This window comes from Pinus tabuliformis, chromosome X, assembly GCF_031772625.1.
Source record: "Pinus tabuliformis cultivar Carrire ecotype Pingquan chromosome X, CPIR1, whole genome shotgun sequence".
Taxonomy (NCBI): domain Eukaryota; kingdom Viridiplantae; phylum Streptophyta; class Pinopsida; order Pinales; family Pinaceae; genus Pinus; species Pinus tabuliformis.
The window spans coordinates 125,898,998-126,043,176 of record NC_142308.1 but is presented as its reverse complement, the minus strand read 5'-3'; positions in this window follow the sequence as shown (position 1 = coordinate 126,043,176).

Here is a 144,179-nt window from a genome sequence, read left to right as displayed (position 1 = left end):
AGATTGGGGGTGTGAAGTGCCATGACTTCTCTCAAGGTGATTCATTCAATTGTTAAGTTTAGTGATTTGATAATTGCACATTGGTTTGTTCTTATAAGCTCGCCCTCTCTACCCTTGATGTGAGTGCCTTGATAAACACCCAAATTATGCCTTGATTTGACAGTTTGATTAAGGACCCATGTCCATACATGATCTTGAATTTGATCCCACTAAGTGGTTGTGCACACTACAACTTCACATATGACAACATGGTTGAATACTTTTTGTAACAAAGTATTTTCCCATGCTTTGCCAAACTTTAGAGTAACAAAGCATTTACCCATATGCCCAACATGACCTTTTGATTCCTTACTATCATAATATATTCACCCTGACAATTTCAACTAGTGATAGGGTAACTTGTTGAACATCCCCAATTGTCTATGATTTTTGTTAAAGGGCAATATCCTTATGTAGTTAGTTGAATTCCCTAATCTAGCATTATGTTTAAGTATCTATGTCCATGTGTAGTTCATCTCTAATGATTTGATCTCCAGTTCCATACGCTGAATTTCTACCAATGTCTTGAATACCTAGTTAAACACCACTAACATTTTAATTAAGAAACCATATCTAATTACATTAGTAAAAACAAATAATTTTTTGATAATTAATTTATAGTGCTAGAAAAAAATTCAAATTAATTTAAATTTGTATGTTAAATATTATTAATATGTTTATATTATTCCAATAAATAAATAAACAAAAAAACAACTTGATTTATTTTATTTTTAAATTAAAAATAATTGTAATATCTATATGTTTTTAGATCTTTGAGTTAAACTCTTACTCTTTAGTTTTATTTCGCCAAAACTTATCCACAAGTAGTCTTTTAACTTTGATGGTAAAGATAATGTTAAACATTATACTCAACACAAACATTACAAAGTTAAATTAGAGCAATGTTAATAACTAACACCATTTTAACATATGATATTCTTTTAAATCAAATTGGGGTTCTCGGCAATTTGATGAAATTTGAAAAAATAGAAAGTTACATTTTTTGTTTTAAGGTTTTACGTTAATGAAGAAATACGAAAAACCGAAAAATATCATTTGGATATACATAAAAATTTGATATAAGAATATAATAATTATGATAATTTAAGTTTAAATTGATTTTTTTAAAGATAATTAAGTTTTTTTATATATATAGATATAGATATATTTTAATTTAAATATATTATATAAGTAAATTAATAATAATAAAATTAGCATAGATGTATTTTAATTTTAGATTTATCAGTTTTGAGAGAGTAAATTTTTCAAGATGTAATTTTTTTTTTTGAGCGTAAAATTTGAGAAAATGTTTGCACCTAGAGGTGTTTGATCTCTCTCTTCTCTTAGTAAATATGGAATTAAGATGGATCTAATTTGGTTTTAAACAACACACTCATAAAATGATTAAACTATAAGAAAATTTTTATTTTCATTTGTTTTGTATAAATATAGAATTTTTTTTTTTTTAATTTTACATTTACACACATTATACATTGAATTATTTTTGTTATTAATACTTTTTAAAATGTTACATTTCAACTTTATATTAAACATTGAAGGTATTACAGATCTCTATCATATCTTGAATTAGAAAGAACTTATCAGTGGAATAAGTACCCCCTCTCTCTCTATATTTTTTACCAAACATACATCTTAAAATATTTTATAACCTACATTAAACTTTTATTATTAATATTTTTTAAATATTATATATGTACTAATATATTATTACATATCTTCTTTATAATGGAAAGTGAAAATATAAGTTGAGGTTTCTTTTTTTTAATTACTTTATTTTCTCTATATAAAATTGAAATAAAATTGTTATGTACAACTATTGTGAATTTTTTTTTCATTATTAATACACTTTTGTTCTAAATGTTACATGTCAAATAAATTATACATCATGTAGTATCAAAAATATTATTTGCATATGCCATTTTCAACTCCATATTAAGTAGTGAAAGAATTGCATATCTTCCTCATACTATATATATATATTTTACTTTCAATTACTTTATCTCTATACAAACTTTGATGTAAAATTAACGTGGAAATTGAAGTATTTTATTTGAGATTTTTTTCGTATTATATTTTTAATTTGTTAATATAATGTTGTCACTTAATTTTTTAAATATTTTCTTTAGATTATTTTATTATTTTTATTAATAATATTATTATTTAATGTAACATTAAGTGACAACATTTCCCTCACACTAGACTGTAGAGTGTCTCTAGACGCAATAAATTTAAGATAAAATAAAAATAAAAATAAATAATCAATAATAAAATAAATTTAAGATGCATATTTTTTTAAATAATCTTTATAGATCATCAAGACATTGTTAAGAAAGTATGACAAACTATCAAGCAATATATCCCTAAGACTATTCTACTCCTTACGAAGTATTTATTATGAACCAACTTGTTTTATCCCCTTACATGCTCTCCTCAACCTCCCTTAAGCCTTTTAAGCCCTAATGCTCTTCTCCTTCAATTTATTTTCCTTCTCTAAAGGGATTTGTTAAACTCAATTTTGATCGAGCCTCAAAAGGAAACCCTAGGTTAGCTACGTTTGGAGGTATATTTAGAGATCAAAATCACAATGTGTTATGGATTTACAACATTGATTTTGGTATAGCAAGCAATAATGAAGCGGGATGTATGGAACTAGAAAGGGGCCTCCAACTAACTGTCTCAACAGAGTTTTCTAAACTTCAACGACACAGTGATTCTTAATTGGTTATTGGGACAACCCAAAAGATGGAGGCTCATCAACTTGATTTCTCATGTGAGAACCATGCTTCTCTCTTTCAATTATATGGCTACCTCTCACACTTTGAGAACATGCAATAGAGCAGTTGATTTCTCGGCTAACCTAGGTTGCAATCAAAGAGGTCTTCACTTTGATATAGTGGCCACTGGATCATCAATCAAACTGGTAGGACGACTTTCAACGTATACTAGAGGGAGACAAGTCTGCCTTAGTGATGAAGGTTTTCAATGAGAGACAAAATGCCCCAGTGGGGGTGAATCCCAAGATAAATATTTGGTTGGGGGATCGTGCCTGCCACCCTTGATCTAGGTGGCTTTAGACATGCTCAAATTCAAAAGTGGCTTCATAATAGCTCAAAAATCAAAGTCATCAGATTGACATGAAACCAAGACCAGATCGTAGTGCTTGTCGCCTTGATTCCAACGGTGTGAATGACACTCAAACATGAGTTGGTATGCTCTAGATATTTGCGGTAATTTTTTTTATAAAACTTGGTCAAATGGAAGGCTTAAGGAGGCAACAAATTGGCCGAAACCCGATGCACAGAATCCGGCCACCAGAACAGGTGAAATTGTTGAATGGTTAATTAGTCTAGTGACCCTTATTTTCGACAAAGTTAAAAAAGGCCAATTTTTGTTATAAAACAAAAAAATATATAATTAAGGGGTGGGTTGCCACCCCGGTTGTATCATATTATATCAAAAAAATGTCAAACCAGGGTGGCGGGCCGCCACCCCTACCACGCCCCACGACACACAATACAAATATATGTCATATATCATATACGGGCCACGGCCCAACTGTCATATGACGAGTTTGGAGGCTATCGGGGGTTGAACTTGCCTGACCCATGTGGGTCGGCCCCATGTGGCATAAACCAAACACCAACCGCAATATGTTACAACAAACCTCTGCCATTCCAGATTTGATCGTCGGTTGCAACGGTTATGACTTAAACCACCGATGTAATCGTGCCCCAAAAATATAAATGTGCATGCATTATATACCACCATTGTTATGTTAAAATGTTAAGTGTTGACCGTCGACGGTTACGAGAAGTTGTTATTAAATGAACATCTGACCTCCCCCGACCAAACTAAGGACTTTAACCAACACGCCCAACTGAGCCCTTGTTAACTCTGCCCTCCAAACGAATATAAAAGCCTTTCAAATTAGTCGACAGGGCAGAGCGGGTCGTGGAGGAGCAGACATTAGAACCATGATTTGCAGAGGGTGTGGAAACCTGAATGTGGAGAATCTTAAGATGATGAAAAGACTCCCTTGAGGGCCAAAGATATCAGTGACAAAATTTGACAAGTGGATAGTCATTTTTGCACGTTTTCTCGCCAGGAGTCCAACTATGCAGTCAGAAGCTCCATTTGAGCAACAAAAATTCAGGGGTCCAGTGGCAAGGAATCTTTGGAGAATCTTATGGAATCTAAAAGATTCCCTTGGAGGCAAATTTTGACCAAGACAAAAAGATGTTGACTTTATAATTATTTTTCACAAAATTTTGTAGGGAGTGCAGTGGTGTCCTCAAAATCTTCATCCGAGCAGTGGATTTTTGGCCATCTTCAGGAAGGAATCTTTGGGGGAATCTTCAAGATGCCCGAGGGTCCAGAATTTGATGGTGTTAGAAAGGGGAAAATTTTATAGTCGTTTGACACGATTTCACACCACGAATTTAGTGGCGGTGTTTCAGCAGCTGAGCTTTGCATTTTTCTCCCATCCTTGAAAGTGGAGGTATATGATGCGGTTATGTCATGCTTTTCTTCTGATTTGCTGAGATGATGTTTTTGTTGTTGAGGTACCTACTTACTATCATGTTGAGGGATACTTGTATGTCACATCATGTGAGATTTTATTAGCTTGTCGTGTTGAAGGAAGAACCATTTGAGTGAGAGCTACTATAGGGAGAACGTCTCATGGAGAGACATGCCACTCTTGATGATAGAATTTTCCCATATGAGTGAGAGTTCCTGAGAACGTCTCATGGAGAGACATGCCACTAAGATTGAGGGAATTTATCCTTGTAATGACAAAGACTATTCCATGTAGTACATCATCATTTGCAGCATTTAATGAAGCAGACTCCCCACTCTTGACACCAAGGCCCGAAGACGTAACCCACACTGGGTGAACTTCGTTATCAATGTGTTATGTGTCCTTGATTTGATGGTTGTCATTATGTTTCGTCTTCTTTAAAGTATGTACATGTGGTTGTTCTCTTTCATATGAAAATTTGCTAACATCACAAAAGTAAAAGATATTGGATAATTCTGATAGCTAAAGAGATCTGGATCAACCCTGCTACAAAGCGAGGAGTAAATGCTACAGTGGCGTGGCCGCCCCCTCGCATGCATAAGCATGCAACATTAATTCAAGTTCAATTTGATGGATTATAGTCTGAAGCATTATTCTAGTGGTTTGATTAGTTTTCTAGGATATGCGGGGAGGCAACAACTAGACCCCTTGCCTCAGGAGTGAAGATCAAGACGAAGGTTGAGGCATGACCAACTGAAACTCTTAGGCCCAAGCACAGTCAGAGAATTTCTTTAATTACTAAAGGGGATATTAATGGCAAGGTGTCAATCAATGTTTTGAATGTCACTTGTTTGTTTGAGTTGGTGGGTCAGTGGTGGAAGAACACAGACTATGCAGTTACTAGTAAATTCTTTGGCACTCCTCATGGGCTACTCTTTGTATATTTCTCAACATGCCCTCTAAAGAGATTTTATGTCTCTATGTTCTTTTTTATGCTCACTATGTTCTAAAAGGTTCACTAGGTTATAGTTTTTGCATCTTTGTTGGGTTGATACTTGATGCCTCTCCCTGTTGGGGGCTTTCCTTTGGTCGAGGTTTGGATTTTCCTGAATTTATGCTCTCTATTCATCACCATATTACCACCTCCCTCGAGATTGCTGCTATTTTTGGTTCATAGTCTACAAATTTATAGCTTTGGCATTTACCCTAGGTTAACATAATTAATTTATATTTTATGGTGGCATCCTTATGTAAGGGTCGCTTTTCTTGGCTCGGTGCCTTCTATACATTGACCTTTCTCTATCACCCTTTGTTTGTTGTGTATTTGGGTCTTGCGGTACAATTGGTCTGGAGTTTGTGAATTCTCTGGTTTGGGGTTGAGTTTCTTGGGTATACACCTTAGGTGCCATTTATCTTTCCCTGACATGCAATGCCAGCGTACGCGAAGTAGGTACGGGGGGGAAGGAGGCTACAACCCACAGGGCCACAATTGAGGCCAACAGGAGGCCAAGGAAGCCGCTAAAACTTATCATCTAGTTCCCCCCCCAATACTCAAATTGAACTCCGCCATTTAGAGTCTCCTGTTGTTTGCGACAGACAATCCCTCTCGAATTCAAGATCCTAGAAGACATATCTACTTGGATTCCTAACCCGAGGCATACTCGAGGAAGAAGGAAACAATATTTTAGTACCTTGGCTTTGTATTGGCGGATGAAGACCCTATTAGGGAGGGTATTTAAGGACAAGTAGGTAGAGAGATACAATATCTTTTCCAGTTTAGAGGATGTTAAGTGGGTCCAACATAACTAGAGAGTTTGCTTAGAGAGGATTGATGTGAGGTTGGCACACATTGAACTCCACTTCCACTGTGAACATGCTCCTCATGCTCCTCTAGATTCCAATGTTCGAGATCTGACTCTTGTTACTTCCTCAATTTCTTGATTTTGAATGTTTATTTTGAGTTTTTGGTATTACAACACAATAGTAGATATTTTAGTCATGTTAGAATTGTTGAAACTCTTAGAAATTTGGACAAATTACTCTATTGATAGGTGGTAAAAAATATATAGTTTATGTGAGACAAATTAAAACTGCCTACCCAATAGCAGATTTAATGATAATAGCCCCAAGGGTTAGCTCAACTGATTGAGTCTCCGTTGTTAAGTACCTCATTAATTGAGAGGTCACAGGGTCAATTCTCCTCGATGCCCTTGGGGTTAGGCCCTGCTAGTATGGCTGAAAGGTTTTAAAAGATTCCCTTCAGGGTTGATCTACCCAGATTTTCTGTGGATATAGCGGCCACCCCCTTAAAAGAAAAACATATTTATTGATAATACTTATCTCACATATATATTTACCAATACAACTTCAAAAAACAAAATTTCATATTATTAAAAAATCATAACCACTGATTACATTCAATGCACATAAATGCTTGGAAACTTCATACCTATGATAGCTTAAACTCAAATTTAATGTATATTAAAAATAGATAAAGATCATCCAACCTATCCAATAACATAATGCAAGTCATTGTATACAATACAATAACATTAAAAATTATATAAATATATTTGATGTAACATAACCTTATGACATGTACCAATCTTAAAATTATATATTATATAATGACAAAATAATATACAACATATATTTATTAAAAAGAATATAATTAATTTGTTTGACATATAAAGCAGGTACCTTGTCCTTTGGACCAACAACTGTCCAAGTCACCTTTAAGTATATGTCAAAGTGCATGATTGTTTATACACATTACTGTATCTTCTACCAATCAAATAAATCAAAGGTCACGTGGGAGGGCAATACTTTATACACACATGGAATATAATATAAGGTGGCGATAATATTTTAGAATTGTATATATGTAATTGTGCAAGTTGGTTTAACCTATTAATTATGTAAAAACCATGAAAGAAATTTAAAAGTGAAGAATAATAAAATATAGTGATGAAAATTATAAATATTTTTATGTTTATTAAATGATAATGATTGATGGAGATATTATAATTTAAAGGAAAACTGAAAGTCGTGGCTTTTTACTAAAAACAAATTTAAATGAATATTAATAGGGTTTACATCGTAATTATTTTATAAAAAGGTTTTTAATTCAAATAGAGATACAAACTAAAATAAAAATGTTTTTTATTTTAAAAAGTTATTATAAAAAAGATAATAAAGAGACTAAATTTATATATAAATATGATATTTAGATATAAATGGTCTAATCATATAAATATAGATATTTTAGTAATAATTAAAATTATATTTTTACATATTTATATATATTTTTAATTTTAATGATATTAAGTGAAATTATAACTAATAAAATTATATTTATAATTAAAAATATAAATTATTTTAAGAAATTTGATACTTTTACATGTTTGATATATCAAATTTAAAACGAATTTACACTCATTTATTTTATTTTATTTTCAGTGCTTAATTATATATATAGATGGTTTAGTTATGAAAAGAAAGAATCTATTATAGTTAATTTATGTTTAATTTTTAGTACATATGTATTTGATAATGCTTTAAATGAAAATTTATTATCTACATTAACAAAAAAAATATAATTTTTTTATAATGAAAAATGTATTAATTTAATTTTAAAATATGCTACATATGATTATATGTCATAGGCTAAATTTTATAAGTTTTGTTTTTTTGTATATTTTTTGGTCAATTTTGTACAAAATTTGATAGAGATTTGTCAAAATCACAAGTTACTGTATTTGATTATACATTCAAAAAAACATTTTAAACAAAAAAATTCCATAAATTTGCCAAATAATTTATACGAAAAAAGTCAATATATATAGAACAATTAAATTGCGCCGATTTCTATTATTGTTATTGACAAAACTATCCAATTTTCAATTAAAGAGAGCACTAACATTTCTATATATCTTAATATGGGTCTTTCACAATTCGTCTTCATATTTATTAGTACTCCTCATTTTTTCTTTGTATACATTTTTGGGCCAATATAGTTTTAGTGAGTTGTTCGTTGTCCATCAAGTAGAAAGGAAGATAGAGTGGGAGTGAAATCCGTAGGATGTATCAAATTAAAATCAAGGTAAAGTGCATCCTGAATTGTTTATGGAAGCTTGGTTATTTGGTAAAGTATAAGTGTTATTATTCACCCACCAAGTTTCATATCCCCCATTGTCCAAGTTTGCCCCTTGTGGATAAATGCACACACTCAATCAAGTTGTTTAATGTGAGTAAGGCTAAATGCAAGTCTCATGTGAATTTGGAAAAATATATATCCCTAGTCATAGTTGCTTAACTAAAATATATATTGGATGTTAGACATATAGGTGTGTTGATAATGTTCATGTTGCAACCTTAGTTTAGGTCATCAATGTAAGCCTCTATTGATACATTGCAAAGTTTCCCTTCTGTTTTGGAAATTCCTCTAAGAACATAAGTATTAGCTAAGTTCCTTGAAGGTTTTCCCATTTTATAATGATTCATAAGATTGGTTAAGTAAGAAACGTGGAGCATATTTTTTTGAGGGTCCTCCACATTGTTTAATTTGTCCCTATAATATACATTATTGGTAATGTACTGGTTGGAGTGTTTGGGTTGTTGACACATCTTTGTGCCCTACATTTTACATGTCACAAGCAGCGTGGAATACAAAGCATAAGACTCGTTATTATAAATTTATTTCCCTTCTTCCTCTCCATTACACTCTACATTAGATATGACACGCAAAATGCAAAATATGGGAGGAAGGCATTTCCATGCACCTCCACCACATCTTCGCTTACACATATTGTGTGCATCAATCAAATTTGAATTCTCCATTCATCACGCTCTCTACTCTACCCATATAATGCAACAATCATGCATAAGAATCTTTTACATACAAGTGGATGCAATTCATGATGAAATTTGGTGGAATTGGTAATTAGGAGTAAGTTGATAATGAAATACATGCTTGTGGTAAAATTTAACAGTGTGCATGGTGATTTGAGCTAACGATTATGAGTCCTTTGTATAATATAAAGATATGGTTAAGTACTTTGGATTTGGTCTCATGGTATCAAAAGTGTAAGAAGGAGAATGTTGCAAAGGAAGAGGAGTGAACCTTTTGTTGGTAATATTGTTAACTCTTTGGTTGTAACATACCCCCTACTATCCCTAGCCCCAAATAAGGGTATAAGGAGGAAGTTACTAGATTGAACCAACCTCCATAGTCATATCATGGAAATCTGGTCTAAATTTTTCAACCTTTTCCAACATCCTCAAAACCCAAAACAAATGACATCATTGTGTTTATCTCGTCGAGACCTTTCCAATGATATGAAAATTTCCCTAATCTGTCTCTCGGATCAAAAGCTATGGCCATTTACAACTAGCTTATTAGACAACGCCACATCATCTTGACCTTCTATGTGGCACCCACGCGGCTATCATAGTCATCCACCATGTTTCCAATTGTTAGTGTCACCTTAGATGTCGACTCGTTCATATTGGAGTCATGTATTAACTCGTTCCATGGCGTACCCGATCCATCATAAAGCGTTTCTCTGTATAAAAATCTCTAGAGAAACCTATGTAGTGCCCCGTCAAAACTGTCGGGGACAATCCTTCCAGCGAAACATGGATTTCCCTATGGACCCTTCCTCCATCATGTCTTCTCATTATTTTCTACAACAACGCGCGCGGGCTCATCCTTGCCACGACATCCTGGAGATTAAATCTTGGGAATTCTTCCAGGGTGAACCTTCCAAGGTTACGTGAAAGGATCCTCCTCCACGCATTACTTTATTATTTCTTGTGGCTTCTCACATGGCTTCCCCACGCCTCGTCATCCTTACCCACATTAATTTTTCCTTAGTTCATATTTGTTGGGGTTAAGTGGAAGCTTTCCACATCCTATTGCCACCCCAACACAATTCAACTAATCATTTTTTGCCACATTTGTCCATGCATGTGTGTGTAGGCTCTGCTTGCCACATGACCCTGGGGATAAAATCTCGGTTGGGTTGCACCCGACGCCTCGATAAATCATCGGGGACAAAGCATTGAGGTGATGTCACCAACCCTTTCTATAGAGGTGATGTCACCCTCCACATGGCTCCAATCCAAGCATGTCACGTGTCACTTGCTTTCAAGCCACTTGGGTTGGATAACACATGTCCTCCATTGCACGATAAGTTCAGATTTCCACGTTATAAGTGTTTTTAGGTTTTTCACCACATTGATGCACCAACGCATAATTACCGATCCTGCCTACCAAGTCACCCCATAAATAAAATCTTAGGAGTTTCCCTTTTGGCTCTCCTCAAAATATTTGAGGATAAAACTCCGAGACACATGGACGGTGTATGTGATTTCTCTCCTCTACGACTCAATTATCTCTGCCTTCACACTTGGACATGGCTCCTAGCCATATGGCACTTAAGGTGTGTATCTCTGCACTTCTCTGGGTCCTAACTTCCAGCCCCTGTGACATAAGCGCTCATGTATATATTGTAGTTTTTCCACCAATAGTGCTTAATTGTTAATGCACACATAAGGGCCCTTTGCCCACTTTGGTCGCACTATATATATATATATATATATATATATATATATATATATATATATATATATATATATATATATATATATATATATATATATATATATATATATATATATATATATATATAACCCTTTTTGAACTATCCCTCCCGAGCTTTCGATGATACATGTGCTTATTAGGCTTAAATGACATCCCCCCTAAGCTTTAACATTGTGTATATCTCTCATGAGATTTAAGGGTAATCACCGGCTTGATAACCAAATAATTTCACTATCCCTCCTAAGCTTTTGACGATACATGTGCTTATTAGGCCTAAACGACATCCCCCCTAAGCTTTAACATTGTGTATATCTCTCATGAGATTTAAGGGTAATCACCGACTTATAACCAAATAATTTCAATCTAAGAATTCATTCAATTAGCGAAGACTTTCTTATCTCCTCTAAACACAACCATTTAGACATGTTTTAGGACTTAGGATGAATACAGGAGTGACCCACTCCTATATATAGACTTAAACAGCCATCACCTTTGTTATCAATTAATATTAATAATATAAGGAACAATAAGAAGAAGCATTAACATATCAAGTCCTTTCAGTTTCATATCTCGTAGATGGAGATCTACCCATTCATTTTCACTGTGGCTCATTAGACCTCTTCCAGCTCATAAAATTTTAAGACACTACAGGCCTCTTAGGCCAACAATAAGTAGATTAAAAAACCCATAGACAAATTCAAGTATCCCTTCCATTTACTCAGGAAATATACAGGAACACAACCTTCCTTAAGCAAGCAGAAAATTAGATTTCATGTCATATCACAAGTATTGAACTCGCACATTAAATCCATATCAATACAAGCCTTAAGCCAACACAAGAACTTGAACCATTTCATTATCCATTCCTTTAAAACAATAAAGTTCATTTAGATAGGAATATGTCATTCCTCAGCATTACAAGCCATGATAAGGCAATGCATTAGCAAATAATAAAGCATTTAGAATATGTGAATCATAAATATACACGTATCTTTAATCATTTGAGTTAGTAGTTGAGATTGGGACTTCAACTCTCCACCCAACCTTAGACACACTGCAACCAAGTATTTCTTGCAGTAGTCACCCCCGAGCCAAATTCAAAAGCTTGAGGATGATTGCTTAAGGGATCAAACCAAATCTGTTAGCTGAAACAAGGACACCAGAGGACCATCCACCTCCACCCACCAGCTATTTCCTGTAGTCAATATCTCATAGGGAATCTAAAGATCCATTACCACCACCCTTAAGTAGTAAGGGAATCCAAAGGCTATGCCTCCACCCTTCAATTCAGAAAGGAAATCCATAGGTTGTGCCTCTACCCTTCAAATCAACAATGGAATCCATAGGTTATGCCTCCAGCCTTCAAATCAGTGAGGGATTCAAAATCTCATTGTGAAACCAAAAATATAAACAAAGGGGGCTAAATAATTTCTCCCACCAAGAATCTAAAGAGAAGGCCTCCACCCAAGCTATCAAGGGAATCCAAAAAAAACCATCTCCACCCTCTAGGCTGACAAGGAATCTAGAGATGTCCTTCTCCCTACATTTAAATAACATCATAGAGTTATTCTTCTCTCGTTCTTGCTCAGGTGCTTTATCCTACATTCTCTTTGTTTTTCTTTATATCCAAAACTCGATTCTCCTCTATGCATGAGAGTGCTCTCTATGCCTATTCTTTCTTGCTTGTAATGCATCAAATTTCCTCCTACAATAATTTTCCTCTTCCATTACATCGTTGGAATCATTTGGTGGTTACATGGATATACATTTCTGTTGTCCCTCTCCCTTCTCAGAAACGATGGTTCTGCCATATCTGACTGGTGGTGAGAATGTTGTGCATCAACACTTCCTCCCACCTACTTCTTGTTGGTTGACTTCTCTACCTCCCCAACTACCAATGCATCCCATCCTCCATAAAATATTGTCCTTTATTTCTTGTGGATCTATCCAAGGCAGGCATAGTTCTGTTGTCCTTCTTTCCTACTCAATTTATTTGAAAAAACAATCCAATTAAGGCACACTTTCCAGTCTTCAATGGTTGTCATGAAACAAGTCAAGCTTCCTTTAAATCCTAAGCAACCTCCTTACTCAAACTCTAGAATCCGTGTCCAAATTCTCGGGCCTTTTAATTATAATCAAAATATATTAAATATTTACAATGAAGGGGAATTAGCCTGGGGGGTGTCACATTGGTTCATGTCGTAGATATTTTCACTAGTTAATTACATATGAACGATATTTAGAATTGCCAAAGAATGAACAAAAGAAGAATGAGGCATTGATCTAAATTTTAGTCAATGATGGGTGTATAATAAAGATCTTCAACTTTTGAGAAATTGTATACCAGTGTGCTAAAATGTTTAACTCTAAGTATCAAGTCATAAGGTTTGAAAAGGAAGGTAAAGTTGACACCCCGCATATACTATCTACATTTAGGAGAATGTTGAAGCTTCTAAATATATTAAATGTTTTTATGATGTTTGAGGCTAATTCATTTCGCAAGAAAAATGGTATGGGCTTGGATAATATCATCAAATGGTTTCCTAAGCCCTAGCTTAAAATACTAAATGTATAATCAATATTAATAAGTTAGGAAATCCTTATAAGGAAATGGCATGCATATGATATTATTTCCTACTTAAAATTCCTTATTTAATCCATGGATCTTATAATAATTGTTATTATAAAGAAGAAGAAAAATGCATACTATAGTTTCACATAATTTTTAGGATAAGAATATTACTTATATCAAGTCAATGTCTAAGAGCTCAATTTGTTAAAGAATTATATTTAGTTCAATAAATTAATATTCAACTTAGCTAATAATTCAAAAATATTTCATTTTTTATATCCATTTAATAAAATCACAAATCCAAGAAATTATCTTAAATATCACTTGGCTTTGGCCATAGAGAGGTCACCATAGGTGATCCTAACTTGTTTTCTCAAATAAGAAGAAAATATATTGGTCATGACCCAAATTGAATACTTGTCTAGGTTTTCTCTTATCACCAACATATCTCTCAATTTCCCTCCCATCCCCAAGTACATGATCCATTTTAAAATAAATACTAGGATGATGGGTGGAATAAGTGATAAGGAACATGGTGCCTAATGCATGAATAAGAGACAAGGGAAGAAAAGTGCTCTAGTTGATCTAATGAGAAACCCATAATAGAAGATATTACAATAGATTTCCTAAATTTATTCATCCAACTAAAGTATTTTTTATAGTTTTACAAAGGGTCTACTCAAACTAGTTCCCTGATTGAAAGAAATAATAATCTAATTGCATGTAACTCAAAGGCTATAAGAAACTATAAACAATGTAGATGCACATAGCTCAAGGGATGAAATAAATGATAAATAATACCATGCACATTGATCAAAGGGTTGAAATATGTAACTACCCTAACAAACTTTATGGATTTCTTAGGAAATGTGTTGTCATGAGGTGGAGCACTTTCCTATAAGGGCATGCTAAGTGGTACCTATATTCCCTATTACTTTCACCTAATTTAGCTTGAAAGTAGCCCCAATTTCCCCTAATTTATTAATGGTTTTAGGGGGAGAAAAAATACTACGAGATATAGCAAACAATGTTAAGTGTGGTGATGTAAGAAAAGTCATAGTCGCTTCAAGAATGGTGATATGGACGAGAATTGTGTGGTTGGTGTCAGTCCTATTATGTGGATTTTCCTTTTGGAAATTGCCTATAGTTATCATTTCCAGAAATTGTTCTATTATTGTGCTAAAACAAGAAAGTTTCATATGTGGAGAGAGAAGCCAATGTAATACTTAAACATGTGAAGAACTCTACTCCGGACAGGAAGTAAAAATATGAGAGAATCTTAACTAAAGATGTGCATAGCAAAGAGTGTATAGGTTAAGGGTGTATATTGAATAACTTAACAATTTTGAAGAAGTCCAATTTGTGTCTAGGATCCAAATTTCCAGTCCCTTTGATTCTTGATCTGATGTGATGAAACTTGTGAGTCCCTGTGGTGAATTTGTGGCATCATTACCAAGAAATTTCTCTAATGGAGTAGTGTGAAGTTGATATTAGAGTGAATCTAGTGGTAAGGAAAGTCTTATTATTGAATAATATGGTCTTAGCACTAAGATGGCTTTGGATGCTTGGATTATGTGAGAATGAGGTAGTCCCATTAGGGCTAACTTGAAGTCCATTAATTCTTGCATGTATGGAGTTGGGTCACAAGATGGGGGATGCGATATAGGAGAAATTAGATGAGAGGGTGGTATGTTATGAACTATGGATCTGACGCTAAAAGGTTGAGTGTGATTTAGTATGGTCTCTTGTCATTGTTCTTTGGTAAGGTTGCAATAGATATGATGGAAACATAAAATGCCTAAGGATTTATTATTTGGTAAAGGTGTTCAAATCTAAACTTGTAGTTATTTAGAATGGTTGCTCATTTGTGCACCAATGTGTAGAACTTGTTGTACAATTGAGGTGGTCAATATCAAGTGAAGATTCCATGTGTATGATTCGATGTGTTTCTCTCAGAGTATAAATAAGAAAACCATAATGATTATGGCACATAATAGATATGAAATGTTTTGTGGGGTAAAATTGTAGTCTAATGGTGATGTGTATATAGGTTGATTGAGTATAAATATGGCAAGAACCTGTATAGCCATGATTGTGTTGTATTGAAGGATGCATCATGTAATTTGGAAATATCCATATAATTTGTTTGAGGTGTAGTATCAATGTGGACCATACCTAACGAAGAAGATGTAACAATATAATGTTAAGGGTTTGTCGTTGTTGTTACTATATGCATAGGTGTTGGTGGGTGTGTGGCAAAGAAAAATAAAGGTTGAGTTAATATGGGTTAGGGAGATTGGGGACTTAGAATGAAAGTGATAGAGCAAGAGTGTGTTAGTGTAGAAGGATGGGAAGGTATTATCTGGATATTTTGGAAGAGGATAACCACAACAACTAGATGAGAAAATTGGATCTTACGTACAACTAAGAGAAAGAATTTGTGAAAACTATTTTTTTTAGCCATATCATTATAGGAAAGAGGTAGAGGTGAGTTCACAGGTTTTGTTGTATTTAAAGAGTTGGCAAATATTGTTAAAAATATTGGGGAGGGGGGATGAATTAGTATTTCAGTACTTTTAACAATTGTTCACTTAGTTATTCTTGAAATTGAATTCACGTCACATAATCAATCATCCACAATGTATGAACACATAGATAAAAGTGAAACTCAAAACTTGAAGAAGAAATACTTGTAAACAATCTTCATTTCATTACAACCATTTGTGAGGAAACCAATCCTATGTAATCACCAACATACAACTTTCGTAGGTACCAACCTAAAGGAGATTTCAATCCCCTAGTTGAGCTCCAACTCGGTAATTTCGTAGGCACCAACCTACATGATACTCCAATCACCTCAACTAAGCATTAACTCAATAATTTGTAGGCACCAACCTACAACATTTCTTAGTTCACCACACTTTTTTTTTCTTCAATAGATTATCACCCAATCAAGCCACCCTTAGGTTTGCACCTTCAAACTTAATTACAACCATTTGTCCTGCTCCTTTGCATGTTCCTGCACCTTGTCCTCTTCTACCTGCAACCTTAATCTTTTAGAGATCAACCAATACCCTTAACCTTTTTCCTTTTCTCCTTTTGACTTGCTACACACCTCACTGTGTTATTTTCTCTTATGCATGCCCTTAGCCTGTGCATAATACTAGGTCCTTTCCTTTGGCTTACTTAAGTTTACCATCCAATCCTTGTAGGAGATAGACCTACTCCAAAAAAATGGTAAAAATAGATACAACATTATAATATACCACGATATTGTCACATAATATACCCAAGGAAATGCCATAAATAACCTCTTCTCTTGCCCAGATTCTAATCTTCCTCAACTTGACCTTGTTTCTTCCCCAAAGTCCACAAAACTTAATTATTTCCACCACAGAGCTTGACTACAGAGAACCACAGACACACTTTTAAATCCACATGCTAATTCATCTTTTACTGCAGGGGTGCGCTCCTCCTCAAGCCACAAACTTAATTGACCAAAACCACCGAAAACATAGACTTATCTTGTCAAAACACATAGCTTAATTTGGATTGCAAACCAGGCTTAATTTGGATAGCAACTTGTGCTTAATTTGGACCTGGAAGAATATGACTTCAACCTCCCAATTCAAATCTAATTTATGCTCAAACAATAGTCTAAAATAACCTTGAAATATGTGCTAAAGTGGCTTCATAAAACTTGGGTATGAGCAATGCTATACACTCCACTTTGTTCTCCTTTCTTTGACCTAGTTCATTAGGTATGAGCCTTAGAACCGTTCACTCTAATCTTGGATCAAAACCAAGAGTGTTTTCTTCGTTGGGACATTAATTAAATGAGCCACTTGTGTGGCATATTTATAGTGTTTGGACATCATCTTTTTGGGGTCCAATTTTCCTTGGGATCAACTTGACATTAGCTGGGAAAACCTAAGTTATGGATGGGAAATTAATATATACATTTAAAACATTGATATCTCCTCAGTTGTGAAGAGTTAGGAGGCATGCCATATACCATAGAAAAGGTCTACAAGACTTTCAGTTGTGGGGCAGGAGGGTAGCATTCAAGAAAAACCAAATGTTTCTTGACTTATTAGTTTAGATCGATGTTGGGCTAAGAGAATCCATTATATTAAATGTTATTGAATATAATCGTGTTGTATGGGCATTGAGACAAGAGAACTAGAGAAATGCAAGAGATTTTGGGCTAGAGAAGGGACCTCAATTTATCTAAATTGAATCCTCACCAAGCCTCTTGCAAATTTGTAATAAGCATGTAATTTTTTTTTTGTTGCAAAGTTGAAAGAAATAGAAGTAGAAACAAACCATTGTGATGGTTGGTCTTCCAAGGTAGCCCATTAATAATTAAGGCTATAGTGAAGAAGGACATCAACAAGGAGATGTAAAGAGAACATAGGAAGCTTGAAGAGCAAAGGTCATGCAGCTTTATTAAAGATTGTAGCATAAAGGAGTTAAGGAGCTTGTCCACAATGAGTGAAGGTGTCTTTGAGCCATGTCCATTTGAAATTTTTAGTGAGTAACAATGCATGATATTTTTGACCATTCATAGTCACCCTTTGTAAGGAATTTCTTGAGAAAAATAAATATCTATTGTTTATACTATTTGGTTGCTTAATTGTTTGTATTTCTAATGTTTGATTTAGTTTTTTTGCTACACTTGTGTATAATCCACTCAATGTATATGAATAGTAGCATGAAATTCACGATTAAATACTACTTAAATAATTAAATTAATAGATATATCAATATTGGCACTATATTCTTTATTTAAACATAGGGAGTGTTGAAGTCCTGAATTAGCTTCTTGTTTATATCCTCTTACCCTCATTTCCATCCTTTCATGATAGTTTGTTGCATTTTCAAGTTGAAAGGTCACTTCATATATGATTAGACATAATAAAATGTATCATTCATTCATGGTTTATAGTATATTGTTTCTTTATGAAATTTACTTCAAACATTTATATAGCTACCGAAATGCACTCATTTTGCAGCTAACCAAAGATTTTGTTGGTACATCCATGGTTAGACAAGTTCCAACACGTTTGAAGAGGAATAAAGGATATAAGGAGATGGAAAATGTTCAACATATGGACATCCACCTATTATACTGTTCTGGTAACTCACAGGGTTAGAGAAATCTAATGGTCAAAACAAAAGTCTATTCTGGTTATAATACTCCAACCTTGTGCATAATTTGAACGAAGATCGTGGCATCGAAAAGTGAGTGTGGGATTGAACGAGAAAATTTTTGAATCAAAGATTATGATATGTCAAATGAAAACCTTTTCATGATTTTTTCTTTTCGTGGCAAATCATGAGAAGAATGATTCCTATTTTGATTTAATCTCTCAGTTGTCAAGTATAAACTAACTTCTCAGCTTATAACTCTTACAACTTTTATTCAACATAGGATTATAGAAAGCCTTGGAGCGAGGCGATGAACATCTTTAATTCCTGTAATCATTTTTTATATTGCAGACTTTTTCTTTTAATACAATTACTCTGTTCCTTTAGTGATTAAATGTTTGGGTGAATAATTCGTTAATTGGATCCATTTCCTACTTACACTCAATAAGAGCCCCCCCTAGAGAGTTGTAAGTTAATTTAGTTGTTGGTCATTTTAGTTGTTGATTCATTCCATGAGTAGTCTCTTTTCCATTACTTTGTTTTTCATGATTTGACATCGATGGGTTTGCACAGATTGAGTGCTCACATATGTTAAAAAGATAAAAAATATTTCCTTTCTTAATTTGCTTACCTCAATTGTTTTGTTTTAGATTTATGAGTTAATGACCAGATTGATTCTAGTCACAACTGCACACACTAGTAGTTCCTCAGAGTTTTATTTTGGATCATCACTTTCAAGTTTTGTTTCTTGATATAATTCTGAAGCACTTAGATTAAAATTTTCCTTTCTTTTGAATAGAGTAGAGACATTAATTTCCAGCACCTATAATAGCATTTCAATTCACTGCAAGTAGAATAAGATTTCAATTTTGTTCATTAGATAATATTTTTAATTTAGTTCAATAGAGTAAATGTTAATTCTTGTCAAGTAGAATAAGTTTCAATTTAGTTCAATTGATTTCACCTTTAAGACTAGTTTTCTTTTGAAAGAACAATTTTGATGGAAATAATATGTGTGTAGGAATGACATGAGTTAATCTAGTTGCACTTTGCCTCAATAAAAATTACATTTTAGTTTCAACTTTTCATCATAACTATAACTCCTAGCATATATTGTGCACATGCACTTCCCAAGTACACAAACCTTGGTTGACAATTATTGAAGTAATTTGACCACCAATTAAATTACCCAATACTTTGGCGTCGTTACCTTGGAAGTGTATATAGGAGTTTATTTTTTGTTTTCATATCATCTTAGATGCATTCACCCTATAGATGCGTTGACGGGATGAAATATACCGCCAACAACTAAGGGGGTCTCTCCGGTGTGAAGTCCCAATTAGATCTCACACCGTTTGGGATAGGAGCCCCATTCGGTATGTGGGCCCGGCTGCCACCATGAATGTTTCTACTCTTGGTTATCAAATGAGAAGGTGTCAGAGTGGGATAAGAATGAATGCTCAGGCAGTGAAACAAATTTCGCCCAAGATTGACAAGTTGCAGAAAGAGGTACAAAGAAGTCTCAACAACAATAAGAAGAGATATTCCATGAGAGGGATTAGTGAGCTAAAACCCAATTAGACATACAATAAACAGGAACATGCCAGAAGTTAATTGCAAAATAGTTCAAAATAGGTCACCGACATGGCAAGGAAAAAGTAAACACAGACTCAAAAGCGAAAAATACATGCAACCACTATGTACTAGTCCATAACATATTGCGTATATGAAAGCGCACATGCAAATATAGCGAAGTATCAGACAACTAATACAACCACCATGAGTCAGCATGGGAATTAGTGTCAAAGATAAACAACATCTTATTAAGGTCGTTGCAACTTCAAATACATATCATGCAATTGGTCAAAACCCAATAGTGGAACATGGGCTGCTGATACCATTGCCCAATGCCAAAACCCTAGCACCATTGAAAATCCACTCTACTAGATCCCAAGAGCTAAGTGGCTCTATCTCTCAAGCATAAATTAACTCTTTATTCCTAGCCTCAACTCAAGTGCTAAAGTCCCTTTAACTGAGGCATGAGGGCACATTTATAGAGGTCAAGTGACCATTCACCTATTGTGACCTTTGGCCTTCTCTCATGCCCTTTTATCTACCCTCATGACTCTTGAGTGGTCATAAACATTTGGTTTTATCGCTCCAGCATTTCCAACATGCATGTTCTGTTGACACCCAAATATAAGCAATCACATGACACCCTTAAGCCGAAAACAACACACCTCTAACATTTGATACCATATGTTGAGCGTGGCCTCTCTAAGACTTTATCTTCTTTTCTGGATGGTTGAAACCATGCAACATTTTTGGGTTCCCGTACATCGCATGGGATTAGGCTTTGCTTATCCAATCCAAAAAATGGTTAAAAATCTGCTACTTTAACTAGGCAACTCCGCCCACTTTCTGGCTTACTCTTAACATGAAAGGAGTGTCACAGGAATAGGCTAGCGTTGATCCATCACTATCTTTCTGCATTATGAAACCATTCTAATGCAGCCCTTGCGTAATTATATGCATTGATGGCAACAAAACATAACATGCTACCCATAAATAAAAGGCCTCACTCTCAGTGCTTGGATTCTCGATGTTTGGTTTAATGTGATCCTTTATTACCATATCCATGATAAATTTGTTCAAATCCTGGTGTAACTTGTATCAATCCAGGGTCGATCCTTCCTATTTCCATTTATGCCATTGTGTACAGTCTACGTGGGGGGCTGGTTAATGCAATGGCATTGCACTGGCTTTAGGAGGCCCCTAAATAAAAATGATGTCCAGAGAACAAGATTGCTTTATGCTAGCATTAATAATATCCTGCGTGCATATAGGGATTATGAACCATTGACTGTGAAACATAAGGTGTTTGCTTCGTTTGATGTGAAATCCAACCACCTTCTCCTAGTCTCCATAGGACCACGATACATGGGTTTTCCGCATCATTTTTGAAGTGTGAGCTTCTTATTTGTCTTAATGTGCTATGTTACAAATTAGACCGTAGCTTGCTGCATGGTGAGAATGTTTGCACGACCTTTATTGATTTGGGATGCGCCCTTATTGCTTCCCTGAGTGCAATGGCCATCACCCAAAGCTAAAACCTCATGTACTCCTTCCATCCTAGGAACATAGATGACTCCTTCACATTCGATGTGTTCATTCCGATATATGCTCAAATAATTTTGCTTTAAATTTATAACTCCCAGCATATCTACAAAGGCCAGCATTAGGGTCACTTATTAAAAGGTTATTTCCTTTTAGTTTATAGCCATCACACATATGGTAGATTTAGTCTTTCGATTGTGTCCAATACGTGCTTTCATTTTCCCATTCCATTCATAAAGAATGTGATTTCTCCCCCTTGTGGTCACACTTTATCGCCTTTCTGATATACCTAGGAGTAATTCTTGTCGTGAATGACATAGAACTTTCTTCCTTCTTTCACCAAAGCGCATACAATTTCCCCTTAATTTGAATGTCCATTATGCATGCCTAGTCCATTTTAGTTGGTATATGCGTTAACTTTGCGTGCTTTTACGAGGTTCATGTGAAACAATTTAAACATCCCTCGCCCCTTCATCTAAGTGATGTCGCATCAGGGCATTAATTTAACATAACCATCGACTCGTTTGATATGCATCCAAGCTACCTTCCTTCGATCTCTTGAAGAGAATATGAAACAAAACTTATTAGTTTACCGAAATGATGTACTCATGTATATATTTTGCATGTGAAAGCATGGAACTTAAATAAAATGAGTAAAAATAAATAAAAACAATTCACTAAAGGAACAAGAACCACAACATTCCAAATCAAAGTGTTACAAATTTCATGGTTTGAGAAAATCGTGTTTCAATCTGGAAATCAATTTCAAATTTAGGCATTTCTGGGAGGCACTAATTTTAAGTGAATTTATTATTATGTGTTGCTTAGGGTGGTGATTTAATTATAGAGTAAGTGTCTAGAAGTAGTCCTTAACATGCATCTTGGATTTTCAATCACACAAGCCTAGTGCTATAAGGATGAAAAGGAAAGTTACAACCCTCCTAAACCCTAATGCGCATGCTGGGGATGGGGAACCAGTTGTGAATCTAGGTGAAACATGACATACAATGATTCTTACCATAATGCCAAACAACGTCGATGAAAATGTGCCCCCCAGAGGTATATGAATTGGGTTAGATCATGAAGACAATCTAGGGTTCCTTCCAAACCCTAATATGGCCAACCACAGGGAAAGATGGATTAAGGTCATGCCCACCTACACCCAGGTGCCTCCACTAATCAACTATAGGGTATATGTTTCGAAGTCACAGGGCTCCCAGTGTTCCTTCAAGCAACACACCCTCAAACCCTAATGTAATCATAAGGCTTATAACATGAGAGGGTGCATCAACAGGGTTTGCTAGGAAGGGTCATAGGGAGAGTAACCGGTTGAAGGCCTTATCGAAGCCCTAGTAGCCTGGGGCAAGCAGTGGGGTACCCAAAATTTTGGATATGCCTAAAAATTTGGGTGGTGTTGTAGCGGCTACAATAAGATGCATAGCTAAAATCATATTAAAATCATTTAGAATGCATGTATAGAGAATGATATTCTAGGGGTAGATTTATAAGTAGATGTATAGGACATAGTTTAATGGAAACCACCTCCACTAGACCACGTAGTGCCACAACATCCACTGACACTCACATCCCATCCATAGAAGGTAGATATAGATTTCCTGAGGTACACAGATCTGAACTTCAATCTAGGGACTCACCAACTTCTTCCACAGAAGTTGTATTTGAAGAACCTACATCCCCTACTGAAGGAGTTATATTTCTCTCTTCAACAGGAGAACAACTCTCAAGATAGGAATTAGAGGTTCCTAGTGAGGAAAAGGAAGAATTTTTTTTTCTGAGATACCATTAGTAGAAGAACTAGATGAAGAAGTAGACAATCCTATTGTTGAACCTTATATTAGCTTTGAGGAATCTATAATGGTAGGAGAAGGGGAAGGAGAAGGGGAAGGAGAAGTACATAATGTAGATGGTCGTGAACTTAGGATTGGTGGGGGAAGAGGCAAGAGGAGGAAATAGAGGATGTGGTGGATGAGGTGGTAGAGGATGAAGGGGAGAACAAGACCCTTATGGATTCCTTATATTTAATGAAGATACCACATCCACAAGGAAAACTATCTCACCTTCTATTCTTCCCAATTTTTATGGCTTAAGAATTGAGGATCCTGAGAGATTTCTTTTTTAGTTTAAAGTATTATGTAGATCTTATGACTATTTACTTAATACTCAAAAATTGAATTTATTTCTAGCTTCTCTAAAAGATGGAGCCCTTAAATGGTTTATGGGTCTAGGAACACACTCTATTAGAATATGGGATGAAATGAAGAGTGTATTCATAGAAAAATACAAAGATTATTATATGCACGATAACCATAAGGATGAAGTCTTTAAGATGATGCAAAAGGAGTATGAAAGCCTTGAATACCTAGTTAAAATATTTGCCTACAATATCAAAAGTGCCAAGATGCATAATTAGATGAGGAGAAATTAAAAGCGCTTTTGTTAAAAACCATAAGAGATGAGTGGTTTGATCTTCTCAATCTAATGGGAAAAGGAGATGTTTCCCAATTATCATTTGATGAAATCTATGAATTGTGCAAGCATATTTCAAGAGGTAAGGCTAGATATGGTAAAATTCCAAGAGATTCAGCCATGTCAAGGGTAAGTAAATATGCATACGGAACAATAAGTAGAACATAACTAGGAAATTTGCTTGATAATTTCAAAACAAATATCTGTGGAAATTTTAGTGAACAATTAGATACTCTAAAGATAACAAGAAAAAATCTAAGAATGTTTCATTAGCTATTTTTATCCTAGGTATAGGAAAAATCATGCCTTAAGAGGATGTCCTCTTGATACTGTAGAGATTTGTGTCATATGTACTGAAAATCATGATACAAAAGAATGTCCTTCAATAGCTGGGCTTAAGGTTATCTTTTAGCGTGAAGTTGGATCAAGCCAAGTTGAACCACTTTTCTTTCTTGCTAAAAGACAATGGCAATCTCAACAACCAGGTATGGCACAATGTCTTAATACTCAATATCGATCATATGAGCAACCTAAGAGAAATTGGAATGCACTTATGCCTTGGAAACCTTGGCCACCTCAACCTTAAAACCCATCTTGGGCACAAGGTTAGCAAAATTTTTATGGTAGAAATTCCCACTATCCTCAATTTCAATACCCATATCCCCCATACCAACCTCAATACTACCCCCCTCAACTGATTCAACCACAATTTCAAACACAACCATGAAATCAACCACTTCCATTACCATCCATTCCTTTTCCTCAGAAATCCAATCAACTACTTGCTCAACCAGTTCCAAATCCAAATAATAAAAATCAACAACCTATCTCAATATATGGGGTCAAAATTTTCAAGCCTAGATGATAGCCCCCTTAGGTATAAACGATGTCCAACTTAGATCTGGTAAGGTTTTTCAAAAGAAATCACCACTAGTTGTCATCCAAGAATTTAAAGAGGATACAGTTCCTGAAAAAACAAACATTCTTGATCAAGAAAAGACTCCTCAAAAGGAAAATGTTCCTATAGAACTATATTAAAACCAAATAAAACCAACTTCTACGATTCCTCTAGTAGAACAACCTTGTGTTTCCTTACAAAATCCTCTTTTTCCTGAAATACTAAAAATCAATAAGGGAATATAAAGGTAAATTTTTTACCAAAATATGATATGCTAGATGAATTGAAAAATATTTGCATCGCAATTCCTTTACTCCAAGATATAAAGGATTAATACCTATATTTGAAAAAACAATTAAAGAGTTGTGCATTAAAAAACCAAGAAGAAAGAGAAAAGATTGCAGATATTATGATGGGGAAACCAATAGTCTAAACATATTTAGATGCTGGTAGCCCTATTGTAAAAATCCACATTAATGGTATTGAAGTCCCAAACACTTAGATTGATTTAGGAGCAAGAATTAATATTATGAGCAAACAAACTATGGATCAATTAACGCTTTCCAATCTTCAATATACCCTACCTTTACTACAATTAGCAGATAGATCTGTTATCAAACCAAATGGTATTTTGGAAGATGTGTTTGTTTCTTTAGATTCATGGGAGTCTCTTGTTGATTTTATGATTTTAACTCCCAAGAATAATTTAGGAGGCCATACATTAATCCTTGGTAGACCTTGGCTAGCTATAGTTGATGCATTCATAAGTTGTAGATTTGGTGATATGTACATTTTTGATGGTAGATATACTAAGAAATTCACATTATACCCACCTGGAAAAACAATAATTTGAAGTAGAAAGTGAAGTTTGGATAGATGATGATGATGAAGACTTTGGTGACATTAAACCAATATTTACTCTTTCACAAATAGATGAGGAAGATCAGTTAATAAATTTGATGAATAATAATGATTCTTCTTCATATTGTGAGCAAGTCCAAACTTTTCAAGAGCAATGTAATATCAAATATTTATCAAATCATCAAATGGATTTACATTCTATGGAAAAGTTTGGCAACTCCTTAGTATAAAATTTTTTGGGGAAAACATTAAATATTAACAATAACCTAGAAGAATTTCAAAAGAGAAAATTGATAAAGATGCTACAAAAGCATTCTTAGGCATATGCATGGGAATATATTGATATGAAGGGAACTGATCCTAACACATGTATATATCACATTTACATTCAAGAAAATGTCAAACCAATTAGACAACCTCAGAGAAGGATGAATCCTAATATGAGAGAAATTGTTAAGGAGGAATTACAAAAGATGCTTAATGTGAATTTCATTGATCTGATATCATATAGCTAATGGGTTTCACCTTTAGTGGTTGTTCCAAAGAAGAATGGAAAATGGAGAGTGTGCATTGATTATAGGGAATTGAATAAGGTTACTTTAAAAGAGCATTTTCCACTACCCTTCATAGATCAAGTACTAGATACCTTAGCAGGGAAGACATATTTTTCATTTTTTTATGGTTTCAGTGGATATAACCAAATCCAATTGGGTACATATGCTTATAGGGTACTTCCTTTTGGGTTATGTAATGCACCTGCAACATTTCAAAGAGCAGGCTTAGGTATCTTTTTTGATCTAATTCATGATTCTGTAGAAATTTACATGGATGATTTCACAGTTTATGGAAATACTTTTGAAGAAGCCCTTGAAAAACTAGAAAAATTCCTCGTTGGATGTAAGGAAGCAAATCTTTCATTAAGTCGTGATAAATGTTCTATGATGTTTTATGAGGGAATTGTTTTAGGCTACCATATTTTAGGTGATGGAATTAAGGTGGACACATCTAAAGTAGAAGTGATTTCTAAAATTTCAGTTCTACTTTTCAAAGAGATGTTAGAAGTTTTCTTGGTTTTACAGGGTATTATAGAAGACTCATAGAAAACTTCACAAAAATAACCTCTCCACTTTGTTAACTTCTTACAAAATATTGTGATTTTTTTTGGAATTATGACTGCCATAAAGCATTTGAATCATTGAAGCATAAAATCACTGAAACACCAATCTTAAGAGGACCTAATTGGTCTCTCTCTTTTCATATTTCAACCGATGCGTCAGATACAAATTTAGGAGTTGTGTTGGGACAAAAAGATATAACTCCTTATTTTATTTATTACAAAAGTAAAAAATTGACTCCTACAGAGTTAAATTACACTGTAATAGAAAATGAATTGTTAGTCATTGTGCATGCCATTAATAAGTTTCGACATTACATCACTGGTTATGAAATTTTCATTCATACAAGTCATTTTGCTATTAGATATTTAATGAATAAACCAATTACTAATGATAAGATTACTTGATGGTTGTTGTTGTTACAAGAATTCAAAATTACTATTATGGACAGGTCAAGAAAAGAAAACACAGTAGTTGATTTCCTTTCTAGGATGCAGAATGATAATAATGATACTCCTATAAAAGATAATTTTCGTAACAAACATATTTTTGTAGTATCCACTAAAACTCCTTGGTTTGCAGATATTTCTAACTATTTGGCTACAAGAAAGTTACCCCCATAATTATCAACCAAAGAAAAGCAGAAAGTTATTAAATTCAATGCACCTTACTCTTGGATAGAGGGTGAATTGTATCAAACTAGACCTGATTTAATCATTTGAAGATGTGTTCGAGAAGATGAAGTACCATAAATATTGAAATCTTTCCATGATGAACCATGTGGAGGACACTTTGCCAATAAAAAGAATTGTTTATAAAGTCATTCTTTTGGGATATTATTGGCCTTCTCTTTTTAAAGATGCCAAGGAATACCTCAACAGATGTGATAACTGCCAAAGAATGGGAAAACCCATTCCATCGGACGAGATGCCTCTACAACCTCAGGTACTTATAGAACCTTTTTAAAAATGGGATCTAGAAATTGTTGGTCCAATCAATCCTCCATCTAAGCAGAAAAGGTATATACCTGTTTGCACAGATTATGTTCTAAAATGGGTAGAAGCTAAACCACTTTCTTTTGCTACTAAAAGTGTTGTAGTTACATTTCTTTTTGAAGATATTTTTACTCATTTTGGTGTCCCAAGGGAAATTTTGATTGATCAAGGTACTCAATTCACATCCAATTTGGTGCAAAAAATAATGGAGCGATACAAAATCAAACATTGGAATTCTACTCCATATCATCCACAAGCCAATCGGCAAGTGGAATCTACCAATAAAGTACTTGAAGTAATTTTGACCAAGACTGTACACTTGAATAAAAGGGATTTGGTAGAAAGGCTTCTAGAGCCACTTTAGGCATGTCGTACCACATGGAGGAATACTATTGGTCACACTTCTTATGAGCTTGTCTATGGGAAGCAAATCTTGCTTCCAATTGAATTCCAAGTGGAGAATTTCAAAACAACAACAAAATTGGGCCTTGATCTATCTGAAGCTTAAAAGAAAAGGTTAGCACAATTGAATGAGTTAGATGAAATTTGACAAGATGTTATCCAAAGAACTAGCATAGTCCAACAAAAAAGATCAAGATGGCATGACAAATTCATCAAAATTAAGAAATTTAAGCCAAGTTATTGGGATCTTCTTTTTTACTCTAATTTCAAAGATTTTCAAGGAAACTTTCAAACTGACTGACTTGGTCATTATGAGATAGATGCTGCCTTTGATAATGGAGTAGTTAGAATCAAAACTATTGATGAAGAACGTATTACCTTCCTTGTTAGTGGTCCTAGATTAAGGTTGTATCACAAACCTTAGACAAGAGAAGAGTTTGTCAAATATTTGCAAAATGATTTTGATTTCAAGTTGGTTGAGAAAGGAGATTTTTCTACTCATCTCCCAACCCAACTGTAATTTTCTTTCCTCAATTTTATTTAAAACAAGAAAAAGAGAACAAAATAATAATAAGTATAGACATGAAAACCAACATTGTTGATGTCTATACTGAAAATTTTAACTTAGAACCAAGAATTCTTGGTGGTCTATATTTTCACATTCCTTGGCTTTTTCCCACTTCCTCGTTATTCCCTTTTTCTTCTAATAATTTTTTAGGTATAAAAGCAACATTTTTGCGGCCTAGTTTTCTTCAAGCATCATCAAGAGGCAACAACAGTAAAAAAATTATATTATATCAACAACATTAAACTTTTAAAGAAAACAACTTTTGAATTAGTGACATTCTGTAGCTTACTTCAAATTCTGTAGTTCACATCTATACCTAAGGAAGCATTAGAGCACTCAATATCTGGAGCAAAAGAAAAAAAGACATCAAATTCCAAAGATGTTTGTGCCAAGGTATGAAAATAGGATGTGACATTATCTTTCATTTAAGAACATTATATTTCTAAACTCATCGAATGATTACGATACATATACTATAAAAATTGAGCAAACTTTAGACCTTGTAACACTCCCTACAATCTTAACCTTATGTTGTCATCATATCCCTATCTCTCAAATCAAAATCTCTCCATTATATACAAAGTCAGCTAAACTATAGCAATCCTATAAAAATGGATCTAAGGATCGTGGCAATCGTTTACACAAGAGGAGAATTTTTATTATGGATTGAACACTGCCATAAGTGATCTATTTCACTTTTCCCTGACCTTGACCACCATCAAACCAGTAAGCCTTATCGACCATCCCTCCATTACCTCTATCACCCTCATCAAGAGAAGCAATTCAGGATTAAAACTCCTCCTTCACCATGGGTGTCATCATCAAAACGAAGCCCAATGGAGTTAAATTTCTTCATGTATATCCACGGGTCAAAGATCAGTTGCAAAAGGTGGTTTGGCTTGATTTCTTTGAGAAATTTGATGGGAACAAGAGAGAGGTTAAAAAGGCACTGACATGAGTGTTTGATGGAGTAGAGGCAAAGATTTGAGACATTAAGCTCATAATTACATAATCCATAATGTTAGAGGCAACATGCTTACTCAAAAATGAATAAATTTGGTTCAAAAACAGGAAAATCAAAGAAAAATAATGGACAGTCTTCCTCTGAAACTTAGGTATGGATACTTCCATCTTCAATTAATGGATACAAGTCACTGCATTGAAAACCAAGTGGAGAAATCTATTGCTAGTCATTCATAAATTTTTAACTTCTGAGGGACGATATGACACAATGTTTTTCTACCATGTTTGGCTCTTAATTCACTTCATTGATGGAAATGAGTTGAATTTACCATATTTTATACTTTGTAGTCTTAAGAAAATGGCTTCTAGTATATTATTGGATTCTAAAACCCTTGATAATGCCCTGTATCATCATGCATTAATAAAAATTCTTATCGAAACACATTAGAGGACTAAGGGAGATAATTGGAAAATATTTTTAGTCCAAAACCATTTTGTAGAAGCTCCAGAAGAGGAAGTAGTGAAGAAAACTAAAAGAAGCCAGCACAAAAAAATCCAAACCCTAACCCTGAGGTTGTCAATGAAGAGGAGGGTTTGACTATCAATGAGGAGAACATATGGAAGCTTCACTAGAGGAATCAAAGGAAAACACCCTCCTTTGTCTATTTATAGATAAAATTAAGCATGAAAATGAGAAACAAAATGTTAGAAGAATGAAATCTAGCTCAAACATTAAGTAGTGTGAAGAAATAAAAGAAGTAGAGCTAGTGGACAAGGAACAAGGGAAAATGAGCAAGCTAAGTAACAAGAGAAACAATATTCAAAAGATAGAGGAAACAAAACTGAAGCTGAGAAGGAGTAAACACATCTCTAAGAATTCAAACATACAACCACCTGAAATAGTTGAACTCGAGAAGGAAGATCTTAGCATGAATGAAGAGGCAAGAGCACCACCATTTTATCAAACCTCAAGTCCAACAAAAAATCTATGACTACATGGAAACACTAGAGCAAAGAGTGCAACAAAAGGTAAATTCTCCTTCATAAAGTGAATATGAAGACATTTTTAATGAAAAGGCTTGACTGATGACATTCCTAAAATAGAACACAAAATCAAAGATGCTCTGAAGAAAGAGATATATGAGTTGGAGATATTAAACAGGCATCTAAAAGAAGAAACTAAGGCAATAAAAATACAAAATGAAATTTCGAAGATTCAAGATGATAGTATGTTGTTTAATTTGTGCCACTGGTATAAGAAAAATAAGAAACTCAAGGCAAACAATAGGATTCTCAGAAATTAAGTCAGAGGGTTGCAAAGCAATATCTTAATGAGGAAACCAAGACTAGCACTTAATGTTAAGAGTAAAAAAGGCACTTTTTTGGATTTCCTAATCTAAGCTTCAGAAATAATGTAGTGAACATAACACTTTACTAATTTTGAAGTTTTGATGCACGTGGACATGCAAAATCCTCAGTGTGGGGGAATGTTGAAGTCCTGAATTACTTCTTTTTTATATCCTCTTACCTTCATTTCCATCCTTTTCAGGATATTTTTGCTTCATTTTCAAGTTGAAAGGTCACTTCATATCTTCTCAGAGATAATAAAAGGTATCATTCATTCATGGTTTATAGCCTATTGTTTCTTTATGATATTAAATAAAAACATTTATATAACCACTGAAATGCACTCATTCTGCAACTTGTCAAAGATTCTACAACCACATCCATGATTAGAAAGGTTCCAGAATGTTTGAAGAGGAATAAAGGATATAGGGAGATGGAAAATGTTCGACATATATAAATACACCTATTAAAATGATCTGGTAACTCACATGGTTCGAAAAATATGATGGTCAAACTAGAGGTCAATTCTAGTTATAATACTCCAACCTTGCACATAATTTGAAGGAATATTGCGGCATCATCCAACGAGCATGGGATTGACTGAGAAAATTTTGGAATCAAAGACTATGATATGTCAAATCGAAATCTTATGATGATTTTTTCTTTTCATAGCAAATCATGGGAAGAATGATTCCTGTTTTCATTTAATCTCTTAGTTGTCAAGTATAAACTAGTTTCTCGACTTATAAGTCTTAAAATTGTTATTCAATAGAGGATTATAAAAGCCTTGGAGCGAGGCAATGGATATATTTAAGTTTTGTAATCATTTTTTTATATTGAATACTCCTACTTTTAATTCAATTACTTTGTTCCTATAGTGATTAAATGTGTGGGTCAATAACTTGTTATTTGAAGTCCTTTCATGCTTACGCTCAACACGAGGGCCTCCTTGAGAGTTGTGAGTTAGTTTAGTTGTTGAGTCTTTTCATGAGTAGTATCTTTTCCATTACAAATAGTCTCTTTTCCATTACTTTCTTTTTCATGATTTGACATCGATTGGTTTGCACAGGTCGTGCACTCACATATGCTTAAAAATAAATAAATAAATAAATAAATAAATAAATATATATATATATATATATATATATATATATATATATATATATATATATATATATATATATTTCCTTTCTTAATTTGCTTACCTCAATTGTTTTTTTTTTGATTTATGAGTTAATGACCATATCGATTCTATTCACAACTACACACACTAGTAGTTCCTCAAAGTTGTATTTTGGATCATCCCTTTCAAGTTTTGTTTCTTGATATAATTCTGAAGCACTTAGATTAAAAGTTTTCTTATTGATTAATAAAGTAGAGACTTTAATTTCCAACACTTAGAATAGCATTTCAATTTGTTGCAAGTAGAATAAGATTTCAATTATGTTCATTAGAATAATCTTTCTAATTCAGTTCAATAGAGTGAGTTTTAATTCTTGTCAAGTAGAATAAGTTTCAATTCAATTCAATTGATTTTGCCTTTAAGACTAGTTTTCTTTCGAAATAACTTTTTTGATGGAAAGAACATGTGCATAGGAATGATATGAGTTAATCTAGTTACACTTTTCCTCAATAGAAATTACATTTTAGTTTCATATTTTAATAAAAAATAGAATTCCTAGCATATATTGTGCACATGCACTTCACAAGTACATGAACATGGGTTGATAATTAATGAAGTAATTTGACCACCAACTAAATTGCTTAACAAGGAGGTTCACCAAAGAGCATTTAGTTCCTAAATAGCTGGTGTCTTATGCTAGGTACTTTATTTCCCATGTTTCTATTTACTAGAGTCATTGGGTGCAACTAACAAATCAATTTCCTTCCACTTCAATACTATCAAAATGTCACATATTTTTAATGAAATTATATAGAGAATTAGAGAATTTCCTTCAACTATTAATGTGTGTGTGTGTGTTAGCTACAACCTAGATGGCTTTCCCTCAAGCTTGATAACATGGGGATTATCACCATAGTGACCCCAAGTAGATGTTTTAACGTTTCATTTTTATTTTTTATTTTTTATTTTTTTGATTTTATTGCCATTGGTTTCTTTTGGCACCATTCACCGAGGTGCTCCTCCATACTTAAGTTCTTGGTTGCTTACCTACAACTAGGTGTTGATATGATTAATTAATTGGTTTGATATATCTACACAAGATAAAATAGTGTGGGGTAGATATTAGAGGTGAAAAACATTGTGTTAAAACGATGAAACAACAAAGGGATTCATTGTTTATATAATAATTTTTGCAAATTGAAGTAGAGCATAGTCATAAGAGGTTCTCTAATTTTCCATAATATTCATGTATAGCTATATGTTTCACTATTATTGTGAATAGGGATATGTATGTGCACCTAGATCTTGAATTGAAGCCTTGAGGCCAAATGTGAACATGGGTAACCATTTAATCACAAAGGTCAAAACTTAATTCCACAAAGGATCCGTGTTAATGACACAGACAGACCATAGGCTCATTATGTACAAATCATCAATGAACCCAATGCTTGTGTGAAAAGAGCAATATTGAATTGCAGGATTTGATTCCAAATTATAAGGCACAATATGCATAAGATTTTAATGAGAGACTGTTGACGGTGCTGGAAATCTGTCGATTAAGGGGGTCTCCCTGATGTGAAGTCCCAATTATATCTCACACCCATAGGAACAGGAGCCCCATCTGGAGTATCATCCCGACTGCCATATATTCTTATAGATTTTCCTTGGCTACAAAGTTCAGCACAAGAGAGTAATACACAGGTAGTTTCGAATCAGTAAGTGAGTATGCCTTGTGAAATTTTCAACTGTGAAGTGTATCAAGGTACTTCTACCGAAAGGGAAGAGAAAAGCAAGCCATTTAAAGACAAGTAATAGTACTAATCTAGAAAAGGCACATGAGCATAAACATAAAAGTGAATTGTTGGTTAGTCAATGAAATAGTTCACAATGGAGCAACGATTGTTAAAGCAAATACAACACACCTTCAATAAGATAAGTAACAAAGACACCAAAATAGTTCAATTTCCTCAGTACAAATGAAACAACATACATTGCAAACATTTAAAAAATAGACTTACAATATTCATGACATATGCATGAAATCCTGTTGGCTCAACGAGCTTCTGAATTAAGTAAAAGTTCCAAGATACATCAAGTTAGTGAGCACCACTAGCCCGGAGGGTAGAGTAGTCACTTGCTCCTCCAAAACAAATATCTTCCTATCTAATGCATGGTAGAAGAGCCAAGGTGAAAATTCCTTTTGCATGTACCAAGAGGGTGTATATATAACAAATGGGGTGCTCATTCACCTCCCTTGTGACTCTTGGAATACCCTCATGACTGTTTGACTTCTCTATGACCTTTCGACTTCCTACATGACTTATCACATTACATGGATGACTCTTGGACTTCCAATTTACATTACATTTCTCTAATATTGAATTTACATAATCCATAAAATGATGTGGCATACGATGAGTCGTGACATGACATGACACTGATGACATGGATTTCAAGATGACATGGCCATGTCAAGCCACTCTTTGTTGTTGCTTTCTTTCTATCTTCTTGAGAGATGGAACAAGCTCTTCTTATTCCTCCTCCTCATGGCTTGAAGATAAGGAATCTTCAATGTGATCTTGGTCTTCAATTTTTGTTGCAAACTGATGTCCCTTTGTCTTCTCTTGATTGATCAACTTGTCTTTGCAACTACAAAGGTGTATTCTAGCGTTGTCTCCTTCTCCATCTCCTACAACATCATCCTGTCATAGCATGATAGTGTACCTGTGACTATAATCCACTCATGACAAGACTACATTAGTCTAATAACCCATAGTCTAAGATGCTTCATGATGATTCATTGATTGAGCTAGAACTGGGTGGCAGACCAAGAGAGGGGCTCTAGTGTTATAGACATTTTTGTGCCTTACAGAATTGAGCATGAAATGTCCATAATCCAAGGTATCCAAAGTCCCTAAAAGTGTTGTTCCTGCCCCTAAAGGAATAAGGTCAACCAATGACAGCTTCTCCCAGAAGTTCTCCACCAAAAACTGCTCAAAACTAGTCAAATCAGGATCAATTCAGAGGCTCCACTAGCTGCCTGCGTTGCAAAGCACCCAAATACACTGGCTAGGTGCATTGCAACGTAGGTGAATGCACTACCAGGGTGCGTTGAGCGGGAAATGACAAATGGCAAGCTCATTCAACGAGGTGGAAAGACAATGGAAGCTTCCAGAATCTTCTCCAATGACACTTGCCTCACTGAATTCGACTAATGATGAGTAAGAGGCTCTCAGTCTCCAAGTGGAAGCAAGAACTGACAGAGAGAAGCCACAAGTCAAAACATAAGCTGACTCATCCTCTCTGCTTACATCTATATATGGATCCCTCATCCCAGAGATCCAGAGGCTGGAATTTTGTACTTTGCAGAGAATTGCTGTTGGTTTGAGATTGAGATTAGTGCATTGGGTGATTTATGCTTTGTTGGAGGAGAGGAACGGATTCCTTTGCTGGGAGGTAGATGCTGGATAGGGACTCACTTGGTTGTATCTCCTCTTGGACTTTCTTATCATATCAATAAAACTATTTGAGTTTCTCCTACGTGCTTGTATATCAATGATGCTTTGTTATATTTGCATGTTTAGCTTAAATCTGATCCTAAGCTAGTTATGAATGTAAATCTATGTCTTTTGTGTAGTTTCCTCTTCTGTGATCTTGCAGGAACTTGGTGAAGCTGGGCCAGTAAGGGAGCAGGCAGCGGGAAGCGAACAAAGAGGAGAGCGATTGGATCAACAAACTAGCGAAAGACACAGGTTAGTTACATCCTTCCTCTTCGTTTACATGTCATAAAGAAGAATACGAAAATAGTTTTCCTTGTTTGTTGCTAAGGCACTGTCACACCTTAGAGTGGGATAGGGGCATTCTGAATAGATACTTTTCCCAACAACAAATTGGCGACTCCGCTAGGGAACGTATCTAGTTAGTTTATTTGTGATTCTATTGTTGTTCTTCTCATAAACTTAGGAGTGGCGAATCGAACTGCATTTTCCATTTACAAATGCAAAGTAGAGAGCTGTTACTCTAGTCCATTCACTGGGCCTATTTATGATCTGAATAGCTGATCCACAAATGCTCTAATTGCCCTTTGTGATAGATCTTAGTCCTCCTTTAAATCATCCCTCTAATTGTACCTTATTGATAGCTTTTATCCGGCCAAAAACCATAGATTAAACTGCAAACCGTGACCCAGAACCCAGAGACAATTCTCGTTTCTGCTTCAGCGCAGGCTCTGTGAAGAGGTTCTGCATTTCAACGCAAGTCCCGAGAGGGCTACCTTCACTGCAATTCAGTTTCTCTGTGCAACAGGTGCGTTGATCAGCCTTTGCCCTGTGCAGCTGTGGTTCTTTGCTTCATTTTGTCCAGTTTTATCTCTGATTTTTGCAGCCTGTTATCAGTGTGTGTACCTATCTGAAAACCTCTTTTCTTTGCCTTAATTCCGCCTCAGTTGTATAAAAGAAACTGTATTTGTTTTTGTGTATTTGTTACATCATTTGCAGTTTCCCATTACAAAAGTAAACTAGTCATATTGTCGCCCTTAGATCTAGACCTGTCGTAAGTGTCGTTTTGATCTTAGGAGTAAGTTTGTTTGCTGTTGACAGTTGATTATGCTTTTACCTTTTGTCTTTTGGTTTGAATTTGTGAATTTCTAGTGTCGAAACAAGTGTTTACTTCAAAATCATAAAGTGTCGTAATCTTCTCTACCTTTTTGATTTTGAAAGAAGCTTGTTTGTGTTTTTTCACTTGAAATCGAATTCAAATTTGTACAACAGCTTTCTTTTTAGACATCAATATTAAGAAAGTGAAAACAAATACATGCATATGTGCATTTGCATTTTGACAGTTTGTATGGCTTGATTTAGGAAAAGTGCATTTACAGTGTGCTCTATGCTCTTTGAGAAAAGATTGTGTCTTTCTTTTCCCCTTGTAGCTAGGATTTTCATTGTTGAAAAGAGATAAAAGCTTGCTTATCATCTTTAGACTGCATTTAGGAATTGTATCTACATCTCGTGGTGATCCAAAAAGGAAAACTTCTAAGAAAGATCAACCTAAAATAAATTGAATGAACTTAACAACGCTTTGCAACTTAACGCACAACATAGAGGTCTAGGATAGAGATGTGTTCCGGCGTCGTAAAACCTGGTAACTGTTGCCTCACTGATGGTTGGGTGATTCCTCCTGAGAGACGATAAGTGCAAGTACGGATTGTGCTCCCACGTACCATCGAGTATATATTGGGAGACCCCTACAGGCATAGAACCTTTATCCATAGGAAGCCGTGTCGTCCGCCCTACTGATCGCAATGCACTGAACACAACATTCGGGAAGATTGACCGCCCGTACCCTAAAAAGTATTCTGCGGTTTTGCGATTGGTTTGGCACACCCTCTACCTAGAACTCCAGAGCAGTCCCTTTCGTTCCTTTTCAGACTCCTTAACGGAAAAGGTCCATTTGAGCACTTGTCACTTCAGGCTCATTAAAAATTGAAGGAGACTAGAGTCATCTTTTGCTTTTTCTCGACTCTTTAAAATTGAAAAAGCAAGTTGTGTCCAAGCGTCGTTAAAATTTATTTTAAAACGGAATAATCATACCCTTTTTCCTGCGTTGATCTTTAGGTTGAGAAAATGGAGCCTACCAACCAAGGAATTCCCCTTGGTGGAAATCCTAGTCCCTTCTCCTCTTGGGGAGATGTTGGTGCGCCCCATATGGCCACATTGTCGCTTCCAGGACTGACAATTGGCTTGCCGGTCTGGCTCTTCTCATCCAATGTCATTCAGAACACCACTATTCCTGAACAGTCGAATCAGCAGTTAGACGAGTCCAGAGTTTCCCACCCACCTTCTACTTCATCTAATTCTTCCTCTCTTCCTTCCTCTTCGTCTGACGGGACTGGTAAAACTAAAAACCAAGTTCCTAAGGAGAAGAAGGAAAAGAAGAAGAAAGGGAAAAAGAAGAAGGAGCCAAAGGCAAATAAAGGAAAACAAGTGTCGTCTAATGAAAATCCACACACAGCACTGACTAGGCCTAAATCGCCATGTGTCATTTGCAAGGGAGACCACTTTCACACATATTGTCCTTGCATCCCTCGGATACTAAGGGACTGGTCTCCGCGTTTGCACAATCTGGTGTCGTCAACCTCTGATGGCCATGTTGAAAGCACACCGTCAACTAGCGAAAGTGAAGTCCCAGGACAAAACGGGAGAACTAGACCTCCCTGTAGACTGTGCGAAGGCGACCATGCCCTCCACCGTTGTCCCTTCTTAGACGAGGCTAAAAGAGTCTTGGAAGATCGTTCGGTTTCACTGTTACGACTTCCTCCTGGATATAAAAAACTATTGCCGAGTCCTTCGTTAGTTGAGAATCCAGCTGGCCCGCTCAAGTGGTCAGCTGAAGCGTCTATCATTGAAAATAAACCAACTGAATCCATACCAGACGAAAGTCAAAAGGTCGAGGCGGCAGTTGACCCGGTATTGCCTTCAGAGGTTTTATCTTCGAATGATACAGTCACTGAAGAGGATAAGGATGACACCGTCCAAATTCTCTTCATCAACACAGACTCCGACGAACACGGGGGCAATCCACCCATTCCTTTATCGCAGGAAGGAAGTTCATCAGAGCCATACCCGGCTGTCTACTCGGTCCCTCCACCAAGCAACCTAGTTGTATCCTTCGACTGGAACCAACTAGGCAGACCCCGTTTGCCAGCAAGCGTACCATTCAGAATTATTGTCCAAATATACAGAATGGTCATGGATGGCACCATCATTGATGAGGGGGCATCTGTGAGTATCCTTTCCTCTATTGCTTGGAAAGCGCTTGGTTCGCCATCGCTTTTGCCTGAAATGAGAAATCTGACAGGCTTTGATAAAGGAACCAGTCGACCTTTAGGGATTCTCCCCAATGTGCCTATCACATTGAAAGGGAAGACCGTTCAAATGAACGTGATGGCAAGGACCCTTGGATTATAACCTACTCCTTGGACGAGACTATATATATTGCATGGGAGCCATCGTCTCCTCACTCTTTAGAGTAATGTGTTTTCCGCACGAAGGAAGAGTGGTCAAGCTCGTGGACCAACTTTCATTTCCCGGATCACGCATCGCAAATAGTCATATACCATCCCTAAATGGTCTCTTCACGCAAGAAATGTCTCAACCTACTGTCCGTCCTCCCGATGAGCGCGAGTAATTCAGAGGGATATGACTGGAACCCAGGGGACATGCGTCCTGGTCTGCTTCGGCAGGAAAACTTTGGGTATAGGGTAGGTTTCCGCGGGAGAATATGACTAGTCCGTACCCCGTCCGTGATTGGAAGAGGGGTTGTTCTAGAATAAGATTCTTTTGTCAAAGTTATGTGTTTGGCGCTCGTTGTCACTCACCTTTGTCTATCTCGGTAGGCATCGCCGAAGAAGTGTTTTGTTTGCTGTGCAAATGAGGCAATCTTTGGTAACCTGAAAGAGGTAGGCCTTTCCTGGTAAAACAAATGTTTTATCTGCAAATTGAGGGGTAACCTTGAAATCTTACTTTATACCTGGGGGCATGCAAACCTTTTGGAGTGCAAGCAAGGGGCGACTATTTATTTTTTAAATTTTTAGGTCCTCCCTTTAAACCTGTGATCCAGGTGGATGTTGGTGGCCACCCACCAACCCATTTGGACCCCCACAACTGTCTCTTTCAGTCTTTTTAGTTTCCTAAATTGTATCACAGTTTACTATTTTTAGCAGTTTTTCGGGTCCTGAACTTCCGGAGCCGTTTTGAGGCCCTAAACGACGTTTTTTTGGGATTCTGGGGCAACATGGGTCCATGGACAGATGTTGCCTCCCAAAGTGGTAGTACTCGGATAGATCTTTCTAACGAGCTATCGTACGCGTCAAACGGAGATCGTATGCCAAAGTTACGACCCCGGGAAATTGATGTACCAATTTACCCAAACGGGGCCCACAATTTGGCGTTTCATCTTCTAGGGTTAGGTTTCGGGATGTGAAGGGTTTTTCATTGTTTCTCAACAATAAATAGGCCTTCGAGCCTCATTGTAACACAATTCGGAACAGTTCAGAGGCATGTAGCTGCCACATCTCTTCTCAGAGATAAGCTACCATCACCCTAGCTGGTTTCTTTCCATTTCTGTTTGTAAGCATATTTCAGTATTTTACAGTAATGAAATGAAGTATTATTTCCGCTGCATCTTTGTGTATATGGTTATCGCATCTCTGTATTTATGGTTATCTCTGTAATCTATTACGTTCCTGTTTAAATCCGGATCAGTGGTATCAGAGCGGTCTGCTTTTTCTCTGTTTTTCTTTGCATGTCCCCAACGAGGTCGGGATATAAGGAGTTAGGGCTTGAACTGGTCGAACCTTTGCAAGACCAGCCTCGCAAATCCCGACGGCCTCCCATGGCGGATGAGAAGAAAGACGAGGGGGCAAGAGATCCTATCAAAATCTTGCTCGAAGAAGCGCTCGAGCGGCAAAGGAACGCAATGATGGATAGCTTTGCGCAGATCCTTCAGCGGCTACCCAGAGGCGACGCATCGACTTCCAACAGCGACTCTGGAAATGCCACACCCTTCAAGGTACAAGTTAATTTTGAAATCCCCATATTCGAGGGTCAAATAGATGCAGATGCCGTAGATAAATGGTTAAATCTGCTAGATGGGTATTTTTCTGTTCATGAATTTTCAAGTCAGGAAAAGATTATTTTCGCTCTTCTCAAAGCAGCCCCCCACGTCAAGGACTGGTGGGAAACCTACTGCGAGCAGAAGGATGAAAGTACAGGCTCACTATTTTCAGCCGCACCCACTTGGAATGACTTCCGGGATGCCATTAAGGAGCAGTACTACCCTGTCGGAAGCTATGAGGACAAATACATCAAATGGACCACACTGCGGCAGGGACGAGACCAAGATGTGCCAGAGTTCACAAACATTTTTCATACCCTTCGCACACAGTTGGGTATCAAATATTCTGAGCTGCATCTGGTACTCAAGTACCGTGGCTGCCTGCACAAATACATCCAGGAAGAGATGGTGTTCTTGAACATCTCCTCACTCGGCACAGCATACCGATACGCTGTCAAAATCGAGCAAAAGTTCAAACAGAAGAAGCGAGACTTTGGATCTGCAAATCCGAAGCCCAAAGGACAAAGCCAAGGCGGGGTAACCCAAGACAACCCGTCGAAGCCGCAAGAAAAGAACAACACCACGAAGTCGAAGAAGGACACAGGAAAGTGGTGTGAGTTCCACAAAAGTCCCACTCATAACACAAGTGAGTGTCGGACCAAGCAGTCGCTGGTGGCTGAGTTGAAGGCTTCCGAGTCAGATGCATGTTCCGATCCTGAGCCAGAACCTGACAAGGGGAATGGCAAAGGGAAGCAGATCATTGATGCGGATCCCAGCGCCACTGTTGCCACCGCCAAGATCCAAAAAGATGAGCCCGAAAATCCAGAAGAAGGGGAGCGTCTTTTCCACTCATAGATGTGGGTGAAGGGTTCGCCGCTACAATTCATTGTCGATAGTGGCAGCCAAAAGAACCTCATTTCAGCAGAGGTTGTGAAGCGGTTGGGCCTACCGACTACACCACACCCACAGCCGTACAGTATCGGATGGCTTCATGAAGGACGAGATCTCAAAGTTCGCCAGCAGTGCCGCCTTCCCTACAGCATCAAGCCCTTCACAGACGAGGTATTGTGTGATGTTACACCTCTGGATGTTTGTGATGTACTATTAGGCCAGCCATACTTGTGGAGGCGACATGCTGTGTATGAGTCAAGGCCTCGTGCTGTCATTATTTCTTTGAACAATTCATTATACAGGATACCAGAGGTAGCCCCACCTATTGCCACGTCTTTGATCACTACCAAGAAAGGCAGCAAGCTCATATCACAGACCAGGAAATTCATATGTCTGGTTCACTCCCAAAGTAAGGGGAAGATCGTTGCTACATCCATGACCCCTGCAAAGGGTTCCTCCACGCAGCAGCAGCAGCAAAGGGATACGGTCATGACAAAACACAGGAACAACTTCTCCTCACCCACATGGGTACCACACAAGTTTCAGGTGGGCAACAAAGTCTGGTTGCATCGACAGAAAGAACGCCCTACCAGAACCCATCAGAAGGTCAGATCACTTCGACATGGTCCTCACAACAGTACCAAGGCTATGGGCAACAATGCTTTGAAGCACAACATTCCTCCATTCCTTCGCTTGCACCGAGTATTCAATGTGGACCATCGTCGACCATGCTTCCCACCATCACTGGACACATCAGAGATTGCAGGACAAGTTCAGCAGATGGAGGAGCTCAACGCAATGGGGACCATTGCTTCCTAAGGGGGGAGGAATGATCCAGGTGGATGTTGGTGGCCACCCACCAACCCATTTGGACCCCCACAACTGTCTCTTTCAGTCTTTTCAGTTTCCTAAATTGTATCACAGTTTACTATTTTTAGCAGTTTTTCGGGTCCTGAACTTCCGGAGCCGTTTTGAGGCCCTAAACGACGTTTTTTTTGGGATTCTGGGGCAACATGGGTCCATGGACCGATGTTGCCTCCCAAAGTGGTAGTACTCGGATAGATCTTTCTAATAAGCTATCGTATGCGTCAAACGGAGATCGTATGCCAAAGTTACGACCCCGGGAAATTGATGTACCAATTTACCCAAACGGGGCCCACAATTTGGCGTTTCATCTTCTAGGGTTAGGTTTCGGGATGTGAAGGGTTTTTCATTGTTTCTCAACAATAAATAGGCCTTCGAGCCTCATTGTAACATAGTTCGGAACAGTTCAGAGGCATGTAGCTGCCACATCTCTTCTCAGAGATAAGCTACCATCGCCCTAGCTGGTTTCTTTCCATTTCTGTTTGTAAGCATATTTCAGTATTTTACAGTAATGAAATGAAGTATTATTTCCGCTGCATCTTTGTGTATATGGTTATCGCATCTCTGTATTTATGGTTATCTCTGTAATCTATTACGTTCCTGTTTAAATCCGGATCAACCTGTAGGCTAACCCTTTAAACTCGTAGGATTAGTCGTTTCCGAACTTGCATAACGAAAGGATCCGGGGCAAAGCTTTGTAAGGTGCAAGCTCCATAAAAAATGGCATCTTCAATGAGACATTCTTCTCATATGACTGGATTAATCGAGCAGTTTTAGCACATAGTTCATGCTCGTTAAAAAATAAACATAAGATCGAGCAGTGTTTTCCGCAAGATTCAAGCTCGTTAAAAAATAAACACGGATCGAGCAGTGTTTTCCCGCGTTTAAGCTCGTTAAAAAATGAACTATCCTCCGGTAAATAACCACCGTGAATGAAGCATTTTCAGCCATTAAAGCCTTGGTCGTGTTTGCACCGTCACCGCCACTTTTCATTGGCCGATCATTCACCTACATCTGATTGTTTACCCATTTTGAGGAACAGCTGCGAAGAGTGATTTCACTAGCCATCCTTGTGACACTGCCGTGATTGGAAAATTCCAAACCTTACCTGGAATCAGCTGCTACCCATTTTATCACTCGTTCCTCAAAAGACGAGTCTTCTTTAAGCTCTTTTCATCTGACTCGTAAAATATGAAAAGATTGCCGAGTTTTGGCCTTCCAGCTCGTTAAAGCGACCGGAAGTGCTATCCCTCCTCTAGATTTTAATCTTTTTGGACCTGAGGGATTATTGCACAAAAAGATCGAGCGCTTGTTTTGTTCGGCTCGTTAAAACTATCGAAAATTCATCCCTTCTGTATTGTTTTATACTTTTCGGACTTAAGGGATTAGATGACGAAAAAGGACTTTCGGAGTTATCTTTACGTACCTTTTCAGACTCTCTAAAGATGAAAAGGATCGAGTTATCTTTTTCGTTAGACTCGTTAAAAAGATTAATAGCGACAAACTTGTCTTTAGACGAGAACGAGTTTCACTATCGCTAGGCTCGTTAAAACATAGCGATGGGTTTGCCCGAAGGGCAAATTATAGAACAAGCATATGTTATCCTCCTCAAGCTTGACAAAAATAAAGAGGTACTGGTCAGCAATGACTGGGGAAAAATTGGGAAGAAACTCAAAGAACCTTTATTGGTAGCAAGTCGCTCTTGAACATGACACTTCCACTCCATGCCTGAGTTGGGTTGGGTTGTTTCATTCACCGGTCACATCACCATGGTTTTGCCATACCATCCATCTTTGGGGTAAATGCTACCAATCCATCATACAAGTGTCGCCGATATGTTCAAGAGAAGTCATCCAGAGAAGTCACCCGTGTCCCATCCACTACCATACATTATACTTCATTCTTTCATGACCGCCACCCTGAACCATATATCATCAAATCGTTTTCACCTCCATCAAAATCATTTGCTCTGTTCCGTGTCATTGATGTGGGATACATCAAGGCCCTCCTTTGACGGATCGCTTCTTGTCGACATCAGCTCATTATCCAAGAAGTTGATCTAGGAACACCCCTTCAGTACTTTGAAGCTTGCATGCCTCAATGGCAAGTTTCTCACTTCCGGCGATAGGTATACATCAATGACCTTCGATCGAAAGATTTTGCGTGGTGTTCGACGCCAAGTCCTTTATTCACACCACGTGAATTGTGCTGCAGTACCTTGAGGGTCATTATCATTATCGGTGATTCCTCTCGCGCTTGTTAACAGTTTACATCATTGACTGGTAATCAAGCGATGTCTTTCCATGTTCGACTTCATAACATTTCTCACATGGATCGACTTGTACTTAGAGTAAAGATCGGACGAGATTGAAGACCCCGGATCTAGTTTCATCCATCCGGGCTGCGATATATATTCAGGAAAAATAAAGACGTTGACATGTACAACATTGCAGCACAGATAATCATCCTACCAAAAGGATGATGATTTCATCAAGATCATCAGTCTACCATCAGACGATTGTCTGTCCTATGTACATAAAAATGAATTTATAAAGCTGAGCATGGGAATGCCCGCCTCAGCTAGATCACGAAAACAGTATGAAAATAATGTATTGTATTGTATCTTATTACAGGTCTCCTCCCAACATTGAAAGAACTTCGGATCCTCCTAATAAAGCATTTCACCCGATAAACGGCCTCATACTTTAGGGGGCAACTGTTATAGACATTTTTGTGCCTTACAGCATTGAGCATGAAATGTCCATAATCCAAGGGATCCAAAGTCCATAAAAGTGTTGTTCCTGCCCGTAAAGGAACAAGGTCAACCAATGACAGCTTCTCCCAGAAGTTCTCCACCAAAAACTGCTCAAAACTAGTCAAATCAGGATCAATTCAGAGGCTCCACTAGCTGCCTGCGTTGCAAAGCACCCAAATACACTGGCTAGGTGCGTTGCAACGCAGGTGAATGAACTACCAGGGTGTGTTGAGCGGGAAATGACAAATGGCAAGCTCATTCAACGAGGTGGAAAGACAATGGAAGCTTCCAGAATCTTCTCCAATGACACTTGCCTCACTGAATTCGACTAATGATGAGTAAGAGGCTCTCAGTCTCCAAGTGGAAGCAAGAACTGACAGAGAGAAGCCACAAGTCAAAACATAAGCTGACTCATCCTCTCTGCTTACATCTATATATGGATCCCTCATCCCAGATGTTAGCTACCTATACCAATAGGTTTCATATTTCATGATTGGCTATGGAAGGTCCAAATATGCTCTACTTTGATGATTCAAAGATCACATATTTCCCAGAGAGTCTGATCTGTGCTTATAGCTTGGTATGGACTTAAAATTTTGATGGATGGTCCAACATTCTAATCTGGATCATTCCATGGTTTAAATTTGCAGTTGTAGAATAGAGAAAGGAAGTCTGTCCAAACTGTTTAATCTTGGCAGACAAATAGTTCAGGTAGAGAAGAAAAGGCTCCCAACAGCTTAATCTGGGACCTTGGAAGTGATAAGGGTAGAAGTAGATAGGAAAAACAAAGAAAAAGCCAAAGAAAAGAAAAGGCAAGTAAGGGTTTGCAAGTCCAAGTGCACCCTCCAAGGAGAAATAAAAAATGCTAGGTAAGTAGCTGGGTAAGTAGTTTGGGTTGCAGAAAGGTTGTCTTTAACATTGCACATATGTTAACTGTGTTTACCAGAGTAAAGTCAATTAATTGACAAGGTGTTCACCTCCATCAAGTTACAGCAAGGAGCATGACTAACCTCCCTCTTTCCCCCTTCCATTTCATTCCTAACATCCCCTCATCAGCTGAGATTCATGGAAGAAGATCATGGTTTCATGGTGGTTCTTGCTAATTCAAAAGCCACATTTCTTGTCTAAAAATCTTTTCATTTTGATCTACTCTCTAAACTAAGTAAATTGCAAATAAACTTAGTGATATCCCCTTCATTTGCCTTCCTCATCCATATTAACATCTAATTTTACTATATAACTCCCCTATCATACCTTTCCCCTACTAGTATTAAACACCATGGTGTATAAATCCCAGCATTATCTACATATTCTCCTTTTGGCATTATAGCCAAATAAAGGTCTAAGGGGACTTCAGTCCATCTGGGACTGTGGTCAACCTTGTCTTGGATGTGCTCTAACCTCTGGTTATGAGCAGAAATCTTTCCCCTCAACCCTCATCGTCCCTCTGCTAAAAAACACACAAAACCCCCTTTTTCTTGTATAAACCCTTGCAAAAAACCCAGAAAACCCAAAACACTACGGAAAACCCATTTTTTTATAGTCCTCCGCCCCAAATATTAAATTGAATATTTTATGGTGCCGGAGGGACACCCCCCCCAACCTGCTCGATCTGTCGGAGAGCCCGCCAGACGTCCGATCTCCACCGCCCAGATCTAAAGGTGGGCGGTCATTCTCACTCCCCGACCTGCCGACCTTTAGCGTCCGGGGAAAGTGGTTTTGGCCGTCCCGTACAGGGGACGCGTGGCAGGCGGTGGGGTTGTTCGGAGCCCCCCTCCCCGTTACCGCCTTTGCCCAAAGGTGGTGCGGGGAACCCGCTTACCGCCACCCCTGTTACCGCCCTCCCTCCCACGTCATTGGCACGTCACCCTGACGTCACCTCACCAGTGCCCGCCCCAGCGTCCCGTGGCCCTCCACGCGGACCTGCCACCGCATCCGCCCGCCACCATGTCCTGCCACCCTGGCAGACACCTCCGCTGCCACATCACCTCCGTACCCGGGTCCCGCCATGACGTCATGCTGACGTCATCGGCGGAAAAGCGCCAAGTGCACACTTTTACCAAAATTAACGTTTTAAACGACTAAATAAGCCGTTTTCGGTCATTTTCATGCAAAAGAGAACTATCCGTTGCCAACAGCTGCCGCGAATTTTCTCAGCCAGCCATCAAATTCGACGATTCAACCGCTGAAAGTTCGGAATTCGACGGCACTAAGTCTCCACAGCCCGGCCCGCGAGCTTCCGAGTCGGTTTTTCCAGGTATTTTTCCAGTTTTCCCACTTTGCCCCTGCATTCCAATTATCTGTAAAAATCACCATTAAAGGACTGGTAAAACTACTTAATTCAGTTCTGCCTGATTACCTAAACTAAACCCAAGCAATCTGCACCATCCCTAAACCACAATTCGACATTGGAGCGATCAGTCCGCGGGCTAAAACTGTAAAATTGCCCCCGAGGTGCTCGGCATTGTTCCCTTTTGCCGAGTACAGGCCACCTGCATTCTTTATAAAAAGAAACATCAATATCTCTGCAACTTATCTATTAGCAATTCACATCCCTGTGAATCTTGCAGCAACTTACAAACCTGTTTGCCTTTATTCACTAAAAGAGGACACCAGACGGTGTTTACAGTTCACCTGCTACTTAAGTCTTTATAGACTTGTCAAGCCAGTACCTCCACCTGCACAAATTCAGATTATAGCATGGCAGCCTCTGCATCCTCTTCCCTCAGTGTAGCTCCATTAAATCAAACCAACAAGGAGCTGGAGGCCTTGCCATTCATTGACAAGGATTGTCTCATTGAGGACTTTGAGGGAGACAGGGACTTCTTGAAGACCTTCACTCAACTAAGGGAAGATTATAAGGATGGGCATGGTACACATGGGATATGGGAGTCAAACCTGCCCTATTACTGTCTCCCAGCTGTGAATGTTTTCCCTGAAATCATTCACCTATGTGCTGAACACTATGATGTCCAGCACAGAGCTGTCAATACTCCATCAGGGAGGATCCTCTTCTATGTAAATGCTGACTCCATCAACAAGATGTTACAGTTTGATCAGACAGAGTTGTTGATCCCGTTCTCCACAACTTATTTGCTGGAAACTGGTGATAAGATGACCAGTGAGGAGCTGCAAAAGGTCACCCAGAACTTCATGAGACCTGAATGCCAGCCTACAGGGCCACCTCCCTATCTGAGGGAGCATTTCGATGATATAGGCAGGCTATTACTAGACATGATAGCCTATGTATTGGGATACCAAAACAGTAAGCATGTGGATAAATCCATGCTAGTGTTGCTGTCTGTTTACAGCCCGCGTCAACCCCCTGCCCGAAAGTATAACTTTGCTAAGTTTATAGCCAATAAGATTCATGATCAATTAAGCAAAGTGGACAGACAGGGGGTCTTCAGATACTCAGCTTACATCTACCATCTGTTCATGTTTCATCATTCTGAAGCCTTCCCATGCTACATCAGAAGGCTGGATAATAAAGGGGAGAGAAGATCTGTCATCTTCTGGACCTCAGTTTATCATAAAGTCACAAATTCACCCTATACCTACTGTGAATTTGTTGACCAGTTTGTGTACCCAGTCTCTTGCATGCTGATGAGGTCCCCTCCACCTAGAATATCTAATGAGATCAAGAAAGCTATGCAGCTATCTAAGAAGTACAAAATAGGTGACTGGTACCTATATGAACACCATACTGTGTTCAGAGTATATGGCTGTGAGCTCTGTCCATACAGGCTCCCCAAGTATGTACCTATGAGATTATTTGCCTTGGAGTATTACAGGCAATTAATTCAGTCAGACCTCACCCATTTCCACAGCTCCAAGAAAAAGGCCCACCTTAATTTCAAAAATGAGTTGGGCCCCTTCATTATGAACAAGAAGGAAGGATGGGAATCTGCAGACTTGATCCTCAAGGACAAATATAAGTTGTCCTATAGTTTTCGATGGGTCCCTTATGACCCTCAAGGTTTCATCACTGCTAGGAGAAACAAGTACAGACTCCTAGGTATTAAGCACTGCCACTACCCACACATAGAAAAGTATGCCAACTTGCAAGAATGGCAGCTGGACACTCTAGTGGAGAGTTTAACTGAAGAAGAAAGAATGCTTAAAAACATGAAAGAGCTTGAGAAGACTATTGACCTGGACTATGTGCAGCAGGTACCTTTCAGGCCGCCTCACTCAGTGGGAGAAGGGACCTCAGTGACAAGGACAGCACCACAGGCACCCTCTACATCGGCAGCAGCAGTGGATAAAGGCAAAGGCATAATGGATGCAGAACATGAAACACTGAAAGAGAAGGCAGCCCCCTCAACTGAACAGCAAACTAAGCAGCAAAATGAGCTGCAGAGGGAGGAACAAACAGAGCAGCAGAAAGATCAAACTCCTCCTCCACAAACTGAGACTCCTACAGCACCTATTTTGCAAACCCCAGCCCATGAAGAGAGGGGTTCTAAAAGAGAAAGAGAAGAGTCCACTCCTGTTAGTGGACCTTCCCATCAGCCAGAGGCCAAAAGACAAAGGGCAGATTCCCCTGAGGTGGAAGACATTACTGAAGATGTCTTAAACAGCACAGGAAAGGACAGGGAGGGAAGCCAACATACAGGGACAAGCTCCTTTCAGCAGGAGCAGACTTTACAGCTTGGTTTGGAGGTGTCATCCTCATCTCAGCAAAGCCAGAAGCCTAAAGGCACTAAGGCTTCTTTTAAACAGATCAAGGCAGCAAATGAGTTATTAAGGGCTGAGGTTTACAAACAGTTCATAGATGCTACACCAGCCCAGCAGGAAAGATTGATGTCGGTCTATGACTTCAAGGAAGAAAAAATGATATTCAGCCATTTCAAACCCAAGGGGCCACAGCCAATGACAACTGCAGATTTCATCAAAACAAGGGTGGAGGTCCTAGCTAAAGACATACATCCTATGGACCAGATTGAACTCCACAAGCAGACTGGGGAGATGGTCTATGCCACATTGGTAGAGAAGGCCACACTGGCCCATGAGCTGAAAGATTCCTTGAAGAACACAAACACTCAGCTAGATTTTGAGAGGATGTCCTCTAAGGCCAAGGACAATAGAATAAAGTCTCTGGAGGAGATTATTATTGATCTAGGGCATGATCCTAGTGATCCAACAGGTGTAAAGGCCCTCATAAAGAAGAAAGATGATGATCTGAATGCAATGAAGAAGAGGTTGGGGCTGTTACCTACAGAACACCCTCAGACAGCAGAACTACAAAAAGAAAAACAGCTTAATGAACAACTTGACCTCCTTCTACAGCAAGATCAGAGGATCAAAGAATTGTAGAAAGAGCTGGAAGGAACGCTACAAGACAAACAGGGAGAATCTACACTCCAGGCTCCTCCAACAGCTTCAACAACAGCAACAACTTCAGGGGCAACAGTGGCCCCCACAACAGAAGCAGCAGGCACAACAGCAGCTCCAGATGCACACCCGAGCGTAGAAGAATTGACCAAGGCTGTCAAGGCAATGGAGCTCCAGGCGGATGAAATAAAGAAAGCAAAAGAAAAATTGGCAGAGATAGATGCCAAATATGATAAATCAAAGGTAACAGTAGCAGAGCAGGGCAGAGAAATTAAGGCCCTGAAGGATAAAATAAAGGCCCTGGAAAAGGAGCTCAATCTGGAAAGTACCATGGCAGACATAAAAAGAATTTTGTGGGGTAAGATTACCCAAGCTATCACCAAGCAATGGAAATCCATCAAAACAATCCATGAGTACATGGATTTAATTGGCCAAGCACAGACAGAAATCCAGAGGGCCAAAACAGTGCTGGGAAACAGACCTGAGCAGGCAAACCAACTGATAGATTTTTTGAACAGGCAAGACAAAGAGGAGCTGGCAGCCATTGGCATCGTCAACAGAACAGAGGCCATCCTCACAACTAAAAAGGTGCTAACTCTCAGAAGTTATGTACAGACTGTAGAAAGAAAATGCTATGAAATACAGGCTGAGGTGGAGGAGTATAAACTCAAAATGGGAATGCTGCAAGCAAGGGGATTGCCTGGCCTGCTGAACAGCACAGGGAAATTGATTACCAGAGATCAATTCACCAACAGGATGGCTACTTACATTGAAAATCAAATCACTGCATCTGGCAGTACTCCTGAGGAAACAGGGCCTCCAACAGGACAGAGCTTGTACACTAAACTTGAAGGCCTATTCTTCATTGAAAGTGAGGCAAATCATTTGTTTGAAACTCTTCCTAACTTTTGGCGGTATACAGAGGCCGATGAGACTCTAATAAAAATTCGGAGACATCAAATGCCTAAGGAGGACTGGTGGCAGGCCATGCTCCAAATTTTGCCACGATAGCTTCAAGTCATTCGGCCACTGACAGCTCCAGGTCACCAGAAGACAGACAGCAAAAAGGTTAGCATTTAAAGAGCGGCCAAAAAGTGACTCATCACATAGACAATGACGGCTAGCCAAGTTTTGAACAGCGCGTCGCCAACCGACTCCAATTGCCACCAAGTCAACAGTCTCTGACCATTTTTGACAGCTAAGGGACTAAAAGTTATTACAACATTTACTCTTTCAGCTGCTGCACTCCAGCAGTTGGTAGGACATTTATGGAGCATTTACTCTTCATTCAGATATTTTCTAATGTAAATTTGTATATATACCCCCCTTAGTAACGCATAAGGGGTTGGTAAATTTTACTCTGAGGCATGTATACTCTGTACTTTCAGAAAAGTTTAATACAAAGAGCAATTCCAGCTCAGTGATTTCCTGGAACTCTGGTGTCTTGTTGATAATCTAAGTGCTGTTGCAGAACCCCTGCGTTGTCTGGTGGAATGATATGTTTTCTTTAAACTCTGTTCTGTTTCCCTGTATTATTTCATTTTCACGTTTTCATCATATCTAGCGATAAAGAAAAAGAATAGTTCAGGACATGTTTCTTCACACCCTGTGCTCAATCTTATATTGCTGCAAATGTTTTCTTCAGGATTAAAACAGACATGAATTCTTAAATGCTCATGTTATATTTAATTCCATATTGTGAAAGTTATCTAGAAATTCTTCAATGCTTCCAGGTAACAATCGCTTTCTTTCATATCAGATTACAGAAAGATTCTTAATTGCCTTTCTTATCCTGACCATATCACACCCAAACTCAATTCCAAAGCATTGTTTCCCAGACAATTATCCTGCTCTGCAGTTTCATTACTGTATCAACACAGCACACCAAACCAAAGGACCACTGACTCCATTGCCCAATGTTATATAAGATTTGGTAAGAGCATACAAGTTTAGACTGAACCTTTTCCAACCAAACAATTAAACCAAAGTTGAATTTCAAAGCTAGCCTAAAAACCAATAGAACAGAAACAATCATTAAGAGAGAGCCCTCTCTGATCACAGCTTGGCTAGAAGCTGTAATCCAAAGACTGGTTAGTGGTTACCCCGGCCGTATTCCCTTGGGAGTCATAGGGAACAACCTGGGTGTTAACATAAATGGCGACTCCACTGGGGACTTTTTAGGTTTTTTCAATTACTATCTATCTTCCAAAGCTACCATCAAGCCTGAAACCAGCCAAGAGGCCTTAGAACTGTTTCTGTACCACAGTGACAGCTTTAGGGAAGAGCTAGATAGGGAATCTTCATCTTAGCTTTGAAACATATATAGCCATTCCAAAATCTTCATCCAGTCCTTGCATATATAAAAACTTCCTATAAAAGTCCTGAAAAACAGTTAGAAACTGGCTCCTAAGAAAAATCCTCGACATACTAGGGCTAATCCTGACCCTAATCCACCCATCATTGTTGATAATCCAAACACTATTCCAAGAAACATCAGGAAGCAACAAAAGCAGGACCAGCCTGCTATTTTCACCTCTGTTGCAGATTTTCCCAACCTTGCTACTCCACTTAAAGTCCTCTTCAGGTCTGTTCCAAGTTCCCCTAGTTCACCATCCACTTCTCACAGTCCTCCTCTCACATCTTCATCCACTGCACATATCCCCTTGAACCACACTTTAGGTTCAGCTTCACCTGTTACCCCTGTGGTACCCATCGTTCCTATTATCCCAGCTGCACCTGTTAATCCTCTAAATCCTGTAAATATGGCTAACAGATATGCACCCTTGCAGATACCAGCTAATGCTGCAGCTTTACCTCAAGATTACCAAAGCAAAATCTCATATTTTGACTCCAATGGCTCTCTAACAGCTGTCCAGCATGCCAAGAAGATGCAAGACCATTTTGAGACCTATGAAATAGATGATGACAGTGTCAGAATGAGGATGTTTGTTCAAAGCCTAACCGGGGATGTAAGAACTTGGTTTAGATCCCTGAATGCAAACTCCATTGCAACTCCCAATGATCTGTATCAAGCCTTTACTACCAGATGGGAGAAGAAGAAAGATCCCCTGCACATACTTGCAGAATATGAAACAATCAAGAGAGGTCCGCAAGAGACCGTTCTGGAGTATTGTGCTAGATTCAACAATGTGTACAATGCAATACCACAAAACCTAAGACCTCCTCCTGATTTGGCCTTGTACAAATTCCCTGATGGATTTGATCCTGACATGGCATATCAGTTGAAGGAAAGAGAACCTGAAACCCTTGAAGACGCTCAAAAGGCTGCTGTCACTGTGGAGGCAAACCTGATTGCCAAAAGAAACAGGGCAAGGTTAGAAAAGAGAAGCATATACAAAGAAGAACCTACAGCCCTTGATCAAAAACTTGATGCAATACTTAATGGTATGAAGAGATTGGGTGATAGGGTAGAATCGGTTGAGAGAAAAGCATCATGGGAAGCACCACAAAACAATCCTCCTAGGAATCCAAATTTTAGGAGAAACCCAAACCCAAACATTGGCAAGGCCAGCGCTGACCAAGACATAAGACCCCCTTTCCAAGAAAATTATGCAGAAACTTCAACATCAACTGAGCCCAATGAAGGTCCTGAGATTAATTTAATGGGTCTGGATGGTGAAAGTCAAGTTTTCTTAACACAAGAGGATCATGAGGATGATGAAATCAAACTATTCCAAACTAAATCAGGTGAATCCTTTGACTTCAAACAAGGCTATGACACTGCTGTTTATGAAGTCCATAAACAATACAAGCTGAGGAGCAGAACTGTAAATGTTAACCAGCCTGAAAAGAAAAAGGATAATCAGCAGCCCGAAAGAGTCACAGGCACAGAACCTAATGACAAAATAAATTCACATACACAAGAAGTGATTGTTGAAGAGATCACTGGGCCACTGTCCTTAAGGCAGCAGTCTCTGGACACTTCGTCTTCTCACCCTAATTTAAATATTGCTCCTCAAGAGATGAGTAAAAGGGATAAATCTCAAAGTCAAGACAAAAATCTAGAAGGAGACTTAATGAACAAGGAAAGAACTGTCACCTACAACCCCAAGACCCAATCTGACAAACCTTTTGATCTAGAAGCAGAAATTGGCAAAATAAAAATAGCAATTCCTCTCTTGGAATTAGCCAAGCATCACAGCTATAAATTGCAAATCAACAGGTCCCTTCAACTCACTAGCAACAAAGATGATGTCAATGTACTGGATGACACCCCAGAACTCCTGTTTGGCCCAGAAGTGGATGGAAAAACAGTAGTCACAGGGGTACTGCCTTTTTATGTCAGTTTACATATTCATGACAAAATACTACATAATGCAATGTTTGACTCAGGTGCCTCTCACAATCTTATGCCAAAAGCAGTCATGGAGAGATTGAATTTAGACATAACAAGACCATACAAGGATCTGTTTTCCTTTGACTCCAGCCAAGTCAAGTGTCTAGGTCTCATAAAAGACTTATGTGTCTCTCTAGTTCAATACCCAAACAAGACAATCCTAATGGATGTGGTAGTTGCTGATATCCCACCTAAGTATGGAATGCTATTATCAAGATCATGGGGAGCCAAACTCCAAGGCTCCCTACAGCTAGACATGTCTTATGCAACTATCTCTGTTTTTGGACAACCAAAAAGACTATACAGGGAAACACTCATGAAATACATGGTCAGCAGTGAGGACAAGCCTCAAAACTTTCCCATATATGCTGTCCACTCTGACATAGACTCATATATTCTCTTCAGTGATAACACAAGTCTCTCAAAAAATGATATTGGGACTAAAACACTCATACAAGAAGAAAACATTAATGAAGGAAGTACCATCCATGAAACTTCAATCAAACATACACTAGACACTGCTCCTGCTCTAGTTGTGAAAGATTTTCAATCAAATGATGAAACTGTCCTAGAATACAAGCTAGAGAATAAACCCCAACTCCTACTTACATTACCATCTCATGAACAGATCATCAAATCTCCGTCCCAACAAGATATCCTATGGTTCCTCGAATTTGATGGTTCAGTTAACAAATTAGGAGCAGGAGCTGGAGTTTGGATACACAATAAAGAAAACAGCCATGCAGAAGGCAGGGCTTATAGATTAAACTTCAGGTGCACCAATAACATGGCAGAGTATGAAGCCCTTCTACTAGGTCTGAAGCTAGTAAAGTCATTACAAGCTGCTAGGGTTTCAATCATGGGAGATTCTGACCTGGTCATTCAACAAGTGAAAGGAAACTTTGTCACCAATGACAAAAGGTTGAGGTCCTATAGGTCTGCTGTGACTGAGATACTAAAAACCTTCTCTGAATCCCAAATCACCAAAATTTCCAGAACCCACAATCTCCATGCACATAGTTTGGCAACATTTGCTAGCACTTGCAAATTGCCACTGGAACCCAACAACCGTTTTACAGCTGAAATTAAACACAGACCCTCTGTTCCAAACAATGTCAAAGATTGGCAAGTATTTGAGGATGATATGCAAATAAACAATTTTTTAACTTTACAACAAGAATTTGCAGGATTAAATATTGACACTGACAGAGCAAGTCAATCACAACTTCAGTTACAACAGGTTGTTCACCCAATATCACTTAGAACAGCAAAACAAATGCTAAACCCAACCATTTTCAACAAAGAGAACATTCAGCAAATCCAATCAATCAATTGTCAAGAAATGACCAATGTGGAGGCTGAAATCATAGAGCTGAAAGACAACTTTTTACCCGCTGGCTTAGCTCCTTTGGAAGACATTTTTGATTCAAATGATGTTCCCAGCAAGCCAAAAATGCAGCCCATCAACAATGCCATAGAAGAGTGCAACATTGGGACTGTGGAAAAGCCCAAGATAATTAAACTGTCTGCTTCTTTACCTCCTGACCAAAAGCCAAAATACATTGACCTTTTTAAAGAGTTCCAGGATGTCTTCGCATGGGGTTATGAGGATCTAAAGTCCTATGATACCTCTGTTATCCAGCACACTATCCCTCTCAAACCTGATCAAAAGCCCTTTAAACAAAAATTGAGGAGAATCAATCCTATGCTTCTCCCAGCAATGGAACAAGAAGTACAGAAGATGTTTAAGGCAGGTATCATAGCACCAATCAGATTCTCTGAATGGATCTCCAACTTGGTCCCTACAAGAAAGAAGACCGGTGAAATTAGGCTGTGTGTGGACTTAAGGAATCTGAACCAAGTATCCCTCAAAGACAACTACCCCTTACCCAAGATGGATCACATTCTTCAAAGGGTGGTAGGGGCCTCAAGGATCTCACTGCTAGATGGATTCTCAGGCTTCAATCAAATCCTGGTACACCCTGATGACCAAGATAAAACTGCATTTACAACCCCATGGGGAACCTTCAAATATGTAAAAATGCCTTTTGGATTGAAAAACGCAGGAGCAACTTTTCAAAGAGCAATGGACATTGCTTTTTCTAAAGAGATTCATGACTTCTTAGTCATTTACTTGGATGACCTAACACCTTTCTCAAAATCAGACCAAGAACATCTCAAACATTTGAGACAGATCTTCCTAAAATGCAGAAAATATGGAATTTCTTTAAATCCCAAGAAATCCCTGTTCGGACTGGAGGAAGGCAAGCTGCTGGGTCACATTATCTCAAAAGATGGTATTAGGATTGATCCAGATAGAATCCAAGCCATCTTACAAATGCCTCACCCAAGAAATGTCAAAGAATTGCAAGGATTCTTGGGAAAAATCAATTTCTTGAGAAGGTTCGTCCCAAACTTGGCAGAACTAAGCAGATTATTAAACAACATGCTAAAGAAAGATTCAAAGGTCAAATGGACTGTTGAAGCCAAGCAAGCCTTTGAAGGTATAAAACTGGCCCTTACCCAAACCCCAGTGTTGACTAATCCACAGTTTGACAGAGAATTTATCATTTTCTCTTTTGCCTCCCAACATACTATTGCTGCTGTTTTATTACAAAAGGATGACCAAGGAAATGAGAAGCCAATTGCTTTCTTTAGCAAAGCTCTCAGAGATGCACCTTTGAAGTATCAAATCATGGAAAAACAAGCTTATGCTTTAGTCAAAGCAATTAAAGACTTCAGGATTTATATCCTCTATTCCCATGTTATAGCATATGTGCCAAGTCCTATTGTCAAAGACATTCTCACTCAAGAAAATTTAGAAGGCAGGAGAGGAAAATGGATTGCCAGCATACTAGAATTTGACATCGAAATAAAACCTACAAAGCTAATAAAAGGGCAAGGCTTGGCCAAATTAATGACAGAAACAAATTTCCAAGTCCTAGACATCAATCAGCTGGACAGTGAAACAGAGCTGGCGACTCCAAAGATCAATGTAGCCTTTGTACAATCTCCTTGGTACTCTGATATCTGTTATGTCTTACAAAACCTGTGTGCTCCCCCAGGACTGTCCAAAACTAAGTGTAGGTTCTTAAAAATGAAAACATCAAAATTTTGTGTAATGGATGGCAATTTGCTTTGGAAAAACCATGAAGGTATATTATTGCACTGCTTAATTGAGAATGAAACTAACAATATCATGCAAGACTTTCATGCAGGTGACTGTGGTGGACACTTATACTGGAAGTCCACCGTGGACAAAATACTGAGGGCTGGTTACTACTGGCCCACCATGTTCTCTGATGTCAAGAAATTCACAACCTCATGTCACAAATGCCAAGTGTTTGAGGGCAAAAGACAATTGCTGCCACTTCCCTTAAGGCCCATTGCAACGGAAAGACCTTTTCAACAATGGGGCTTGGATTTCATTGGGGAAATTCATCCCTCATCTTCAGGACAACACAGATGGATTCTGACAGCCACAGACTACTTCACTAAGTGGATTGAAGCTGCCCCATGTAGGCAAGCAAATGATTCAATAATCATTCAGTTCTTGGAAAACAACATACTTGCTAGATTTGGCTGCCCTGATAAGATAATTACAGACAATGCTGCTGCTTTCAGATCCAAAAAGATGGTGAATTTCTGCCACAAATTTCACATTATCCTGGGTCATTCTACTGCATACTATCCCCAAGGAAATGGCCTTGCTGAATCATCAAACAAAAGCCTGGTAAACATCATAAAGAAGGTGTTGGAAGAAAATAAAAAGAATTGGCATAAGAAGTTAGTCAATGCCTTATGGGCAGATAGACTGACAACCAAAAGATCAATTGGGACCAGCCCTTATGAGTTGGTTTATGGATTAGAGGCCAAGTTCCCCTCATCCTTAGGAGTGCCTGTTATGAAGCTTCTTCAAGAAAGCCAAGCTGAACCAAATGATATGCAAAGAAGGATTAATCAGATCATATGTCTGCAGCAAACCAGAGATCAAGTTTTCAGCAGAGTTCAAGTATTACAAGAAAAACTGAAGAAGGCCTTTGATAGAAGAACCAAAGCAGAAGATTTTAATGTTGGTGACAAAGTCCTCAAGTGGGATGCAAGAAGAGAAGAAAAAGGAAAACATGGAAAATTTGATTCCTTATGGAGAGGACCATTTGCTGTCCAAGCAGTACAAGGTAATAATACCTATTTCCTTAAAAGTCTAACTGAAGCTGACTTGGATGAAGGTCCTGTCAATGGCAGGATGCTGAAGCACTATTTTGACTATTTCCCATGAGCGCAACCTGAGGTTCCCTTGTATATATGCAGATGTATATATTATTTTCTCTTTAGATTGTAAAAATGTGGTTTTTTGAAGATTATTGACTATCAGCAAAAGGTAAATAGAATCAGAGGTCTATCAAGAAGAGAAGCACACAATTTGGCACTTCAAAGCAGCAAAGTTCAAGAATGATATGGGCAGCCAAAGAGCAAGGCAATCTGACCTGCTGTTCTTGGTCTTTCAAATGAAAAACCATCCCCATGTGGAGCCACTGTTAGCTACCTATACCAATAGGTTTCATATTTCATGATTGGCTATGGAAGGTCCAAATATGCTCTGCTTTGATGATTCAAAGATCACATATTTCCCAGAGAGTCTGATCTGTGCTTATAGCTTGGTATGGACTTAAAATTTTGATGGATGGTCCAACAGTCTAATCTGGATCATTCCATGGTTTAAATTTGCAGTTGTAGAATAGAGAAAGGAAGTCTGTCCAAACTGTTTAATCTTGGCAGACAAATAGTTCAGGTAGAGAAGAAAAGGCTCCCAACAGCTTAATCTGGGACCTTGGAAGTGATAAGGGTAGAAGTAGATAGGAAAAACAAAGAAAAAGCCAAAGAAAAGAAAAGGCAAGTAAGGGTTTGCAAGTCCAAGTGCATCCTCCAAGGAGAAATAAAAAATGCTAGGTAAGTAGCTGGGTAAGTAGTTTGGGTTGCAGAAAGGTTGTCTTTAACATTGCACATATGTTAACTGTGTTTACCAGAGTAAAGTCAATTAATTGACAAGGTGTTCACCTCCATCAAGTTACAGCAAGGAGCATGACTAACCTCCCTCTTTCCCCCTTCCATTTCATTCCTAACATCCCCTCATCAGCTGAGATTCATGGAAGAAGATCATGGTTTCATGGTGGTTCTTGCTCATTCAAAAGCCACATTTCTTGTCTAAAAATCTTTTCATTTTGATCTACTCTCTAAACTAAGTAAATTGCAAATAAACTTAGTGATATCCCCTTCATTTGCCTTCCTCATCCATATTAACATCTAATTTTACTATATAACTCCCCTATCATACCTTTCCCCTACTAGTATTAAACACCATGGTGTATAAATCCCAGCATTATCTACATATTCTCCTTTTGGCATTATAGCCAAATAAAGGTCTAAGGGGACTTCAGTCCATCTGGGACTGTGGTCAACCTTGTCTTGGATGTGCTCTAACCTCTGGTTATGAGCAGAAATCTTTCCCCTCAACCCTCACCGTCCCTCTGCTAAAAAACACACAAAACCCCTTTTTCTTGTATAAACCCTTGCAAAAAACCCAGAAAACCCAAAACACTACGAAAAACCCATTTTTTTATAGTCCTCCGCCCCAAATATTAAATTGAATATTTTATGGTGCCGGCGGGACCCCCCCCCCAACCTGCTCGATCCGTCGGAGAGCCCGCCAGACGTCCGATCTCCACCGCCCAGATCTAAAGGTGGGCGGTCATTCTCACTCCCCGACCTGCCGACCTTTAGCGTCCGGGGAAAGTGGTTTTGGCCGTCCCGTACAGGGGACGCGTGGCAGGCGGTGGGGTTGTTCGGAGCCCCCCTCCCCGTTACCGCCTTTGCCCAAAGGTGGTGCGGGGAACCCGCTTACCGCCACCCCTGTTACCGCCCTCCCTCCTACGTCATTGGCACGTCACCCTGACGTCACCTCACCAGTGCCCGCCCCAGCGTCCCGTGGCCCTCCACGCGGACCTGCCACCGCATCCGCCCGCCACCATGTCCTGCCACCCTGGCAGACACCTCCGCTGCCACGTCACCTCCGTACCCGGGTCCCGCCATGACGTCATGCTGACGTCATCGGCGGAAAAGCGCCAAGTGCACACTTTTACCAAAATTAACGTTTTAAACGACTAAATAAGCCGTTTTCGGTCATTTTCAGGCAAAAGAGAACTATCCGTTGCCAACAGCTGCCGCGAATTTTCTCAGCCAGCCATCAAATTCGACGATTCAACCGCTGAAAGTTCGGAATTCGACGGCACTAAGTCTCCACAGCCCGGCCCGCGAGCTTCCGAGTCGGTTTTTCCAGGTATTTTGCCAGTTTTCCCACTTTGCCCCTGCATTCCAATTATCTGTAAAAATCACCATTAAAGGACTGGTAAAACTACTTAATTCAGTTCTGCCTGATTACCTAAACTAAACCCAAGCAATCTGCACCATCCCTAAACCACAATTCGACATTGGAGCGATCAGTCCGCGGGCTAAAACTGTAAAATTGCCCCCGAGGTGCTCGGCATTGTTCCCTTTTGCCGAGTACAGGCCACCTGCATTCTTTATAAAAAGAAACATCAATATCTCTGCAACTTATCTATTAGCAATTCACATCCCTGTGAATCTTGCAGCAACTTACAAACCTGTTTGCCTTTATTCACTAAAAGAGGACACCAGACGGTGTTTACAGTTCACCTGCTACTTAAGTCTTTATAGACTTGTCAAGCCAGTACCTCCACCTGCACAAATTCAGATTATAGCATGGCAGCCTCTGCATCCTCTTCCCTCAGTGTAGCTCCATTAAATCAAACCAACAAGGAGCTGGAGGCCTTGCCATTCATTGACAAGGATTGTCTCATTGAGGACTTTGAGGGAGACAGGGACTTCTTGAAGACCTTCACTCAACTAAGGGAAGATTATAAGGATGGGCATGGTACACATGGGATATGGGAGTCAAACCTGCCCTATTACTGTCTCCCAGCTGTGAATGTTTTCCCTGAAATCATTCACCTATGTGCTGAACACTATGATGTCCAGCACAGAGCTGTCAATACTCCATCAGGGAGGATCCTCTTCTATGTAAATGCTGACTCCATCAACAAGATGTTACAGTTTGATCAGACAGAGTTGTTGATCCCGTTCTCCACAACTTATTTGCTGGAAACTGGTGATAAGATGACCAGTGAGGAGCTGCAAAAGGTCACCCGGAACTTCATGAGACCTGAATGCCAGCCTACAGGGCCACCTCCCTATCTGAGGGAGCATTTCGATGATATAGGCAGGCTATTACTAGACATGATAGCCTATGTATTGGGATACCAAAACAGTGAGCATGTGGATAAATCCATGCTAGTGTTGCTGTCTGTTTACAGCCCGCGTCAACCCCCTGCCCGAAAGTATAACTTTGCTAAGTTTATAGCCAATAAGATTCATGATCAATTAAGCAAAGTGGACAGACAGGGGGTCTTTAGATACTCAGCTTACATCTACCATCTGTTCATGTTTCATCATTCTGAAGCCTTCCCATGCTACATCAGAAGGCTGGATAATAAAGGGGAGAGAAGATCTGTCATCTTCTGGACCTCAGTTTATCATAAAGTCACAAATTCACCCTATACCTACTGTGAATTTGTTGACCAGTTTGTGTACCCAGTCTCTTGCATGCTGATGAGGTCCCCTCCACCTAGAATATCTAATGAGATCAAGAAAGCTATGCAGCTATCTAAGAAGTACAAAATAGGTGACTGGTACCTATATGAACACCATACTGTGTTCAGAGTATATGGCTGTGAGCTCTGTCCATTCAGGCTCCCCAAGTATGTACCTATGAGATTATTTGCCTTGGAGTATTACAGGCAATTAATTCAGTCAGACCTCACCCATTTCCACAGCTCCAAGAAAAAGGCCCACCTTAATTTCAAAAATGAGTTGGGCCCCTTCATTATGAACAAGAAGGAAGGATGGGAATCTGCAGACTTGATCCTCAAGGACAAATATAAATTGTCCTATAGTTTTCGATGGGTCCCTTATGACCCTCAAGGTTTCATCACTGCTAGGAGAAACAAGTACAGACTCCTAGGTATTAAGCACTGCCACTACCCACACATAGAAAAGTATGCCAACTTGCAAGAATGGCAGCTGGACACTCTAGTGGAGAGTTTAACTGAAGAAGAAAGAATGCTTAAAAACATGAAAGAGCTTGAGAAGACTATTGACCTGGACTATGTGCAGCAGGTACCTTTCAGGCCGCCTCACTCAGTGGGAGAAGGGACCTCAGTGACAAGGACAGCACCACAGGCACCCTCTACATCGGCAGCAGCAGTGGATAAAGGCAAAGGCATAATGGATGCAGAACATGAAACACTGAAAGAGAAGGCAGCCCCCTCAACTGAACAGCAAACTAAGCAGCAAAATGAGCTGCAGAGGGAGGAACAAACAGAGCAGCAGAAAGATCAAACTCCTCCTCCACAAACTGAGACTCCTACAGCACCTATTTTGCAAACCCCAGCCCATGAAGAGAGGGGTTCTAAAAGAGAAAGAGAAGAGTCCACTCCTGTTAGTGGACCTTCCCATCAGCCAGAGGCCAAAAGACAAAGGGCAGATTCCCCTGAGGTGGAAGACATTACTGAAGATGTCTTAAACAGCACAGGAAAGGACAGGGAGGGAAGCCAACATACAGGGACAAGCTCCTTTCAGCAGGAGCAGACTTTACAGCTTGGTTTGGAGGTGTCATCCTCATCTCAGCAAAGCCAGAAGCCTAAAGGCACTAAGGCTTCTTTTAAACAGATCAAGGCAGCAAATGAGTTATTAAGGGCTGAGGTTTACAAACAGTTCATAGATGCTACACCAGCCCAGCAGGAAAGATTGATGTCGGTCTATGACTTCAAGGAAGAAAAAATGATATTCAGCCATTTCAAACCCAAGGGGCCACAGCCAATGACAACTGCAGATTTCATCAAAACAAGGGTGGAGGTCCTAGCTAAAGACATACATCCTATGGACCAGATTGAACTCCACAAGCAGACTGGGGAGATGGTCTATGCCACATTGGTAGAGAAGGCCACACTGGCCCATGAGCTGAAAGATTCCTTGAAGAACACAAACACTCAGCTAGATTTTGAGAGGATGTCCTCTAAGGCCAAGGACAATAGAATAAAGTCTCTGGAGGAGATTATTATTGATCTAGGGCATGATCCTAGTGATCCAACAGGTGTAAAGGCCCTCATAAAGAAGAAAGATGATGATCTGAATGCAATGAAGAAGAGGTTGGGGCTGTTACCTACAGAACACCCTCAGACAGCAGAACTACAAAAAGAAAAACAGCTTAATGAACAACTTGACCTCCTTCTACGGCAAGATCAGAGGATCAAAGAATTGGAGAAAGAGCTGGAAGGAACGCTACAAGACAAACAGGGAGAATCTACACTCCAGGCTCCTCCAACAGCTTCAACAACAGCAACAACTTCAGGGGCAACAGTGGCCCCCACAACAGAAGCAGCAGGCACAACAGCAGCTCCAGATGCACACCCGAGCGTAGAAGAATTGACCAAGGCTGTCAAGGCAATGGAGCTCCAGGCGGATGAAATAAAGAAAGCAAAAGAAAAATTGGCAGAGATAGATGCCAGATATGATAAATCAAAGGTAACAGTAGCAGAGCAGAGCAGAGAAATTAAGGCCCTGAAGGATAAAATAAAGGCCCTGGAAAAGGAGCTCAATCTGGAAAGTACCATGGCTGACATAAAAAGAATTTTGTGGGGTAAGATTACCCAAGCTATCACCAAGCAATGGAAATCCATCAAAACAATCCATGAGTACATGGATTTAATTGGCCAAGCACAGACAGAAATCCAGAGGGCCAAAAAAGTGCTGGGAAACAGACCTGAGCAGGCAAACCAACTGATAGATTTTTTGAACAGGCAAGACAAAGAGGAGCTGGCAGCCATTGGCATCGTCAACAGAACATAGGCCATCCTCACAACTAAAAAGGTGCTAACTCTCAGAAGTTATGTACAGACTGTAGAAAGAAAATGCTATGAAATACAGGCTGAGGTGGAGGAGTATAAACTCAAAATGGGAATGCTGCAAGCAAGGGGATTGCCTGGCCTGCTGAACAGCACAGGGAAATTGATTACCAGAGATCAATTCACCAACAGGATGGCTACTTACATTGAAAATCAAATCACTGCATCTGGCAGTACTCCTGAGGAAACAGGGCCTCCAAAAGGACAGAGCTTGTACACTAAACTTGAAGGCCTATTCTTCATTGAAAGTGAGGCAAATCATTTGTTTGAAACTCCTCCTAACTTTTGGCGGTATACAGAGGCCGATGAGACTCTAATAAAAATTCGGAGACATCAAATGCCTAAGGAGGACTGGTGGCAGGCCATGCTCCAAATTTTGCCACGATAGCTTCAAGTCATTCGGCCACTGACAGCTCCAGGTCACCAGAAGACAGACAGCAAAAAGGTTAGCGTTTAAAGAGCGGCCAAAAAGTGACTCATCACATAGACAATGACGGCTAGCCAAGTTTTGAACAGCGCGTCGCCAACCGACTCCAATTGCCACCAAGTCAACTGTCTCTGACCATTTTTGACAGCTAAGGGACTAAAAGTTATTACAACATTTACTCTTTCAGCTGCTGCACTCCAGCAGTTGGTAGGACATTTATGGAGCATTTACTCTTCATTCAGATATTTTCTAATATAAATTTGTATATATACCCCCCCTTAGTAACGCATAAGGGGTTGGTAAATTTTACTCTGAGGCATGTATACTCTGTACTTTCAGAAAAGTTTAATACAAAGAGCAATTCCAGCTCAGTGATTTCCTGGAACTCTGGTGTCTTGTTGATAATCTAAGTGCTGTTGCAGAACCCCTGCGTTGTCTGGTGGAATGATATGTTTTCTTTAAACTCTGTTCTGTTTCCCTGTATTATTTCATTTTCACGTTTTCATCATATCTAGCGATAAAGAAAAAGAATAGTTCAGGACATGTTTCTTCACACCCTGTGCTCAATCTTATATTGCTGCAAATGTTTTCTTCAGGATTAAAACAGACATGAATTCTTAAATGCTCATGTTATATTTAATTCCATATTGTGAAAGTTATCTAGAAATTCTTCAATGCTTCCAGGTAACAATCGCTTTCTTTCATATCAGATTACAGAAAGATTCTTAATTGCCTTTCTTATCCTGACCATATCACACCCAAACTCAATTCCAAAGCATTGTTTCCCAGACAATTATTCTGCTCTGCAGTTCCATTACTGTATCAACACAGCACACCAAACCAAAGGACCACCGACTCCATTGCCCAATGTTATATAAGATTTGGTAAGAGCATACAAGTTTAGACTGAACCTTTTCCAACCAAACAATTAAACCAAAGTTGAATTTCACAGCTAGCCTAAAAAAACCAATAGAACAAAACAATCATTAAGAGAGAGCCCTCTCTGATCACAGCTTGGCTAGAAGCTGTAATCCAAAGACTGGTTAGTGGTTACCCCGGCCGTATTCCCTTGGGAGTCATAGGGAACAACCTGGGTGTTAACACCAGAGATCCAGAGGCTGGAATTTTGTACTTTGCAGAGAATTGCTGTTGGTTTGAGATTGAGATTAGTGCATTGGGTGATTTATGCTTTGTTGGAGGAGAGGAACGGATTCCTTTGCTGGGAGGTAGATGCTGGATCGGGACTCACTTGGTTGTATCTCCTCTTGGACTTTCTTATCATATCAATAAAACTATTTGAGTTTCTCCTACGTGCTTGTATATCAATGATGCTTTGTTATATTTGCATGTTTAGCTTAAATATGATCCTAAGCTAGTTATGAATGTAAATCTATGTCTTTTGTGTAGTTTCCTCTTCTGTGATCTTGCAGGAACTTGGTGAAGCTGGGCCAGTAAGGGAGCAGGCAGCGGGAAGCGAACAAAGAGGAGAGCGATTGGATCAACAAACTAGCGAAAGACACAGGTTAGTTACATCCTTCCTCTTCGTTTACATGTCATAAAGAAGAATATGAAAATAGTTTTCCTTGTTTGTTGCTAAGGCACTGTCACACCTTAGAGTGGGATAGGGGCGTTCTGAATAGATACTTTTCCCAACAACATCTAGGATTGCACAGTTGTGCAGATTAGGAAGACAAGGGTCAAGACTGAGCCTTGAGACTACATAATGTGTAGTTTAGGCTAGGTTGAGCATGTTAACTATGTAGCTGAGGGACTCAAGGATGCAAGTTGAGGGCTTGAGTAATAAATTTTCCCACTGCCGAGTTCTAGAAAGAGAGGAGGCCAAATGACTCCGTAGTTGTGTATTTCAAGAGCTCAAGGCTGAGGCTTGAGGACTAAGACTGTGTAATGCATAGTGAAGGACTGTTGGAGAAGAAATATGTGTAGTTTTGGAGCTCAGGGGTTGGGCTTGAGCACTGAGATTATGCAATGCATAGTTTTGGGAGGCAGAGACTGTGCATTATGCAGTGCCAAGAGACAAGATTGTTTCTTGAGAACTGATACTATTCAGTGTGTAGTTTAGGAGGATTGGGTGAGGTTAAGTGGCTCGGTCAGGGAGTTTTCCTAGTTTTGGCTAAGTGTGGGATCAATGAGATGAAGTTGAACTGGAACAAGAATTGAGCATGATCACACACTTAGATTACTTGATGATACAACATAAGACACCTATAATATATGAACAAGATACTTTCCTTGATGCGAGAACATTGTGATAGCTCACTCCAAGTGCAACACTAAAGATACACTTTGCGATGACAATGGCGACACTTGTGCGAAAATGCTTGAAACTTTGAAAATGAGTATGATACATGTTTAAATTATGAGAACAACCCATTATCACAAATATTACCCCTTGAAACACACTATAACTAGATTTTATACAATATGTGACACTTAACATGCTAAAATATGACACTTGCTATATGAAAAGAAAAGTGTGAACGACACTTGCAATATGTGAACAACAGTGAAAGAGACACATGCCAAAGTGAAGATAACATGAAAATGACACTAATTAAAGTGAGAGAAATCAAAATTGACAATCAAAAACATGAAAGTGACAGTCGCGAAAGTGAAGCTGTGAAAAAGGGACAATTGGAAAAACTCACCAAAATATAAGTACAAACAAAACCAAAAGTGAGAAACTATCAATGATAGCATGCACTGACTGTTGACATGGGTTGGACATTGCATAGGCACTGTCTTGATAGACTGTGATAGGCCTGTTCAAGCTTGTGTGAAAGAATGTGTTCATGAATTCATTACGGACTGAGCATGTGTGAGAAGGTGACTTTGACACCTACAATCCATGATAGGAGCTCAAATAATTAACCGACTAAGAAGTGACTACTGAACAACCAATCACAAGATCCATAGTAGGCTCCAAAATTCAAGTATAGGCAAAATTTTGGAGGGTGTTGGTCGCAGCGAAAACGAAGACAAATACAAGGAGGAACTCTAGTTGATCTAATGAGAATCCCAAAAATAAATAATAAAACCCAAAGTAGAAGATATCAAATCATATAACTTAGATTTCTTCCTTTGGCCAAAATATTTTTTATAGTTTTGTACATAATCCATTCAAATTGACTTCCCAATTGAAATATGTCAGGCCAGGCAGTAACTCCCCCAAATCAATTCACATTTATTTCTTCAAGTTGGTCTTTATTATATACATGAGGGAGAGACTGTTCACTTCATCTCCTGATGACTATTCATATTTCTTATTATTTATTTACATTGGTTACATTTATTCACCCAATCCTGATGATTAGGTGTCAACATTCCCCCCCTTAATCTGAAGGGATGTTGGTGAGGCCATGCATCGTTCAAGCTTTTCTATTCCAAGTGCTTTGGTGAAGATTTCTGCAATTTTCTCATTAGTGGAACAATGGTGGAGATGGATTGTTTTGGCCTCAACATGATGTCGAATCAGATGATATTTTTTATTGATGTGCTTCATTCGATCATGGAGCTTTGGGCTCTTGGCCAACTTTATTGCTGAGGTATTGTCAATCATGAGTGAAGTCAATTGTTCTTGTTTTACCTGCAAATCTTCAAGAATTTTCCTGAGCCACACAATTTATTTTGTTGCCTCAGTTGCTGCCACATATTTTGCTTATGTTGTGGAATCTACTGGAACTGATTGTTTGCGTGATCTCCAGGAGATAGCTCCTGATCCAAGATTCATAGCATAACTTGAAGTAGATACCCCAGTTTCTTTGTCTCCATCGAAGTCTGAATGAGAGTATCCAATCAAGCTGAAGTCGTCCACCTGTGTATATTTGATTCCAAAGTCTTGAGTTCCCTTCAAGTACCTTATAACTCTTTTTGCAGTAGACCAATGTCCCTCACAAGGATTTTTCATAAACCTAGAGAGGATTCCAACAGCAAATGAAATGTCTGGTCTGGTATTAGTTAGGTAGTTGAGACTTCCTACAAGCTGTCTATACTTTGTTACATCCTCAAATTCTTTTCCTTCAATGGATGTGAGCTTTAAGTTTTGTTCCATTGGAGTAGTAAGAGGATTGCATTCTATCATGCCAAACCTATTCAATAGATCTCCAATGTAATTCTTTTGAGAAAGGAATATGGACTTTGGATGTTGAGTTACTTCAATACCAAGATAGTAATGAACATAACCCAAATCAGTCATTTCGAAACCTTTCCTCAATTCCTTCTTTATGGATGCAATGTAGCTTTCATTGTTCCATGTCATCAAAAGATCATCTACATATACCACAAGATATACAACTGTTTTGCCAACTTTCTTGACAAATAAATTTGCATCATCAAGGTCATAAAGTTTGAAATTTAGTTTCAGAAGATGCTCAGTTAGTTTTTCATACCAGGCTCGCAGTGCTTGTTTGAGGCCATACAAGGATTTCACAAGTTTGCATACTTTATGTTCATGTCCTTTCATAGAAAATCCTTTTGGCTGGGACATAAAAACATTCTCTTTTAGGTCTCCATTCAAGAAATTAGTTTTTACATCCAATTGATGGACTTTCCAACCGAACGGAGCTGCTAGGGCAAAGAGTGTCCGGATGGTAGCCCATTTTGCTGTGGGGACAAAAGTCTCCTCATAATCAACCCCTTCCTTTTGTGCAAAACCTTTTGCCACAAGCCTGGCTTTGTGCTTGTCAAGTGAGCCGTCAGCTTTATACTTGTTCTTGTAGACCCACTTGCAGTCAATTGGTTTGGTTCCTAATGGAGGATCAACCAGCTTCCAAGTTCCATTCTTTATCAGGGCATCATACTCCTTTTGCATCACTTCTTTCCATTCATCATGAGAAGCAGCTTCTTTGAAGGAAGTTGGTTTGAAATCTGTAGACAAATTCAATTCACAATCATAAGAAACATCCATATCAACAGGTGAATCAGAGTCATCTACATCACCTCCATGTTGCCGGTTCGAATTTCTAGTTCCTGTCTTTCCAACCTCATTAGGATGAACACTTTCAAGTGTCTTTATCAGCCACTTTGGAGGACCTTTCTCAGATGGTCCAGGCTGCTCCGTTGATTGAGTTGGGACTAAATCAAGAATAAGTCTCCCAATTCTGTCAATCACATCACTTAAAGCATCATCCGTTGTTGGAGTTTCATGTGGGGGAGAGAGTGCTTCAGAAGAAGATTCCACATGTTGTTCTAGTATAGGAATCCCCCCTTAAATATGTGGAATTTGATTATCAAATTCTTGAAATGATTTTGCATTTGCAAATCTATCCAAGCGATCAAGTTGCCGCTCAACAACATTGTCAGTTTTGGATGATTCAAGAAAGATTACATCTCTAGATACAACAAACTTTTTATTGACTTCATCATAGAGACGATATGCTTTGGAAGTGTTTGAATACCCCAGGAAGATACACTTACGACTTCTTGCACCAAGTTTATTTCTATGTACCTTTGGTATCAAGGCATAACAGGTGGAACCAAGGACCCTGAGATGCTTTACCGAAGGAATGTGCCCATACCACATTTCATAGGGAGTCTTATTTCTGATAGCATTAGATGGACATCTATTCTTTATATATGCAGCACATAGAACAGAATCAACCCAAAACATTATTTTTACATTTTTGAAGAAGAGCATGGAGCGTACCATATTTAAGATTGTCCTATTCATTCTTTCAGCTACACCATTCTGTTGGGGATTATAAGGCACAATTGTTTGATGTTTGATCCCATGTTGGTGAAGATAGTTTTCAAATTCATTTGATGTGTATTCTTTTCCATTATCAGTGAAAATAGACCCAATATGAGATTGTGCATCAGTTTCAATCCATTTATGAATGTTATTAAATGTTTGAAAAGCATCATATTTGTTCTTCAATAAATAAACCCAACACATTCTAGTGTAGTCATCAATAAATGTCATCATATATTTATTTCCATTTGCAGAAGGAACAGGCATTGGACCACACAAATCTGAATCAATGAGTTCAAGTTTTCTGTGTGCTCTTGAATGTGAATCATGAAAAGACTGTTTGCTATGCTTTCCTAGAATGAAAGCATCACATTGCTTAAATTTCCTAGGAATTGTAGGCAAACCAACAACACCATTTTTCTTCAACAAGCGGAGGCTATCATAGTTCAAATATCGAAATCTAGCATGCCATAATAAACTTGATGGAAGTGTACCTTCTTCATAATGAGAATTGTATGAGAATGGTGTGCACGAGCAGAGGTACCTTGTAGCTTGAGAAGCCTTTCTTCTTCTATTCCCCTCATTACAAGTGAGTGGTTAAATGCTTTTCTCACCTCAAGCTTGCCATCAAACATATGAATGGAGTGAATTTGCTGGTGGATGTGGACCAAGGACAACAAGTTTCTCTTCAGCTGTGGGAGATATAGAACATGATGAAGAAGAAAGTCCGGAAGACCAGGCAATTTAAGCCTGATTGTGCCAAGTCCTGATGGCTTGATTTTTGATTGGTCTGCAAAGGATACTGCTCCATCAACATTGTCAGTAAATTCTTCAAAAAAATCTTTTCTATGAGTCATGTGCAAGTTTCTCCTGAATCAAGCAACCAATCATTTTTCCAAGAAGCAAGTGAAGCATTAAATAAGTCTTCATTTACTCCGATATTACATTGTGCCACAACATAATGAGCAGATTCAGGTGCTTTACCTTTTTCTGTGTCATTAGTTTTACCTTTCTGTTGGTTTCTTTGCTGTTCAATTTTGTCCCATGGTAGCTTGCATGTAGAGGCATCATGTGATCCATTTCTTTTGCAGCGTATGTAGTGCAAGTCTGACTTTTCTCCTTGAGAGTGTCTGCCCCCCTGGCCTGACATGGTATCAGAGCCAGCTCCCGAAATTAGTTTTTGTGTAACTCCTAGTGTCAGTTTCCTGCCTGGTTACCTGAAGCCTGCTCCAGGTAGTGTCATATACGTTTTTGATATTGTATGCATTTTTAAAATCTGCTGGCCCGCTGTCATATGCTTTTTTCAACTCTGCGCCCTCTGTCAAGTTTGCGCCCTCTGCCAAGAGACGCTGGTGTGTGAATGTTGAACGTTGGTGCTCTTCATTTTCATTTTTGATGTAGAAAAATGTAACCGCAACTAGCAGTCCAAGTTTATGGTGAGCCGCAAAACCTTTGGTACTACCCTCGCGCTTCTTCTCTGATTTCAACGCAAGGATGGATGGCATGGACTTGATAGAGGTGTTGAATATGGTGGCAACTACCTATCTGCATCAATCCTCGGAGCTTGATACGTAATGGGCCAGCGTATGGCAGGAGTTACTACATGGCCTGACAAAATAAACAATAAACTAAGAACTAAGTGCATGAAGCATTAAGGTTGGAAGAGTTTGGAAGAAACTATAAGTCATGGAGATAAACAAAGTTAAAGAGCTAAAATAAATGATAAATAATGCAATGCACATATCAATGGTTAGAGGGTGCAAATACTCTAACAAGCATTACTATATTTCTTAGGGATTACTTGTTATCATGTGGTGCAGTTTCATAGAGGGTGTGTTGAGTGAGAGTGTGCACATGTTCACTATCAATAACTAAAAGCAACACCCCTTCACATGGTTATTAGTTTTAATTAATAAAATAATATAATTAAGAGATTGTTATGCACTTCTATCTTCAATTCCCTTCGCTGAAAGTAAAACATGTCATAAGAAAAACATGTATACAACATTATACCATCCTTGAATTGATAATGTCCTCAACATCCAAACTCACTATGAAAGGAAACATTTTTTTGAAATTAATACTTTTTAAAAATAAAACATTCAAACTTTTATCTTTTTTCAAAATGTTATAGATCAATTTTCTATAATCATCATTGTAGTTGATCAAACAACAAACATCAATAAATTAGCACATGATCTAACAATAATATAATGCTAGCACTTTATTTTATATTCTAAAATTCAATATTAAATACTATTAGTTACTAGATAACTCATCTCCAACTTTCAAATTACACATAATACTTAGATAAAATTTCCTGTATGAGTTTGTAACTTGTATTTTAAAAATCTTGGTAAGTATATATTTCACAAATTCTCATTCATTACTTACCACAATATAAGCTTACTATAGATTATGTACTAAAGATATTTATTTCATATCTTACATTATGTATTGAAAGAATAATACATATCTTATAGATATAAATTGTATTACTTAAGGCATTTATTACCATTTTTCTTGCTATTTTTATCTATACCTCAAATAAACAATCACACGCATTGTATTATCACAACTCTGTAAAAAATTAATAAAATAGTTAGACCACTCCTTACCATAATATAATATTATCCCCCATCACATTACTACTTAATATAATTTGATGATAATATAATATTCTACCATTTTTCCAAGATCCATATCCATTGAGGGTTGAGACATAGCCACAAAAAAATGTAAGAGTAAAAATAAAAGTCAGCATGGCACAAATAAAACAAGATCCATAATCACAACCATAAAGGAAAGTCACACATAAAAACATCATGGTCATGCATATTCAACAATCAATTTATAGGCAACCACAAACTTAAAGTTTAAAGGCATAGCATATCAACATAAAATAAAGTAGTCTCAGACTTAATGTCCTGAGTCCAACACTCATGGCACTCTCAGTTGTCATACCATGCATATACATGTGAAACAAAATCAGTTTCCTTTCTTTTCTAGCTTGTGGGTGCAGTCTCGTTTTAAGTGCTCCTCCCCACAAGACCAACAGAAGATGGGTTTCCTTCTTGTCTCAATCTCATGGGGCCTTTGCCATCATCACTTCCCTTCACTAAGGGTTGAGCCTGGTGTGTCAATTCCTGCAAGTGTTCGTGTAGTTCATAGTTCCAATATGTCCATTCTTGTTTTTTCCTGGCAAGTTTCTTTATCTCTGCCTTGTAGATTCTGAGCTCAGTTTCCAATTCCCTGAGTTGATCCTTCAATTTTTCTTCTCTTTCAGAGGATCTTCCCCTCTTAGATTCATGTCATGTACCATTGGACATGTTTTCCCTGTCTTTGTCATTGAGTCTTCCCATGTGCTTCCACACACACTAAGCTATTAGCCCCTAATGAAAAACTAAATACATATACTAGTGGTCATCTTACCAAGTGAACTCAAACATGTTGCCTTGTAGTTGTTCACACATCGATATGATTGTTATCAATTATACATCACAATCAAAATCAACATCTACATAAGCTTGATTTCAAATTCATGAACACATATATAAATATATGCATATTAGACATGGTTATCATCCTGCAATTGCAAATGTTAGAATTCAATCTGTGATCTGTACTAACAAAGTGATGAAAGCCATCCTCTTCAACGAGAACATCATTATTATTAAACTTGGTCACTTAAACATTTAGAAAGATTTGGCCTTCTTATTAAGGCCAGTAATAATGGTACCTGCAACCTCATAGAGTCAATTATGAAATCACATGTTTCATTAGCATGCATCACATTCCTAAATTTTCACTTTCATAAAGAGAATGCATCATAAGACTTACAGGAAATCTCAAGTTAGCACAAAATAATACCATCATAAGAAATCATCATTCACCCTCGACTGCAAATATCAGCCTATAATCCATGATCGTCATGCTATAACAAATATTTATCAGTTGTTTAACTTTTTGTAACATACCTCTAGTCAAACAAATCATGGGATTCCCCACCCAGTGCATGTACACACACACACAGTCACTTCTTCAATTACCTCTTTAGACCTCTATATTAACTCCTCTTTCTCAAAAATAATTTGAATTGAGGACCATATTCCAGTCATGGTCTCATTTATTTCTACCCATATACTTTCTTTTGCATGTGCCATTGCTCGTTCATTTTGTAGTTGTTCAATCTTTTGTGTTAATTTATGAGTTTTCTGCAGCTCAGCCAAGTATACATTGTCAATCTTCCGCTTATTCTCTTGAAGGTTCTTCAACTGAGTTTTCAGCGTGTCAATTTCATGTCCTCTGATTGATAGGTCATCCATTGCCTTCATAAGTTCCTATGAAGAATTTGTATATTTCCCCTCGGTGATGGTCGCTAAAGTGGATGCCCCTGCTGTTGATGTAGATGAAATGGGAATTGATATCAATGGAATGGCTACCAATTGTGTGGAGTGTTCCCTTTCCTTCAAATTTTTTTCCATTTCAACCTCCATTGCTTTGATCTGTCCACTTTGCTCAATAATGATTATGAACATATCTTCTTTTTCCTTCTCTAATTCTTTGACTTCCTTATTTTGCGGGTCTTCTATGGAGGGAAGCTTGAGCTTCTTCTTAAGTGCTATAATGTCAGCATTTTTCCTTATGATAATCTCTTTTGTTGCTTTCACATTGTTGGGATCATATCCCAGTTGGATTACAAGGTCTTCCAATGATTTAATTTTTGTATCTTTGGCTAGAGAAGAGACTTTCTCTAATTTAAGTTGAGATTGGATGTTATTTATGGAGGCTTGCAACCTAGAAGTTGTCATTGTTGAAGTTGTCAAAGTGGAGTACAACATCTCCCTTATTTTCTTGTGTAGGCCTATTTGATCAATTGGGTGAATTTGATTAGTATTGAAAGAAAAAATTGATTTCTTATAATCTTCACGATTCTTTGAGAAAGGGACGTCAACATGCAGGAAGGCTATCTACATTTTCCCTTTCTTTGTGTCAAAGGCAAAGAGCAGCTTATGTTGTGAAGAGGTTGTCTGCTTCCAAAACTGTGTATATGTTGTAGCTTTTAGATGTTCATTTTTCTTCTTGATTTCTTTGTACTTATCAAATATGTTTGGTTTAGCTTGGTCATGAACCAATTCACCTGACTGAGAGGTGTCTAATGGCTCATGGGAGACTGAAGATGATGGAGACCCTACAAAAATATATTTAGTCCTCTTTGAAGCATGAGGGTCTGTCAGAATAATGGTGGACTGTGTGTTCTCTTCTTGAAATATTTCTTCTGATGTATTAGTCCTTTTCCTCTTCTTGTAGATCTGAAATTATTTCTTTGGAATTTCTGTGACTGTGGGGGAAACCTCTTCCCTTGGCCTCTTGTCCTACTTCTTCTGTGGTGCAGGAGTCTGTGATGTTGTAGTTGATGTTACCTTCTATTTTACCTCATGCAGAATGTTCTCCAGCCATTGATCTTGGTTCATGTATTTCTCAATCTCTGGCTTGGGAGTGTGAATGTATGGAGTAGTCTTTTGTTCTACTCTTAGCATTGAAATCACTCCCAAGGGGTCATATGACCAGGTAAAGATGAGTTTGAAGTTCATTTGTTTCAAGAAGATGTTTGCTTCTTTAGCCGCTGCTTTTGTGTTGTACATGAAAGGATCGACTTGTTCTTTAATCTTAAACGTGATTTTCTCTTTGTTTTTACAAAATGGAGATCATCCATATGAATCATCCGTATAATGTATTCTAATGAGAAAATTCTCATTGGGACAAACTTTAGTAACCTGTAAGGTGCCAATTCACACCCATACACCCTAATTTCTGTGTAATTTTTGTATAGGTACCAGTCACCTATTTTGGTCTGATCACTAAGGTGTAAAATTCTTCTTGTTTTAGGTCTTATCATAAGTTTTATTTCACTGTTCAATAAGCAACAAACTATATATAGAAATTTATCAACATAGCCACTGAAAGTAAAGTCATTTGAATGCTTCCTCACTAAGGAAGTCCAATGAATTATAGATTGTGCATTGCCTTGTTCATCCAATCTCTGGAAGGGAAACTGAAATTTGTTTGCCTGATGATACAAAAACAAATAAACCAAAACTGATGCATACTTGAAGGTTCCTTTTGTGGAAAATTTTAAGTGCTGCTCATGAATGGCATATTCTAGAAACTCACCGTAGTTGAAGATAATTGGGGTCTTTTCATCTGTTGAGAGGATTGACAAAAACCCTATGATGGCCTCATCAACCCACTGATCGTATTGATAGCCCAGTAAACAAGAAACAATGGAGATGATTTGTTTAGTCATCTAAGGGAACATGGAAGGGGAATAGGGGGGGATTCTTCTTTGGTAATTGGGCATCCTCAAGGAGAAACGTTTCAAAAATCTTTGCTCTGTGAGGAAGGGTTAGGTTCTTGTAGAGTTCCACGAGGGAATCTACTGTAAAAGGTTTCAGAGGTGTAGAGATTTGAATTTGGAGCATATGGGAGATGGATTCTGAGGTGATGGTGAAAAGAATGTCATTATTTTGGGCCACAATTTCCCTCTGACTAGGAATATATCGAAATTGGCACCATGAGACAAATTCAGGGTAATGGTAGGTCTGAGGGAAAAGAAATGGGGTAGGGAAGAATCCAATAGGCCCAATTCATCATTAAGGTCTATAAATTTTTGCTTTAACCAGTTGTGGAGTTCAGAAAGGTCAAACTCACAACTGGTTTCACTGATTTTGTACTCTTGATCTACTAGAGGTTGATGGTCCAAATCAATGATAGCGGGTAGGAGAGGGTTCTATTTTGTTATCTTAACTTTTCCTTTGGGAGCCATAACAGACAGAAAAGAATTATGAATTTAGAGCTTACCCAGGATAATTGAACGAAAACTGGTGGTTGGGCATATAAAGGTTGTTCTATCGTTGACTGGTCACAGTGGCGAGTTGTTTCAGTGACTGGATGTTTTGTATATAAACTTTATATGATGACTGGGTGTTGGAGTGAGTTCTGGCTACAAATGCTTTGGAACAGCAAAAGGAGGGCAAATAATGGGTTTTGGGTTTGTTTTATTAACAAAAAATCTGATTATTGTTGCAATTTAGCTGTTTAACAGAGCGGGACTGTTATCACAGGAGCAGTTAGATAATGGCTATGGAATAGTGTCATGTGTCGGAATGGTAGCGGAGTGGGGGAGGGAGGTCATTGTGATGGGATAGCAATGAAGTGGGGAGTGTCATGTGGTAGAATGCCATTGGGGCAGAGTGAGGACCATGATGCGCCACATGGCGAAATAGATTTGGAGCGAGAGCACAGGGCGGAGTCAACGGTCACAAAGGCGGGAAGTTGAAAGGCGTATTTCGGGGGGGGTGGGACGATATGTGGTTTTAGATAGGCAGGGGGAAGGGGGGTGGTGGGGGTGGGGGGGGGGGTTTCTGTAGTGAGCGAGAAGGCGACACGTTACATGGGTGGTAAAAAGGGAGACCATTTTTCAGATTCACCCCCCTTGGTTAATCATTAGAGGGACAGGGGGGGTCCGTAGTGAGCGAGAAGGCGACATGTTGCACGGGCGGTAAAAAGGGATACCGTTTTTCGGATTCCCCCCCACCTTGGTTAATCGTCGGAGGGGGGGGGGGGGGGGGGTGGGGTTTGAACTCATCACCTGCCATTGATCCAGGCAGGTGAGACCTCAATCGTTCGTTGTTGCGCATTTTTTATCACAAAACGACAACATATCGTATCAAATCACTTTATTCGACCACTATATAAAATTGCGTTTATACACTACAATAATTTTATTAGATTAAATTTACTTTAATATAATTTTACCATGTTTAAACAGGGTGGTTAATCAATCAAACTTTAACTAATCCTAATTTAACCAAATTTGATCATGATTAAACTGTGTGGCCAAACAATTTTTTATTCTGACTAATCTAGTTTTATTCAACAAGTTTAATCACGCTTAAATAATGTGATTAAACTAACTAATCCTACTTATCTAATTTTAATGTGGCATTTTAAGTGGTCGCACATTATTCAAACTTTCTAAAAGAAATTCTCATGCATATTTTTTTTTTTTTGAAATGCAGTGGCATCTAGACTTGCTCACTTATTTTGGGGTTTTTTCACTTCTTCTTTTTTTTTTTTTTTTTTTTTCCACATATATATTTTTTCGTTCTTTTGTATCCCCTTTCTTTTCTTTTTATTCTATTTTTCTATGGAAATCATTTGCAGAATGAAACATTATTTACAAAAATCACTATCATGAAAATTCAAAGATAATCAACTTATGATCCTAAATTTGCAGGACCCTAACAGTGGCTTCAATGGGATGGCATCCGCCTTGTGAGGTGTCAATAGTGTTGTAGATCATTAGCCTTCATCCATTGGGAAAGTTATCATTATTTTGTACTTGAACTGACTAACTTGTTGTTATTCATAAATATGGGCAACAAATCATGAGGAACTTAGGGCCTTCTCTCATGGCTTCAACTCCTTATGTGAGCCAACCTCACTCTTGCAGTAGAATAGTAAAATGATATTTACAATGATTGTAAATGAAACTAATCTATTCGGGAAGAAAGTATTGTTTGAGTAGTTTTCCATTGATAGGTCCACCTGGCAGTACTTCTCTAGTCAAGTTTGTTAATAAAAATGCATTGCTACCTCTAAAAGTTTCTATTTTGTATGGCCCTTTCCACAAACTGTCGAATTTACCATGCTTTTGTTTGTGTTCATTCCTTGAGTCCCATTTTAACACCAGGTCATCTATTTGGAAGTCATCTGCCTTTATGCACCTGTCATGGATCTTCTTAATTTTATCCTAAATGAGTTGAGTCTTATTGTAGACCTCCTCCCTAGATTGTTGAAACTGTATAGTTTAATTGACCCTTCTGTGTAAATCATTTGTTTCTACTTGTGCTTCTTGCAGTAAATTTAGCACAGGGATTACCAGGGAAGTAGGAAGAATTTCATCTACTCCATATACTAATTGAAATGGAGACATCCCAATAGATTTCTTTGTGCTAATTCTATCAGCCCACAGGGCATTAATCAACTTCTTATGCCTCGATTTTTTTTTTTCCTGCAATAATTTCTTGATAATGTTGACTAGACTTTTGTTAGAAGATTCAGCTAACCCATTCCCCTGTGGATAATAGGCAGTAAAGTGTCCTAATTTTATGTGGTATTTGTTGCAAAAATCAACCATTATCTTTGATTTAAGGGCATCAACATTGTCAGTGATAATCTTATGTGGGCATCCAAACCTAGACAAAATGTTACCTTCTAAAAATTGAATAATTATAGTGTTTGTCTCATATCTGATGGAATAGCCTCAATCCACTTAGTAAAGTAGTTAGTGGCTGTCAAGATCCATCTATGTTGACCTGAGGAGCTTGGGTGGATTTCACCAATGAAATCCAGACCCCATTGTTGAAAAGGAACCTCAACTGAAATGGGTTTCAATGGCAAAGGAAAAAGCTTTCTCTTGCCTTCAAAATTTGGCACTGGTGGCAAGTGGTGACTTTCTTATGCACATCTGTAAACAAGGTAGGCCAGTAAAAACCAACCCTCAGGATTTTTTTGGTTGTGGTCTTCCAGTACAAATGGCCTCCACAGTCTCCTTGATGAAAATCTTCCATGACCTTGTCTGCTTCATCTTTCAACAAACAGTTTAGCAAAATACCTCCAGCATCTTTCCAATATATAATTTGATCTAAAATACATAATTTCATAGCTTTCATTTTTAAAAACCTAGCTTTTGTCTTTGTTAAACCAGGACGAACTTTTAAATTTTCTAAGACAAAGACAATGTCTGCATACCATGGAGAGGTAGAAAAGGCCTTTGATACCTGTGGAGTCGTCGACTCTTCCTGCTCATCAAGTGCAGCGATAAAATTAATATCTAGTGCATGAAAATTGGACTCATCCATTAGCTTAGTGAATCCATGACCTTTGATGAGCTTGGTAGATCTAATCTCAATGTCATATTATAGGATGATTGCAATCCATTTTCCTCTCCTACCATCTGGGTCAGTTTGTGTCAAAATATCTTTTACCACAACACTTGGGACAAATGAAATGATATGAGAATGTAGGATGTAAACTCTAAATTCTTTCAGTGCCTTCACCAAAGCAAAGACTTGTTTCTCCATGATGTTATACTTTAATGAGGCGTCCCTTAAAGCTCTGTTGAAGAAAGCTATGGTCTTTTCATATCCTTTACTGTTTTTATACAACAAAGCAACTACAATAGTATGCTCAGATGCAAAAGAAAAAATCATAAAATCCTTTGTAAAGTCGGGGCTTATCAAAACAGGAGCAATGGTTAAAGCTAACTTCACTTCACTAAAATATTTCTTGGCTTCAGTATTCCATTTTATTTCAATATCTTTCTTTAGCATGTTTGTAATGGATCTTAAGATTTTGGCCAAGTTAGGAACAAATCTTCTGAGAAAATTTATCCTACCAATGAAGGATTTAACTTCTTTCTCGTTTCTGGGAGGGTCAATTTTCAGTATGGCTTTGACTCTGCTAGGATCTATCCTAATACCTTATTTTGAAAGGATATGACCTAGAATATTTCCTTCGTCTAAACCAAAAAGAGTTTTCTTAGGGTTTAAGGAAATATCATATTTTCTAATTTTTTCAATAACCTTTCTTAAATGCAATAAGTGTTCTTCATCTGTTTTTGAAAACACAGTTATATAATCTAGGAAAGTCATAATGAATCTATCTATTTCATTAGCAAATTCTATGTTCGTTTCTCTTTGGAAAGTGGCCCCAACATTCATAAGACCAAAGGGCATTTTTACATACATAAAAGTCCCCCAAGGTGCAGTAAATGTTGTTTTGTGTTGATCACCGGGATGAACCAGAACCTAGTTTTATCTCGAGAAACCATCCAGTAAAGAGATTCTATTGGAACCAAATACCTTTTGTATGATATGATCCATTTTGGTTAGAGGCTAATTGTCCTTAAGAGAAACCTTGTTTAGATTCCTAAAATCTACACAACGAATAATTTCACCTGGTTTCTTTCTGGTAGGTACTAGATTAGAGACCCATTTTGAAAATATGAGGGGTACAATGATCTTTGCATCAAATTTTTTTTTGACTTCCTTTTATATAAATGGTAATAAGACTGCATTCACTCTCCTCAATTTATGTTTGAAGGGCTTTTAATCTTCTCTTATGGGAATGGTGTGCTGTATGATACTAATGTCATATGATTTTAAATCTTCATAGCTCCAATCAAACACATCAAAGAATTCCTTAAGTAGCTCAATATATTTTTGTTTTTCTTTAGGATGTAAGGATTTGGATAGTTTCATAATTTTAGGATTCTCTGCATTTCCTATGTTATAGTCCTCTACCTCGATTCCTAATGCCTCTATTTTTGGCTTTTTGGATACATCATTGAAGTCAAAAAGCTCTTCCAATGGTATCAATCCTCTTGGAAACAGATTGTCTTTTAGTTTAAGAACCTCAAGTTCTTCTTGATTGTCATCAGTTTCATTTAACACTATTTCTTTTTTATTTTCATCTGCATCAATATTTATAGACTCAAAATCATCTTCTAATTGTAAAAAATTCTCTACTTGTTTGTCACTTTCAAAATCTTGCCAATATCTTACATTAACCGGGACAGTTGGTATGTGTTTTATTTCAACTTCATATTTTTTGTTAGTATGGAATGGCACCTTACAAGTACTAGCTGAAGTAGCTAAAGCATCTTAAAAATATTCTGGCCTCTAGGAATAAGAGACAACTGATATTAAGGGAAACATTGAAGAAAATCTAAAACTGCATTTCTATAGGCTCTCAATCTAGGGTGTTTGGTTTAATACTCACCTTTAATCTGGTTAATGATGACTTCTGAATCTCCGTGTATAGAAATTATTTTAGCCCCTGACCTCTTTAAAAGTTGCAGTCCTAAGATTAATTATTCATATTCAACTATATTGTTTTTACATTGAAAGTTTAGATTTTAAGAGTGTCCTTTAGCTATCCCTGTTTGTGAGTTTAGAATCCAGACACCTGCCCCTGCTCCTTCCTTGCTTACACCCCCATAAAATTCCATGTTCCATAGGGCTTCACTCTCTTCCTCTGGTTTCCCGCATTCAAATTTCATTTCCTCTATATTGCTTGGCTCAACTTCTAAATGTGAAACTTCCCCCTCTACATATTCATCATTTAAAAAAAAGGAGTCTAAATCTGAATGCCTAGAGTACCGGGAGTAATTGTTTGGTTTTTCTTGGCTACTAACCATGTATTTCATGAGAGTTTCCCTGTATAGTCTTCTTTGTTGACCAAAAACAGAAATGGTAGCATAGGTCATATCCATTTGCAAAGTACCTTGTAACTTTGCTCTCCAAGACCTTGATAGTAACATTCCATACTTAGGGGGTATGTTTGCTACTACGATGTCCATGACTAGGCTTTTGGCTTGGATTTGAGCTAAAATGACACATAAGTCTTTGATGAGACCTAGGCATCTGACCTTGCTAGAATCAAAGGAATACAAATCTTTGTAAGGCCTTTTGATATCTAAACCTAGTTTTTCCATGATGGCTCTGGGCATCAGACTATGGGAAGCACCAGAGTCAAGCATTGTGTTATGCAGAATCTTGTCATGAATATTCAAACTAATATAGAAAGGAGGCATAGCTCCATCATGAGATTTGCCTTCCACTTCAGGTCCAAATAACAACTCAGGTCGGTCATCAGTCAGTCTTACTGTGTCTATCACTTCCCCTATTTTGAGGGCTTTCATAACTTGGGACCTATATACATTTTTATTGATTAATTATGTTAAAGGAATTTAAATTTTAACTTTAGACAACTCAACCTCAATGCTGAAAGAGGTTTGAGATTTGTCTATCTATTTGGTATTCTGATCCTGTTTTTTAGGAGCCTCCTTTTGAGATCCATCCTTTTTTTGGATAGTGGTAAGGGCATCATTCTGAGTTTTTCTCGAAGGATTTCCAGCAGTCTTTTTACTTCTTAGATTATATTGCTTATACACTTCCATTATAGCATTTTGGTATCCTTCTTTATACTCATCTGACTCTGAAGGGAGGGCTTCTGGTTGTGAGAGCAAGAACAGATCTTGCTCTTCTTTGGTTAGGAAAATATGATCTATCTCACTTTCTTCAAATAAGTTTATCTGGTTTACTAAAGGATCTTCTGTCAAATCAACTTCTTCATCATCATAGTTTTCTTGGAAGGGAGGCCTGATCTGTTGTTGATCATTTGGGCCTCTTTGTTCTCTTTGTTAGCTTCCTCCTAAGATTTTGATTTATATTTTGAGGACCACCTTGATTATATCTTGGAGGAGCTCTATCAGTTAAAATTATTATCTCTACCATTCTTTCCATAGACCTAACTAAGCTATCCAACTTAGCATCGGATGAGGAAGAAGTAGGTTCCTCTTTAATAGATACTGTCCTTTCAGCTTTTAGCCTAGCTCTTTTGGCTAACAGATTAGCGTCTACACTAACTGCATTTTTATGCATCTCCTCAAGGGTAGCATAATTTCTTTCTCTGAGTTGGTGAGACATTTCTAGATCAAATCCCTATGGGAATTTGATCAGAGATAGACCTAGTCGAGGTTGTATTGAAGTGGGGATAGAGTTATAAATGTTGTTGAATCTTGTGCAATAGTCTTGGACTGTTTCACCAGGGGCTCTTTTAATACTCTCATAGTCAGCTAAGATTTGTAGAGATTTCTTTTCCATTTCCCATCTTCTGAGGAATTTTTCATGAATTGGGTGAGCTTTGGGATAGAACGAGCTAGAAATCCTTTGAACCATTTTTTAACCTCACCAGTGAGACTTTGAGCAAACAATCTCATTTTAACATCATCATCGTCAATCTCTTGGAGGTCTAAGTAATCATTCATTTTATCAATATGCTATTGAGCAGTAATTGGCATTGTTCCATCATATTGGGGTATCCTACTCTGGTAATCTTGAGGCATTGTAATGAGTTGTCTAGGTAGGACCAAGGGAGCATAATGAGCTTCCATGATTTGTAAATGAGAATGGGAAGATGATGAAACTATAACATGTGTGAATGTGGGAGGGATTAAAGGAGTTGGAGTAGAACTCTATTGATTTGATGTAGAGGTGGTAGGGATAGTAGATAATAGGTACACTAGTAATAGGGGGGATAGATGGAGGTGTATTAGAAATAGGAGGAATCTATGGAGGAATAGTAGAAATAGGAGGAACCTCTGGAAGGGTAGTATAAATAGGAGGAATTTCAAGTGGGATAGAAATACTAGGTGGGATTAATAGTGGGGTTGGGGATGAAGCAGTGGAAGAAGAATGTGAGGATTTAAGTGATTGAAGAGATTTATGTATAGCCTGATCTAGTTCAAATACCAACACTTCAAGTTTATTAAATTGTTTGATGACATCATCCTCAGAGTCTGATTTCATAGTTTTATGCTTTGAAATGTAGGGTTTTAAGATGTTTTCATCAAAAATAGTTTCAGCTACAAAACTGTCAGATTTAGTTCGGAAGAGACTATGTTCAAATGGTAAATCAAATTCTATGTCTTCTACTGTTTCAAAGCTTTCAAGTAGAGAATTAACCCTAGGGAGAGGATTATTACTTGCCTGGCTCTCAACTAAACTTTTCTTTCTAAGAATTTTTTCAGGGTTATCTACAATTTTTGGTGGATTTGGATCTGGATTAGCTCTAGTATATATCTTCTTAGGAGCCATATCTACTATAGTATATTTACATATATAAAATATGTACAACTTATAAGTGGAAAATAGCCTTAAATCAGATCTATTTCTTAGCCACAAACCTAGAAATAGCTTTAAGCACTGAACTAAAAATTTTGACCAGGGAAAATTTATTACAAAACAGATTTGTTCAAAGTCCCCAATATGGTCACCAAGATGTTATCACTTCGTAATTTCTTAAGGCTATGAAAGAAATCCAAAGTTTACCACAAAACCACTTTCAAGTTTAGAAGCTAGCCCTTCTAAACTTAGAAAGGGATCTCTCTATTAGATTTGTAGTGGGGTTTTAGACTAGTTATTAGATTCTGAGTTTTATTTTTAAAATGTTTGGTTAAAACTGCAAGGAAAGTCCATTGGGCAATGGAGTCAAAGACTTAAGTTGATCAAAAACAGAAATAACAGAAAAAAATTGAAACATGGCAAGGTAGGGAGGCTATTTGGATCTTTAAATCATTGTAGAGTGAGAGGGGGGACTAGATTCAAATGCCATTAAACATAGAGCATTTTAACATGAGTTCTATATTTCACTTCATTTTGAAAACATATAAATTACTTTAAATTTAGGACAGAGTGTGATTAAACAATTTTAACCATTCTTCTTCGATTAAATAATTCATATAAGAAAACATATGAAAACATAGATATAACAAGTTTACAAAAAGAAAGACATTACCAATTAGCTTGACACATGAATCTTGGAACAATATTCTGTATTAATGAAATGATCACTTTCAGCTCAATGAAAAACTTTACATCAAAATGTTCTTTCTTGATACAAGTCCCAACATTTGTACTTCGATTTATGAAGAACTTATACAAAAATGATCAAAAATATCTTGAGTGAAAATATCAAAATTTTCACAAAATATCCTAAACTGATTACATAAATAGTACAAAAAGTAGGGAGTTGAAACTGTTGTAGTGCTATGGCCCTCCCTTTGAGGATTGTTGGTGATGACTTAGCCTGAAGAAGTGTTTCCTTTCTGTTGAAGGTGAAAAATTGTTTTATCCAAGTAACTCACACAATTTGGCCCATCTGTCTTCACTTGGGGTGGAGAATTTGACTAGTTTCTTGTAAGTCTCATCTACCTCAATATACTTTTGAAATGTAGGCTTGATAATGAACATGTGCTTTATCTCATGTTTGATAATCATATCAAAATATTAAGCTTCCATGAAGGCTTCCCCCGTGATACTTCCTTTGATGGTAGAAAAAATTGACTTATCTCTTGCTAAAGTATATAATTTCTGGTGATAATCTTTTAAATTGGTCAACTTTTCTCCAATCCCTATCAAACCTGGCAGTCCCTTTCGAATTAGTACATTAAAATTTTTCTGGAACTTCTTAATGTTGGACTCCATATTGTGACACTTGTTCTCCAATTGCAACATAAGGTTCTTTTTTTAAGAACCTTCGTCACCTCCAGAATTGTCTCTGTCCTATCTACAACTTCCAATTCTTCCAATTATTCCTTGGTCTTCGAATTTAAAATTATGATCAGAGCAGTGGCTTCACCTAGCTTCGACCCTAAATCTACTTTCACTTCTTCAATTTCTTCTTTATACCTTTGTATTAACTCCTTTTGCTAAAAAATAATCTGAATTGAGGGTCATATTTCAGTCATGGCCTCATTTATTTCTACCCATACACTTTCTTTTGCATGCACCAATGTTTGTGCCATTTTTGATTCATTTTGCAATTATTCAATATTTTGTGTTAATTTATGAGTTTTCTGTAGCTCAGTTAAGTATACATTGTCAATCTTCGGCTTATGCTCTTGAAGGTTCTTCAGCTGAGTTTTCAGCTTCTCAATTTCATGTCCGCTGATTGAGAGGTCGTCCATTGCCTTGATAAGTTCCTCTGAAGAATCTATAGATTGCCCCTCAGTGATGGTTGCTGAAGTGGATGCACCTGTTGTTGATGTAGATGTAATGGGAACTGTTGTGAGTGGAATGGCTGCCAACTGTGTGGATTGTTCCCTTTCCTTCAACAATTTCTCCATTTCAACCTCCATTGCTTTGATCTGTCCACTTTGTTCAACAATGATTCTGAACATATATTCTTTTTCCTTCTCTCATTCTCTGACTTCCTTAGTTTGTGGGTCTTCTATGGAGGGAATCTTGAGCTGCTTCTTAAGTGGTGCAATGTCATCATTTTTCCTTTTGATAATCCCTTTTGTTGCTTTCACATTGCTGGGGATTACAAGGTCTTCCAATGATTTAATTTTTGTGTCTTTGGCTAGAGAAGAGACTTTCCCAAATTTAAGTTGAGACTGGATGTTATTTACAGAGGATTGCAGCCTATAACGTGCCATTTTTGAAGTTGTCAAAGTGGAGTACAACATCTCCCCTGTCTGCTTGTGCAAGTCTATTTGACCAATTGGGTGAATTTGGTTAGTATTGAAAGAAAAAATTGATTTCTTATAATCTTCATGAGTCTTTGGGAAAGGGACCTGAGCATGCAGGAAGGCTATCTGCATTTTCCCTTCCTTTGTGTCAAAGGCAAAGAGTAGCCTATGCTGTGAAGAGGTTGTCTGCTTCCAAAACTGTGTATATGTTGTAGCTTTTGCCTATTCATTTTTCTTCTTTATTTCTATGTACTTAGCAAATATGTTTGGTTAAGCTTGGTCATGAACTAATTCACCTGACTGAGAGGTGTCTAATGGCTCATGGGAGACTGAAGATGATGGAGACCCTACAAAAAATATATTTATTCCTCTTTGAAGCATCAGGGTCTATCAGAATAATGGTGGACAATGTGTTCTCTTCTTGAAATATTTCTTCTGATGTATTAGTCCTTTGCCTCTTCTTGTAGACCTGAAATTCTTTCTCTGGACTTTCTGTCACTGTGGGGGAAACCTCTTCCCTTGGCCTCTTGTCCTGCTTCTCCTGTGGTGCAGGAGTTTGTGATGTTGTAGTTGATGTTACCTTCTCTTTTACCTCATGCAGAGTGTTCTCTAGCCATTGATCTTGGTTCATGTATTTCTCAATATCTGGCCTGGGAGTGCGAATGTATGGAGTAGTCTTTTGTTCTACTCTCAGCTTTGAAATCACTCCCAAGAGGTCATATGACAAGGTAAATATGAGTTTTAAGTTCATTTGTTTCAAGAAGATGTTTACTTCTTTAGCTGCTACTCTTGTGTTGTAAATGAAAGGACTAACTTGTGCTTTAATCTTAAACGTGATTTTCTCTTTTTTGTTACAAAATGGAGATCATCCAGATGAATCATCTATCTAATGTATTCTAATGAAAAAATTCTCATTGGGACAAAATTTAGTAACCTGTAAGGTGCCAATTCACACCCATACACCCTAATTTCTGTGTAATTTTGGTACAGGTACTAGTCACCTGTTTTGGTCTGATCACTAAGGTGTAAAACTCTTCTTATTTTAGGTCTTATAGTAAGTTCTATTTCATTGTTCAATAAGCAACAAACTGTATATAGAAATTTATCAACATAGCCACTGGAAGTAAAGTCATTTGAATGCTTCCTCACTAAGGAAGTCCAATGAATTATAGATTGGGCATTGCCTTGTTCATCCAATCTCTACAAGGGAAACTGAAATTTGTTTGCCTGATGATACAAAAACAAATAAACCAAAACTGATGCATACTTGAAGGTTCCTTTTGTGGAAAATTTTAAGAATTGCTCATGGATGGCATATGCTAGAAACTCACCGTAGTAGAAGATAATTGGGGGCTTTTCATCTGTTGAGAAGATTGACAAAAACCCTGTGATGGCCTCATCAACCCACTGATCAGATTGATAGCCCAATAAAAAGGAAACGATGGGGATGATTTGTTTAGTCATATCAAGGAACATGGAGGATGAATAGGGGAGATTCTTCTTTGGTAATTGGGCATCCTCAAGGAGAAATGTTTCAAAAATATTTGCTCTGTGAGGAAGGGTTAGGTTCTTGTAGAGTTCCATGAAGGAATCTAATGTAAAAGGTTTCATAGCTGCATAGTTTTGAATTTGGAGCATCTGGGAGATGGATTCTGAGGTGATGGTGAAAAGAATGTGATTATTTTAGGCCACAATTTCCTTTTGAGTAGGAATATATCAAAATTGGCACCATGAGACAAATTCAAGGTAGTGGTAGGTCTAAGGGGAAATGAATTAGGGTAGGGAAGAATCCCACAAGCTCAATTCGTCTCTAAGGTCTATAAATTTCTGCTTTAACCAGTTGTGGAATTCATAAGGGTCAAAGTCACAACTGGTTTCATTGATTTTGCACTCCTGATCTACTAGAGGTTGATGGTCCAGATCAATGACAGGGGGTAGGAGAGGGTTCTCTTATGTTATCTTAACTTTGCCTTTGGGAGCCATAACAGGTAGAAAAGAACTGTGAATTTAGAGTTTAACTGGGATAATTGAACGAAAGCTGGTGGTTGGGCGTACAAAGGTTGGTCGGTCGTTGACTGATCATAGTGGCGGGTTGTTTTGGTGACTGGACATTCTGTATATAAAATTTGTATGCTAACTAGGTGCTGGAGCGAGTTCTTGCTACAAATGCTTTGGAACAACAAAAGGAGGGAAAATTAACGGGTTTTGGGTTTGTTTTATTAGCAAAGAAATTGATTATCATTGCAATTTAGTTGTTTAATGGAGCGGGTCCGTTATCACAGGAGCGGTTAGATAATGACTATGGAATAGTGCCATGTGTCGGAGTGATAGTGGAGCGGGGGAGGTAGGTGATCGTAATGGGATCACAATGAAGTGGGGAGCTCCATGTGGCAGAATTGCATTGGGACAGCGTGGGGACCAGGACGCACCACATGGCGGAATAACAATGGAGCAAGAGCGCAGGGCAGAGTCAATAGTCACAAAGGCAGTAAGTTGAAAGGCGGACTCTGGAGGGGGGGTGGGATGGTATGTGGTTTTAGGCAGGGGCGGGGGGGGGGGGGGGGGGGGTCCGAACTCATCACCCGCCGTTGATCTGGGTGGGTGATACCTCAGTGATTCGCTACCGAAATCGTCACCTGTCGTTGATCTGGGTGGGTGAGACCTCAGCCATTCGCTATTGCACACTTTTTATCACAAAACGACAACATGTCGTATAAAATCACTTTATTTGACCACTATACAAAATCAGTTTTATACACTGGGATAATTTTATTGTATTAACTTTACTTTAATATAATTTAACCATGTTTAAACAAGGTGGTTAATCAATCAAACTTTAACTAATCCTAATTTGACCAAATTTGACCACAATTAAACTGTGTGGCCAAACAATTTTTTATTCTTACTAGTCTAGTTTTATTCAACAAGTTTAATCACGCTTAAACAATGTGATTAAACTAACTAATCCTACTTATCTAATTTTAATGTGGCATTTTAACTGGTTGCACATTATTCAAACTTTCTAAAAGCATTTCTCATGCATATTTTTTATTTATTTTTGAAATGCAGTGGCATTTAGACTTGCTCACTTATTTTGGGGTATTTCCATTTTTTTTTTTCCTTTTTATTTTTTCTTTTTTTATTCACACATATTTTTTCTTTGTTTTCTATCCACTTTCTTTTCTTTTTTTTGCTAAAGCAAGAGACTTTCCTTCTATTTCAAAAACCCAAAAGTAAAGTTACAATAAGTACAAAAGGCCTGAAAAATTCAAGGAATACGAAACCGAGGAGACCGAACAATCGAGGAAGTGACCCTCTAAACCAAAGAAGGAACGATCTAACCGATCAAAATGTCCCTGCAATTACAGATTAACCCAAAGTCAAAGTCTGAAAAACCCCCCATCTAAAATTCTCAAAGATTGAACCAGCTCACTTCCCGCTCAAAGAATGAACAAGCCCGACCAGATTTGACCGTTGGTTGCCCCCGCCAAAAAGGATGGCACGGAGAGAAATCGGAGCGCCAAGATGCAAGGTGTTTAAGTCGCGATGAAGGGTGGTAAGGCAAAACCCCCCCCTTCCATGTGTTGAGAGCTGAGTGGAATCGCTCTCAACAGGCCAAAACCACTTACCGTTTATGAGCCTCGCGATCAAAAGAAAACCGCTTAGCCCCGACCAGATCTGACCGTTGGTTGGCCCTGCCAAAAAGGACGGCACGGAGAGATATCAGAGCACCAATATGCAAGGTATTTAAGTGGCGATGAAGGGTGGTAAGGCAACCCCCCCAACCTGCCACGTGTTGAGAGCTGAGTGGAATTGCTCTCAACGGGCCAAAACCACTTACCGTTTGTGAGCCTAGCGATCAAAATAAAACCGCTTAACACTTGGTTTTCCGAACCGCAAGTAATGTGCCGTGGAATTTCCAACCTTTCAAACTGTTGATCCTGATAATGGAGCTCGCCGCCGAAGCATTCTAAAACTATACATGTAACCTTGAGTCGCCATACTTGTCACGAAGGAGATAAGTTCCCTTACCCCAAAGGAAGTTATCGCCAAGCAGCGAGAGCCATGTATCAAAGAACCTACCATCGAAAAGAGAAAGAACACTCATAAGAGAGCTTTAAACATGGCCTTCCTCTCGTGCCTAAAAGTAAAAAATTTCCTTGTCCTCTGCGCCTTGAGCATCGCAGAGAGCTTTTAGCCTGCTTGGAGGCATATCCTGCCAATTCATTTTGATCCTGCAGTCAGGTTTAATCACTCCTAGGTTGGCCAGTAGATCTGCAAGTTTGTTGTCCTTCCACTAAACATGATTGAAGCTAACTATTCGAAGACTCTGGAGATGTTTTTGGATTCTCTGGTACACTTGTATAAGTCTCCAATGTTTTGAGACCCTTTCAGGCGCTGTTCCAAAGCTGATTTTCTTAACTGCATTTATAGAAATCTCGGAGTCTACTTTGATGAGAACATTTGAGCTGTGATTGAGTTTAAGAAGCTCCAGGCATTATTCCAGAGCCATTACTTCAGCCATGTTTTTGGTAGCTTTGCCTAAGTGACAGTGGAAAATGAAAATTATTTTTCCTTCTTCATTTCTTAACACCCCTCCATAACCTGCAGTCCCCGGGATGCTTTTTGAAGCCCCATCAATGTTGCATTTTAGAAAACCTTTTGGTGGAGGATGCCAGAACTCATTTTCCCTTTCCAACACTCTTTCTTTTTTACTAAGACCCTTGAGGATGATCTCATGCATTCCCATCTGCTTAAGAGTTCTCAATTCGATCGTAGTTAGGAGAATTTGAGGGGTAGCTGTGCACCGTGGTGGAGACGGTTTCCTTAATCTGCCTTAAGATCAATTCCATCAGGCCAAGAGGAGTAGTTTTTCCGTCCTTGAAAATTCTCTTATTCCTTCAGTTCCAAACATTCCAGATAATGAAGCTCGATGTCAAGGTCCAGGCTAAATTAAGGATCTCATGCTCTGAAAAGTTTTTTCTCCACATGTTCAGGCTATTAATGATGCTTCCTTTGTCTCTGTCTGTCTGTTGAAAAATGTTGTTGAAAGAATCCCATAACCAGGTGGTATAGGTGTAGCTATTGAGAATGTGCTCCATTGTCTCCTCTTGAGCCTCACATAATTAACATCTAGAAGGCCTGATCAACCCCCTCTTCTGAATGTTCTCCCAAGTTAATATTTTCTTATGAAGAACTAACCACATAAACAGTTCGATTTTCATCTGTCCTTGGTGGCTCCAAATTTTATGCCAGTACTTAGCCGAAACGCAGGGTTCGAGGTTAAGGGTAATTCTTTTTGCTTCTTTGATATTAAAGATGCCTTCGTTGTTTTGGCCCCATCTTAACCGATCCTGCCCCTTTGTTCTAATATTTTCATGAGTTATTCTATTTTTGTTTTTATGGGGTCGTCCCCTCTGCATTCTATTTTCCTCCTGCTTCTCCATTTCTCAGTGTCATGGGGGAGATTCCAGAAATCCCTAACTTTTATTAAACCATGGAAATCAGTTTCCTTCTTGATACTCATAAAGTCCTCCCTTAACAATATTGGTTCTTGTTGCCATTTATCTTCCCAGAAGAGAGCTTGTTCTCCTACTCTGATTTCCCAGAAGCTATTGTTTTGTACTAGGCTCCTGTTATCCTAGGCTTTATTCCAGATGTGAGAGTCTCTTATGTTTCCTAACATTCTGATAAGATCGCTCGTTTTCTAGGAGGTTGCATATTTTTCTTTCCAGGTTTTAGCCCAATGTGCCCCTTCTTCTTTAACCCATCTCCACCAAAGTTTGGCTCCTAAAACATTACTTAGAATCTCCTGATCATCTAAGCCTAGGCCTCCATGACTTTTGGGTTTATAGATTTTGTCCCAAGAAACTAGGGCCCATTTCTTTCTGGTTTCCTCCTTGCCCCAGAGAAAGTCTCTCTGAATGTTCCTAAATTGTTGTAGGACCCCTTTGGGAGCTGGCAGGGCTAATAAAAAGAAAAGCTGGGTAGATTGAAGAACTGCCTTCATCAAAATCAGTCTACTAGCAAGGTTCAACGCTCTAAAGGTCCATCTTTTGATCTTGTCTTGCATCTTGTTGAGCACCGGTTCCCAGATACTTTTGTGCATTGGTTTATCCGTAAGGGGGATTCCCAAATACTTATAAGGGAGGACCTCCCTTTGGAAGCCCGGAATTCTGGAGATGTTCCTTTGAATAGTAATGTAAGTGTTAAAGAAAAAAAAATTTGATTTGGAGAGATTGACTTCCATACTTGAAGCCGAGGCAAAGTCATTTAAGATTTTTTTGTATGTTGTAGCTTCCTTGACTGTGGGGATACCTTGCAGCATGGTTTCATCCACAAATTGTTGGTGTGTCAAGGTTTGACCGTTCTCCGTTAGTTGAAGGCTCATGATCTTTCCTGAGACTTTAGCATTTTTAATGGTTCGGCCCAATCCTTCCATCACAAGTATAAACAGAAAGGGAGAGAGTGGGTATCCCTATCTGAGGCCTCTGGAAGGAGTGAAGATCTCCGAGGGTGAGCCATTCACCAGAATTGAAAAGCTGGTTGAAGTAACCAAAGCCATAACCCATCTGATCCAGTCATGGTCAAACCCAAAAGCAGAAAGGACCTTTTTGATATAGATCCAGTTCACCTTGTCATACGCTTTTGCAATGTCTAATTGCATGATCATGCTAGCCTGCTTTTTGCTAGTGAGAGAGTGAACAACCTCATGGGCCTGAATAATATTATCCAAGATTTGCCTCCCTTCCACATAACCAGACTGTTCCGCAGAAATCAGAGAAGGAAGAAGAGGTTTGAGTCTGTTGGCCAAGATCTTAGAAATAATTTTGTAAACAACATTGCATAAAGTAATGGGTCTGAATGAATCAGGAGTCAGGGATGAGTCCTGTTTGGGGATCAGGGAGATGAAGGAGGTGTTGAGGGCTTTCAAAATGGATCTACTTCTTCTGGAGTCCTCTACCACCTCCAAAATGTCCTGTTTGACAACATTCCAACAGGCTTTGAAAAAGTCCACATTAAAACCATCTGGACTAGGGGCTTTTCCATTCTGCATGTCTTTGATCACCGTGCTGACCTCTGCTTCAGTTATTGGTTTGTTCAGATTAAAGTTGTCTTCTGTAGACACCATCATGGGAATATTATTTTTAATCTCCTTGATGTTTTGATCTCTATCTAGATTATTTTCATTTGTGATGTCTCTGAAATGTTGAACCATCACAGCTTCAATATTCTTGTGAGTGGTCTGAAGCTCCCCATCTTCATTCAATATTGAGGAGATTCTATTATGTGTCCTATTGGCTATGGTAGAACGGTGGAAAAAACGAGTGTTTCGTTCACCTTCTTTGAGCCATTGAACTCTAGACTTTTGTCTCCAGAAGATTTCCTCATGTTTGCATAAATTCTCCCAATCAAGGTTGTATCTTTCAGCTTGCTCACTTTTTGTTTTATCAAAACCATCTGTGATCATTGCTTGATTGAGTTCCTGCATTTTGATCTCTACTAATTTTTTGTTTACAAAAATTTTACCAAAATCCTTCTTGTTCCATTCTTTGAGCTTGATTTTTATGTGCTTTAGTCTCTTGTTGAGGAGGAACATTTTGGAGCCCTGACAAAACTGTGGCTCAAAGTTTAGCTATATTTCCCTTATTTCCACATAAGGATAGGCTTCCTAGAAACAAAGTTATTTCTCCTAAATTCAATGACAAAGCTAGGTCATGGGCATACTTTGTTGGGGCCTCACAGGGTGATGATAGTGACTGTGGTGGGAGAGTTATACTTTATTTATCCAAGAATCACATTTCTCTATAAAAATGGGGCTAAGTAAGGGCTAAATAGGGGCACAAATAACTTTGTTGAACTTATGGCTCTAAAATTTCTCTTACTTTATGCAAAAGAAAAAGTTTGTGGATCTCTTCAAATTTTTGGTGATTCCATTACTATTATTAATTGGGTTAAATGGGTACAAATGTGTGATAATCAACAATTGATACCTTTGTTGGAAAATTTTCTTCATATTTGAGATACTTTTTATATTATTTCTTACTGTCATGTATACGAGGAGCTCAACATGCTTGCATATTATTTATCTAAAGAAGGTGTTCAGTTGGTTTATGGGTAGTGGTTCATCAAAGAATCAAGAGAAGCTAAATAGTATGAGTTCTACAATAGGCCCTTCATAGAAGGGGGGCATCCATATCCTTAACTTGTAGAAAACCAAAAATATCTAGCATCTTTTTCTGATATAACTTTAGTTTCTTTTAGAAAACAACTATATAAATTGACATACTTATATATAAATTGACTGAAGTATTTTATTTAAGATTTTTTTCGTATTATATTTTTTAATTTGTTTTTTTTTTGTTTTTTTTAATCAGGTAAGAGTAGAACTATCTATTAAGCTTAGCTAAAAATACATAATTTACAAAAGGCCGCACCCTCTCTGTGAGAGTTCAACAGTCAGCAGGGCAGGCCGAACCGAACCATTTACCCAAAACCAATAGAAACCTAAGCCGAAAAACCTGGAAGAACTACCAGACAGTTAAGGCACCAGGTCAACTAGTAGTGTTGTCGTGCAACAAAAGAACTAAGAAATCCATGGAGAACTAGTCCATCAAGCCGGAGGTTACAAAAGGCCGCAAATGACTCACCGTGGGTCCACAAGAGGTTCCACCACCAGCCAAGCTGAAAAGTATCAAACGGACTCGATGAAAATTAAAGCATAACACTCTAATCTTTATTTGGGTTTGACCAACTAGCATAAACAAATCGCCGTCGTTGATCAGCAGACTAGGATCCAACGGTATTCGTGAACATCGGGAGGATGAGAAGCGCAAGAGTTAACCGCCCGATGAGGGAGGTTCTCTCTCACATCGCCCCGCCACGCATCGCATGAAGAATGAATCGGAGCCGATCTCAAAAAAACCATAAACTAGTCGGACCCCGCCCAGTATACCACTTGTGGTTTTGGAGCGGTTGAAGTGCGAAAAGACAAACATGTCCTTTCGCCATGTGTTGTCCTTCTATTCCTTCTTACGGGCAGATATTGAGTTAATCCCGTCCACCATGAACCTCGATCAAACACCAACTAAGCAAAATGAAAATGGACACCTCACCCTGTGTTGCTATCCGAGTCAATCATTTCGTCATTCAATCAAAAGAATTCCAGACTATGGAAAACAACCGAACCAAGGCGGATTATATTATATGGCGTTATCCATCCACCCGCCGGTCTTCTGAGTCGCTTTGATCTATTCTGTTAGTCCATAGTTCCATATCCTGGGTTGCCTGATAGTGACAGTCCTCCCACAATTTGCCTGGAGGTAACGAGTCCCAAGCATACCTAGAATCCCTGTCCCTATTGGTGACTCCTTCATTTTCTAATCGATCCGCTAACATATTGGCTTTCCTTTTTACATGAACAAATATGACAGTTTTAAGGGTACACAGGTGAGAGTGGATGCGGTAAAAAACCTACAGAAGCTTCCAATGCTTCGACACTTTATCTGGAGAGATTCCATTGCTAATTTTCTTAGCTGCTCTAATGACTAATTACAAATTTGCTTAAATTATAACATTGTGTGGACTTGAATCCACCAGGATTTCCAAGCATTGCTCTAATGCCATGAGCTCAGCCATGTTATTAGTGGCCTTCCCCAAGTGGCCATGGAAGATTTTCTGTATTTGTCCCTGATCATCTCTTATGGCCCCCCCAAAGCCCGCTAATCCTCGGTTGCCCTTAGCAGCTCCATTAATATTAACCTTTAAGAAACCATAAGGGGGGGGCTTCCAAATGTTGACACCTTTATTTATAAGGCTCACTTCCTTTATTATCCCAGAGGACTAATATACTGGAGACCCAAGTGAAGTAGAATTCTCTCCTCTTGGGGCAGAGGAGGATTTTTAGGAAGGGTCCTCAACAAGCTTCTTACTGTGTCTTTAAGCTACCTTAGAATTTGATCATTTATGTGTTGTGGCATGCTTGTTTTGTTTTTGAAGATCCGACTGTTGCGCTCTTTCCAAACATTCCAGATGAGATTATCCCTATTAGTTTGCCTAAAAATCGAGGCCACCCAGTCCCACACCTTTGAAGTGAAAGGGCAGAGGTTGAGAAGGAGTTCAATCGTCTCCTCATGAGCACCACATAGGTAACATTTGGAAGGCCCAATGAATCCTTTCTTAAGGAGATTTTCCCAAGTTAAGATCTTCCTTTGATGCACTAGCCAGATGAATAACTTTATTTTCATCCAATGTGGACTTTGCCAAAGTTTCTTCCAGCCTTGATTAGGATTCACAGAGTTAAATCCTGTGGCTCCTTGTTTAGCCTCTTTGAGGTTAAAGTTACCTTCGGTATTCTTTCCCCATCTTAATTGATCTGATGAGGAAGATACACGAATCCTTCTATGCTCAAGATCCTAGGTGAGAGCTTCTCCCTTGATCTTCAGCGGGTTTTCTTCACTGTATCCTAGATCCTTCCACTTCCTCCATTTTCCATTATTCCTTTCTTGGTCCCAGAAGTCTTTTACCAAAACCATACCTTTGCTATCTGTGTCACTTTTGAGAGTTGCAAGTTCATCCCTATAAAGGTTGGGTTCCTTCTTCCAATTGTCCTTCCAAAATCGAGCAAGGTCCCCTGCTCGAATTTCCCAAAGACAATATTGCTGAACAATACTTTTGTTATCCCAGGTAAGGTTCCAAATGTGGGAGCCCCTAATTTTCCTTGACATTCTGATGTGATCATTCTCTTGCCAGTACTTGGCATACTTTTGTTTCTACAGCTTAGCCCAGGGGGCATTCGGTTCCTTAATCCATCTCCACCAAAGCTTGGCTCCCAAAACTTTGCTGAGGGTCTTAGGATCATGAAGCCCCAAACCACCATGGCTCTTGGGCTTGAAGAGCTTGTCCCAAGCTACTAAAGCCCACCTCTTTTTCTCTTCCCCTCTGCCCCACAAAAAGTCCCTTTGTATGCTTCTTATCTGCTGCTTAATACCTTGGGGAGCAGGAAGAGCTGAAAACATGAAAATGGGAATGGCTTGCAAGACCACCTGTGTGAGCCCCAGGCGCCCTGCCAAATTTAGTGACCTGCATGTCCATTTTCTGACCTTGTCCTAAAGTTTATTTAATATTGGTTCCCACACTTTCTTGCTTAGAGGTTTGTCAGTAAGATGGATGCCAAGATATTTGGAAGCTAGTTGTTCCCTTTGAAATCCAAGAATTTTGGTTATGTTTCTCTCAACAACAATATTACTGTTAAAGAAAAAAACTTTGGACTTGTTGAGGCTTACCTCTATGCTTGATGCCATAACAAAGTTATTCAAGATGTTTTTGATTGCTCTAGCTTCCCTAACTGTGGGTATGCCCCCCAACATTGTATCATCCACAAATTGTTGCTGAGTGTTTGCCTCTCCATCCACGGTAAGTTTGATACCCTGAATTCGTCCTTCAGCATTTGCCATTTTTATCGCTCTACCTAGCCCTTCCATCATGAGGACAAAGAGGAACGGTGAGAGCGGATCACCTTGTCTGAGTCCTCTGGAGGGTATGAAGGTCCTAGATGGAGCTCCATTAAGCAGAATGGAAAAACTGGTCGTGGTAACTAATGCCATCACCCACCTTATCCAATTCTGGTCAAAACCATAGGCTTTTAAAATTGCTCTTATGTAGGACTAACTTAATTTGTCGTAGGCTTTCGCTAGGTCCAATTGAATGATCATACCAACTTGTTTGTTTCTTTTGAGAGAATGTACCACCTCATGAGCTTGGATAATGTTGTTGAGGATTTGTCTTCCCTCCACATAGCATATTTGCTCCTCTGAGATGAGAAAGGGTAGAAGTGGTTTGAGTCGATTGGCTATCACTTTGGAAATAATTTTATACACCACATTACATAAGGCTATGGGCTGAAAACCCTCCGGAGTCATGGCATTTTCCTGCTTTGGGATAAGAGCTATGAAAGATGCATTCAGAGCCTTTAGTACCTTTTTGGATCTTCTTGAGTCTTCCACAACCTCGAGGATATCATGTTTGATAGTTTCCCAGCAGGCTTTGAAGAAGTCTACATTGAATCCATCCGGGCCTGGTGCTTTACCATTCTGCATTTCATTAATCACTTCACTGACCTCCTCTTCCGATACTGGCCTGTTGAGATTGTGGTTGTCCTCTCTGGTAACCAGCTTAGGGATATACTGAATAAAGTGGTCAATGAACCTAGATCTGTCCTCCAGTGGCTCCTTTGCAATATTGCAGAATTGTTGTACTAGGACAGATTCCATATCATTTTGAGAGACAAGCTCAATACCTTGAGAATCTTTGATCTTGGTGATTCTATTGTGTGCCCTGTGAGTCATAGTGGATTTATGGAAGAATTTTGTGTTTCTTTCTCCCTCTCTAAGCCATTGTATCCTTGATTTCTGCCTCCAGGAAGTTTCCTCTTGTGAGCATCGATCCTCCCATTCTTTCTGCAGAGAGTCAGTTAATTTTTGCCGCTCTTCGGTGAATCCCTCTGTGATATTAATCTGATTGATGTCCTGGAGCTTTTGCTCAGTTTCTCTTTTGGCTTTGAAGATATCTCCAAATTACTTTTTGTTCCAAGCGTTAAGACGAGATTTGATGTGTTTAAGTTTCTGCTGGAGCATGGACATCTTTGTACCCTGAGTATTCAGCTCCTCTCTCCACCATTTATCAATGTTACTAGTGAATTTAAGGTGTGTGAGCCAGGAATTTTCAAACCTGCAAGGTCTGTTTCACGGTGTGCCCATGAAAGCGGCTTCCAGCTGTACAGGCCAATGATCCGATCCTCCAAAGGGAAGAATGGAGGCTGTTATGGAGGGTCCTGTGAGAAGGAGGTCCTCTGAAATAATAAATCTATCAAGTTTGGAAGCAACTTGAGAAGTCCCTCCCATTTTGTTGTTCCAAGTGAAGGTTCCATTAATTGTTTCAGTGTCCACTAGACCCATGTTCATAATGAAGTTATAAAAGGACATGGAGTCTCTGCCTAGCTGTCTAGTGCCTCCTTTTTTTCTGAAAGAGATCTTATCATATTGAAATCTCCTACAACAATCCAGGGCAAAATGGGATGTCTTGCTCTTAGATCCTCCAGGGAGGTGAGAAGCTTGAGTTTGTCTACTTGCTTTTGAGGTCCATAAACATTTGTAATCATGTGTATCTCCTTATCCCCTACAGGTTGACATATCAAGGAGAGATAGTTCCTGGATGCTTCCGCATCTAGGATTCCAAATTTCCGTGGATCCCACAGAGTGAGAATCCCCGTGAGTTATTAGCCTTAACTTCTAAATACTCATATTTGATTAACGACTTATTGTGAATATCTCTTATCTTGTCCATCGAACATTTTTTCTCCTGAATGAAAACCGTGTATGGTTTTTCTTCTTTCATTCTGTTACTAGGATTTCTTTTTTTCCTTCTATTCCCTATACCTCTAATGTTCTAGGTTGTGAGCTTCATTAAGAAAGGTTAGTGAAGGAATAGTTGGTAAGATCTTTCATCTTACCTGAGTTAATCAATAGTTTTCCACATTCGTTCAGCAACTCATTCTGTCTCTTTCTTCCTCTTTTCCTTCCTGAATTCTTTGGAGAATGTTCCTATGAATTCTCCATCATCTTAACCCCACTTGGCTCCTGGCTTTCGTGGTTTCTTTTGACTCCAGATCCCTTTTCTTGTGACCTCCATAGAAAGAGCTGTTGTACTCTGTCATAATCCTCTTTTGGCAGGGATTCCACACCTATGCTTTTTCCTTGTTCCAGAAATTTCTCTAGATCTAGATTTTCCTTATCCAGAATTTCTTGTAGCTCATGGTCCTCTATTCCCGCTTCACTTGGAGTCATCTCCTGGTCCCTACTGATCTCCATCAGGCTTGGTAGATCATCATCCTTTTGCTGGTTGTTTACTGTGATGTCCTCCATGTCAGTTGTCTTATCCAACTCCTTTGTTACATTCTCCATGTCCTGGACTGTCTCCTTGTTCCCCTCTTCTTCGTCCAAGATCTTGAAGTTGTTGTGTCTTGTATGTCTATCCTCATTTACCTTTTTGTGTGGATGTTTTCCCCCTTTCCCTTTGCTCCCGACCTTGGTGAAACCCTCATGATCTCTCTCCATAGTGGTTTTCTGGTTACCTTCCCTATTGATTATGGGGCAGTCTCTATATAGATTCCCATGTTCATGACATTTGCGGCACCTAAACGGTATGTGATCATAGTCCACTGTTTGCACCCAATTTTCATCATATACTTATAAAATTATCACTTCCAGAAGGGCTCCAGATAGATCCATTTCCACACATATTCGGGCAAAGGAGGTATATCTTCCTTTCAAAGTTGCCTCTGGGATCTTTAGAAAATGCCCCAACTTGTTGCCTATGGTTTTCAAAGATTCTGGTAGCCAATAATCCAAAGGAAGGGAGTATAGTCTGATCCAAACCGATATTGATGCGAACGTTTCACGTTTCGGGACAAAGTTCATCATACATGGCCGCATGTAGAGTCTTGCCGCAACATAGAAATAGGGCCCTCCTTCAAACACTCTGTCTTTGTCCTCTAGGCTTGTGAATACTACCGTAAAAAAACCCTTAGAGCCTAGATGTAAATGTATTTCTCCCTTTGGCTTCCAATGGCTCCTTATCCAGACGTGTAATGCCCTCTCCGTTGGCCATAACCCCATGAACTTGGATATGATTGCATGTTCCATCATATGATCCCTATGTGCTTGTATCACTGGGTCGCTCAATACGACTGGGGGAATAATGCCTGAATTGGGTTTGTAGATCCAAAATGTCCTTGTGGAAGCCGGTATTTCACTGCTTCCTCCATTCTCCTTTTCTTTACTTGTTTCCTGTTGGTTCCCTTCCTGATCCTAATGTCCACTTCTTCCAGATATCCCCTGGCTTCGTGCTTCTGAAATCTTCTCTAGAGGTTTTTTGAAATGCTTCTTTCCTATGTCCTTACTTCCATCTGTGACTGCTTGACTGTAGGAGGGAGCAACACTCCCCCCTGCGCTCCCCACCATAGATCCTGAGTCCAAAACCCTATCTTCAACTCCAACCCTAGCTTCTCAGAGGAGCAAAAAAACTCAGCATCTATATTTTTTAATTTGTTAATATAAAGATTATTTTTAAATTTTTAAATATTTTCTTAAGATTATTTTATTATTGTTATTAATAATATTATTATTTAATGTAACGTTAAGTGACAACATTTCCTCACACTAGACTGTAGAGTGTCTCTAGACGCAATAAATTTAAGATAAAATATAAATAACAACTATAAATAAAAATAAATAATCAATAATAAAATAAACTTAAGATGCATATTTTTTTTTTAAATAATCTTTATAGATCATCAAGACATTGTTAAGAAAGTATGGCAAACTATCAAACAATATATCCCTAAAACTATTTTACTCCTTACGAAGTATTTATTATGAACCAACTTGTTTTATACCCTTACATGCTCTCCTCAACCTCCCTTAAGCCTTTTAAGCCCTAATGCTCTTCTCCTTCAATTTATTTTCCTTCTCTAAAGGGATTTGTTAAACTCAATTTTGATCGGGCCTCAAAAGGAAACCCTAGGTTAGCTACGTTTGGAGGTATATTTAGAGATCAAAATCACAATGTGTTATGGATTTACAACATTGATTTTGGTTTAGCAAGCAATAATGAAGCGAGATGTATGGCACTAGAAAAGGGCCTCCAACTAATTGTCTCAACAGAGTTTTCTAAATTTCAACTACACAGTGATTCTTAATTGGTTATCGGGACAACCCATAAGATTCTTCATGGTGCTCTAGTCGAAAAACTATCCAAAAGATGGAGGCTCATCAACTTGATTTCTCATGTGAGAACCATGCTTCTCTCTTTCAATTATATGGCTACCTCTCACACTTTGAGAACATGCAATAGAGCAGTTGATTTCTCGGCTAACCTAGGTTGCAATCAAAGAGGTCTTCGCTTTGATATAGTGGCCATTGGATCATCAGTCAAACTAGTAGGACGAATTTCAACGTATACTAGAGGGAGACACGTCTGCCTTAGTGATGAAGGTTGTCAATGAGAGACAAAATGCCCCAATGGGGGTGAATCCCAAGATAAATATTTGGTTGGGGGAACGTGCATGCCACCCTTGATCCAGGTGGCTCTAGACATGCTCAGATTCAAAAGTGGCTTCAGAATAGCTCAAAAATCAAAGTCATCGGATTGACGTGAAACCAAGAACAAATTGTAGTGCTCGTCGCCCTGATCCCAACGGTGTGAATGACACTCAAAGATGAGTCGGTATGCCCCAGATATTTGTGGTCAATTTTTTATCAAACTCGGCCAAATGGAAGGCTTAAGGAGGCAAAAAATTGCCTAAAACTCGACGCATAGAATCCGGATACCAGAACGGGTGAAATTGTTGAATGGCTAATTAGTCTAGTTACCCTTATTTTCGACAAAGTTAAAAAATGCCAATTTTTGTTATAAAACAAAAAATATATAATCAAGGGGTGGGTTGCCACCCTGGTTGTATCATATTATATTAAAAGAAAAAATGTCAAACCAGGGTGGTGGGCTGCCACCCCCGCCATGCCCCACAACACACAATACAAATATATGTCATATATCTATACAGGCCACTACCCAACTATCATATGACGAGTTTTGGAGGCCAGCAGGGGTTGAACCCGCCCGACCCACGTGGGTCGGCCCCATGTGGCATAAACCAAGCACCAACTGCAATATGTTACAACAAACCTTTGACATTCCAGATTTGACCGTCGGTTGCAACGATTATGAATTAAAGCACCAATGTAATCGCGCCATAAAATTATAAACGTGCATGCATTATATATCACCACGGTTATGTTAAAATGTCAAGCATTGACCATCGACGGTTATGGGAATTTGTTATTAAATGAAACTCTGACCTCCCCCGACCAAACTAAGGACTTTAACCAACACACCCAATGGAGTCCTTGTTAACTCTGCCCTCCAAACGAATATAAAAACCTTTCAAATCAGTCGGCCGGGCAGAGCTGGCAGTGGAGGAGCAGAGATTGGAACCATGATTTGCAGAGGGTGTGGAACCCTGAACGTGGAGAATCTTAAGATGGTGAAAAGATTCCCTCGAGGGCTAAAGATGTCAGTGACCAATTTTGACGCGTGGATAGTCATTTTTGCATGTTTTCTTGCGAGGAGTCCAATTGTACAGTCAAAAGCTCCATCTGAGCAACAAAAATTCAGGTGTCCAGCAACAAGGAATCTTGGAGAATCTTATGGAATCTAAAAGATTCCCTTTGAGGCAGATTTTGACCAAGAAAAAAAGATGCCGACTTTATAGTTATTTTTCACAAAATTTCATAGGGAGTGCAGTAGTGTGCTCAAAATCTTCATCCGAGCAGCAGATTTTTCGGCCATCTTCAGGAAGGAATCTTTGGGGGAATCTTCACGATGCCTGAGGGTCTAGAATTTGATGGTGTTAGAAAGGGGAAAAGTTTATAGACATTTCACACGATTTCACACAACGAATTCAGTGGTAGTGTCTGTTTCAGTAGCTAAGCTTTGCATTTTTCTCCCATCCCTGAAAGTGGAGGTATATGATGTGGTTATGTCATGCTTTTCTTCTGATTTGCTGAGATGATGTTTTTGTTGTTGAGGTCCCTGCTTACTATTATGTTGAGGGATACTTGTATGTCATATCATGTGAGATTTTATTAGCTTGTCATGCTGAAGGAAGACCCATTTGAGTGAGAGCTCCTATAGGGAGAATGGCTCATGGAGAGACATGCCACTCTTGATGATGAAATTTGCCCATATGAGTGAGAGTTCCTGAGAATGTCTCATGGAGAGACATGTCAATATGATTGAGGCAATTTATCCTTGTAATAATAAAGACTATTCCATGTAGTACATCATCATTTGCAACATTTAATGAAGCATACTCCCCACTCTTGACACCAAGGCCCGAAGACGTAACCCACATTGGGTGAACTTCATTATCAATGTGTTATGTGTCCTTGATTTGATGGTTGTCATTATGTTTCGTCTTCTTTAAAGTATGTAGATGTGGTTGTTCTATACTCTTTCATATGAACTTTTGCTAACATCACAGAAGTAAAAGATCTTGGATAATTCTGATAGCTGAAGAGATCCGGATCAACCCTACTGCAAAGCGAGGAGTAAATGCTACAGTGGCGTAGCCGCCCCCTCGCATGCATAAGCATGCAACATTAATTCAAGTTCAATTTGATGGATTATAGTCTGAAGTATTATTCTAGTGGTTTGATTAGTTTTCTAGGCTATGCAGGGAGGCAACAACTAGACCCCTTGCCTCAGGAGTGAAGATCAAGATGAAGGTTGAGGCATGACCAATTGAAACTCTTAGGCCCAATCACAGTCAGAGAATTTCTTTAAGTACTAAAGGGGATATTAATGGCAAGGTGTCAATCAATGTTTTGAACGTCGCTTGTTTGTTTGAGTTGGTGGGTTAGTGGTGGAAGAACACAGACTATGCAGTTACTAGTAAATTCTTTGGCCCTCCTCATGGGCTACTCTTTGTATATTTCTCAAATGGCAAGGTGTCAATCAATGTTTTGAACGTCGCTTGTTTGTTTGAGTTGGTGGGTTAGTGGTGGAAGAACACAGACCATGCAGTTACTAGTAAATTCTTTGGCACTCCTCGTGGGCTACTCTTTGTATATTTCTCAACATGCCCTCTACAGAGATTTTATGTCTCTATGTTCTTTTTTATGCTCACTATGTTCTAAAAGGTTCACTGGGTTATAGTTTTGGCATCTTTGTTGGGTTGATACTTGATGCCTCTCCTTGTTGGGGGCTTTCCTCTCGTCGAGGTTTGGATTTTCCTGGATTTATGCTCTCTATTCCTCACCATATTACCACCTCCCTCGAGATTATTGCTATTTTTGGTTCATAGTCTACATATTTGTAGCTTTGGCATTTATCCTGGGTTAACATTATTAATTTCTATTTTATGGTGGCATCCTTATGTAAGGGTCGCTTTTCCTCGCTCAGTGCCTTCTATACATTGACCTTGCTCTATCACCCTTTGTTTGTTGTGTATTTGGATCTTGTGGTACAATTGGTCTGGAGTTCGTGAATTCTCTGGTTTGGGGTTGAGTTTCTTGGGTATACACCATAGGTGCCATTTATCTTTGCTTGACATGCAATGCCAGTGTATGCAAAGTAGGCATGGGGGGGGGGGGGGGGGGAAGGAGGCTGCAACCCCCAGGGCCACAATTGAGGCAAATAGGAGGCCAAGGAAGCCGCTAAAACTTATCATGTAGTTTCCCCCCTTAATACTAAAAGTGAACTCCGCCATTTAGAGTCTCCTGTTGTTTGTGACAGACAATCCCTCTCGAATTCAAGATCCGAGAAGACATATCTACTTGGATTCCTAACCCGAGGCATACCTGAGGAAGAAGGAAACAATATTTTAGTACCTTGGCTTTGTATTGGCGGATGAAGACCCTATTAGGGAGGGTCTTGAAGGAAAAGTAGGTAGAGAGATACAATATCTTTTCTAGTTTAGAGGACGTCAAGTGGGTCCAACATAACTAGAGAGTTTGCTTAGAGAGGATTGATGTGAGGTTGGCACACATTGAACTCCACTTCCAATGTGAACATGCTCCTCATGCTCCTCTAGATTCCAATGTTCAAGATTCGACTCTTGTTACTTCCTCAAATTCTTGAATTTGAATGTTTATTTTGAGTTTTTGGTATTACAACACAATAGCAGATATTTTAGTCATGTTAGAATTGTTGAAACTCTTAGAAATTTAGACAATTACTCTATTGATAGGTGGTAAAAATTATATAGTTTTCCTGAGACAAATTAAAACCGCCTACCCAATAACATATTTAATGATAATAGCCCCAAGGGTTAGCTCAACTGGTCGAGTCCCCATTGTTAAGTACCTTGCTAATCCGGAGGTCACAGGGTCAATTCTCCTCGATGCCCTTGGGGTTAAGCCCTGCTAGTATGGCCGAAGAGCTTTAAAAGATTCTCTTCGAGATTGATCTGCCCAAATTTTCCATAGATATAACGACCACCCATGAACCACCTCTAATAAAAACACATTTAATGATTATCTCACATATATATTTACCAATACAACTAAAAAACAAAAAAACAAAATTTCCCATTATTAAAAAATCATAACCACCGATTACATCAATGCACAAAAATGCTTTGAAACTTCATACCTATTATAACTTAAACTCAAATTTAATGTATATTAAAAATAAATAAATATCATGCAACCTATCCAATAACATAATACAAGTCATTGTATACGATACAATAACATTAAAAATTATATAAATATATGACATGTACCACTCTTAATATATTATATAATGACATATTATTAAAAAGAATATAATTAATTTGTTTGACATATAAAGCAGGTACGTTGTCCTTTGGACCAACAACTCTCCAAGTCACTTTTAAGTATATGTCAAAGTGCATGATTGTTTATACACATTACTATATATTCTACCAATCAAATAAATCAAAGGTCACGTGGGAGGGCAATACTTTATACACACATGGAATATAATATAAGGTGGGGATAATATTTTAGAATGGTATATATGTAATTGTGCAAGTTGGTTTAACCTATTAATTATACAAAAACCATGAAAGAAATTTAAAAGTGAAGAATAATAAAATATAGTGATGAAAATTATAAATATTTTTTTCTCTGAAAAAAATTATAAATATTTTTTACTAAAAACAACTTTAAATGAAAAAGAAAAACTTTTTTTCATATTATATTAACATAGCATGGGTTATTGTTTATAAAAATAGTGTTTACATCGTAATTATTTTATAAAAAGGTTTTTACTATTTTATGAAATTCAAATAGAGATACAAACTAAAATAAAAATGTTTTTATTTTAAAAAGTTATTAGTCTCTGCCGGGGACTATAAGCGATCGATAGATCGCTAACTTAGGGTTGACCGCGACGAGATCGGGAAATATTTGGGCGTTTTCCTAAGTGAGAATAAGGTTTATGGGGCGGCAACGGTTGGGGGTCTTATTACGCGCTTCGCATGGTTCGAGGCGACTGGCACGTGGCGCGCGTGAGGGGCACGTGGTTGCATGCGGTCTGGTGGTGTGATCGGCGGCCAGGTGTCCGTCCTCGAGATGGTGGAAGGCATGGGGTGTGTTTTAGTGTGTTCGCGGCATTTGAGTTCGTATTGTTCGGTGCGATGTTTGGTCTGCGGTAGAGGTCCTGCCTGCTCGGGTATTGTTGCTTGCAGTCTGTGTGATTTTTGGTCTGTCGTGGAATTGCTGCCTACTGGGTGTGGCTTTGGTGAGTTCGGCGATGGCATTCTGTGGCTTTTACGTGCATGCAAGAGTTCATGGTTGGTTGAGCGTTATAAGTTAATGGCATTCTGGTTGAATACGGAGGGTTTGTCTTGGCTGTCGTTGGCATGCGGTATGGTGGTCTGACTGGCGGCCAGCTGTTCCTGCTCGAGATGCTGGAGATTGGTATTGTTACTTGCTTGTTTAGCTCTGCAGTCTATGCGATTTTCCGTCTGCGGTGAAGTTCCTGCCTGCTCGGGTATTGTTAATTGCTTGTTTAGCTCTGCAGTCTGTGCGATTTGTCATCTGCGGTGGGATTCGTGTCTGCTCGGTGTGACTTTCGTAAGTTATTCTGGTTAAATATTGAGGGTCTCTGTTACCTGCATGCAAGAGTCCATTGCTATTTGGGTTTTGCCCTGTTCGCGGCCTTTGGGTTATTATGATTACTTGGTTGTCTAGGTGCGCCATCTGTGCGATTTTTGTTTTCTATTTGTTTTATTGTGTGCGGTGAAAAAACAATGCGGTTCCTGCCTGTTCTGTTAGCTGCATGCAAGAGTCCATGGCTGTTTGGGCATTATAAGTTAATGGAATTGTGGTTGACCGCGGCGAGATCAGGAAATATTTGGGCGTTTTCCTAAGTGAGAATAAGGTTTACGGGGTGGCAACGGTTGGGGGTCTTATTACGCGCTTCGCATGGTTCAAGGCGACTGGCACGTGGGGTTCGTGTCTGCTCGGTGTGACTTTGGTAAGCTATTCTGGTTAAATATTGAGGGTCTCTGTTACCTGCATGCAAGAGTCCATTGCTATCTGTTTGGGCATTATAAGTTAATGGAATTGTGGTTGAATACTGAGGTTTTTGTTTCGGCATTATAAGTTAATGGAATTGTGGTTGAATACTGAGGTTTTGTCTTAGCTGCATGGGCTTTATGCAAATTTGGGTTTTGCCCTGTTCGCGGTCTTTGGGTTATTATGATTACTTGGTTGTTTACGTGCGCCGTCTGTGCGATTTTTGCTTTCTATTTGTTCTATTGTGTGCAGTGAAAAAACGATGCGCTTCCTGCCTGTTCTGTTAGCTGCATGCAAGAGTCCATGGCTGTTTGGGCATTATAAGTTAATGGAATTGTGGTTGAATACTGAGGTTTTTGTTTCGGCATTATAAGTTAATGGAATTGTGGTTGAATACTGAGGTTTTGTCTTAGCTGCATGGGCTTTATGCAAATTTCGGTAAATGTCTGCGTGAAGCTATGATTGTTAGTTGTATTGTTTAGAGGTTAAGTTCGGCTACTGCATTATAAGTTAATGGCATTTGAATTATTGTTGTGAATACTCAGTGTTTGTCTTCTGGTTGAATAGTGGGGTTTTGTCTTACGTGCATGCAAGTGTCCATGGTTATTTGAGCATTTTAAGTTAATGGCATTCTGGTTCGAGGCGAATGGCACGTGGCGCGCGTGAGGGGCACGTGGTTGCATGCGGTCTGGTGGTGTGATCGGCGGCCACGTGTCCGTCCTCGAGATGCTGGAAGCCATGGGGTGTGTTTTAGTGTGTTCGCGGCATTTGGGTTGGTATTGTTCTGTGCGATGTTTCATCTGCGGTAGAGGTGCTGCCTGCCCGGGTATTGTCGCTTGCAGTCTGTGCGATTTTTCGTCTGTGGTGGAGTTCCTGGCTGCTAGGTGTGGCTTTGGTGAGTTTGGCAATGGCATTCTAGTTGAATACTGAGGGTTTGCGTTCTGGTTAGATACTGGGGTTTTCTCTTACATGCCTGCAAGAGTCCATGGTTAGTTGAACATTATAAGTTAATGGCATTCTGATTGAATACTGAGGGTTTGTCTTCGCTGTCGTCGGCATGCGGTATGCTGGTCTGATCCGCGGCCAGCTGTTCCTGTTTAGCTCTCCAGTCTGTGCGATTTTTCGTCTGCGGTGAAATTGCTACCTGCTCGGGTATTGTTAGTTGCTTGTTTAGCTCTGCAGTCTGTGCGATTTGTCATCTGCGGTGGGGTTTCTGTCTGCTCGGTGTGACTTTGGTAAGTTATTCTGGTTAAATATTCAGGGTTTCTGTTACCTGGATGCAAGAGTCCATTGCTATTTGGGTTTTACCCTGTTCGCGGCCTTTGGGTTATTATGATTACTTGGTTGTTTAGCTGCGCGGTTTGTGCAATTTTTTATTTCTATTTGTTCTATTGTGTCCGTGAAAACAGAATGCGGTTCCTGCCTATTGTGTTAGTTGCTTGCAAGAGTCCATAGCTGTTTGGGCATTATAAGTTAATGGAATTGTGGTTGAATGCTGAGGTTTTGTCTTAGCTGCATGGGTTTTATGCAAATTTGGGTAAATGTCTGTGTGAAACTATGATTGTTAGTTGTATTGTTTAGAGGTTAAGTTCGGCTACTGATTTATAAGTTAATGGCATTTGGATTATTATTGTGAATACTCAGGGTTTGTCTTCTGGTTGAATACTGGGGTTTTGTGTTACGTGCATGCAACTGTCCATGGTTATTTGAGCATTTTAAGTTAATGGCATTCTGGTTCAATACTGAGGTTTTGTCCATGGGTTGACGGACGCGATTTTTGCAAACATTTGGCATATTTCCTAAGTTGAACTAAGCTTTACGGGGCGGAAACGGTTGGCGGTCTTATTGCGCGCTTCGCATGGTTTGAGGCGAATGGCACGTGGCGCGCGAGGGACACGTGGTTGCATGCGGTCTGGTGGTCTGATCGGCGGCCAGGTGTCTGTCCTCGAGATGCTGGAATGTTCGCCTTGTGTTTTACTGTCTTCGCGACATTCGGGTTGGTATTGTTACTTGCTTCTTTAGCTCTGGAGTCTGTGCGATGTTTGGTCTGCGGTAGAGTCGCTGGGCTAAATGTCTGCGTGAAGCTATGATTCTTAGTTGTATTGTTTAGAGGTTAAGTTCGGCTGCTGCATTATAAGTTAATGGCATTTGCATTATTATTATGAATACTAAGGGTTTGTCTTCTGGTTGAATACTGGTGTTTTGTCTTGCATGCATGCAACTGTCCATGGTTATTTGAGCATTATAAGTTAATGGGATTCTGGTTGAATAGTGACAGTTTGTCTTGGCTGTGGTCGGCATGCACTGTGGTGGTCTCGTCGGCAGCCAGCTGTTGCTCGTCGACATGCTGGAAAGTTCGGCTTCGGTTTTAGTATGTTCGCGACCTTTGGGTTTTACTGTCTTCGCGGCCTTTGGATTGGTATTGTTAGTTGCTTGTTTAGCTTTGCACTCTGTTCGATTTTTCGTCTGCGGTGGAGTTCCTGCGTGCTCGGGTATTGTTCCTTGGTTGTTTAGCTCTGCAGTCTGTGCGATTTTTCGTGTGCACTGGGGTTCCTGCTTGCTGTTTGTGCCTTTCGTATGTTCGGCTTCTCTATGGCAATCTGGTTAAAAACTGAGCATTTCTGTTACGTGCATGCAACAGTTCATGGTTATTTGGCTTTTGCCCTGTTTGTGCGTTTGGGTTGTTATTGTTACTTGGTTCTTTAGCTGTGCAGTCTGTGCGATTTTTGTTTTGTATTTGTTATATTGTCTGCGCTGAAAACACAATGCAGTTCCTGCCTGCTCTGAGGATTGCTGTTACCTGCATGCACGAGTCCATGGTTATTTCAGCATTATAAGTTAATGGCATTCTCGTTGAATACTGAGGGCTTGTCTTTTAGCTACATGGGTTTTATGGAAATTTCGGTAAATGTCTGCGTGAAGCTGTGATTCTTAGTTGTATTGTTTACAGGTTAAGTTCGGCTACTGCATTATAAGTTAATGGCATTTGCATTATTATTGTTGCTTGGTTGTTTAGCTCTGCGGTCTCTGCGATTTTTCCTTTGTATTTGTTGTATTGTCTGCGGTCAAAACACAATGCAGTTCCTGGCTGTTCGGTTAACTCTATCGCAAACGTTTGGTTGCGGTTGTGTTGTTCCAGGTGCAGCTTCTATCGCTCGACTCTGTGCTGTCGCTTTGGTAAGTTGAGCTACTGCATTATAAGTTAATAGCATTCTGGTTAAATACTGAAGGTTTCTGTTACTTGGATGCAAGAGTGCATCGTTATTTCAGCATTATAAGTGAATGGCATTCTGGTTCAATAGTCAGGGTTTGTCTTAGTTGCATGGGCTTTATGGAAATTTGGCTAAATGTCTGCGTGAAGCTGTGATTCTTGGTTGTATTGTTTAGAGGTTAGGTTCTGCTACTGCAATATAAGTTACTCGCATTCTAGTTAAATACTAAGAGTTTCTGTTACCTGGATGCAACAGTCCATGGTTATTTGAGCATTATAAGTTAGTGCCATTCTGGTTGAATACTCAGGGTTTTGTGTGCGGACTTCGTTAACCAATTACATCATTTGCACATTTTCTCATGGTAGTGGCATAGGCTGCGTTGTGCATGCATATGCTCTAGACGAGAAGGAATTCGAACGCTCAACTTCATTGCAGGTACGGTGTTATTCTACTAATTGCATTTTGTCAATTTTTGTATTGCTTGCTTTTTTTCAATTTGTTAGTGTTTTGTTTTTTGCGTTGTGTAGGTTTATGGTCCAGTCACTCTAGGTTTATAGTCCACTTACTCCGTCATCCCTGCTGAGAACTATATGCGATTGATAGATCGCTGACTTTGGGTTGACCAATGCGGTTGCTGGCTGCCGTGATAGTATGGGTTTCTGTTAGCTGCATAGGTTTTATGGAAAATTCTGTAAATGTGGGTTTCAGCCACAATGTTGCTTCGTTATCATTTGAACCGAGTGAACCTGGGCGAAGCTATGGTTCTTGGTATAGATTGAGTCGCAGTATTTTGTAGTTTGAACTGTTTTTGCACATGAACATCTAAATAAATTGCAGATTTTGAACTGTTTGAAATGTTAAAATATTGAAGATTGCAGTCTGTTTTGTAACTGCACGGTTTCCTATCTTAGGCGTGTATTCAGCGTTTTTCGCTCGTATAATTTATCTATATGTTTACTTTGGTCCTTAACGTTTGTTCAGGTCTGTAATTCTGTTATGGATGTATGAATATTCGACTCTGATATTACTGCTAGAACGCAAGGTTGCTTCGTTAACAACTTTGTTAAGTTCATTTAGTTAGTGTTAAGTTCATTTGCTTTGTTAAAAAGTGCTGAATTCAAGGTTTGCTATATTGGTACTAGATGTTGTTCGTTTTCTGTTGCTTATATATTGGATGAAATGTTTCATTTGCAAAAATTATGATTTTTTCTGTGATACTGAGGGTTTCTGTTACCTGCATCGGTTTTATGGAAATTCCCATAAATGTCAGTTTTGAGCACCATGTGAGTTCCTTGTCATTTGGGCTGAGATGGCCTAGGTGAAGCTGTTGTTCTTGGTACAGGCTTTGTTGTGCATGAATTTGTCTAGACGAGAAGCAATTTGAATGCTCGGCTTTGTTCCAGGTACGGTGTTACTCGACTAATTGCTTTTTGTCAATTTTTGTATTAATTGCTTTTTGTGAATTTGTTAGGGTTTTAATTTTTGCATTGTGTAGGTTTATGGTTCAGTTACTCTAGATTTATAGTCGAGTTGCTGTGTGATTGTTTTAAAAAACATAGATATTTAAACTGTATTCAGTCATTGAGATCTTTTCTGTCATTCAATTATATTGGAATTCAAATCTGAAATTGTCATTGTTTATTTTGTGTTTAGATTAATATTAATATTAATATTATCAATTGTTATAATCATAACAACAATATTATTTGAGATGATCCCAACAAGTACAAGTTGAGTAATGCATGCAAGTAGCTTTGTATAATGATGAATCAAGACATTTTGTCTATTTAAAGCCTAGATTAAAATGTCATGTTAGCTAGTTATAACCAGATTGGTTTTCATATGATGTTCAACTACCTTATTCTGCTCAGGCAGAAAAAATTATTTTATTGTGAAAACAAAATTACATTTATTATATATGTTCCTGCATTTCACAGATATGCTTAAGCATAGGAAGTGATAAAAGTATTGCTGGGAACATATCTTGTTTCATAAACAGTTTCAAAAAATGTCAATATGAGACCCCTATCATAGTCATTCTAACATATATCGAAGCTTTGAATTTGAAACCAGTTTTGTCTAATGAAGAGTCAGCTCCTAGATATGTTCATAAACAGTGGCATAAAAAAATTATACATAGATATTGGCATTTAAAAGACATTCCATCAGCTGTCTTTCCACTCTCTGTTTAATTAGCCAAGCTCATGCCACCAAGTGTAATCTTGCTTTTGACAGTCCATCAGTTTCCATGTTCCTGTCTCTGTGTAATCTTGCTTTTGACAGTCGATCAGTTTCCATGTTCCTGTCTTTGTAAACATGTTCAAACATAATCTGTTAAATACTCTGTTTAACGAAGTCGAATTTGCTGAAATATAGGTTGAAGTTTATAATTATCCAATCAATTTGTTGCATTGATCAAATTCACCACAATTTGTGAATCATCAAAGATCTCTAATTTTTGAGCATGTTCTTTCACATGCGACAATTGGCAATAGTCTTGGGACATTTTGCTTAGGCAGATTGTTGCTCTGTTTGCCAAACCTGCCCTTTGAATATATTACATGTTCATCATTTATATGGATCATAGCTGCAGTGTCCCATAATGATGGATCTTGTAGAGAAGAATTATGGAATTATGCTTATGCAGTACTCGTATCTGGTTCTCAATGCCTTGTTTGGGTTCCTCAATCCTTGAATTCTATTTAGATTCATATACTGTCATGGTCATTTTGACATACATCAGAGATTTGAAACCAGTTTTGTCTGATGAAGAATCAGGTCCTAGATATGTTCATAAACAGTGGCATAAAAAATTATACATAGATATTGGCATTTAAAAGACATTCCATCAGCTGTCCTTCCACTCTCTGTTGAATCAGTGAAGCTCATGCTACCAAGTGTAATCATGCTTTTGCCAGTGCATCAGTTTCCATGTTCCTGTGTGTTATAGACATTTTTGTGCCTTACAGCATAGAGCATGAAATGTCAATAATCTGAGGGATCCAAAGTCCCTAGACAAGTTGTTCTTACCCTTAGAGGAACAAGGTCAGCAAACCACAACACTGCAAAACAGTTCTCCACTGAAAAACACTCAAAAACAGGTCAGTTTTGGATCATTGCAGCTGCTCCACTAGGCATCTGCGCTGCATAGCAGGTACAACAAAGGCTACCTGCGTTGCATAGCAAGTAGAACAAAGGCTACCTGCGTTGGGCGTACTTGGACATGTGGAGGAATCTTTTTCTCAAAGTGCCAGTGCCCAGGAAGCTTCTAAAAAGACACTTGATGATAAGATTCGCCTAATGATGAGTTAAGAGCTTCTAAAACTCCAAGTGGAAGACAGAAACTCCGAGTGAAGAACTGAAGAACAACTGGAGTTGAAGAGGACAACAAGTCACACATCAAGCTGACTTATCTTCACTCCAAAACTCTATATAAGGATCTCATCCCATGGGATCTGGGAGGCCGGAATTGAGGGCAAAGAATTGCTGTTGGTTTGCAGTTGAGAGTATTGGGTGATTGCTTGAGGGAGGTGAAGAAGAGATTTCTCTCCGTCGGGAAGGTGATGTTGGATTCGACCTCTCATGGTTGTATCACCGCCTGAACCTTACTTCCATATATTAATAAAGCTTTTGAGGTTCTTCTATTCGCATGTGTTTCAATGATGTATTGTCTTACTTGCGTATTTGATTTATGCTAATCCTTGAATCAGTTATGCATGCATGCTTCTTGTAGTTTCCTTTTCTTGTCTTATTTGCAGGATCTCGTGTAGCTGGGCCTGTGAAAAGACTTGGAGCTGGGAGCAAGCGGCAATCAAAGGAGATTGGATCGACCATTTGCGCAAGACATCGGTAAGTGGATCTCTTCCTTTTATCTCTTGCATGTCATAAAGAAGAAACTTTAGATAGTTTTGCTTTCAGCTGTTGCTAAGGAACTGTCACCCTTAGAGTGGGTTAGGGTCATTCCGAGTTGGATACTTTCCCCCACAACAGACTGGCGACTCCGCTGGGGATCGTGTCTTGTTGGTAGCTTGTGTTTCTTGCTATTCTTTTCTTAAACAAAAGGGTACCGAATCGAAAACTGCATTCGAGTTCTTCGAATGCAAAGTAGAGGGCAACTACTCTAGCCCAGTGCTGGGCATGTTTATGATTTGAAGAGCTGATCCACAAGGACTCTTTTTAGCTCTTTGTGATAGTGTTCATCTTCCTTTAATCATCCTCTAGAGTATACTTGACTGATAGCAACTGATTTGGCCAAAAACCGCTCATTTTTGAGCAAACTGTGAGCCGGAATCTGAGAGAGACGAGAGTTGTCTCGTTCAGTGCAGCTGCAACAAAGGCTACCTGCACTGCAACGTAGGTCCCGAAGGGGCTACCTGCGCTGCATCTCAGATTGACAGTGCAGCACCTGCGCTGATCCAGTCTTGCCTTGTGCAGCTGGGATTCTCCACTGTCTGTTGCCCAGTTTTCAGTACTGTTTTTGCAGCCTGTTGTCAACCTGTATACCCAGCTGAAACCACTTCTCTTTGCCTTCATTCCGCCTCAGTTGTGTGAAGAAACCGTGATTGTTCTTATTGTATTTCTTGCTGTCATTCACAGTTTCCCATAGCGAAAGTGAACTAGTCTTGCTATGACCTCTTGAATCTAGACCTGTGAGAAAGTGTCGTTGTGATTCTAAGAGTTAGTTTATTGCTGTTCATAGCTGCTTGAGCATTTGCTTTCGTTATATGGTTCGAATCTCAGTATTTCTTGTGATTGAAACGAGTAAATCTTAAGGTGTTCTTTTGATTATTGGACAATACTTGTTTGTTTTCGCTTGAAATTGAATTCGAAATCGTACAACAACTTTCTTTTTGTCATACACCAAACATTAAGAAAGAAGAAAAGAAATACTTGCATTGTGCATGTGCATTTTGACAGTTTGCATGTCGATTTAGGAAAAGTGCATCAGTGTGTGCTCTATGATCTGTTTGAAAAGATGATGTCTTTCTTTTCCTTCAGTAGTTAACATTTTCATAAGTTGAAAGAATTGAAAAAGCTTGCTTATCATTCTTAGACTGCATTTAGGAGTTGTCTCATACATCACGTGGTGATCCATAAAGGCAAACTGCTAAGCAAGATCAACCTAAAAAGAACTGAATTTATCTAACAACGCTTTGAAACATAACGAAACACAGTAGAGGTCTAGGTAGAGACGTGAACCGGCGTCGTTAAACATAGTGACTGTCGATCTCTACGAAGGTGGGTGATTCCTCCTGAGGGACGATAGCACTAATACGGACTTGTGCTCCCGCGTACCGTCGTGTATATTGGGGGACCCCTATAGGAACAAAGCCTTTATCCATAGGAAGCCGTGTCGGCCGCCCTACTGATCGCGATGCAGTGAACACAGCATTCACGAAGATCGACCACTCGTACCGTAAAACGTATTCTGTGGTTTCGCGAAAGGTTTGGCACACCCTTGCCTAGAACTCCAGAGTAGTTTCTTTTGGCCTTTTTCAAACTCTATAACTGAAAAAGTCCATTCGAGCATTTGTCACTTCGGGCTCGTTAATACATCGAAGGAGACTAGAGTCATCTTTAGCTTTTTCTCGACTCTTAAAACATGAAAAATCAAGTTGTGTCTTAAAAGCGTCTAAAATTAATTCAATTCGAAAACACATTTTACCCTGTGCATTGTTGGTTGATCAAGCAATCCGCAATCGTGGAAGAAAGTCAATCGATGAACCGTCGTTCGCGGAGGAATACGAGACAAACGTCTTTGTCCCCGGAATCAAAAACAACCCGGGCAAAGCGACCTCGTTCAACTGGTTCCAAATCACCTGTCAAAGTTAGAACGAGTGTTCCAACGACATCTGAGGTTCCGGTTACTCCAAACATTTCTGGAAACCCTGCCCCTATTGAAGAAGTTCAACAGCCCCAGAAGGACAGTAACACTGATCCTAGTCTGAGAACAAATACTTGTGTTACTGAATCAGGTCCATCAGTGATCGGTTCAGAGAGTCTTGCTCCTCAGACAACTGTCGCTGTCGAAACAACCCCTTCTTCGGCACCAGAAATATTCTACGGACCTGACGGTCTTCCTCTTCCACCCGGTCTGATCGCAATAGAAGAGATTGTAGAAGATCCGCAAGCAACTACTCCAACACATTTTGGAGCAGGGATCACTCTACTTCCTACTGCATCAGAAGCTAGCCTACCACCCAGAGAAGTTCCTGAAGAATCACTAGGCAATCTACTGGATAGACTAAAAATGTCTGAACAACCGTCGACATCTAGGACTGTGCCAAATGACACAGCGACAACAGAACTCCCTGCAGTCACTCCGACAATGTTCGCCGGCATACCATCTGTCCCAAACTCTCAACAGCTGGGAGGGGTCCCTTCGGGGGCCATGACGACAGTGTGGTCTGTTCCTGTTTGTTCTCCCGGGATAACACCCGGTAACTCCTATGTTGGCACTCAACAGATTGATCCTTTTGGAAATCTGTTGGGACAATCCGGTCCTCGAGGTGTATTAAATCCTCTCAGTGCCGGACCACCACCGTATGGGGGGCAATATGCTTTTTCATTACCCCCTCCTGGAGGGTACCCATACGGGAGTTCACAACCATACCCAAGTTATACTAGAATAACTGCAAGTGGTTGGATACCTATGCTACCCCAGCAACCAAGAGTTGTGTATTCTATGCAACAACAGATGCCTGTGACGAACATCCCGACGACACCAGCAATTGTGACTGTGTCGCAAGTTCAAACGATACCTGTTACATGTCAACCTCAGTTTTCGCAGGTTGTAATGCAACAACCCGTTGACCCTGCAACCCAACCGCAATCGCCGGCTAGCGAGGCATCACAAACACAAACGGGTACCCTTACCCCTCATCTTGGCCCAGTGGTAAGCATTGCACAACAACCAATGGTATCACAACCATGGTTGGTGCAGTATCAACAACCGCAGTTCCAGCAAGTGTACCAAGGTACCGAGCAACAAATTTTTGCGAATAATGGACAACCGTACCTACAATACGGTCAAAACCAACCACTCTATGGTGGAGCAGTCCATCAACCGTATCAATCATATCAGCATCAATTACATTATGCTGGTATGCAAAGACTAACTGCTCAGGCGATTCCGTCGTATCCTGGGTACGCTTCACCTAACTTGAGTCAACAGCTGCCATTTGTGGCAACTCTGGAGTTACCCGATCTACATCGGTTGACAAACGATCCTATCGCCTACGCCCCTTGGTGGCCCATGATTCCTCATAAACTTCCATCGGACATTCCTAAATTCAATGGAAATCCAGGTGAAGACCCGTCGAATCACGTCATGACCTTTCATCTGTGGTGTTCATCGAACACCCTGAACGATGATTCGATAAGACTTCGCCTCTTCCAGAGGACATTGACAGGTCCGGCGGCCAAATGGTATATAGAATTGCCAAGAGCCTCTTTCGACAATTTCAGCTCCTTAGCCACGACTTTCTTAACCCACTTTCAATTACCTATCAGGTATGAAACAGGAACCGAGATACTGACCAACTTCAAACAGACGACAGCTACTCACATATCTGACCATATACATGAGTGGCGTCGTCGACGTAGGATGGTCAAAACATACGTTCCTGATCAGTTACTAGCTGAATGGTTTATAAAGTCATTACTTCCGGCTATAACGGAAGATGTGGCCAAGGGGGGGGTCGTAACGGAGGAGCAAGTCATTGCTCGTGCTCAGTATTTAGACTTGGTATATACTCAGTCGGGCACGCTCTATGAAAAAATACCTGATGCCCCCAGACCTGAAATTTCAATTCCTCCCCCTCCTAAAACGAATATTGACTCTCATGCCGGAGATGGCGTGATTGGCACTGCAAGCGCGAAGTCGAGAAAGGCTTCACCTCAGAAAGCCCGTAAGACTTCAGATCGAAATGCCCATGAAGAGATTCTTGCTTCGGAAGTAAATGCCATATCAGCAGATAAAGGCAAAGAAACCAATCAACCAGGAAGCAAGAAGAAGCAAAACAAAGGGAAGAAGAAGCAACAGGATGATCCGTCACCTGAGAAGGCTTCTTCAAGCTCTCCTAGGAAAGGGAAACAGAAAGAGAAGTCACCTGGTCCATGTTCTATATGTGACGAGGACCATTGGACACGAGATTGTCCGTACAAGGCTGAACTCAAGAGATTCTTTAAAAGTCCAAAGAACCCAGCTGTGTTGACTGACCCGTTTCCCAACCCAGGTCAAAATATGGTTGATAGTGGAAAAGCTTCCCCGTCGCAAGTACTGATGTTGTCGATCTCTAAGCACCAAAATGATGCTTTGATTTCGACAAGGAACAAAGATTACGGGAATCCGCAACTATCAAACGAAAAAGGTAACGATCAACCTAGTAGTTCGACAACAACTTCGTCAGAAGTTGTCCCTCCCATAATGCCGGAATTAACGATAAAACCACCTAAGGGTGTGGTACACAAGTCGACTTTTAATCCTCGTGCCAGAGCGGCGCAGCATTATAACATAGTGGAAGATTTGGCTCAATCGCCATCCGCTATGTCGACTCTAGAAGTACTACAAAATTGTCCATCCCAAAGGCAGGCATTGTTATCGGCAATAGGGGGGGTTGATCCTAAGGATTCCAATCTTGTGTCCTTTGATCACAAAGGGTATGACCCTCAGTTACCAGCTCAGCTAGCTTTCCTGATTCAAGTGAAGGCCCTCAACAAAACCGTTCACAGAACAATTATTGACGAGGGAGCATCGACATGTATTATGTCGATGAGCTGCTGGAAAACGCTAGGGTCACCAACCTTGTCGAGATCTTCGACAACACTAAAGGCTTTCGACGGTAGGACATATACCCCTTACGGTATCCTAAGTAACTTGAAAGTTGAACTAGGTGGAAAAACGGTAGAGATTGATGTTGAAGTCATAGATGGAAATCTAGATTACAACATCCTACTGGGAAGACCATGGATTTATGCCATGGCAGCTGTCGTGTCGACTTATTTTAGGAAGATCACTTTCCCGTTTGAAGGAGGGATTACGGTCGTCGACCAACAAAACTTCCTCCTTAATGGTTCACAAGTTACGGGAAGCATTCCCATGATCCATGAAAGCGACCATTCAATTCAAGATATAGGAGTAGGACTGTTGAAAGACCCCACGATGATGGGGACTTTCTCGCTACCAATTCATATGTACATAGGAAATGTACCATTGGTGGCCACCTGCAACATGATATCTTCCACGAAGGTCGCAAAAGACAAAGTCATCATGGATCGGGTAATGGTGTTACACCCGAGCCCAATCGAAATATTGTAGCAATCAATGTTTCAGGCATGGGAGGCGAGCCCAAATCAATGCTCGTCAAGCGTTTGGGTAGATAGGTCAGGAGAATGTGGAACCCCCTTTGATCCTTGGTCACGAGTGCATGCAAGTGACGAAGGAATCCTCCAATCAATGTGGATTGAGGGGGCGCCATGGGAGGATAACCACCATCGTTCCCTTCCTCAGGAAGATACTCAAGGCGACCTATATCACCCTTCAGTATTTGAATTCCTAAATAATACTGTAAATACGGTGGATTCCGAGAGAAACCTATCCAATATAGAAGAGACTATAGCCATAAATATCTCGACCAAAACAGACATTGTAGAGAATATTTATGTCGGCAAAGGTTGTTCCCCTTCAGAACAAGAAATATATAAAGCTCTTTTCCGCGAATTTAGAGATGTCTTTGCTTGGTCATATGATGAAATGCCAGGCATCGACTCGAGTATAGTTGAACATGAAATTAAGATGTATCCTGATGTCAAACCAGTAAGACAACGGCTTCGGCAGGTGCACCCCAAGAAAGCCGCTGCCATCAAGGCGGAAGTTGAAAAGCTCCTCCATGCTGGTTTCATCTACCCGGTTCCTCTAACCGATTGGGTATCGAATATTATCCCTGTTATGAAGAAACAAGGAACAATACGAGTGTGCGTCGATTATAGGGATGTAAATCAAGCTTGTCCAAAGGACAACTACCCTACACCCTTCATCGACCAGATAATTGATGAATGCGTCGGATGTGAAATCTTTTCATTTATGGACGGATTTTCCGGGTATAATCAAATTAATATCCGCCCACAGGACCAGTCAAAGACTGCATTTATTTGTCCGTGGGGCACATTCGCTTATCGAAAATTACCCTTTGGTTTAAAGAACGCAGGGGCGACATTTCAGAGAGCAATGAATTATGCTTTCCATGACATCAAGAACATCGTTCAACCTTATCTCGACAATCTTCCGGCTCATTCGCAAAAGCGGACTGATCATCCGCATCATTTAAGAGCAATATTTCTACGTTGCCGACACTACAAGATAAGACTCAATCCACACAAATGTGTGTTTTGCGTCGGTTCTGGTCGTTTACTTGGCTTTATAGTCTCCAAGGATGGGATTCGTCTCGACCCTTGCAAGGTGCAGGCAATCATTAATTTGCCTCCACCTTCGAACTTGCTTCAGATTCAGAAACTCCAAGGGAAAGCAAACTTTCTGAGGAGGTTCATTCCAAATTACGCAGAACTTGCTAAAGGTTATACCCGTCTCCTGAAAAAGGATGTACCTTTCGTCTGGGACCAGGTTTTACAAACTTCCTTTGATGCTTTGAAAGAAGCGCTAGTCAAAGCATCATTAATGTACGCCCCAGACTATCTAAGGGATTTTAACCTGTATCTGGCTGCAGCAGATACGACCATTGCAATGGTTTTGGTTCAAGAAGTCGATGGAATTGAACACCCTATATATTATTTAAGTAAAAACTTAAATGATACGGAAAGTAGATATTCTCATGTTGAAAAGTTGGCATTAGCAGCTGTTCAAGCGATTCAAAGATTTCGACATTATGTCCTCTTTAGGAAGACCTCTGTATTGTCAGATTGCAACCCCATGACTTATATACTGTCGCGACAGTTGCTTGGGGGCAAATATTCAAAGTGGATAGCTATCCTTCAAGAGTTTGATCTGGAATTTGTGAAATCCAAATCAAAGAAAGCTTTAGTTTTCGCAGAATTATTATGCGATCTCCCGTCATCGTACAACGATGTAACGTCCAAAGAATCGATCGTGGACGAAAGTTTGTTTCTGATATCAGCAAGTGATGAGTGGTATGGAGATATAATAATTTATCTCCAAACCCAAAAGTTTCGGCCATACACCTCTCACTCAGAACGAAAACGCATTCGATACCAAGCAAAAGACTACATGATCGTCGGTGATACACTTTACCGTCGTGGTGTCGATACGGTCCTGAGAAGGTGTCTAACCCATGAGGAAGCCGAAAAAGCCCTGAATGAATGTCATTCAGGCACCTGTGGGGGGCATCAATCTGGATATGCTACAGCACAAAGAATCTTACGAGCAGGATACTTTTGGCCAACCATGTTCAAAGATTGCATAACTGCGGTTAGAAGTTGCCATGCATGTCAGATTTTTGATAGCAAAACCAGAAGACCCCCCGCTCCTTTACAGCCAATAATAGCTGTGGGGCCTTTCGCCAAGTGGGGCATCGATTTCATGCAATGTAACCCCACCTCGACCGGGGGGCATGGGTATATTATAGTCGCAGTTGACTATTTTACCAAATGGGCCGAGGCGATGCCTACATTGGATAACACTGGTGAAACAGCAGCCCTATTCTTTTTTAATCATGTAGTCGCCAGATTCGGCGTGCCACAGGCCATAGTAACAGATCATGGATCGCATTTTCGCAATCACATGATGGTTGAATTAACTGCCAAACTAGGATTGTCTCACGACAGCTCTACTCCGTACTATCCGCAAGCTAACGGACAAGTTGAAGCGATCAACAAAGTCCTGAAGCGCATGCTGCAAAGGATGGTGGGGGTTCACAAAAGAAGATGGCATTTGATCCTATACTCGGCTTTGTGGGCCTACCGAACATCGGTAAGGAATGCCACTGGGTTCACACTGTTTCAACTGGTGTATGGCCTGGAAGCGATCCTACCGATCCAGTGCGAAATTTCGTCCCTTAAACTCGCAATTGATCTCCTCCCCGGAACCTCAGAAGAAGAAGCTCGTTTCTTAGAGTTAATCCAGTTAGATGAAACTCGTCGTGATGCCGCCTTGGCCAACGAAGCCCATAAGAAACGAGTCAAAGCGCAGTTCGACAAAAATGTCAAACCCCGTGTCTTCTCGGAAGGTGATTTGGTCTTGCTTTATGACCAAGAATCCGATAAATTGGGAGCTGGGAAATTCAAGTCCTTATGGATGGGCCCTTATATTGTTAAAAGTGTATTAGCAAAAGGTGCCTACGAGTTGGTAGATTATGACGGAGTTCCACTGGCGCAACCTCGCAACGGGTTGTACCTTAAGCGTTACTATGCCTAGTAGTAACCTGTATGCTTTTGTTACATTTTTGTTTTCGCTAAAGCGTTTGTTCCGGTTTAAGTAATCCACTTTTTACACTTATTGCAGATGTCAAATCCATTGGAACCGTGGGTCGGATATGCTGACGGAGCGAGTCGTAGTTCGAGGAACCTATCCTCTGCAGCATGGGCCATTTTTAACCCAAGCGGCGAGTTAGTGAGTTTCAGGGGGGTATGTATTGGTCAATCAACAAATAATATCGCTGAGTATAGCGCGTTGATAGAGCTCCTCTCTGATGCCATCACCCATGGCATACGCCGGCTAGTCGTCAGGCTAGACTCGCAGCTGGTGGTACTACAGCTCAATGGTACCTACTCTGTCCGAAATCCAGCTATTTATCGCAAGTTCCTAAGAGTTAAAATCTTGGAAAGACGGTTTGATTTTATCCAATATCAACACATTTCCAGAAACTTAAACACATTAACCGACTCGTTAGCAAACTATGTGTTAGATAGACATCTGCAAAATTGATAAAAAGAGAAGCATCATCGATGTTTCATACATGGATCACATAAAAACTGGAATAAACTCCGAAAATCAAAAATATACACAACTGTTTACGGTTTACATGTAATGTTCTGTAACCAAGACAAAATCGGTCATATGACCCCAAAACTCAAAAATGGCTGGGGGGCACCCTAGCCTAGTGATGCTCATGATAACATGCCACGGCCTGTGCAATCATGCGCAGAAGACGAGACCATCGTCTGGGAACACCAACAGTATGTCGCTGCAATCGTAGAGGCAACTCGTCGATCCGTACATCCGGAATCCCAAGGGTAAGACCCTCGACATGTTCCTGCACAGCTGTAAGAGTCTCGGCCAAGTCAAGGTCACGGAGAATAGCTCTCCCAGGAGCCTCCCCTGCGGGGGCAGCGGCCGGAGCTCTCGGACGAACTGCTGGACGGACAGGGCCCACATCTGCATGCGCACATGAGTTTGATTAGAGTCTTGATAGAGTAAAGCACAAGGACATTATAAATAAAAAACAGTAAACAGTGATAAGGTCAAAATATTTACCAAGATCACCCCACTGCTCGCCATCTGGTAGTACCAAATCCGGATCACCTCGGAAGTCCATGCCAATATATGGATACTCGGAAAAAGCCATATCCTGCCGCTCAAACCACCTAAAGAAGGCATCAGTAAAAGTAATCTTAGATTGACCCGCATGCCTAGCCATGTGGTCAACCCACCTCTGCATGCGTGGCTCAGTAGGAGATGGCAAGTCGAGAATAATGTACTGAGGTTGCATCAGGGGTATCTTCTCCAAAGCGAAGGCAGTCAAAACTGAACCGAAGCCAAAATTCTTCAGTTTCCCGTCCTTTACTTTGGTCAACTGGTTTTTCATCTGAACTAATACTGCATCACACCAGTTAAAAACTTTCGGCTGAAGACACTCCAGGGCGTGCTGCACATATGACCTGTTGGCAACGTGAGGGGATGCACTACCGGCCATCCTACAAATCATGTACAGAATAGACCTGAGAGACCTGTCAGTGACATCACAGATAGAAATCTTGCCGTCTCTGCTCGGCTGAGATCCCTCCCTGCAATACTGACGGATATAATCTTTCACGGAATCACTCCCTCGGGCCGAACCGGACAAGGAAATGGGGGCACCCCGCCTTGACAAACCAGTCAAGAAGTAGATGTCCACTATGGTCAAAGGGATGGAATTGCCCCTAATCTGGAACACTTGGTTAACAGGATCCCAAGCATCAAGCAGGTACTGCAGTAAACGTATCTGTGCCCTCATGCTAGATATGCGGAAGAATTTTAGCAAGCCACAGTTCCGCAACGCGCTCACAGTAACAGGATCATGGAGGGCAATCATGTCCTCCTCTTCATGCTCTCGTTCTCGCCACGTAAGAGTCATTGTGCTCCAATAAACTCTGCAAAACAAACAAGAGGAGGAGTAAGATCCCTGACTCAGTGAAGAAAATGGCAAAAATCTCATGAAAAATTGTGCAACCAAGAAGTTTTCTGCGCCCAACGCAGGTAGAGAAGGGTCTACCTGCGTTGGGGAACAAACTGCCTTTGAAAATGAAGGCCCCAACGCAGGTTTCGATATAGGGCACCTGCGCCGATGGCAGAGCGCCCTAGAGAAACCCCAGGGGCTCATGGGGGCAGGAAAACAAGCATGAAACTGAGAAATAAGACCATGAAAAGATAGAGCTAAGGTTTAGCTCCTACCTGGTGAAAACGGCGCTGAAAATCGTCCACAGAATCTCCCGAAATCAGCTGGTGAAAAATCAAGAGGAAGAGGCACCTCCAAAGCTCCAACAAACCAAATGCACATGAAATGGTAAAATGAGGGGTAAAAACATCTTTTAATTGCTTTTTACGTAGTTCGAAGTGAAATATTAGTATTTTTACTTCATGTTATCCGTTTCTAACAAAGTTTGTTGCAGCAATTGATGATACAGTACTATCTCTGAAAAAGAAAAAGCCAGTCATGGTAAAATATGAATTTGATCTTATCAAACGAGCAGTTTTGGCAAAGTTCATGCTCGTTAAAAAATAAACGTAAGAACCGAGCAGTTTTAGCGCATAGTTCATGCTCGTTAAAAAATAAACATAAGATTGAGCAGTGTTTTGGCGCATTCAAGCTCATTCAGAAAAAATGAACCGGTAAATAACCATTTGAGACCGTAAATCCATCAGCCATAAAAGCCTTGGTCGTGTTTGTGCACCATCACCTCCACTTCTCATTTGGCCGATCATTCACATCCACTTGATTGTTTACCTATTTTGAGGAACAGTTGCGAAGAGTGATTCCACCTAGCCATCCTTGTAATACTGCCGTGATTGGAAAATTCCAACCTGTACCTGGAATCTGCTGCTATCCCTGTTTATCACTCGTTCCTCAAAAGACGAGTCTTCTTTGAGCTCTTTTCACTGACTCGTAAAATATGAAAAGTTTGCCGAGTTTTGGCCTTCCAGCTCGTTAAAAGGACCGGAAGAGCTATCCCTCCTCTAGATTTTAATCTTTTTGGACCTGAGGGATTATTGCACAAAAAGATCGAGCGCTTGTCTAGTTCGGCTCGATAAAGATATCGAACATTCATCCCTTTTGTATTGTTTTATACTTTTTCGGACTTAAGGGATTAGATGACGAAAAAGGACCCCTTGGAGTCTACTTTATGTACACTTTTCAGACTCTCTAAAAATGAAAAGGACCGAGTTGTCTTTGTCGCTGGGCTCGTTAAAAATATTAGATAGCGACAAACTTGTCCTTAGACAAGAACGAGTTTCCCTATCGCTAGGCTCATTAAAAACATAGCGATGGGCTTGCCCGAAGGGCAGGTTATAGATCAAGCATATGTTATCCTCCTCAAGCTTGTCAAAAAATAAAGAGGTACTGGTCAGAAATGACTGGGGAAAAATTGGGAAGAACCTCAAAGCTTAATGGTAGCAAGTCGCTCTTGAACATGACACTTTTGCCTCCGTAAATATCGGGTTGGGTTATTATCATTCACCGGTCCCTTCACCATGGTCTCGCCATACCATCCATACATGGGGTAATGCTACCGATCCATCACATCAGTGTCGTTATATGTTCAAGAGATGTCATTCAGAATGTGTCAACCGGGTCCCATCCACTACCATACATCATCTTTCATCCTTCCATGACCGCCACCCTGAATCATATTTCACAAATTGTTTTCACCAATCATCACTAGCTCCATTCCGTGTCACTGATGTGGGATTCATTAGGGCCCTCCTTTGACGGATCACTTCTTGTCGACATCAGCTCATTATCCAAGAAGTTGATCTAGGAACACCCCCTCAGTACTTTGAAGCTTGCATGCCTCAATGGCAAGTTTCTCACTCCCGGCGATAGGTATACATTAATGACCTTCGACCAGGAGACTTTGCGTGGTGTTCGACGTCAGATCCTATATTCACACCACGTGAATTGTGCTGCAGTACCTTGAGGGTCATCATCATTATCGGTGATTCCTCTCGTGCTTGTTAACAGTTTACATTATTGACTGGTAATCAAGCGATGTCTTTCCATGTTCGACTTCAAGAAATTCTCACATGGATCGACTTGTACTAATGTGAAGATCGGACAAGTTTGAAGACCCCGGATCTAGTTTCATCCATCCGGGCTGCGATATATATTCAGGAGATAAAGACATAGACATGTGCAGCAGATGATCATCCTACTAAAAGGATGATAATTAAAAGCAGAGAATTATCCGTCTATTATCAGACGATCGTCTGTTTATGTACAACAAATGTATTTATAAAGCTGAGCATGGGAAATGCCCGCCTTAGCTAGATCATGAAAAGAAAGTATGAAAAGATAATGTATTGTATTGTATTTTGTTACAGGTCACCTCCCGGCGGTTGAATGAACTTCGGATCCTCCTAATAAAGCATTTCACCCGATAAACGACCTCATACTTTAGGGGGCAACTGTTATAGACATTTTTGTGCCTTACAGCATAGAGCATGAAATGTCAATAATATGAGGGATCCAAAGTCCCTAGACAAGTTGTTCTTACCCTTAGAGGAACAAGGTCAGCAAACCACAGCACTGCAAAACAGTTCTCCACTAAAAAACACTCAAAAACAGGTCAGTTTTGGATCATTGCAGCTGCTCCACTAGGCATCTGCGCTGCATAGCAGGTACAACAAAGGCTACCTGCGTTGCATAGCAAGTAGAACAAAGGCTACCTGCGTTGGGTGTACTTGGACATGTGGAGGAATCTTTTTCTCAAAGTGCCAGTGCCCAGGAAGCTTCTAAAAAGACACTTGATGATAAGATTCGCCTAATGATGAGTTAAGAGCTTCTAAAACTCCAAGTGGAAGACAGAAACTCCGAGTGAAGAACTGAAGAACAACTGGAGTTGAAGAGGACAACAAGTCACACATCAAGCTGACTTATCTTCACTCCAAAACTCTATATAAGGATCTCATCCCATGGGATCTGGGAGGCCGGAATTGAGGGCAAAGAATTGCTGTTGGTTTGCAGTTGAGAGTATTGGGTGATTGCTTGAGGGAGGTGAAGAAGAGATTTCTCTCCGTCGGGAAGGTGATGCTGGATTGGACCTCTCATGGTTGTATCACCGCCTGAACCTTACTTCCATATATTAATAAAGCTTTTGAGGTTCTTCTATTCGCATGTGTTTCAATGATGTATTGTCTTACTTGCGTATTTGATTTATGCTAATCCTTGAATCAGTTATGCATGCATGCTTCTTGTAGTTTCCTTTTCTTGTCTTATTTGCAGGATCTCGTGTAGCTGGGCCCGTGAAAAGACTTGGAGCTGGGAGCAAGCGGCAATCAAAGGAGATTGGATCGACCATTTGCGCAAGACATCGGTAAGTGGATCTCTTCCTTTTATCTCTTGCATGTCATAAAGAAGAAACTTTAGATAGTTTTGCTTTCAGCTGTTGCTAAGGAACTGTCACCCTTAGAGTGGGTTAGGGTCATTCCGAGTTGGATACTTTCCCCCACAACACTGTGTTTGTGTAATCTTGCTTTTGACAGTCCATCAGTTTCCATGTTCGTGTCTTTGTAAACATGCTCAAACATAATGTGTTAAATACTCTGTCTAACAAAGTCGAATCTCCTGAAATATAGGTTGAAGTTTATAATTATCCAATCAATTTGTTGCATTCATCCAATTCACCACAATTTGTGAATCTTCACCACAATTTGTGAATCATCAAAGATCTGTAATTTTTGGCCATCTTCTTTCACATGCGACAATTGGCAATAGTCTTGGGACAATTTGCTTAGGCACATTGTTGCTGTGTTTGCCAAACCTGCCCTTTGAATATATTACATGTTCATCATTTATATGGATCATACCTGCAATGTCCCATAATGATGGATCTTGTTGAGAAGCATTATGGAATTATGCTTATGCACTGCTCGTATCTGGTTCTCAATGCCTTGTTTAGGTTCCTTGATCCTTGAATTCTATTTAGATCCATATAGTATAACCATATCCAAATACCATTAACTTATAATGTAGTGACTGAACTTAACCTCTAAACAATACAACTAAGAATCATAGCTTCACGCAGACATTTACTAGAGCAACTCTACCGCAGACCAAACATCGCATAGACTGCATAGCTAAATAAGCAAGTAACAATACCAACCCAAATGCTGCGAAGACAGTAAAACACAAGCTGAACATTGTAGCATCTCGAGGACGGATACCTGGCCGCCGATCAGACCACCAGACCGCATGCAACCACGTGCCCCTCACGTGCGCCACGTGCCATTTGCCTTGAACCATGCAAAGCACATAATAAGATCCCCAACCCTTTCTGCCCCGTAAACCTTAGTTTGACTTAAATGAAGAGTTCAAAAATTTCAAGTGCATCTCAAGTTGCATTAAGCATGAAGTAATGATACTGATAAAGGAAAATAGCATGCACAAATCATTGATTGACCATGTTTCGGCAAATGTAGCCAATATAAACTATAAAATTTTCGTATTGGATGCATATTGGTCTGACCATGATATAATATCTCTTCTACTTGACCTATGATATACACATGAAACAGTTTACAAAATTCCAAATTTTGACATTTTTGCAATATCTCATTGCTTTTATCATATCTATTTTACTAAAGCATACTGCAATATATTTTTGTGCTAAACGAAGTGATAACATCATACATACTATGCATTCCATTCTAGATTTGCATATATGGCGTTCTGTATTGATCAATGCAACTTATGCCAGACACAGTCTTTTCAATTAATCAACAGAACTATCCTATTATAAATTTGCACATATGACCCCATCTATTTATGCATGCAGATTCTACTAGTAAAACCCTTTTCAATTGAACAGAACAACCAAGAAAAAAGAACAACAAGATGCAACATAAACAAACACAGTATATTCTTTTTGCCTTTCCTTTTCCATGGATCATGCAGTCTTCTTGTTCAAGTTTTACTTTCATATGTTCTTTTGACTTGTACTAAATATGTCTTGCTATGCTATAACATAGCATAAAACTTGAAAAAGGAAATGAAACAATTCAAGAAATAGAATGCATAAGCCAATTAGAAAGCGCAAACAAATCACTTGTTTTGCAAAGGTGCCTCTATGAGAACTACACAAAAATGGTAATTTGTATTTAGAATATTAATGTCTACTATATATGCATTCTATTTTTATTTTTACATATGTATGGTTCTATGGTTTTAATGTTCTTGTTCAGTTTTTTCTTCTAGTTTGCACTAGATCTATGTTACTATTCTATAACATAGCCTAAATCTTCAGAGACGAAATGAAACAATTGAAGAAATAGAATCCATAATGCAATTAGAAAGGGCAAGCCAACCACTTGTTTTGCAAAGGTATGTCTATGACAACTATACAAATATGCTGATTTGTATTTAGAACAATAATGTTCAGCAAGGTATGTCTATAACAACTATACAAATATGCCAATTTGTATTTAGAATGTTAATGTTCAGTATATATCCATTCTATCTTTACATATGTATGGTTCTATGGTTTTAATGTTCCTTGTTAACTGTTTACTTCTATATGCTCTTTGAAATTGAACTAAATATATGTTCCTATTCTATAACATAGCATAAATCCTGGAAAAGCAAAACAAACAACTGAAGAAATAGACCACATAACTCAATTAGGAAAGGCAACCCAAGCGCTTGCTTCGAAAAGGTATGTATGGCAAGTATACAAACATGCTATTTGCTATTTAAAATATTAATGTTTGCTATATATATCTCCTCCTTTTACATATCTATATTTAAATGTAGATATGTCACATCACGCCACCAAACCCCCGTGAAGCTTCTCAACGCCAAAGCCTTTCCCAAAGAACGATCTCCCTTTTTCAACAAAACTCCAAATGTTTGCATTGGTAGTTTTGTTGAAAAAGGGACATTTTCTTTGGGAAACATTTTGGTGTTGACAAGCTTCAGGGAGGTTTGGTGGCCTGTCAATGTCAGTCATGTTCAGTTTTTGCTAGCTTCATCAATATTTTTTTGCAAAGTTGTACAAGACAATTGCAAAAGGCAACCCTGGTAAGCAATTGCACATAATCGAAGAAATAATAGATCTTGACAATTACAACTTCAGATTGCAATGCGTTTTGCCTGACAACATTGACATTGTATTAAAGAGAAATGGTGTTTTTAGGCTAAATGCATTTTCATATACTATAGCAGATTGTCTATTTGACTTGTTCGAAATGCTTCTACATTTTCGTTATACTTCAAATGAATTGCGAAATGCATTAATAGACCACTTTCTTCTTTGCTTAAAGAACAATGGCATTGAAGCAATACACTCATATCAATATGAACTAGCACCTCAGTTCCTATACCTCAGTTCCTATTTGGCGTTTTAAAATAACCATGATAAAGAATGTCCAACCAGTAAGTTTACCTCAACCCATTTCATTTTTTATATGATTTGAAATGCACTTCACACACAGTGTTGTCTAAAATTTCTAGTGGGTTGTTTGCATTTAATTGCCTACATCCTCAGCATTCTGCAGTATTTCCAGCCGATGTTTCTATTATACCTCATTGAAAAGCACATGCTACAGGCTTTGTGCCAAAGGTTTATGGCTTTGTAGCCTCAGACTTTTGATCTATCCTTCTGCATTCTCATGTTTAGCTAGTTAGCATGAATCTGAAGTTTGATCACAGATAAAGTTCTGTAACCAGTGATAGGATTGCATATGATAAAGTACGTTTCAGCAACTTGATCTTATTTTGAAATTCTGTTGTGTAATTAGCAGGCATGCTGTACCGACTTCTGATATGAGGCACACAACAACTGCCAATATTAGAATATTACGAAGAGAACAACTTCCTCGGTCTGCTTTCGAAAGTGATCAATTGGTTGAGGTATGTACAATACTCGCTTTCTAATACACTGTTTTTGCAAATCAAAACAGATCTCGTCAACATTGCAAAGCTGCAACAAGCCATCTTAGGCATGTGTTTTAGTCTTATACAGCTTTAGTCAACAAAGCAACTTTCCGTTCTAGGAGTAATATCAAAGTGGAATATCCATAATCCAAATTCCATTAACTTATAATGCAGTAGCCGAACTTAACCTCTAAACAATACAACTAACAATCATAGCTTCACGCAGATATTTACCCAAATTTGCATAAAGCCCATGCAGCTAAGACAAAACCTCAGTATTCAACCAGATTTCCATTAACTTATAATGCCCAAACAACCATGGACTCTTGCATGCAGCTAACACAACAAGCAGCAACCGCATTGTGTTTTCACCGCACACAATAGAACAAATAGAAAGGAAAAATCGCAGAGACCACGCAGCTAAACAACCAAGTAATCATAATAACCCAAAGGCCGCGAACAGGGCAAAACCCAAATAGCAATGGCAGAGCTAAACAACCAAGTACCAATAATAACCCAAAGGGCACAAATACAGTCCGATTCATACCAACGTTGCATAACGGCTTGGGAGTCATCAGACCACCTGCCCTTCACCTCCAACTATGCGAGGCCCCAATAATACCCCAAAACCTTTCCACCCCCAAAACCAACCTTTCCAACCTCCAAAACCTTGGTTCGACTTAGCTTATATCGCCCATAAAAGCCATGCAGATAAGAGAAACCCTCAGTATTTAACCAGAATGCCATTAACTTATAATGCTCAAATAGCCATGGACTCTTGAGGGAAACGAAGAGACAATAAACCCAAGTCGAGTAACTCTCCAGGATCTCGACCAGGGACAGTTGTCCGCCCACAAGACCACCACAGACGAAAAGTTGCACAGACTGCAGAGCTAAACAAGCAAGTAACAATATCCGAGCAACCAGGAACTCCACCACAGACGAAAAATCACACAGACTGCAGAGCTAAACAAGCAACTAACAATACCACCCCAAAGGCCACGAAGACACTAAAACCCAAGCCAAACTTTCCAGCATCTCGAGCAGGAACAACTGCCCGCTAATCAGACCACCATAGCGCATGCCAACCACAGTTAAGACAAATTCATCTACTGTCCCTCTGTTGCTACTTTTTGATTTTGATTTCTTACAACAAAAGCAGATTCCTTGATTCAATTAAATCTCTATTTAAGATAATTAACCATAAATCTGTCTGCAAACACGAACCCCTGCAGTACTAACTATATGCTTTGTTTCAAAATTCAGTCAAATTGCAATATAAACAGTATTGGCAATTTCTCTGAGTTTGACGACCCAATTATTTGTCAACAGACTTCTGCCAGATTTCAAAGGTACATAACATTTGCAAAATTTTGTCAATTGTTACTATCATAGTGCTTTTGCTGATAAGTATTTTTTTGCTAATGTCCTTGACATTGTATATCATCTTTGGCAGTCTGACAACCATAAATCTGTCTCTAAACATGAACCCCTGCAGTACTAACTGACTATATGCTTTGTTTCAAAATTTGATGTCAAAACGCAATATAAACAGTATTCGCAATTTCTCTGAGTTTGAAGACCCAATTCTTTGTCAACAGGCTTCTGCCAGATTTGAAAGGTACATAACTTTTGCAAAATTTTGTCAATTGCTACTATCATAGTGCTTTTGCTGATCAGTATTTCTGTGCTAATGTCCTTGACATTATATATCACCTTTGGCAGTCTGGCTAAACAATATTGCCAATTTCTCTGAGTTTGAAGACCCAATTCTTTGTCAACAGACTTCTGCCAGATTTGAAAGGTACATAACATTTGCAAAATTTTGTCAATTGCTACTATCATACTGCTTTTGCTGATCAGTATTTCTGTGCTAATGTTCTTGACATTGTATATCACCTTTGGCAGTGTCACAGCAGCTGGTCAGCTTATCACAAAAGCTACAGTTGAAGTTGTAACATCTGAACACACAGTTGAAGTTGTAGGATCTGAACGCACAGTTGCAGCCATTCTAGGAAAGTCTGGAAATGATCTTGTTAAAATTCAGCAGTTAAGCTAGTATAAAGAAGCATAAATTTCTGCAAATTCCATGGGATCCCCTTCAACTGAAATTTTTGAAACATGCAGACTTGGAATGAACTGCTGTAATTGCTCGCAAAATGACATTGTATTGACAGAAGGCAAAATGTTGTAGCACAAATCCTATATTTTTAAATGATCATCTTGTATGTGAACATTCATTTAGTCGAATGTTGCATTAACTATTAGTTAATAAAAATTGGCATTGGCAGTTTTTATTTTGTCTCTATGGCTCTTGATTCATTATGCTAATGTTTAATGCATTGATTATTACTTAATAAAAATTGCATTGGCAGTTTTTATTTTGTCTCTATGGATCTTGATTCATTATGCTAATGTTTAATTAAATTTCAATATATAAAAATATTATTATTATTTATTTTTATTTAATTGTAATATCACACTTTATCTTCCATTGTTTAAATAAATAATGCATTTTATGATTTAAATTACCCATATAATATTAAATACCTCTTATTCATTTATATTTAATTATAACTATTAAATTATTTATAGTTTTAACAAAGTATAAATTTCCTATAATATTTTTATTATTCAGTATTCATGATGCAAAGACTACACTTCCAATGACAAAGAAATAAAATTCCTTGAATAAAAAGATTCGCACATTGAAATGAACTGCTATCTATTTCTTATTTATTTAAAACAGTATTAATTGAATATCGCTTTCATAATTCATAACATGTAATATCATTCCTTCCAGTTGTATTACTTTCTTGTTACCAGATATAAACTTTAATAACATAATAACTTTTAAAAAATCAAGCTGTCAAAACATTATTTCTAACTAATAAAAAGTAATTTGAACTGTCAAAACATTATTTCCAAGTAATAAATAGTTTCTAAGGTATAAAGTTTAATAACATAATAGCTTTTAAAAAATCAAGCTGTCAAAACATTATTTCTAACTAATAAAGAGTGATTTGAACTGTCAAAACATTATTTCTAACTAATAAATAGTTTCTAACTAATAAATAGAATAATTTGAAATGTCTAAAACATTATTTTTGACTAATAAATAGACTAATTTGAAATGCTATAGTCAATCTCCATTCTTTTATTATTTTCAATTATCCCAAATTTCGTCATTCTATATGACATCATATCTCCTATGCTTATGTTATATCAAATAAATGAATTATATCAAACTATACTTCCTAATTAAGATAATCACAAAATAGAAAAACAACTATGTTTAATGGCATCTGTTTATCTGTAATGTAAGTGCCTTCATTATACTTTGAAAAAATTTCAATAAGAAAACTAACTTGCTTAAATGGAACATAGATATTGCAAAAAGCAACAGTATACAACACCAAAAGATAATGAATTTTTTTCTTGCAGTTCATGATCAATTTACATTTCAACTCGTACAATTTAAATGTTTTTTTAATTTTAATCTTTTCATTTTAGTTTTTAATTTATAAAATAAACTTATCAAAATTGCTTTGCTATTGTACTTAGATACTATATTTACTAACCCAAAAGCACAAGAAAAACCAAAAGTCATGATCTTCTGCATCACAGCAAATTACTAATTAAATGCAACAAATCACTAATTAGGAATTAGATGCTGGGTTTATTTTCTTTGCTAACTAGCAATTGGACAAATTTAAACTTCAAATTAAAGTTATGGTAAACAATATTTTTAAATAAATATATGTTTTGTTCTTTTGACCATGGAACAATTCCCCAATCATTGCCATTAACCCCAATGCAATCACTTATGTCCAAACATGTTGCTAGATATCTAATCTTTCAATTATGGGTTCAAGACTCCATAATTTTTAAATGCTATAACACTCTCCACCACAGATTCAATTAACAAATTTATATTCATATTAATGTTTATTTGCTCATTATCATTTTATGGATATTTCCATAATATTCAAATGAAAAAAAAAAACAAAATTCTATCTTTTATGCACGATGAATTCATTATTATGCATTTAAATATATTTTATACCCCATGCTTATTAAAATACATTGCTTGCTTTAACACTCTAATTATGTCTAAAACTATTTTTACATTTACTACAATTCTTAACAAACGCAAAGTTCATTATATTTCACTCTTTGCATAAAGCCAAAAAGTCCATACAACAATTTGCTATCCAATTCAATAAATCCTAATACAAATAAGCATGCCTACAACACACTAGTAATGCAAACTAGGTCTAAAAATAATGCAAATTAAACACCTTTTAAATCTCATCATAATAACTCACCAAACAATTTTGTTAACCGGCAGGGACTAGCGCCACAACAGTGGCTCCTTGTTATAAAAAAGATAATAAAAAGACTAAATTTATATATAAATATGATATTTAGATATAAATGGTCTAATCATATAAATATAGATATTTTAGTAATAATTAAAATTCTATTTTTACATATTTATATATTTTTTAATTTTAATGATATTAAGTGAAATTATAACTAATAAAATTATATTTATAATTAAAAAAATTATTTTAAGAAATTTGATACTTTTATCAAATTTAAAATGAATTTACACTCATTTATTTTATTTTCAATGAGATGGTTTAGTTATGAAAAGAGAGAATCTATTATAGTTAATTTATGTTTATTTTTAGTACATATGTGTTTGATAATGCCTTAAATGAAAATTTATTATCTACATTAACAAATATAAATATATATATATATATATATGTATTTTTTTTTTTTTATAATGAAAAATGTATTAATTTAATTTTAAAATATGCTACATATGATTATATGTCATAGGCTAAATTATAAGTTTTGTTTTTTTGGTATATTTTTTGGTCAATTTTGTACAAAATTTGATAGAGATTTGTCCAAATCACAAGTTACTATATCTAATTATACATTCAAAAAAACATTTTAAACAACGAAACCCCATAAATTTGCCAAAAAATTTATACAAAAAAAGTCAATATATATAGAACAATTAAATTGCGCCGATTTCTATTATGGTTATTGACAAAACTATCCAATTTTCAATTAAAGAGAGAACTAACATTTCTATATATCTTAATATGGGTCTTTCACAATTCGTCTTCATATTTATTAGTACTCCTCATTTTTTATTTGTATACATTTTTGGGCCAATATAGTTTTAGTGAGTTGTTCGTTGTCCATCAAGTAGAAAGGAAGATAGAGTGGGAGTGAAATCCCTAGGATGTATCAAATTAAAATCAAGGTAAAGTGCATCCTGAATTGTTTATGGAAGCTTGGTTATTTGGTAAAGTAGAAGTGTTATTCTTCACCCACCAAGTTTCATATCCCCCATTGTCCAAGTTTGCCCCTTGTGGATCAATGCACACACTCAATCAAGTTGTTTAATGTGAGTAAGGCTAAATGCAAGTCTCACGTGACTTTGGAAAAATATATATCCCTAGTCATAGTTGCTTAACTAAAATATATATTGGATGTTAGACATATAGGTGTGTTGATAATGTTCATGTTGCAACCTTAGTTTAGGTCATCAATGTAAGCCTCTATTGATACATTGCAAAGTTTCCCTTGTGTTTTGGAAATTCCTCTAAGAACATAAGTATTAGCTAAATTCCTTGAAGGTTTTCCCATTTTATAATGATCCATAAGATTGGTTAAGTAAGAAACGTGGAGCATATTTTTTTGAGGGTCCTCCACATTGTTTAATTTGTCTCTATAATATACATTATTGGTAATGTACTGGTTGGAGTGTTTGGGTTGTTGACACATCTTTGTGCCCTACATTTTACATGTCACAAGCAGCGTAGAATACAAAGCATAAGACTCGTTATTATAAATTTATTTCCCTTCTTCCTCTCCATTCCACTCTACATTAGATATGACACGCAAAATGAAAAATATGGGAGGAAGGCATTTCCATGCACCTCCACCATATCTTCGCTTACACATATTGTGTGCATCAATCAAATTTGAATTCTCCATTCATCACGCTCTCTACTCTACCCATATCATGCAACGATCATGCATAAGAATCTTTTACATACAAGTGGATGCAATTCATGATGAAATTTGGTGGAATTGGTAATTAGGAGTAAGTTGATAATGAAATACATGCTTGTGGTAAAATTTAATAGTGTGCATGGTGATTTGAGCTAATGATTATGAGTCCTTTGTATAATATAAAGCTATGGTTAAGTACTTTGGATTTGGTCTCATGGTATGAAAAGTGTAAAAAGGAGAATGTTGCAAAGGAAGAGGAGTGAACCTTTTGTTGGTAATATTGTTAACTCATTGGTTGTAACATACCCACTACTATCCCTACCCCCAACTAAGGGTAGAAGGAGGAAGTTACTAGATTGAACCAACTTCCATAGTCATATCATGGAAATCTGGTCTAAATTTTTCAACCTTTTCCAACATCCTCAAAACCCAAAACAAATGACATCATTGTGTTTATCTCGTCGAGACCTTTCCAATGATATGAAAATTTCCCTAATCTGTCTCTCGGATCAAAAGTTATGACCATTTACAACTAGCTTATTAGACAGTGCCACATCATCTTGACCTTCTATGTGGCACCCACGTGGCTATCATAGTCATCCACCATGTTTCCAGATGTTAGTGTCACCTTAGATGTTGACTCGTTCATATTGGAGTCATGTATTAACTCGTTCCATGGTGTACCCGGTCCATCATAAAGCGTTTCTATATATAAAAATCTCTAGAGAAACCTACGTAGTGCCCCGTCAAAACTGTTGGGGACAATCATTCCAGCGAAACATGGATTTCCGTGTGGACCCTTCCTCCATCATGTCTTCTCATTATTTGCTACAACAACGCGCGCGGGCTCATCCTTGCCACGACATCCTGGAGATTAAATCTTGGGAATTCTTCCAGGGTGAACCTTCCAAGGTTACGTGGAAGGATCCTCCTCCACGCATTACTTTATTATTTCTTGTGGCTTCTCACATGGCTTCCCCACTCCTCGTCATCCTTACCCACATTAATTTTTCCTTAGTTCATATTTGTTGGGGTTAAGTGGAAGCTTTCCACATACTGCTGCCACCCCAACACAATTCAACTAATCATTTTTTGCCACATTTGTCCATGCATGTGTGTGTAGGCTCTGCTTGCCACATGACCTTGGGGATAAAATCTCGTTCGGGTTGCACCCGACTCCTCGATAAATCATCGGGGACAAAGCATTGAAGTGATGTCACCAACCCTTTCTATAGAGGTGATGTCACCCTCCACATGGCTCCAATCCAAGCATGTCACGTGTCACTTGCTTTCAAGCCACTTGGGTTGGATAACAAATGTCCTCCATTGCACGATAAGTTCAGATTTCCACGTTATAAGTGTTTTTATGTTTTTCGCCGCATTGATGCGCCAACGCATAATTATCGATCCTGCCTACCAAGTCACCCCATAAATAAAATCTTGGGAGTTTCCCTTTTGGCTCCCCTCAAAATATCTGAGGATAAAACTCCGAGACACATGGATGGTGTATGTGATTTCTCTCCTCTACGACTCAATTCTCTTTGCCTTCACACTTGGACATGACTCCTAGCCATATGGCACTTAAGGTGTGTATCTCTGCACTTCTCTGGGTCTTAACTTCTAGCCCCCGTGACATAAGCGCTCATGCATATATTGTAGTTTTTCCACCAATAGTGCTTAACTGTTAATGCACACATAAGGGCCCTTTGCCCACTTTGGTCGCACTATCTATATATATATATAACCCTTTTTGAACTATCCCTCCCGAGATTTCAACAATACATGTGCTTATTATGCTTAAACGACATCCCCCCTAAGCTTTAACATTGTGTATATCTCTCATGAGATTTAAGGGTAATCACCGGCTTGATAACCAAATAATTTCACTATCCCTCCTAAGCTTTTGACGATACATGTGATTATTAGGCCTAAACGACACCCCCCCTAAGCTTGAACATTGTGTATATCTCTCATGAGATTTAAGGGTAATCACCGGCTTAATAACCAAATAATTTCAATCTAGGAATTCATTCAATTAGCGAAGACTTTCTTATCTCCTCTAAACACAACCATTTAGACATGTTTTAGGACTTAGGATGAATACAGGAGTGACCCACTCCTATATATAGACTTAAACAGACATCACCTTTGTTATCAATTAATATTAATAATATAAGGAACAATAAGAAGAAGCATTAACATATCAAGTCTTTTCAGTTTCATATCTCGTACATGGAGATCTACCCATTCATTTTCATTGTGGCTCATAAGACCTCTTCCAGCTCATAAAATTTTAAGACACTACAGGCCTCTTAGGCCAACAATAAGTAGATTAAAAAACCCATAGACAAATGCAGGTATCCCTTCCATTTACTCAGGAAATATACAGGAACTCAACCTTCCTTAAGCAAGCAGAAAATTAGATTTCATGTCATATCACAAGTATTGAACTCGCACATTAAATCCATATCAATACAAGCCTTAAGCCAACACAAGAACTTGAAACATTTCATTATCCATTCCTTTAAAACAATAAAGTTCATTTATATAGGAATATCTCATTCCTCAGCATTACAAGCCATGATAAGGCAATGCATTAGCAAATAATAAAGCATTTAGAATATG